Raw genomic sequence first — 121896 nt, forward strand, 5'->3', positions numbered from 1 at the left:
GTGTAAATAAGCTGCAATGCTGCTGAAGTTCACAGGAAAATTGTTGAAAACCTTCAGAAAAGCGTGAAGAATAACAAGCTAAACCACTTTAAAACATGAATGATGTCAATTATACCTTAGGAGTGGTTTGAAGCTTTTCTGTATGTTTGTCTTCTTTGCTTAACAAATTCTGGTTTTAAATTATAAATGTAAATAAAACCACAAAATGGATTTCACATTTTAAAAGTCTTGGTTTTTAATTCTAGCCAGCCTTCATGCAAAGCTGAAAACATTTTTGCTGTTATGAACGTGCTATCTTGAGGAAGTGCAGCAGTTTGTAATCAGCTTCCTGGGGTCTGTGCAGCGGGACAGCAAACAAAGGCCGCTCAAAGATTGGAAGTGAGTGACCCCAACTTGGTGGGTTGATGTTTACTTTTTACTGGGACCAACGTCGGCATACAGGACTGCACCGTGCAAACGTGACCGAAGTCAGAAACCCTTCATGCAACTGCATTACAGGGCAGAACAGCTGCTTATTATTGTAATTTACCATGAAATTTCATGAAATTGCTTAACAAATTATGGTTTTAAATTATAAATGTAAATAAAACCACAAAATGGATTTAAGGTTGGCTTCCTGAGCTGAAAAAGTTGCCTCATGTGAACCGTATTTTCTGGCCAAAAGAAGAGTAAAATAAAAACAATCTGAAATGTTTTCAACACTATCCAGGTTATAAAAAAAAGTCATAAAGGCAAAAAAAAGTCATAAAGGCAAAAAAAGCTGGTTGGCCAACCAGCTTTCTAAAACTTTAGGACTAATTTTAAATAAATCTGTACTTTTTAACACTGTTTTCTGTCATGTGTATTAAATTCGTCTGAATAAACACACAATTGTGTTTTTCCGACATTATTATACTTAGACATATTTTTAAAACAAAAACAGAAACCTAAGATTCTGTTAAGAAAAATAAAAGTGAAATAAAATAGGTGAAACATTTTATTCAACACATTCATACTCGCTCCATAAAGTACATAAAACTCACACAGACCTTTTAATCAACCGATGTTATTGACAAGATGTTTTTGTTCACTTCTGTCAGCCATTTTTGATTGATAAAGTTGATGTTGCTCCATCATTATCGCTCGGCTGAATGAGCGGTGAAACTGAAGGAGGTTGTCGAGTGTTTATATTTCATAATACAAGCGCAAAAAGAAAAAAAAATTTTCACCCTATAACGGCGTTAGGAATCCAAACGTAACAATAACGGACCGTTTCTGTTTCCACCGTTGGAATCCCTCCGCCATCTTTGATTCTAACGGCTCCGTTCAAGCAGCGCCCTCTGCTGGATGGTGGAACTGTTGGAGCTATTTATCCTTTATTTTTGTTACTTTCAAATTTATTCAAATGTATTCTTAGTTTACTTTATTTATTTATTTATTTTTTGGTTGTTTAAACATTTATTTGTATGCTAATAATGGTTAATTTATGTATTTTTGTTTTTTTTATTTTCTTTTCTTAGTTAGACAGGAAGGTCAGTGGGTCAGTTTTCTAAAGGGACTGGTTTAGGACCAGCAGGCACAGGGATGAGCCTGTGGGTTATTTGCTTGTTAAACTGGAAAAATAAACCGTCAAAAGCAACTTTTACGGTTTTTGGACATTGAACTTCTTTTGTCTGCATATGAAGCATCATCACAGTGCAGCAGTAGCTTGTTGATTGAACTTTTAATTGGACGTTTTTTTTGATAAACAATCACCATTAGAAAAATATGAATGTATTAAGCCATCAATCAACAATTAATTGCTCGTTTCCGTACTATTATCCATCTGCAGTTCAACAAGGCTCTCAGTGTGGGTGCTATAGTTAATCAGATTTATGTCCAGTTTGAAGCAAAAAGATGCCAGCAGCCATTGTGGAAGCTTCAGAAATAACATCCACCCTTCAGAGATCTGGAAGAATCAAAACCACAGCAGCAGGAACACCCATGCTGTTCCTCCCTCTTTGTTTACTGTATTTTAATCCTTCGTGATGTTGAAACCATTCAAACAGTGCTGCACTTGTCATCTACTGGATCTGCTGTGGTTTACAGTGGAGCAAAAACAAAACAGACCTCTGGATGTGAGAAGGGTTCCTCCGCTGATTTGCTCGGCCTACTGCTCTTGATCGGTACAGATGTGACTCTTGGTGACAGCAGACGTCACTGTTCGGCCACAGCGCCTTGCTTCAGCCACTCTGACTCACACGTTCAACACTGTTGCCAGGGCTACCATTCATTAACCCCGACCCTCAACTTTGAGTCTCGTGTTCAGGCTGCGGCGCGGTCTGACGCCTGACACCGGCAACGAATCGCTCTGACACAAATCCTGAGCAGAGAAGATGAGTCTGAGTCTGACTGATGGAGACTGTGACTGGGGCAACAATGATGGAGCAAGATTTCTGAAGAACAGGATGTTCACTGGGCCTGTACATTAGACACTTCTGCCCCCTGGTGGACAGGTCCCTTCTCAACCACAAACTGTGCTGAAGAATCATTGAGCGTTTAGTTAGAATATGTTTTTGTCTTTCATTGAAGAGGAAGATTTTTTCTTTGGTTTTGGTTTATTTTACTGTTTTACATGTCTTTTATAGGTGACCTATATGCTTTCTCACATTTTTCACATTAAATTTTTTGCACTAAATCATTCTTAAATAATGAGATTTTAATCTACTCAGTTCATAATGAGATGTTTTCAGGGCATCCTGTCACTTTAAATCCTGAAAAGTTGCTGCTGGCCACGCCCCCAACTCAACGTTTACGCTCGCTCATGAAAATGGCTGCAAACAGATGTACAACCCGAACCGAACAGGATACCTTTGAACAGCAAAAGTGGAGCCTCCTGCACAATCAACAAGAATACAGCAAGTGGTTTCTGTAGAAACATTCAACAAGCTCTCTGATAGACTCCGACCGAAAAAAAGAACCACGTTCAAAATCAAAAGGTGCTTCTATAAAGTGTCCTTTAAATAAATGCGCAGTTATAAATGTTTTAGATTATTATTAACATTATATTGTTTAGCAATATTATATTATATATATTATGTTTGTGTTTAGTTTAAATGAACAAAGTGAATCAACTATTGCATTTGCAGTCTTCATGATATAATTTTAAAAAAAAAATTTAACAGTGGTGTTTACACTTTTGGATCCTCTTTAAGTCATTAAAGTATTCATTATTTCTTTGTGTTCTTTTTCCTTTTTGTAAGTTGCTGTTTTGCTCAAATGACAGAGTGAATTTCTGTAGAAACATTTCCCACTTAAACTGTGGTAGTTGCTTCAGGAAGTGCAGTAACCTTTTGATAATTCTTTTACTGTGGAGAAAACAAATAAATAAAGAACTTGCGGTGCGCTTTCGCCCTCTAGTGGCCATTTAGGTTTACTGCCAACTTATGTGGTAAATATAATAGCATAAAAATAAGTTTTCTTTTATTTCCATGCATCACCTTAACTATAAGCATCTTCGTCGATTGTTTGGTCATATTTTCTGTAGTTTTGATATTTAATCGTAAGTAATGTTGAGTTGTTTAATAAACATATTTATTCCCTTTTTGCTAAACTAAATTAACTTTTTCATTCATTTCTGGTTTTTCACCTTCAAGGCAAATAGGATATAAAAACTTTTATTCCTCAGAAAAGGCCTTTATTGCTGTTTCATGTATTCATGTAGTTAATTCAAACCAACAAAATAACATCTAGTATTAATTTGGACAATCGTCTCTGTTTTTACTCAGATAATACATTCAGCAGGAAACATACTGACTGCTTTTTACTGTCAGTAATTTGCATCGCAAGTTCTGCACGGAAATAACAAATAATATCAGCAACACGCAGAAGAGACGCGAGTTATTTCAGTAAGTATGTTTAAGGAAGCGAGAAAAGCTGCTATTAGAGACAGAAGTTTAAATGTTGGTTATAATTAACCTGCATAAACTATGAAAATCTATAACTATAATTAATGTAAGCAAAAGATCTATATTAATTTATTAAAATATTAAGAGTAAAAAAGGTAATGTTTTAGTTTCTGTGTTGAACAAGCAGCTCATGTTTTCTGTCAGAGCTAATAAATATTAAACAAATTTGTCATTCATTTAATATTAGATATTCTCAATCAAAGCTATTAATTTATCTTGTTCTGCCAACAAACAAGTCATGATGTTGACTTTTTCTTTGTTTTTTTCCATTCTACTAATATTACAATCATACACATTTTTAGTCCTTGAGATTCAAAAGTGGTTTTTATACCTTTTCATATATTTAAATTGTTAAATACATTTTGTTCCCACAGTTCTGACAACTTTGTGAAATGCTTTCCTTTCCTTTCAGCTAAAATCTCCATACACATTTCAAACAGGCCAAAATACATGATTAGACTACTTCTAAATGACTCAATTTTACTATTTTTATTTTAGTGGTTTCTTTCATCAATGTTTAAGTTTAAAAACTTTTTGCTCAAATGCAGCTTCTTCCCTCAGCCAAAGCTAATGTCACAGCTACAGTTCATTGTTGCTACAAGTTTTTAAGTTAACTCTGCCATCACTCTTTCACAAAGAAAAACAAACATACATTTATTCATCAAAATGTAGAGAAATCTTAGTTTTTGTCATGTTCCAACAGTTACAGATCGTAAAATCCAAATCATGATATTACTATAGAAAATACATTGAGATGCAGTTTCTTACAGTTCTGAGCTGTTGAAGTGATGACTGCCAAAACATAAAAAATATATTAATATGGAAAACATTTTACACTATGTCCATTTTTAGTAAAACTCTGGTAACCACAGTTGCAGAGTATTTGAACAAAAATTACACAATGTATTAACTTTTTGAGTTGATCTTTTTTACAGTGTAGCTCTCTCCTGCAGCACAAACACATAAAACCAAAGAGTTTGTGCCAATAATAAAGACGTATCGGCTGCTTTTCTCATAAAAAGCAATAAAAATTAAAGGGAAAGTTGATTTTTACTCTGATTTTACCAAGCTGTCTTTGGTCAAATCAGATTTTCTGAATGGAGGATCTAATAGACTAAATCACAGTAAATGCCAACTTATCGCGAGTTTATAACAATAGCAACAAACTTTTGCAGTAATCCTCTCTACTCAACTAAAACGTTCTTCATATCTAAACCTGTAAAGCAAAAGCTGAGTTGTGTTAAACTTTATTATTTTCAAAAATGCACAGCTTTGTATCATTGTTGAGTTTTATCAAACATCATGAACAATCGAATCGCCACGATCAGAGACTTTAAACTTTGTGTTTAGATTATGTAATCTCTTTTACTGCTTCTCGTTGTCTTCCATATTCTCGTGTTATCAGTGAATTGTGTAACTTTATTGGCTCATATGGAGTTTTCATTGTACAGGGACAGATTTGGACAAATATTAACAGGTGCATTTCTTCTTGCCGTGGTTCAAAGTCTGAGTTTTTCTGATGCTTATAAAAAAAAAGACGATGCAGCAGAGAAAGACACAGAGAAACGTTTGTCTATCAGCTCAAAGCGATCATCTCCAATCCCTGTTAACGCCAGATGTCCACTAAAACAAAAACACACCAGGTTTCTATTATTGTTGTGATTACAGTGTTATGTTTTTTACATTTTGGAAATGATTATTCTTGAAAATAAAATCTTACCAAGGATTTCTTTGGTCTAGTTTCTGGAATAAATATCTTAAAACACTTGAAATAAGACAAAATTAACTTAATTGACTTCTCAGCAGGAAACATGAGCTGCTTTTTATTAGTTATTATCCTTTATTATAACTTATAATATGAGAAAACTGAATGAATTTGAAAAGTGAGACTTAAGGTCTCATTGGTTGAAAAAGATTTACCTCCAATTGTTCATAAATATTCAATATTTTGGTACTAAGTGAGTTTATTTACCATCCTCATTTTGTTTGTTAAATTTGTATTTATTTACATTTGTCTTGTAATAACTCCCCCATCACATTTAGTTCTGGCTTTCCTGTTCCTAATCTGTGTTTCACCTCAGTTATTTAATCAATTAAAATTCTCCAGCTGCTTTTATTTTCAGTGTTTTCACTGAAGTTGAAGAGGATTTTTCATGGGTTTTCCGGCTCCTGAAGGTCTTCCTGCAGCAGGAAGTGCCTGTGAGGTGCAGTTCACCGCTGCATTGATGATGAATGTCTGCAACACAGCGACTCATACTAAGAGGCTGTTTGAAAGGATTATTTACAGTACTGCAGCCGGGCAGCGCTACAAGCAGAATACAGATCATTTCACTGTGAATTATCAAGACTGCTTCTTAACATTTGTCACCATCTCTAATATTTGCATATTTTTAACAATTTTCTGCTCTATTTTTGCAGAAAACAACCCCAGTAAAAATATTCAGTGCCTTAAAAAGTATTTATTCTCCTCCCTTTTGTTTTTGTAGCATTTTGTCTTGTTATATCTATAAATTTATATTTTATTGCAGCATATATTTAAAGTATTGAGTTAACGTCAAAGTGACATCAAACCTGAAAGAATCCTCTATAAACGATAATAATGGATGTTTTCGGTTTAAAAATGTGCAGGATGTGGAAATGCATCTGGTTAATTTCTCCTCCAGCAAGAGGAGAAAAAAGAAAAGCAGAAAAGAGAAAGAAAGCAAGTGAAAAAAAACAGAAAAAGAAACAAAGGAAGGAAGAGAGAAAGAAACAGAGTAAAGGCAGAAATAAAGAGTAAAAGAAAGATTGAAAAAGCAAAAGGACTGAAAGAGCAAAAAGGAGAAAACAATCTTGTTTTTGGGAAGAGTCTGATTTTCCCCCTCTGTGTTTTTTGTTTTGTTTTTTTTGTTTGTTTGTGGATTTTCCAGCCTGCAGGTACTGCAGGTACTGCAGGTTCTGCCTGGATGTGGAGGAGGAAAAGTTTCTGGGTCAGGTTGGTATCAGGTGAACTCAACCAATCCTCCTCCAAATTCTCTGATTACCAAACCATGCAGATGTTTTCATTTTATTTTTAAAGTAATTAACTCAAATAAAATTCAATAAACTTTCTGCAAATGAATCATCTGAAAAAAGTCTAAACTTGTTTTTGCTTCTGGACGAAGGATAACAATCTTCAGCTCAGACTCCAGTTTGTTTTTGAGTCCCTCACTGAGCAGCGATTTGATTTGGACTTTATCATCCCGCCTGGTTCGGTCCAGACTTGCAGACATGTCTACGCCAGCAGTTATTCTCATTAATCTTCTCCGTTTTGACCAAATACGGTGGATAAAATGACAGATTCTTATGATGAAAAGCATTGTTTTTGTCTTAATAATTTAAGTAAATTCTTTCTTTGTATTTTGTGTTTTTGTTTTGTTGATTTGTTTGATATAAAGAAAGAATTTTTAAAAATCTCCATTTCACTTAAATGTATTTCTGTGTTGTGGAGCCAGTTTACTGTTGGTTTTGCTATTTACAGCATTTCCCTGTTTTGCTCCTTTTTCCTGTCATTGCAGCATTTTAATTATGACTGTAGCACTTTTTGTGATTGAAGGGTTTTAAATGTGCCTCCAGCATTTCTATGGTGATTGTAGCTTTTTTTTTTTGTAATTGCAGGATTTATTTGTTTGATTTTGTTTTGTTTGCAGGGTTGTTTTGTGTTTTTCTGTTGCACACTTGGCCTCGCCCCTCTGTGTCTCCTCCCACTTTCCCAGTTTCTTTTCTTTGAATTTGCCAGTGGCGTATTTATGCTTTCATATGTGGGCTAGTTACACTGTACACACAAACAACCTAAAACAACAGAGTGGATGCACAGCAAGGTCACATTTTGCTGGAGCTAAAAGCTGACTTTGATGACATTAATGGACCGCCGTCGCTCCTTTTTAAAGGTTCTGCCTGAAACCTTTGGGCCCGACTCCATCTGGTCTCTCACTCCACTTGGCCTTTTATTCTCTTAATGCTCTGACTCTCGTTCCTCTGGGGGTTTAAAACAGATCCAAACTGAGCTGCATCTGATTAGATGAAGCCTTATAAACGTAGAGTTGTGTGGCATGCGTGATGATTATAATCAGATGTTTTGGTCTCTTTCCACATAATAAGATGTCTAACTTTAGTGTCTGGGTCTCATGACGTCTAAAAATAGCTCTGTGAGAAGAAACAAGTCAAACCTGGAGGTTTTTCAAATTTTTTAAATTAGATTTTCTCATTTCTAACAGAGAAAACAGTCAGGAAGACAACAGCTTGCTGGTCTATAGCTCTGCCAGGTTTTGAAGAAATCTTCAAAGCTGGTGAGTCTCAGAGCAACACAGAGTTGCCACCTCATAAAAAACAACATCGGGTCGATTCAGTCACATGTGGGACAGTAGGAGCGTAAATCTGGAGCTCCACATTAATAAACCAGGAGCAGCAGCCTGCAGGTGAAGCTCTGCAGCTACTTGGATCTCTGATTTTATTTGCTCTATGTAACTTTTGTCAAGAAGAATTAACATTTACAGCATCAGTCAACAAAATGCATCATGAAGAGAAAAAAAAGTATGAAAACCATAAAAAAGGACAACTTATAGTCCAGAAAATATGGTAAATCAAATGTAAAGCTATTACAACTGCACTGTTGATTTATCATATTTTACTTGTTTTTCCCAGATTGTTTGAAGGCAGAGTAAATTTATGTAAACTTCTTAATTTCAAGAAATTAAATGAAATCTATCTCTTATTATTCAGACAATTAGCCAAAAATATGTCATTTGAAATATGTAATTTACTTTAGTAACGTTTTGGAAAAAGTTAATCATTTTTACTACACTGTAGTTTAAAATCTCTGTGTGCATTTTTACTGAATGAAGAACAAACTTTATGTTCAACAAGGCCAATAAAGTCAAACTTGTTTTAAACAAAAATTCTTAAACAGAAACAGTTATTTTTTAAAACAGCATTTTAATTTATGAAAATACACAATAAATGTACCAAAACTTCTTCTTCTGAAGAAATTTTAAAATTCTCTCTCTTGTTATTTAGACAATATAAAAAATATAATTCTGGTTCTCTGACCAAAAAGAAAACCTTGTGTATTTTCATGCATGTAAGTTTCTAATTTTAAGTGTCAATAAATAATGTTTGACTAGGGAAACTGGATGACTGGTCACAGTGACACAGAGTTATTCTTAAAATCCGCTCTCTGCTCATGAGTCCTGCAAGACGGGCCACAGGGAGAGCAGATATTGAGTGGCAGTGAGGAAGAGGAGGAGCAGGAGGAGGGAGAGAGAGGGCGGCTCTCCACACACACACACACACACAGTTACTCACAACATCGCCGGCGCTCCTCATCACATAACCTGCATGCTCATCAGGTCGGCCGGCAGTCTGAGAGCCGTGTGCAGCTGAAGATGCCCTCCTCTGCGTGGCTGTGGGCGGCTTCTGTGGTCGCACTGACCGGTAAAGAGTTTGTCTTCTTTTCTGCTGCTGCTGCTGCTGTAACGTTCGAGCTAACAAAACAGGTTTACAGTTTTAGAAAAATGCTGAGCTGTCTTGTAGAATTGCAGTTTGATTTCCCTTGATTCTGACTGATTGATGAGAAACGTTTCAAAGAAATATGTTAGAAAATTTTTACTCCGTCTTCATGTTCCTGCAGTTTGTCATTTCTGCATATGAACAAATAGATAACAGAAAACCTTTGAGTTGTCTTCCAGAATTGGACTCTTATGAGCACAAAAAGTCAGATAAAGAGAAATCAATCTTGCACAGATGCAAACCTCTATGCACCATAAGTCTGAAACAAACTTCCAGAAAACTGCAAAACAGCTGAAACACAGACTTCCTTTAAATCAATGCTGAAAACCTATTTGTTTAGAGTTGCTTTATAGCCATAATCATGGAACATTTACAGATATTTTTTATGTGTTTTGATGATTTTGATTATGAAATTCGACAAAACGTACTGTTTATTACTGGTTTCTCAATTGGTAACTTTTTATTTTGTGTATTTATGATGTAAAGAGCTCATTGTTTCTGAAATCTGCTTGACTGATGGAGATGTTTAAAAAACACAATTCAGCAGAGTAAGCTACAACATTTGTAACTTTTCCTGTCTTTTTTCTCCGTCTTCATAATCTTGCAGTTTGTCTTTCAGAGCCGCTACATTTGAACAAATAGATAAGAGAAAACTTGTTTGTTGTTGCAGAACTGTGCTCTGATTTCCATTTATTCTGACTTTTTGTGCTCATAAATCTTCAGCTTTGACTCGTTACCTGCACAGACACAAACCTCTGCACCAGAAATCTGGAACAAACTTCCAGAAAACTGTCAAACAGCTGAAACACTGAGAACCTTTCGGTCAATGCTGATCTAATTGTTTAGAGCTGCTTTTGAGTCAGGATCTGTAATCTTCTTTTTGCTCTGTTTTCATATGTTTTCAGGTTTCTGCGCTGCTGCATATGAACGAACCGAGAGGAACTGCTCTCTGACTCCACCGGTGAGACTCAGCAGTAAACAACAAACTACAGTTTTCCATAAAACAGTTACAACTTTGCCCTCAGTGGATTCACCCAGCGTTAATGATTACAGAAGATGATAGAGAAGGAGATAATTCAGCAGCTTGCTGGGTTTAATGAAATGTGAAGATTTTCTTTTGCTTTGTGAGCACCTCATCGTTCTTCCTGTCTGTTTGTTGCAGTATCTCCCCAGCACAGCAGTAAATACTTCTATCCAGCTGCAGGAGCTGCGAGCCCAAATGCTGCCCCTGAACGTCTCTGCCTACATCATTCCTGGCACTGATGCTCACCTGGTACATCTGCCGCCTGTCATAATTAATCCACATGGGTTTAAAGTCCTTGTTTGCTTTTGTGTGGTTTTAATTTGCAGCTTGTTTTTTGGTTCATTCTGTCAGAGTGAATACATCGCCCCACGTGACGCCAGGATGGCCTTTATGACTGGTTTTACAGGCTCTGCAGGTACAATCTTCCTCCTCCTCGTCCTCTTCATCCTCCTCCTCATCCGAGCTCCTCTGCTTTCATCCCACATCCTCACCAACTCGTCGTTCATTTTGTTTTCAGCGCTTTCACCCGCTGTTTAATTGCATCCTCTCATTCATGGTGACTGTCCTCGCAGAGTAACCTGCCTGCTGATGTATCAGGCTGGTCACAGAAAAGGCTTTTACTAATTGGATTTATATGGAAATCCAATTAGTAAAAGTAACAATTATAGCAGTAATCAATCAATCGATTATTTTCACAATTAATTGATTAGTCAAATGAAAAAATTATTTGCATGCGTATATTTTTCATACACATGTAAATAAATAACTCACCTGATTACATTTTTAAATAAGTAAATAAACATTTTAAAATACAATAACAGCTTTTCTTTAGTGAATGCTTATCATTTGTAGCAAAGGATGCATCAACAGCTTTCTGCTTCACATCAACACAGTGAAGGGCTGATGTGGTGATTATTGTTCAGATTAATTGATTAATAATTAGATATGCTTTTTAAGATTTTTTAACCAGGTGAAGCTAAACCTGCCACTTCAGGTCTTCTGGGTTGAGGACATTTACAGAGAGAGATATTATTTTTTAACCTAAATGTAAAATGGTGATATTTTTGTACAGTTTTGGCTTAATTACTTCTCTGAATATATGTTGTTCACTCAGTAAGTGGCCTTTTTGATTTGAGTTAACCATTAATTACTAAATCAGTTGACAATTATTTAAATAATCAATAAATTTTAATTAATTCAATTAATCGTTTCAGTCCAAGCGTAAATTTGAGGTTTTATACCTGAACACGCTGCTGCAAAGCTGCACAAAATGTGTGGAAAATGAATCTATTTCAGTGGTTTACTCAGCTGTTGGTACCACATTAAATATGATCTCACCATTTTATTTAGTACATCTGTTCTGTTGCTTTTTATCACAAATTGCAGCCTGGTTGTTGTTGCCAGATGGGCTTGGTTGAGTATGTCACAATCTGCTGATGTAATAGCAGGGTAATTTAAAGCACAACCATCCCTCAGATGTACAGAAAAATATCTGAACCAGAGAAAATATCTGGTGAGAGGTGGGTATTTGGACAAAAAATGCCTTGTTGACATTAAATGTCAAAGGAGAATGAGCTCAAAGTTAGTTAGAAAGGAAACTTGAGGCCAGTTGAAACTGTAGTTTGTAAAAACGTTGCCTGTTTTATTGAGCTTTGGTTTTTGTTGCAGCTGTCAGATGGCAGAGTCAAAATTTGGCATAAACAACAAGCATGTTTTTATTTCTCTGTGTGTCAGGGTTTTTGTAATGTTCTGGGGCTTAGAGTTCAATTTGGATCAAAAATACAACATGTGTCACAGTTTTTGCTGGTGTTGTTTGCAGAGTTGGGTAGTAACTAGTTACATTTCATCCATTTTCTGAGCACCCTTCACCCTAACGGGGTCGGGAGGTGCTGTGCCTCTCCAGCTGCGTTCCGGGCGAGAGGCGGGGTCACCCTGGACAGGTCGCCAGTCTGTCGCATAACTAGTTACATTTAATCAATCAAATTTACTTCTAGGAGTATTTTTACTGCCCTGTGCTTTTTACTTTGACTTAAGGAATTTTATTATAAAGTATTGCTACTTTTACCTGAGTAAAATTTCTGGAATCTCCACTGAAAGAAAAACAAACATGTTTCAACCAAAAATTCACCACACACCTACAGTTTTTTATTGAAAGAAACTGGAATAAAAAAATCTCTTGCCTGATTTTTTTTTTTTTACTCATTTGAGTTATGTTTGTTTTGGTTCCTAAAATATTTTAAATTTCCACATAATTTTAAATGGTTGGTGTTTTGATCAAAGACTTTTTTAGTCTCACTTAAGTAATTTCTTGGACAGTAACTTTTCACCTTTACTTGAGTAAATTAATGTGTAAGTAGTGCTACTCTTACTTGAGTACAATTTTTGGGTCCTCTACCCACCTCTGCGCTGTCAAACAAATTAAACCCTTGGAAAAACCTGTTCCCCTCCTCACCTGAGGTGGCGCTGCACCAAGAACGACTAAAGAAACAACACAAACCCTCACAAGAAGGCACTCAGTGCAACTTCCTTCTTCATAAAATGTGAACAAAAAGTAGCGTCAGGATTGATCAGTTGTAGGATTTCTATTTTGACCAGAAGCTAGTTCTTCTTCTAGCTCATTTGTTTTGGTTGTATTTACCCAGAATGCCCTGCGCTGTAGTCCACTTCCTGCTTCTGAGCGCTTGGCGTTTCACCACAAGTTCAGAGTTCAACCTGTGGTGAAACAGGGGGTTTGAGTTGTGGATTTACGATAATCAATCCTGCAACAACTTTATGAAGCTGTCATGTAAACTCGGATAAATGTTTCCAACATTTTCTAAAATATTTAATGCAAACTGTGGATCCAACCTGGTATTAGTAAGATCTACTTTACAAAGTTGGAGAATAAATGCCACACTTCCTTTCTGTTTTTCAGGGCACATATTTAAAAAGTTATATTTTCTTTAGAGTTTTTCTATGAGCTCTGACTCTTTTTTTCCACTTATGTTTTCTGACCATTTCCAATTAGTTTCTTTCCTGAGCCATGTAACATCCATCAATACGGCATGAAAAAGTAATTGAACCACTGTCATCTCTGCACATCAATTTAGACTTGCAGCCTGTTACAAGAACAGTTTTCCCATTACTTTCGCTAATCCCTTGCAAAATCCCAAAGATTTAAAGGAAACCTATTATGTAAAGTTCATATTTTGCATGTTTTTGTTCTGCTACTTCTAAAAACAGCTCAAGGACTTAAAAACACCACCCAGCTGTTTTATTGTATCTAGAAAACAAGCTGTTCAAAAGCCTCCCCATTGTTGAGTCATAATCAGTGGGCACTGCGTTGTTACCTAGCAACACAAGCTGAATTCTAACACATTTGGTCAGCTGGTTTAACCGCTGTATGTGCTGCACAATGGCTGCAGAAAAAAACAAGAGTTTTGTTATTGACTTACCATTCAGAAACCACTTGCTGCATTCTTGCTTCTTATGCAGGAGGCTTTACTGATGCTTTTCAAAGATATATGGTTTTATAATTGCGCATCTGTTTTCAGCCATATTCACATGCGAGTGTAAATGTTGAAGGAGGGGCATGGCCAGCCAAAATGTGATGAACATGTGTTGTGATGCCCAAAGGCTTCATCTGTCACCTCTAAAGACCAGAAAACTGCAGGCAGAACAGTTCAAGTACCTTGATGTCGTGTTTGACACAAAAGTGAACTGTCTTGAACAATTTTGGATGAAAGGAAGGATAATTAATGCCACTTCAAGAACATCTGGGACCTTGCAACTTGCATTTAAAGAGCTCAAGGATGGTTTTTCACATACAGTATGAAGTTTGATATTTATAGTTTTAGGTAATCAAACACCGACCACCTCATAGTGCAGCTGTTGTCCCACATTTTTCCAGGCACTGCTGTTGTCACTCAGACCAAGGCGGCTCTGTGGACAGACAGCCGCTACTGGGTCCAAGCTGAGAGACAGATGGACTGCAACTGGGAGCTGCAGAAAGATGGTACGGGTGACTGCACCGCCCTGATGGCAGGGCTGCACACATGCATTCGTTTTAAATTGTTGTGGTGTGTTTTAATTTATCTTTTCAAAAATAGTCTTTCAAGGATTCAACATGTCATTATGAGGGTTTTATAATGAAAACGCTCCCATTAACAAAGCTTGTTTTCTCATGCAACATTGCTTTTTCCACATTTTACCCAAGAGCAAATATTTCATCGTTTCATAGTTTTTCTAGAGGATAAGGCTCATGAATTTCACAGGTTTACATATATATATATATCTGTTTTTGTCCATATTTTGTGATGTCAGTGATAAACGTTTGCTTTGTTGTTTCAGTTTCCATCATCAGTGTGGCGGAGTGGCTCATCTCAGAGGTACCAGCAGGAGGCAACATCGGTTTTGATCCCTTCCTCTTCTCCCTCAGTGAGTTTTCACCCTACTTACCTCACCTGTTAGTCCATTTTAACATCAATAAAGCACCAAGTTGATAGAACATATTGAAAGGGACCCCAGACCCGACGCCATTCGGACTGTTTACTTGAGATTGATTGTGTTTAATGGCCGTATTTTCCTGCAATTTGCTCCATTAGAGACTCAAGAGAACTACGCCATGAGTCTGGAGTCCAGCAATCGAATCCTAAAGTCCATTCCTGTCAACCTGGTTGACCAGGTGTGGAAAGACAGACCTCAAATCCCAGCAGAGAGTCTCACCCGTCTGCCTGATAGGGTCATACGTAAGTCCTCAAACAACCATAAAGACTGTGTTTGTGTATTCTACGGTTGGCTGGCAGATCGAATACTAACTCAGAAGGACTAGAGAAGCCAGGAAGTTGTCTCAGTGTTGGTCTTATTAGACTTTATGGCTGCGGATTAGAAAAATGGACCAAATGGAGGGCACCATAAACCTAATGGTCTGTACATTTAACTGGAAAAATCATTCTGTGCATGGCTTTAAGAGCATGCACATAATGATGCATGCTCTTTCTTATCCTGACAGACAGGATAAGAAAGCTGGCTCTTATATTCTTGGCAGACTGGATGGAGCCCATTAACTAATGAAGAACAAGAAGATGACTTGAATGTCAAACAAGCAGGAAGGAACAAAAACACACAAATGTGTTTTTATTCTCAGAAGATAAACTACATTTACAGGAAAATGTATTTAGATTGATTCAACTAAAAAAGTTGACCCAACTGAACCAGTTTTCTTCATCTTTAGCAGTGGCTTCTTTTCTCCCAAAACTTTATTTATTTTTTAACTAATGATAAAATAAAACACCACTTTTTCAAATAAAATTATATATACATCTTATGTTGGATTTCTCCACCAGCTGCAGAATTTCACTTTGGATAACTCAATAAAACTTTTTTTGTATCCATTAATTTGAAATATTACCAAAGATTCTTGGTTTGATTTAGGTTTAGACTTTGACTGGTCCAATTTCAAGGCGCTAAGCAACAAATTCTAATTTCTTCTAAGTGACATAACAACTGAAGATAACAGTAACTTGATTGTGGTATAAAATGGCTGAAAAACACAGTACTGCTCCTTTAAAGTGAAATGTTTGACCTCTCAGAAAGGACGTGGCAGGATAAGGTGGAGCAGATACGGAGTCTGATGACGACAAATCCATACCAACCCACAGCTCTTCTGCTCTCAGCTCTGGATGAAACAGCATGTGAGGAAAATCTGGTGCTTTGTCAAACTAATAAATCATAGAAACAGTTTGGAAAGAAATTAAAGTCAATGATGATGTTTGTTTTTATTTTTCAGGGCTCTTTAATTTACGTGGAAACGACATTCCCTACAATCCTTTCTTCTACTCCTACACACTTCTAACTTTAGATGAGATCTGGTCAGTCATTCACTGTTTATGTCTATTTATTGATCAACTAATTATTTATTGACACATTGCAGCATTATGTCACGAGATCCCAGCCCCAGCTTCCTGCTATAGGCCATGACTAGCATTGGTTTGAACCGTGGAGTTATCAACTTAACACGCTAAATCTAAAATATACGCCTGATATGTAAAAGTAAAAGAGACACACTGCTTTACTACTAGTGCTCAACACTCCCACAGAGAAATAAAATTTTAATTAAAAATAGCAGCTATGCTACTTCAGTTATGCTAGCTTGACTTTGACAACATTAACATGTAGATGTGCAGCGGGATTGAGTGTTTTGGTTAAAAAAGGCGACCGACTCGGACAGCTCATCATTAGATTGAGTTTAAATTAGCCAATCAATCACAGCTGTGTTATATTAGCTATAGCTGCAGTAGCTAGTCTACTACAGTGATCACTTATGAAAAATCACAAAATAAACATCAAGACTAAAAACATAAAGCTGTTTTTGCCCTTCACCGTTGTCTGCATGCACGACATTTCCAATGACATGCATATTTTTCAAGTGTTCCACCAGAAACCCAACAAAACGCCCTGCTGTCCTGCATGTGAGCATGTTGCTGTTTGTCCTGCTGCAGGCTGTTCGTCCACACAAACAGAGTGACTGAGGAGCTGAAGGCCTATCTCAGTGCGTCCTGCACCGGTTCCCTCTGCGTGCAGCTGAAAAGTTACGACTCTGTTCGTGAAAATCTGATGACCTACGTCGCTCAGTCTGACGTTAAAGTGTGGATTGGTACAGAATACACAAACTATGCTCTTTATGAGCTCATAACACCTCAGGTATGCTGATCATTTCAAAAAGTGCAGCTCATTTGTAATAAATAATTTAAATTAATGACTGTTTGTTTGTCTAATATAGGACAAACTAATTACATCCTCCTATTCTCCTGTGCTGACAACTAAAGCTGTGAAAGACGAGACCGAGGAACGAATACTGAGGGAAGCTCATGTACGTCCCAATCACAGGCAGATTCAAATTTACCACCTAAAAAAAAAACAGACCCAAACTTTCACTTTGTTCAGGTGAGGGATGCGGTTGCAGTCATCCAGTTGCTGATGTGGCTGGAAAAGGTCGTCCCAGAAGGGAACGTGACGGAGCTGAGAGCTGCAGAATATGTAAATCACTGTCGCAGGTGAGTCAACAAACTGAGTTACAACCAGATGTTTGCAGAAGAAGACTGTTAGCCTAAACCAACATTAACTTTTCAATTCAGTCCAGGTTAAGTTTCGTTTATTTATGTAGCTCCAATCCACAGGAAATGTTTTTATTTCACTTTATGCAAAGATGTTTCACGTTAAAGAAAAACTATGATGGAAAATTTGCAATTAGCTCGATTTTTACTTCCATTTGAGTCTGAACTGCTTCTCAAAACAGCTCAACAGCTTAAAACCAGCCGATAGATCACCTTTTAATCACAGACATTTGTATTGATCCTACTTATCAATCATTAGTACTTTCTATCTTCACAAAACCACCACAGCCAAACTGAATGCCAGATTATATGTAGTTTATATGGAGATGAAAATAATAATTAGATGAAACATAAAGCCAAGAGCTGAAATAACAGCAAATAATACAAGTTGGAGAAGAAAGGAAGTGAGTAAAAGTGATCAATTTGTCCTTTAGCTCATAGAATGAGGAACCATGGAGGTTAGTCAGGGTGTCCATGATTATTTCCTTTTGCTCAATAACAAAGTATTGTATATGAAAAGCTTTCTCATTATTCTGTGATTTAACAAGCAGATATAAAATGTTTTTAACCAAAACAGAAAAGTTCAGTCTGATTTAATGGCAAAGAAGGTAGTATTCTTACATGTTTGTGCATAATTGCCTTGTAACAAGTGTGAATGCACAACTTTACTCTGTAGTATTAATAAAGTATTTATAAAAGTACTTTGGAGTCACAGCTAATATCAACGTTGCAGCAAACAGAAGGACAACAGAGGCCCGAGCTTTGAGACGATCTCTGCAAGCGGCCCAAACGCTGCTCTTGCCCACTACAGGTGAGACGCCGTCTTCTTTCTGATGTTTTCATTTTTAATGAGGCCTTTCTTCTTAAAATGCTCAAAGTTTTTATGAGGCTTTATGTTGTTTGAGCAACTTCACCATATGCAGCTTGTCACAGGTATAAAGTCAAACATTCGTCTCGCAGCTAAATTTACCTTTTTTATTAAACCACCTGAAAGTGTAACGGACAAACAACCACCAACTGCTCTGATGTCTAAAACCAATTAAAAAGAAAATTTCTTAGTTTAAACTTTCAGAACTGATTTCTAGAGAAATCAGCAACGCCTGATGTATTTTCCTTTCTTATTAAAAACAGCTTTAAAAACATTTCTGTTGTATTTTAACAGTAAACACTATTTCACCAGTATCACTTCCTGTATTTGTTTTTTTTCAGTCCGTCAGAAGAAACCAGCAGAAGGCTGACGGTTGATGAGATGTTCTTGGTTGACTCCGGCGGTCAGTATCTGTGAGTAAATCCGTTCTCCTCCAGTTTCACTTCACGTCTCGTGAGCAAAAATGAGTCACGGCGTTTCTCACTACTCTCAGAGACGGGACCACTGACATCACCCGCACGGTTCACTGGGGGACGCCCACAGATATGCAGAAGGTGACATTTACATTAAACAGCCTCTTATTGCACTCAAAAAATGAATCACTGACTCGACATATTCTTTCAATGAGTTCCATGTTACTCTACAAAATTAAGAAGATTAGATACTCATTTCATTTGCATAACTGACTTAATGTAATTATTATTTTCAGTAAGTAAATATTTAATATTGATGAAAAAGGATTAGATCCACTGGCAGATTATTTCACTTATAACAAGACATTTTGTCCCTTGTTATAAGTGAAATAATCTGACAGTGGAACTAGTACTTATAAACCAATATTGAAGAGTTATTGACTTAAAATATGCTCCTATATCTTACTAAAGAGTTACTTATAAGTTATATTTGTCTTCATCTTCACTGAGCTCTTTGCATTAGAAACCAGACAAAAATTACTTTGTAAGATTTTGTGCTTTTGCAGTGCACATAATTGTACTTTATTAGTTGAAAGCAAAAATGGTAATAATGTGAGTTTATGACCTTATGACGTTATGTTTAACTAAAATGAAATTAATGATTCACCTCAGATTGACAGCTAAAAGAGAAGCTAAATGAACTAGCGATACTTTTGTCAGCTTGTCTAATGCGTACATTCAGTGAACTTATTTAGCATTATTTTCACTCATAATGTACGAATTATCTCACTCTGAACACTAACATTTTTAATTCAACTAATGTTACTCTAGTTAAGTTAACTAAGTTCAAATTTGTCAACAGTTTCCACACAAATGAATAAAGTAGGTCCAGTGTAATTTTTTGTCTTTGTGTTTGAAAACTGTTTTTCCTCTGCAGGAGGCGTTCACTCGAGTTCTCATGGGAAACATTGAAATATCTCAAACTGTTTTTCCATCAGGGACAAGCGGTGAGTGGGAAACTCTGGAGCACATTTTGAGTTGGATTTACTCTTCCCGGTCCCTGAAATGTGTTCTTATGTCACCACTAGAGGGCTCTCTTCCTCATGTCCTGTTGAGAAGATTGCACTCCTGTTTCTGATCAGTCAAAGGCCTTCTGTGTCTCCACAGGGGTGCGCATAGAGATGCTGGGCCGCCGGGCTCTGTGGGAGGTGGGCCTGAACTACGGCCACGGCACCGGTCACGGAGTGGGGAACTACTTTGGAGTTCATGAGTGTAAGGTTTTCTAAAGGCAATACAAGCACTGTTATGACATTTTTTGCAGAAAATCATTCTGATAATGAGGTCTTAGTTTTCTCTTAGTTTGCTTGTAGTGGTCTGTAATACAGACCGCTTGTAATACAGAGCGGTCTGTATTGTGGTCTGTATTACAGACCACTACAAGAGATCTTTCCTGCCAACAGCCATCACTACGTACGCTGACTCTTTGAAGAGTTTGAGTTAATGAGTTACAACATCATTTATTTTCCCTGTGGGAGCAATAAAATATTTCTGAATTTTATTTGAATTGAACAAGAATTCAGAAAGTGGTTTCTGGATGGGAAGTCAACAAGAAAACTCTTCACATACGAAGCGCATAGGGCATACTTATTGCCCTAAAAAGGCAATAAGTTAATAAGTTTTCTTTTTTTTATCCCTTGGCCTGTTCTTCGAAGCAGTAGAAACCCAAATGGAAGCACAAAAACATCTGAATAGGTTCCCTTTAAATACTTGCTGCCACAGAAACACTAATATATATTTAAATGTATCTAATTTGATTACCAAATCTAGGAGAGTTTTCAATAAGTTGAATAACTGGGGCATTACAAAACCTGGCAAACATCGGACGCGTGTGAACAAACATTTCATTTTGCAATTCAACCACTTGTGATGTGGTTTATGTCACTCGATGCCCACATCAGCTGAAGTAAATAAGCCACAGTGTGTCGGCAACAAAGGAGAATATTAAAGCGCTGTGACAAAGTATTTACCACCCCAGTCCCAGAGATTTCCTCTGCTTTTGCTTCATTTGTTCCTGGTAAATATAATAAATAAATGATTCTGTAATACAAAGATAACCAGAGTAAATAAAAATGTAGCGATTAGGTGGAAAAAACATGTAGAGGTGGAGAAAAACTAAGCAGCAAAGAAACCCTAAAACTCCTCCAAGTAGAGTCTTTGCAGAAGGAGTGTTTTTTTTTTCTGTCCTATTTCAGTCACTCCTTTGAGAAACAATTTATTCAGACTGCAGAAAAATATATGTTCAAAAAATCATATTCAGGTTCTGGTTAATCATAAGGAAACAGAATTAAAGTGTTTGTAGATATGTTTGTAGGTTTGCTTCCACTGTTTTTCCTGCTTTGTGTAATATTTTCTGTTTTATTCTGACGTGTTTTCAGGGCCGGTTGGATTTCAGAGCAACAACATTCCCTTTAAAGCTGGCATGTTCACATCTATCGGTGAGCTCTTTGTGAATTCATCAACCTCTCAGGATTACGCAGAATCAGTTTGTGGACTCCAATAAACTTAATTAAAATCATTTAATGAACTATAAACATGTCTGAAATGAGGGAGGCTTAAGTAACATTTTATTGCCAAAGATAATCTGATTATGTACAAAACTCGATGGCTGATGAATAAACAAATTTGCACATACACTGAAAAAACACAAAATCTAACCAAGTATTTTTGTCTGGTTTTTAGTGCAAATATCTTAGTTCACTTGAAATAAGACAAAACTAACCTAAAAGTGACTTTTCAGCAAGATATTGGAGCTTCTTTAAAGTCAATAATTCCTTAATATTAATTTAAAAAGTACTAGTTCCACCAGAAGATCAATATACTTAGAAACAAGATATTTTTGAAGTTGCAAGTTAAAATAATCTGCCAGTGGAACTCTTACTTTTTCATACATTTAAGGAATTAATGACATAAAATAATCTTGTGTTTCTTGTTGAAAAGTTATTTGGACTTATTTCAAGTGTTGTAAGATATTTGGACAAGAAACTAAACAAAAATTAGTTGGTAAAATTTTGTGCTTTTGCAGAATCACTGAAATGCAAAGCCAGAAAATGGCTCTAGGTGATTAAACGCTTTTTTAAATATGTATATATTTCTATTTCTGTTTCCTTTTGGTTGCAGAACCTGGATATTACAAAGAGAATGACTTTGGCATTCGGATTGAAGACATCGCTGTGACCGTTCCGGTTCCTACGAAGGTAGAGACCAAACAGAAAGCTGTAGCCTATCAGTGGTAAAATGTTTCTCATAGTTACTTTACCACTAACAGACCTTTCTGTCTCTCAGTTTGGCCATAACTTCCTGACATTTGACACTGTCTCTCTGGTGCCATATGACAGAAAACTCATCGACACTTCGCTCCTCAGTGCAAAGCAGGTGAGGAATCTTTTGCAGAAGCGATCTCTGAATTACAAAACACTAGGCAGATGCAGATTCATGAACTATAACGATCTTCCATCAGTTTCCTGTTTTAAGTTGTAAATACCTCTGGGACGTTCGATAGTGTGACACAGACCCTGTCTTTCCCCTTCCTGCAGCATTGGTTCTAGCTTCCTCTTAAAATCCCCTCTCACTCTTGTGGTTGAAGCGTCTCTGCAGCTCTGAGATCAAAACAACACAAAAGAAAACAAAACCACGTGTGAAGCAAACTTCTATGTTTTTGTTTCTTTTCTTTCAAAGATATTTCAATGTATTGTTTTAATTGATTTATGTTTTTACAGATATATAAGGTATCTTAAATCCCATCTTTTAGTTTTTTTAAATATATTTTTAACCCTCTCCAGGCAGGTGTTGCAGCAGGGCATTCTGGGTTAATACAACCAAAACAAACTCAAGAGTCCAGCATTAGCAGGAAAAATGTCTCTTGGTCTTTTACCAAAGATAGGAGAAACCTTACAACCAGTAAAATCTGACGCCGCTTCACTTTTGTTTACATTTTGTGAAGAAGGAAGTTTCGCTCAGTGTCATGTTGTTTCATTCAGTAGTTTTTGGTGCAGCACCATCACAGGTGAGGAGGGGAACAGGTTTTTCAAAAGATTTGATGCAGTGCAGTGCGAAAGCAAACTGCATCAGCTGAAAATGTGGCAAATGTTGCAGTTTTGGTTCCAATTAAACCGAGTCCATCAGACTATCGGTGAAAACACCTTTAATAATCTATGTGTGTATTTCCATCTCCAGCTGCTGTGGCTGAATAATTACTATGAGATGATTCGTCTGCTGGTGGGCTCTGAGCTGGACGAGCAGGGGCTGCAGGAGGAGAAGGACTGGATGCTGAGACACCCAGCCTTTCACCGAGGCTGGATCCTCCGCCTCCATCTGTTCCTCCTCCCTGACTCTCATCGCTCTGGTTTTTGCTCTGCACAACATCATCTGAGCGTCTCCTCCCGCCGCACTCCTCAGCAGACTTGCACTCAAAAGTTACCCCTATGCAGTCTCTACCGAGCAGCTACACCAGGTTGACAGATGCACAAAAAATTATAATTTTTTAATTTAAAATTGTAAGATATATTTAATAATTTAAAATACGTGAGCAAATATAGGATTTTTTGTGTGTGTTTTTTAATACTTAAATGATATTTTGTGATTTTCTTTTTTGATGTTATAGTTTGAGGTTTTGAACTGGGCATTTGTATGACCAACTAATATCATGTATATTGTAATAAAGTGTCACACTTTGAAACAATGACGACTGATGAAGTTGTTGCTGATTGTTGCTGATTGTTCTCATGTGACGTTGCACTTCCCATTGCAATGGAGTTGCTATTGCAACAACAAACAAGCCAAGCTGAGAACTAGCTTTAGCTTAGTTTCTGTCGAACTTATAAATAATATAAATATAATAAGTGCATCACAACTATTAATCGATTACAATTTTTGAGTACTCTACCCACCTACTAAGATAAATATCAGTGATATTTACAGTAGTACTTACTGCCAATCTAGCAGAATTAGCAAAGCTAATGTAGCTTTTTTCTGCTAGCTAAGACGGGCAGTTAGCCTACGTGTTTGTTGACATGAGGAGTTTATACATCATTTAAACATCATTTAAATCCCTTTAAACATTGACTTTATTGATGGCCGAATCTCGTGGAACAAAAGTAGCTCAGCTGCTGTTTTGTTGGTAAAAACGGGGTGCATCAAACGTTAATGGTACCAGTACATTTTGGATGATTCGACTGGTATCTTGACATTCAATCTTTGGATATCAGCTCCATTTCTTTCAGGTGAGAAGCCCTCTGTGCCGTTAATCTTTAACTTCATCCACCATTTTGTTTTTTGCTGCTGTTTTGTGTCAGTAATACTTGCTGCTAAAATCAAGAATCAACAACAATTTATGTCTGGAAAGTTAACAACTTGATTTTTGCTAAATGTTCAGTATGAGATTTCCTGGTCATAATTAAATTGCCTTCAAAAAAATATTGTAATGTCTAATCTCTGATTTAAATGTAGCCTAATCATAAGTATTAGGGTTTATCAGAATGTGCTTGATAAGTCACCCCTGACTATTTATAAGAAAAGGAAATAAGTTCCTTTCCCCAAGCTTTTTCATTTCCTTTAAATGCCACAAAATCCTCTTTTTCAGCTGACCACATTGTACACAGCTTTTGTTTCAATATGTTTCAGCCTACAGAAATTACATTTTGCTTTCAGATTTTTTATTTCTGGCATCAATGAGTTGATTTTTGGTTCACGGTATGTGTCTTCAAATTTAATTGTTATGCCTTTAGCTTGCAAAGCTCTATTCGTCTCATTTCCTGGAACTTGTCATGCAACACCTTCCACCCTGCCTTAACACACTGTGTGACTAAAAACCTTTGAAACTGCTGTGGATGGCTCTTAAAAGAGGTTGCTTATGCATTTTCTATTTTTTCCAATATTTGCAAAGGAGGAAAAAAGGAACTACTAGCATGAGATGATTCTTTTCTATAAATAAAAGATTCTTCTGATCATGCATTTGTCTTGTGTCCATTTACCATAGGTCCTCTGTAAAAGTTGAAATAACATTTGTAACTGGTCTTCGTGGAGGCATACCAAACTCACACTTATTGTTAAAATCCAAATACACATTTATGCTCTAGGAAAAATGATAGAAGGAGATTAAAACCTGTCGAGGTTGAATTTCTAAATGAACCAAACAGTGCTTTATATTTGGTGCCACAGTCGAAAATTAACAGCAATAATTTAGGATAATTAGCCTCTCGTAAGACAAAAAACATTAAAAATAGAAGTTAATTTTTCTAAGTCACATTTTCACCATGATACTCATTTATTTCTAAATGTCACAGTTTCGGTTTGGAGGCCTTGGTCCTCGACGCGGACGTCGAGGGTTCGACTCCCGGTCCCGGCGACCTTTGCCCCCTCTCCTCGCCCTCTTTCCTGTCTGCCTACTGTCAGAAATACGAGCCACTATCTTGAAAATAATAACAGCTTGTTTTATGTCAAAAATTCCTTGATATTGATGAAAAACTATTAGTTCCACCAGCAGATTGTTTCACCTGTAACTTGGAAAAGTGTCTTTTTATAAATGCAAAAATTTGCTGGTGGAACTAGCAGATTTCACAGATCAATATTAAGGAATAATTTACTTAAAACATGTCTTACAGGTAACATACCTGTAAGCTAGTTTTGTCTTATTTTAAGTGTACTAAGATATTTGTGCTAGAAATTACACTACAACACTTGGGAGGAGTTTGTTTTTTTGCAGTGCACTCAGGTGTAACAAGTTGACTTGTAGCTGCATCATTGTTTACATCTGGATTATAAACAAAATGAGGTCACAGCGTTTGAGGAAATATTGTTCCACAGCACAACCAGTGGACAAACATTTACTGCATTTATTAATAATTTATGTTTAAATACTTTTACATCTTATATATTGAGTAATTTTTCATAACAAGACATTTTTGTCTGCATTACATTTAATCTGTCATTGCTTTGAGGTTGCACATTGTGAATTTATCACTGTACCGCTGCTCAGCTGCTGGTTGTTGTTTTCATACTTTTGTGATCATAAAGACAGATGAGTTTGGCTGCCAACCTGCAGTCAAATGACAGGAAACTCAAACAGGGCATCTTCGTCTCATGTGGTTTTCACACCACTGAAATAACAAGCTGAAGTTGCCTGAACTTCCTTCTCTGCACTCACTGCCAGATCGTGCTTTTGCCTCCCTGTCCTGCAGCCTGACTATGTTTTTAAAAAAATGCAGACATTTTTCTGAGTCACTCCTGTATTTTTGTCCAACGGCCGTCTCTTCTGGAACTTGTGACTAACGTTGCATCAAATTTATCTCATGAGTTATTAGCTGCATGAACATTTGCTGCAGCGATTGTCCTGGTGTTTGGCAGCTGCAGAGTCGTTGCAATATCCAAATATGTCATCCTTGATCATCTTTCACTTCCACACTATGAATACATTTTGAAATGTTGACCGTAAAGCTGTAAAACTGTTGTTGTGGTCTGAATAGTATAAATAAACAAGAGGGACTTTTTTTTACTTATACATGACCTCAAGAACAAAGTTATTAGATTTTGAGCAACTTGCATTTGGAAAAAATTCTTTAAATCTTTTCACATTTCAAAACACTTTGCTGTACTTTCTAATGCAAATATCTCAGCACACTTGAAATAAGACAACTTACAAGTATTTTGGTAACAAGACATAAGAGCTTCTTTTAAATCAACAATTCCTTGATATTGATGAAAAAGTGCTAGTTCAATTGGCAGATTATTTAACTAGTGAAACTACAACTTTTTCATCAATATTAAGTAATTACTTACTTTAAACAAGCTCGTATAACTTGCTAAAAAGTTACTTGTGTGTTAGTTTTTTCTTATTTCAAGTGTGATAAATATTTGGACTAGACCAAAAATACTTGATAAGATTTTATGCTTTTGCAGTGCAGAAGTTGTCATCACTGTAAAAACACAAAATCCAACCAAGTAATTTTTTGTAGCTTCTAATGCAAATATCTCAGTGTGCTTGAAATAAGACAAAAATAACTTACAAGTAACTTTTCATCAAGTTATTGGAGCTTGTTCTTTGTAAATAATTCTTTCATATTGATGAAAAAGTTCTAGTTCTTTGATACATTATTTCACTGAAAACATGAGAAAATTTTTTTGTTTATGGTTAGGAGCTATAAAGTCCTAGCTCCTAGCCAGTGGAGCTGGGACTTTTTCAGGAATTATTGTCTTAAAACAAGCTTTATCTTGCTAAAAAGTTACTTCTAAGGTAGTTTTCTCTTATTTCAAGTGTATATTTGCATTAGAAGCTAGACAAAGACTCTTGGTAGGATTTTGTGTTTTTGCAGTGTAGAACTTGCCATAATGGAGCCTGAGAACTGTTGAGCGAATAACTTCGCTTTTTTCACGGAAGCTAATGGCATGCAATCATGAGTAATGCGTGTAACCAACCCAGTAGCCCTGTTGAGCTTCTGAGCAGCAGAAACAGGGTTTGCCTTTTTGGTTTCATTGCACCCATGTGACTTCCTGACTTGTTCACTTCACTCTTCTGCAACAGAGTGCACCTCAGCCCTCTTCCTTTTCTCCTCACCTCTCTCCGGATCGTGGCAGCGCGGTGACAGACGTCGTTAGGTGATTAAACTCTGCAGCCTTCCCACAGCTTTTCTTGTCCGGAGAGAAAAGTGTAAGAAGATGCTGAGGCGAAGGCCATCGAACGCCTCAGAGAAGGAGCAGACGCAGAAGAAGAAGGTGAGTTTCTTCTTCTGGCTTTGTTTTGGGAAACTAACAATAAAGCCTGATTGGTGTGTATAAAACTGAGCTTCATGTTTTTACCGTTTTGTAGTGAAACTCCAGTGAACTCCATCACACTCTGCTGGCTTTGTCTGAGTCTTTTAAACACAGGATGTCAGTTCAACTTAGTGCAGAGCTCTGCGGTCAACCTGAAAGCCCCACAAACGCAGAACTTTAGAAACCTCTCGTATGTTTAACTAGTTTAGGTCCTTTTGTGTATTTCCTAACTATGTGCTGCAGCTTATGCTTTGTGAGTTCCTCTGTTCTGGCCTGGTGATTCATTGCAGATGCAGATTGAGTCAGAAAAGACTCGGTGGCTTCAGCCGGCTTCATCTCCAGCTGTCACCAAATCAGCACGCCTCCCACACTCGACACCAGTGCCCTTATTTTCCATCCTCAGCTCTGCTCCTGCGGTCTGATTGACATCTTGTCATTACACATCTCGCTTTTGTTCTCAGAAAACATTTGTATTTGCTCAGGGAGATAGAGACCGGAGCACCTCCTCGTTGTGGCTATTCAGTTTATTCGATCATGTTGCAGCAAAACTTTGAGATGTTAAAGGTCAGCGAGTTTGTCTGACTTCACCTGTGGTTTTAATTCTTCAGGTTTTTGACTTTGCTAAAACGCCTGCAATGATTGGCTGGCAGCAGTTGCTCAAGCTTTGCCCATTTCCTGTGGTTTCAGCACGCAGAGAAAAAAGGATAAGCTGCGATAAGATTTTTGCGCTGCGCCACAGTTCGACGGAAAATGAGACAAAGAGTTTCCGCCACAGATAGAGGGAAAACTCTGCTTGTTATGCAAAGGAGTTAAAATCGCAACCGATTTGGTTAACAGAAGTTTCTAATTTCAGAACGTGTGTAAGAAAACTGTAATTTGTACAGCAAAGAAATAATTTTTCAGGACTTGGACATACACTAAATGTCAAACATCGATGATGAGGAAGTATGAAAACTGGTATTTCCTATTTTCTGACATCCTAATTACCATATTTTAAAGATTCAGTCTGAAAGTCTGATGTTGTCTTGCTACTTTCATCACTTATAGATCTTTGCAAAAGTTCTCTTTAACCTTTCTCTCACAATACAACCACAGACTTCTATCAAATCTACTGAGATTTGTGCAAAAATACAACACAAAGTAGAGCACAGGTGGGAAAACAGATTCCTGTCTTATCACATTTTTACAAGTAAAATTATATAATTTATAAGGCCGCGTTACTCTGATTAGTTCCAGGCGACATGCAGTTACAGTTTTACTGCAATATTTTGTGGAAATGATAAAGATTGTGATTCTTTAGGTAACTGTGTGATTGTCACCTCATGGCCCAGCATTCATACCATCATAAACGCAATATTGATTTAAAACAGGCTTCTTCAGGATCAATTTAAAAAGTTAGATTTAAATCACTAAACTACACAGTTACTGTAATCATATTTTCAAATTTAATGACATTTATTTAAGCTCTAGTGCAACAAACAGTAAAGAAAAATAACATTTCTGATCATATTGTCAGTTTTGTTTTTATTTACTATCAATAACTGAAGTTAAATCAATATTCTTATGATGAGAACTCTGATGCACCTAAAAAAAAGTTCACCACGACGTTAAACTGTCTGGGTTACAAGCAGAATGCTGTGCAAGGTGGAATGCTATAAATACACCATCTCCACCATTAGGCACGGTGTTAGCAGCATCATGCTGTGGGGTTTGTTTTGGTCAAAATATTTTTATTTAGCTTGGACTTGTGTAAAATGAATACTCATCATTTTAATAGCTTGAAAACAAAAAACTTGCTTTAAGAAATCAACTAATTGATAAACAGAGTCAGCTTGTTTTTACTGTAATCATAAATGTTCATATTTGAAAACTTTAGAGAAAATGGACATTAGCAAGCAGCCAAGAAGACTTTAACTCTTCGTCTTTCACTCCAGAAGTCGCGTATAAATGGACGAGTGACAAGAGACGAAGTCAAAACCGACAGAAATCCTTTAAAAGTTCTGTTGCAATTTTCCATCAGACATGTAGGGGGCGCTACAAACAAGTAACTAACAAGTAACGGTAAATAGATTCTCTGGTCAGATAAGAAACTTTTTGGGGTTCATGTACAAAACCAACCAATTGCTGATTTAACCTGTGTTGGGTATAAACAAATAACTACCAGGGTTTCTAATATTAATACCAGCTGCATGTTTACCAGCCGCAGACTGGAAATATATTTTACTGGTATTCACAAAGTCAGAACTGCATTTAACCGAGAGGAGTAGTAACTAGTTACATCTAATCAATTACATTTACTTCAGTAACTTTTTGGGGAAAGGAAATACTTTTAAGAGTATTTTACTACACTGTACTTCTCATTTTTACTTGAGTAATTTTATTATGAATTATTTCTGCTCTTACTTGAATAAAATTTCTGTTTTCTCTACATACTGAATGAAAAAAACATGTTTAAACCAAATATTCACCAGATGCACACCTGCAGTTGTGTTAAAGTTTTATATGTTTTTTTATTGGAAAACATTTAATTTTCCTGATTTTATTTTTTATTTGTATGATTTATTGTCATTTTGGTTCTCAAAATAAGAAGTCCTTCTGAAGATGTAATTTTAAAACATTAAATGATTGATCATTTGTTCAATCAGTACTTGAGTAGACTTCTTTCCAAATACTTTTTTTACTCTTACTTGAGTGATTGAAGTAACTGTTATCTTATTTGATAACAGTTTTTGAGTACTTTGCCCTCCTCTAAATGTAGGATAATCCTGAAAGAAAAATTACAAAATACTTGAAATTGGGTACAAGGTTCACCTTCCAGCACAACCTGAAAGTTAAAATGTCCCAGTCTAAGTCCAAACTTAAATCTAATTAAGAATCTGTAGGAAGACTTGGAAAAAAATTACCAAAAATAATTTTCAAAGAGCTTGAGAAAAACATTTCAACACTAAATGATCAAAATGTGATTTAGAAAGTTGGCAAATTGACTCAGGTAGAAAAGCTTAAACAGGTTCTGAGTAGTTAAATAAAACTAATATCCCCAAATTAGATGAGTTGTGTTAACATTTTGGAAGTTTTATAAAAATAAACAATATTTAAATGTTGGTAAATTATGAACTCACAGCCAGTTTCTTTGGGAACATCATGGATTTATCGGTATAATGCTTATTATATTTTTATTACATTATTAATGTACAGTGACTGTTAAAGTATTTTTTTCTTGTGGAGACATTTTCGGGCACCAAAACTGGCTCCAGCCCAGGGGCCCACATCCTTGTAAATCCGGCCCTGCTGGTGGTTGAAATACCTACAACTTTCTGTCAGTCCATCAGAAAAAATCCAGATAAAGTTCAGTTTCTCCTTTTAACAGAATGTGAAGAAGGTCCAAAGATATTAATACTTCAGCTGAGCGCTCTATATTAGTGGCGCGGTTTATTTCAGAGACAGCTGTTTAGCAGCTGCCCTCATTTCCTTTCTGCTCTATATTTACACAAACGCAAGTCACAGGTAGAGCTGCAACCTGCAGAAAGCTGTGGACACAGAAATCTGGCTGCACTGCAAAAACAACAAGTGTTTGGTGCAGTTTCTAGTGCAAACATCAAATAAGACAAAACTAATTTACAAGTAACTTTTCTGCAAGATATAGAAGCTTGTTTTCAGTAAAATAATCCCTTACTATTGATTAAAAAGTACTAGGGGAAAATGTTTCTTTATAAGTGAAATAATCTGCAGTGGAATTACAACTTTTTAATCAATATTAAAGTTTTATTTACTTAAAACAAGCTCCCACATCTTTCTGAAAAGTTACTTATAAGTTAGTTTTGTCTCATTTCAAGTGCACTGAGATATGTGTGACACTTGGTTGGATTTAGTGTTTTTGCAGTGTTTGTGTAAAAATACTAAAATAATTTGGTAACACTTGATTTGAAGGGCAGTGATATAAATGTCAGAAACATGAAGGAGTCTTTGTGAATGTTAGGAAGTTTTATTTAGTAAATAATGACACTTTTAATGCAATGTTTACACTTGTAATGGACATTCAAAAGTGTCATTATTCACTATGTAATACAAATTTATCACTTTTAATAGAGTTTTTAATTATTTAAAGCACTCTTAGACATTCATATTTAAATGTTTTATACATTTTATCATTCATTGTTATATTTGTATTCTCAAATAACTAATAAGCAATTCCCTTGCGGGTCAATCAAGTATTTTCTACTCTGATGACATTGAAAATGTTACAAAGTGACACTTAATGACAAGAATCAGAAACATTTATTAAGACTCTGTTGTGTTCATAGCAGTTGTGGTTTCTGTGAGTTTTATGCACGTCCCTTCAAATAAAGCGTTTTCATAATCAGAAATCCAGCTGCACTTTCACTGTTTAACCTGTACAAGATAAGAGCAGAAGCCTTATCAGCGCTGCAGCACTGAATCACCGAGCAGCAGCCATTGTGCACCAACAGTCGCTTATCTGGTGCTTCTTTGTGTGTTTGCGCCTCTGCAGTTTGTGCTTCTTCTTCATAGCCTTTTTGTGTTTTGCAGCTCACCTTGCAGAGGTCCAGCAGCTTCAAGGATTTCATGAAGCACAAGCCCACCTCCCCCTGCACGCCAGACAAGGAGTTCACCTTAGATGAGCATGTGAGTCTCCCACCCAAAACCAGTTTGAAACAAAAGGCTGGAAAAGTGGAAGTAGGCGCCTCAATGTTTGTCATTTTAAGTTCCTGAATGGTTCTTCCTACAGGTAGTGTTTTCACAGTGTTCCTCATTTTTCTTCAGTCCCAGAGAGAAACCCCACTACTGTCAGTTGTGACTGAAAAAAGATACATTTCAGCTTCCCCTTTTTTTTTTCTTTTTTTTAAATCAGCCGCTTTACATTTTCTGTGAATCTCCCAGCAGAAAGGGTTTGTCACTTCTCGGCAGTGATGAGCGAGTTAGAGGACGAAAGAGTGCAGAAGTACAGAAGCGGAGAGGAAGTAAGAAGGAGAAGCAGTGCGGTGCAGATGACAGCACCGAGCAGACAGGATGTCCTCTGGTGACAGCTAGTCAAGCAGAGAGCCTCTGCGTCAGACAGGCTGAGCAGAAGCAGAAAGCATTAACCTGGCATCTGACGGGCCTTTCCCTGGAGATTATAACACGTTGAATTCTCGCCGTTATCAGGTTTTAATCCGACAAATTAACTCAGCCATGAAATCTGAGGGAGAATTAAATACTTCAGCAAAGAAACACTTTATTTGTGTCCTGATTGGACAGCTTATAGGTAAACACTGCTGTGGGTTTGGTTGCATTAAAGTGTCAGATTAGATTCTTCTCCATTTGCATAACTGACTAGACTGAATTGATGCAAAAACATAAAATCTTACCAAGTTTTCTTGTCTAGTTTCTAGTGCAAATATCTTAATACACTTGAAATAAGACAAAACAAACTTACAAGTAACTTTTCAACAAGATGTAGAAGCTTATTTTAAATAAATAATTTCTTAATGTGAATAAAAAAATGCTACTAACTCTGGCAAATTATTTCACTCATAACATGAAAAATGTCTTAAGTGAAATAATCTGCCAATGGAAATAGTTATTTTTCATAAATATTAAGGAATTAAAACAAACTACTACTTCTTTCTGAAAAGTTACTTGCTACTTTTCTCTCAATTCAAGTGTACTAAGATATTTGCATTAAAGACTAGTGAGATTTTGCGTTTTTTGCAGTGTGTGGCTGTACATGCTGTTACTCCCTGATGATGTAATTTTGTGTTTAATAAAAACCTCAAGGCTTTTGCTGCATGATTTTCTCTCCTGGCCTCTCTGCTCATTTCCTGTCTGAAACATGAGTTAGTAAAGGCCGTGATGCTAACAAGATGCTAACAGAAATAATAATGGTAAAAATGCAGACATGAAGAATCACCCATAGCCAAACCAATGCCAAACAATAGACATGTTTTCATTGCTAATGTGTCGATTTTTGATAAAGTTCTGGTTCCAGTGTCAGTGGAGCTAGTACTTTTAAAATAATTATTAACTTAAAACAAGTTGTAAAGTTACTTATAATAAACTTAACTTTGGGAATTAAACTGATGGGCAACAGTTTGGTCATGTGAAAGTGAAATGGTTTGTTTCCAGGTACACAATGAATTTAGGAAGGGTTGAAATGGCTAAAGATGGCGACTTTAGTTGGTCAGAAAAACAAATTGACCAAGAGACGTCATGTTGCTTGTTGCAATGTATTCATGTTGTATGTAATCCAAACTATTGAGTAACAAAAACAGTGAGAACCTCAGTTTCCTTGAATCACCAGGAAGCAGGTGTGTGTGTGTGTGTGTGTGTGCGTGTGCGTGTGTGTGTGTGGGGGTGTGTGTGGGTTCTCAAACACCAAGACCACAAACCTGCACGGTTTCTAGTTCATGAGAATTCAACCATTTTTTGCCTGTGCGATCACGATAAACCGGCTTCGCCTTTGTGACATTAAAGGAACAGGTCGCTGTGTTAGACTTTCTGTGATCTCTTGTAACCTGACAGGCGTTGATAGACATCTGGTGTTTTTTTTTATTTTTTTTGTATTGTGTTAGGTGGGAGACAATGTGACAGAAGAAGAAGTAGTGAAAAGTGGCAGCAAACTTGGGAAAAAGTGGCGCAACGTGATCTCCCGTACGATGACCCGGAAAACATCCAAGATGGTGCAGAAGGCCTTGGCTGAGGAGGGGGTGAGAAAAACCTGACAAATTAAATTCTTACAAAATGTAATAGAAAAATGTCTGCAGCCCTAAAAAAGAGCCCAGTCCGGGTTTCAGATCAACCTTATTTAAAAAGACTTCAAGCTTGTTTTTCTGAGCTATTTGCCTCCCTCTTGTGGTCAGAAAATGAGCTGCATCTATTTCAATAAAATACAGAAATAGTTAACAGATTAACTTGATCAATTTTTTTAAAAATGTTTGATTAAGTTAAATTTTGAGAATACAATTCTCTGCTAGGTTATGTTTTTTAATTAATAATTTTTAATAAATATTTATTTTTTATTTATTTAGTAAAATAAATAAATACGTTTCTCTGTTTATTTAGATAAATGCATATTTATTTATTTATTATTCACTTAAATATTCATTTCAATATTTATTGATTTAGACATGTAAATGAATATACTTTCTTCAATATGCAAAATGAAGTGAATTTATTTATTGATCAATTTGATCAACATTTCAAATAATTTTTGATAACACAAATAATATTTAGCAGAAATAATTTAAATTGAATGAATGTTTTTCTAATTCTTTTCATTATTGGCTGCTATTCAAGCAAGAAAAACAGGACTACCATCAGTTCAATATATTTCATTGATATTTAGTGTTTTGTGATTTGGTTTAATTAAAAATAAACTTGTTTATTTAAATGTTGTTTTTCTCCAGGCGGAGAGCGGCGAGGAGCTGTCCCCCGTCTCCTCTGACTTTCTTCCAGACATGAGTGTGGGACAGAGGACGTCTGTCTGCTCCACGGGGTCAGAGGACACGACCCCCAGCCCAGTGAGCCGCCAGCTCTCTGCCAGTAAGCCTGCAAGAACCACCACAGAAAACCCACAGGCAAACAAACATGCTGCCCTTTTACGGTCAAATTTAATAGCTCAGAGAAAACATTGAATTCACTGTGACTGAGTCACAGTTTTTATGTTTGGACAAGTTTTCACCACTCAGAAATAATTGGGACTACCATTATTATTTCTTCCTAAAAGGAAAAATTTAACCTCATAAATATTTGACATCTGCTGACAGATGCTTAAAAAATAGATTTTAATAATTTTGCAAAGAATGAAAGAAGAAGGGATGAGCAAAATCTCCCCCATTGCAAAAACTAAAAGCCTTACCAAATATTTTTATCTGGTTTATATTGAAAATATCTTGAAATAAGACAAAACTAAATTAATGTTAATATAGGAGCTTGATTAAAGTCAATAATTCCTTAATACTGATGAAAAAGTACTTATTCTGTTTGCAGATTATTTACTTACAACATTATTATTATTATCTGTCTATAGTGATACATATTGTTACTGATTTATTGTCCAGCCCTAATCGTCTGTTGTCTTCAGGCAGCGACAGGCAGAGCCTGGACAGCGGGTACTGCCAGCGGGACAGCATGAGGCTGGAGGACAGCGCCTACAACGGGCCTTTCTGCGGCCGCGCCGTGGTCCACACCGACTTCACTCCCAGCCCCTACGATGTGGAGTCGCTGAAACTCCAAGTGAGTCTGTCTGTGATCTGGCCTTTAGCTGAGTCTGCTGTCTGGTTGTTGTTGTCCTCCTGGGAGCTTGTTAGCTCCATGAAATATTATGATTATTATTCTGCACAGGAAGAATAATCTGCAGGGCCCGACTCTTTCTGAATGTCTAAACACATTGACTCAATCTAAGAAAAACATTAAAAAAAAGAGTAAATAAAAAAAGATACTTCTATAGGTGATACAAAATATGTCCATTACATTTTTTTGCACAAAATCATAATATTTTAGTTTGCCCAGTTCTGCTGTTTTGAGCTCTTTTCAGAAAGAGTTGTTTTAGTAGATCCACGTATCAGATAGAAAACAGGGGTTGTACATTTCCACCAAAAATAGTAAAAAAAAAAACAAGAACATTTCTGAGTTTGAAAATTCAACATTTTCAAATTCAGCCCACAACTCTGGTAAAATTTAAGCATCAGTCTTGCCACACTGACACTGATATTGATACTAATATTTATATTGGTTATTTTGACTTGAGCCACCCACCTCTATTTATACTCATTAAAAATGGCTGAAAAAAAGATGTCAGTGAAATTACCTCAAATCTTTGATAAGCAGAAGTAGAGCATCCGGCACAACCAACTGGTATCTGGACTGTAGGTCAACATCAAAACAATTATGTTTTCCAGCAGCCATTGTACAGAGCATGCAATAGTAAAACCTACTGACCAAATGTGCTGGAGATCTGCTTGGGTTGCTAGGTGACAGGTGGAACTCTGCTGGGGTTGCTAGGTAACGGCGAAATGCCATCAAATGTGATTTGTTTTTGAAATGGCTCATTTTCCATACACCAAAAAACATTCATTTATAGCCACAAAATGACAGGGTGTTTTTTTAAGCATTTGAACTGTGTTTAGATGCAGTTGAGACCCAAATTGAGGTACAAAATAGGCCCCTTTAATGAGGGTTTCCGAGGTTTTACTAGAACAAACCCTCATCTCGATGCTTTGCGTCTTATTTCACAGAAAGGTGACATTATCCACATCATTGACAAGCCCCCCGTGGGAACCTGGACAGGAAAGCTCAACAACAAAGTGGGATCCTTCAAGTTCATCTATGTCAACCTTCTGCCCGATGAGACGCCTCCAACCAGGAGGAAACGCTGCCACAGCAAAGGCAGCCGGTCCAAATCCAAGCCCAAAACCTTGGAGGAAGTTCTGGACCGCATTGGCCTGACGGTACGTGGGCCGAGCTGTTGCCTCTCTGGTTCCTGTCCACACATTAATCCCAGTCTGATGAGAGTTTTACACTGTTTACATTTCAGGAGCTGAGCTCCTTGCTGTCCATGCACGGCTTCCAGAGCCTGGAGGACTTCACCGGGCTGAAGGAGTCTCACCTGAATGATCTGAACATCACAAACCCAGATCACCGCTCCAAGATCCTGAACGCAGCTGACCTGCTCAGAGATTGTATGTCCAAACACGGCACAATCCCGTCATATTTCAGATTAATGCTGCTCGACGGCTGCTGCTCAGACCAGGAACTGGAAATAAAGTTTTGAACAATGTTTTTATTTAGGAGGAAAACTAAGACAACTGGCTTTTTCTGTCAGATTTAATTCCTTTTAACGCATATTCAGTGACATTTTACCAAAAAAAAAAAAAACTGAGAAACTGGTTAGGTTTACTTTTGCTGAATTATAATTTAACCAGCATGTCAAGTGGCAAATTTAAGTATAGCTCTTCATTATTTAGTCATTTATTGTAATTCTGGTTTAAATTTAGACTAAGTCAGCCAAATACCATTTAATTTTAAAGTTAAATAATGGAATTCATTATTTAGTTTTCTCTTTCCAGGATATAAAATGAGGAGATCATGAAAGGACAAAATAAACGTTGAGTAAAAATGTTCATAATTCATTGAGTTCTTATTTGTTACAAAAGAGAAGTTTACAAGCAAAAAATAATTAATTTATGACCTTAAAAGTTAGCAAAACTAGATAAGTGAACAATACAAACAGAAAAGACATTTGGGAATTAGAAATAAAAAGCAAAATATCATCAGCATAAAGGGAAACCTGGTTCAGTTTGACCTGTTTGAATGTCTTAAAAAGTCATTAATTACACAAACTGACATGCAAATCTTACATTATTAGTTATAAGTGACATGTATGCCAGTGGAACAAGACATTTTACTCATATATTATAAAAATATTTTTATTTGTTCCACTGAGACTATAGCTACAATTGAAAAAATCTGCCAATGAAACTATAATTCTTCAGGCAATATTAAGGAATTATTGACTGAAAAGTTGAAGTTAATTTTGTCATATTTCAATTGCAGTAAGATATTTACACTAGAAACTAGGTAAAATACTTTGAAGGCTTTTGTGTTTAACCCTGATTTATTTTCCATCTTTCAGCTGAAGACGAGTCTGAACCAGAGGGCGATGAAGAGGAGGAGGAGGAGAGACCAGCTGAACACTTGAAGGAGCCGCGGGACTCGGGTTGCTTTGAGAGCTCAGAGAACCTGGAGAACGGCCGCGAGGAGCCGAAGACGGAGGAGGAAGAGTCAAACCGGCAAACAGAGAAAGAAGAAGGAGAAGAAGAAGAAGAAAAAGAAGAAGAAGAAGAGAAGTCAGAGGAGACGCAGGAGGCCGAGAACCTGGAGGCTGTCCAGGAACAGCTGCAGGAGCTGACGGTGGACGAAGGACAGTGACAGGTGATGGAAAACTCTCTCAAACATTCCCGTCTCATTTCTGAAGCTGTGATCAGCGTTTAAAGCCTCTCTTCATCAAAAGAGAGCAGATAGCGCCACTTCTCTGCTAGGACCCTGAACGAGCACGCTGTCCGTTACTGAAGGATGATTTTCCCACGATACCAATCATTTCACAGCTCGCTTACAAGCTGCACAAACTATTACCAGCTGCACAGATGGCGGATTTTTTAACCAACTTGTAAAATATGATGGTGTAATTTTACTTGAGGCATATTTTGTTGTATAATGTTTCAGCTAAAACATTCAAGGATTTCACTCTGTCCTTTATGTTTTCGGTTTTTTCCTTCATGAATGTAAACTATCTTCACATTTTTCATGTATCTAAACTGATATGTTTTTTGTGACTGTAAATAAATTAAATAAACTTTAATCAGTGGAGTGTAAATTACCTTGGTTAATCCCTGATTAAATTGGTTCTTAGTTCTGCGTTAATTCACAAGTATTTGGTTATTTTTTTTGTTTTCCACTAGTTTCTATGGAGACAGTAGCTGATAAATTATGACATCAGTTTCCTTTCCTGAAGCTCCTCCCCTTCCTAATGCAGTGCATTCTGGGAGTAATATTTACAATAGTACCATCTTCAGCAACATTTTGATGAGCCAACTAACAGCAGAGTAAAGTTGGTGTCAAACAGATTTCATTTTAAAGATATTAATCAATGTTTCTAGAGGTCAAAGGTCCACTATCCAGTCCATATTCACAAAATTAAAAGAAATATTATGTTTGTGCTGTTTTGTGCTGCTAAAACTGTAGAAGCAGTCGACTGACACCAACTTGTTAATCTTTGATGACCTCTGGAAACATTTATAAATATCTTTAAAATTATAGCGGCACAAAATTTGTTGCTGCTCAAACGTAACTTAAACATCAATTTTGTTTAATTCTGAGGCCACTTCAACAGCAGGCCACTAACGTCTGCATACAAAACAATATTCAAATTGTGAAAAAAAGTATTTAAAATAGTCAGTTTTTAGTAAGACAACATTGTTTATTTAATGGACACACAGATCAAGTAAAAAGAAGTGAAGCAATTTGAATGAAATACAGAGAATCACAGTGTTGATAACTAAGAAAACATAAATAATGATTCCTTCAAAGTATCTGTGTATATAATGTGGTGTAACTGACTGATCAGAGCATTCAGATCTGATCTTCATTTCAACACAGGATTTATAAATACAAGAGCTAAAACTGGTCTTCAAAACTAAAAAACATAAAAATCCATCTGTCCCTTTAAGATGTGCTTCAAACATCCCTTCTCCCAAATGTCCACTAACTACATTCCTGCTTCTCAATAATAACACCAAGCCATCTTAAAATACCTTCACAGTAAAGGAGTTCAGCTTTAGGTTTAGCACTTTTTTACTGGCGATTGAACATTTAAAATACAGCTGTATCATGGCAACATTTACACAAGCTGCTTTGGAAATGTAAACTTCTGCAAACTTTCATAGGTTATCATGATATTATGGATATGCTTGATTTCAAAGACTTTCAGCTTACGCTTCAGTCTGAACCTTTATTAACAAGTGCCTTATTTAAGATTTACCAAAATCCCTCTCAACTCTTAAATAAATCTTGTTGGGCAGAAATGTCTGATATAAAACTTGAAGTCTACACAAGAAAGATTCACAAACACAAACTCTTGTCTTGCATACAACACAGTCACTACTACAGACTTGCTATCAGCTAACACCTTCTAAATACTAACGTGAAAAGATCTTCCCGCTCTTTTCTCTGCGATTACATCCCGTCAAAACTGTCTGATGTGTCAGGTGCTTCTTCTGCAGGAGCAAATATCAAGAGACAGAGTTTAATGTAGAGGCAGGGAAGAAGAAGAGGAAGAAGAGAGAAAATGCAAAGGAAGGAAGATCCACCTCCGCCATAATTCACAGAAGTTGCTGCACAATAAACCCTAGCCACACTTCGTTATCCATTACTTTAATGTGTTTCATCGCAGCTCTACCTAACAATATACAATACATAACGGTTTTATTTTTCATTTTGCATCACAAACTCCAGTTTCTTATCTTATCAGATGTTTTTGTGGCCAAGTCAAAGGTAGAATACTGTATCTCTAAAAGGAGTTGTCAGTTAACATATATTAAGATATATTGTTGCAGTTTCCCATTTATAAAAGAAGAAAATTTTGATATTTTATTTTGGCTGTAAAATTAATCATCAAATCGGATTTTAGCATCTGGTTAGCTTAGCTTAGCTGAAAATGTGATTTGTTATTATTATTAAAGGCTAAAAATACAAATTTACGTACAAGCCAAATGTTAAGAATTTTTTTGATTTAGAGAAACAAAATATATATTTCTGTGGGATTACAAACCGTTTGTCTAAGCTGGGGCTTGTTTTTATGCTAAATTTAGTTAATCTAAAGTTAAATTAGTCAGTCCCAGTAAATTTTAATCATACATAATTGGATTTAATCCGCTGAAAAACTTGCAGCCGTATAGTTGTCTTTTATTCCCCAAAAATACCAATTATTTTTTAATTATCTAAACCATTAGATTGAGCTAATTTAAAATAGTCACAAATTAATCTCCAGTTTACATCTTGAAAAATTTTAGTTTTCTTTCATTATTGTTACTTTTTTTTTACCAGTTTTGTTAAGACGGAATTAATTATAGGATGTAATTGAATTTTAATTTATTGTTGCTCTGAATGTTGAATTCAGGAATTAGTCCTGCTAGACTGAACAAATTCAAATGCAGCAGCTAGTTAGCATAAATTTAACTTAGCAGAAAAGCTTGATTTATTTTGAGAAGCAAAAAGGAAAAGACATTTTCCTTTTACTAAGCAGGCACATTTAATATTGGCTTATATTCACAAAAAATAAAGCTAAACTAAGCTATGCTAAGCTAAGCTATGCTAAGCTGCACCAAGTTTCTTAGTTGCTTCCATCAACTAAAAAATTCAATTTAAATTGAGATAATTGTTTTTTTTCATGATCAATTTCATTTTATGAAATTGTAATTTCTCAGTTGAAACAGACAAAATCAGTTCTTATGGATTAAAAAAAAATCTTTTTAAAAACTTTATGGGTCAAATTGTGTTTTTTCAGTTTGCTTTTCAAAACAAATTAAAGTTTTAATTGTACCTTTTCTATTTTGTTCCAAGTTAAATGAAGAAATCAATTTAGATCAATTCAGCATTCACAGCTAGTTAGCTTAGCTTAAACAGAAGAAGCTTAGCTTCTTCTGTTTAAAATAAGTAGAAATCATAAAATACTTGAAGATTTCCAGAAATACAAATTACACTCTTTGTCTTGTAGCAGTTTTACTAAGCAATTTGTCACACAAATGTAAACTGAGCTAGGCTAAGATAAGCTACGCTAACAAACTAGCAAGTCCCACCATGATTTCTTCAGTGGCTGCAGCAAGATGTTTTCTTCTATAAGTCAGATTCCCGTTTGTAGCTGATTTTTGATTCAACACTGTTAGAGGATCGTCCCTGTTGCTCGAGTTGCAGCTGCAGTGATAAGGCACTGTTAATGCAAGTGTCGACACTCATTAGGCCTTTTCTTTCCTCAGACTCAGGAATCTCACTGTAATCTCACAAGCCTCAACATCACACTACATCTTTAGTTATAAAAAAAAAAAACACACAAAAAAAAAACACACAAAAAGAAACCACAGCAGTTGAGATTGATTTAAAAAAAAGATGCACACACGCGTGAACAGCACTGAATGCAGCAGGATCAGAATACAAGGTCACCTGGAGGGAGTCTGACCTGCGAACGATTCCTCCTGCCTGGGCATCACATGTTAAACCCAACGCTTATACCCATGTTCTCACAAAGCTGCTTTTCCAGCCTCACAATGGTTTGCATAGGGTATGTAATTTATGTACAGCATAGATGACGCACTGCAAAAACAATACATTTTACCACTTACTTATGGTCTAGGTTTTAGTGCAAATATTTTACTTCACTTCAAATAAGACAAAACTAACATACAGGCAGAGCTGGGTAGTAACTACTTTTACTCAAATGTACTTTTAGGAGTATTTTTACTAACGTTCACTTTTTCCTTTTACTTGAGTGATTTTGTTATGAAGTATTTCTACTCTTACTTGAGTGAAATTTCAGTTTTCTCTGCCCACTGAATGAAAAATGAACATGTTTTAACCAAACGTTCACTAGACAGAGACACACACCTGCAGTTTTTGTTAAAATTTCAGAAGTTTTTTATTGAAAGAGACCAATTTTGGAAAAAAAATAATTAGCCTAATTTTAGTATTTTTTTTTTTGTTATTAATATGAATTATTGTTATGTTTGTCCTTAAAATACCAAAATGTTCACTTAACTTTATATTCTGGTCCATCTGATGAAGTAATTTTAAATATTAAATGATTGATAATTGGATTATTAGGTAAAAATAAGTATTTTTTGAGAATCATATTTGAGTATGATTCTTGTGTCCTCTGCCCACTTCTGATTACAAGTAACTTTTCATCAACAGTCAATCATCTCTTAATATGAATCAAAACGTCACAGTTTCTCTGGCAGATTATTGCACTTACAACAAGACATTTTCCCTTGTTATAAGTGAAATAATCTGGACTTTTTCCAGCAATATTCAGGATTTACTCAAAACAAGCTCTTATAACTTGCTGAAAATATTCCTGTAAGTTAGTTTAGTTTTATTCCTGTGGCTCAAAATATCTGCTCTAGAAAATGTTAAATACTTGGTAGGATTGAGAGTTTCTGCAGTGTTTTTGATTCGACCGATGTGCAGGAACCAGACTCTTCGTCTCTGATGCTTGCTATAACTGAACTGGCCTCTGGAGATAAATGTTTACAGTTTCAAATGAAGAACAAGTAGACTGACAATCAGCGTTGGATCTCTGAGCAGCGTCTCTCCTGAGAGTCTTTTCCATGCAGGGATCAGGAGATGGGAAGCTGCTGATTTTCCTTCTCTTCTGGTCGTCAAACGTCTCTGCAGGAAAAGCGCAGGCGCTCCAATCCGTTAAAGGTCAAAGGTTAACTGAATCCCCCTCACATGATCAGGTGTCGATTATTATTGTTCTTCAGTTCACAGATTGCTGGTCCGTCCAGCTACTGGTTCTTGGCGATGGACGTCTCTGCGTCGGTCTCTGGAGAAGCCAGCGGCGGCAGCTTTGCGGCTGGCGGCGGGTCGTCTTCAGGGGCGGAGCTTTGCTCTGCTGTGATGCTCGGCTTGACATCGTCAGGCGTGTGCTCGTTGGGGATGAGAGGAGCTGTGGTTTTCTGTGAAAAAGATGCAGAGAGAGAGGTTAAAAAGAGAGAAAACAGAAAACAAGCAGGTCCTGTCATGGTAACACATCTTACTGGGTGATAAATCGTTCCGGAATTTATTGCGATAAACGATAACATTATTGTTTCTTTTCAACTAAGCAAGATCATACTCCTAAAGATCAATAAACTTTAAGTTCTGATGAACATTTAACACTGGAAGACATTTTAAATCTCCAAAATAAAGAAAACAATAGAAATAACAAATAAAATGAATTATTAAATCTCTGTAAACAAAACTGTCCTTCAAAATAAAGGTGTAGTTGAGACCAAAGCTCCAGATTAAAAACTATTATCATCTAGTTTTGAAGGGGAAAAAAAGACAAAAACAATAAATAATGCAAACGGAAATTATTGATTTTGCTTCACGTTCTCATGTGATTAATTGATTTATTGGTTACTGTGACGTGTTAGCCACACTTTTCAGATTTTAATCAGTCAAAAATCTTTCTCTTACAAAAAAATCATAATAAAGTTTATAGTTTACACATGAAAAAATGGCAAAACATACAAGGAGTATGGGAACATTTCAGAGCACATAAAATCAAAACCACACAGTAAAAAGAGCAAAAATTTTAAATAATTCTTTTTAATTTAGATAAAAAAATTTTAATCAAAATAATAACAAATCAAACATCTGAATGTTATACAAAAAATACTGGATGAATCAGGTTTGTTACTTAGTTGTTACCAATGTTATCTCCATGTATTTAATAAATCTTTAAAAAATATATGAATCTTAAGATTTCGCATCCTAAAAATAAGCAAAAAGCAGACAAATATCCTGAAATGATAAATTCTCTTTTTACATATCTTGCTTGATTTGTTTGTTGATTTTTATTTCTTTACAAAATTTGAATCAGGAGAAACTAAAACTGCAACTTGAAGATTTTTTTTTAAATTTCATTTGAATGCAAAATGTTGATGTTCTTGTGCAGTTTTGGTTCAATTCCTGCTCTGAGTGTATTGTTCTTTTAGGAATTGTTTTTTGAGTCAGTTTACTCCATTCATCAATGACTAAATCAGCTGACGATCGTTTCAATAATTGATTAATCTGATTAACTGCTTGCTGTTTCGTTGCACCTTGCAGCAGAGGACTGGCTGTGTGTGGATTAATGCGCTCACCGTTGTTTGTGCCACTGGGTTGTCGAAGGAACAGGGACCTTCACTGTTTGCAGCAGCGGGCGAATCCTCCTGCATCAGCCCTCGTCTGTCCAAGACGCTGGAGGGCAGAAAACGGGTCAGAAACTGAGTGCGGCTCATTACTGATCCGAACAGGGAATGCATGGAGCGACCAGACCAGAAAATGCTTTACATGTAGAGAAGAAATGAGGGAAATTGAGGAAAGCAGAGGTATTTACCTGGGGTAGGTCGGTCCACACAGAACCTCGCAGCAGTTTTTGATGATGTTCTTGTGGCTGTAAGGATTCTGGCCTCTGTTCTTCCCAGACCAGGAGCCTTTAATCTAAAACAAATAAAATGCACAGCAACACCAATCAGAGCAGCAGCAAACACCAAAACACGCCCTGCAAAGTCAACCAGTTCACTCCCACAGTCCCTCCTTTAGCTTATACCTTATTCAAAAGCATGCTTCCGTTTTTAGACGATATTCCCACCGGCTTTGGTTTGACCTACTAAAATTCATCCTGCTGGATTAAACTATTCCTGCTTTAACAGTGACTCTGTCACAAGGAGAGCGTCAAAAGATTAAAAACTCTTCGTTAATTCATGAACGAGCTTCATGAGTCGGATTAATGACAGAAATACCTCCAAATTGTCACGGCTGGATCATGCAGATAATTGGTTGAAACATGTTCATTCTTCATTCAGTCATTAGAAAATCCAGAATTTTTACGCAAGTAAGAGCAGAAATACTTCATAATAAATTATTCAAGTAAAAGTAGAGATTACAGCGTAATAAAAGAATTAGTTACTACTAACTCTGTGCACTCAGTGATAAAAAGATGTAGATAAACCAGATTAAAATTCAGATAAGTGCATCTGTAACATGACTCCTACAGCTCAGCATGAACTAAACGACCAGCCTGCAGGGCAGAGAAGACAGAAAAATGCTTCTGGTGGTAAACATGTAGGTCAGCAGGCACCGTGTGTGTGTGTGTATGTGTGTGAGATCTATGGGAAACCAGAGCGGCTGCACCACTCAAGGTGCCGCCATCACGCCGCTGTACTTCTGGCTGCTCTCCCAGACCCTGCAGGTATCGATGCATCTATTATTAGGCTGATCACAAACGCTGAAGCGACCGGGCTGACAGCCATCGCTTCATCTCCCGCAGCGGGGAAAAAATAAATAAATAAATTTTAAAAAAATCACAGGTTGCAATGCTTCATTACTGATGAAATGAATGGAAAAAATGAGGCCAGTCATCCCACTGGAAAGGAGCAAGGAGACGATAAATTAATCATTATAACAAAGTAGAAGAGCTCAAACCACTAACATCATCGTTCCTGCTTCGTTTTTGAAGTTCTGCAGGAAAACACAGAATATCTGATCCACATGCATCACCTCTGACTCTGTAATTAATGACCAAACACAATAAAAACGATCAGTTGTTCTATTCTTATCTGGTTTGGGCCTCAGAAGCTTTTCTAAAAGTAGCCCAGAGGTTCAGTCTGTTTTGCCCTCAGATGAGACAACGGTTTCAAGAATAGAAGACATTTATATGTATTTTTAGATGATTAGATAACATCGACACAAACAGCCGTTTCAGGTTCCAGCTCACATAAACACGTGAAAACGCTCAGAAGCTGAAACAAAATCCAGAAACAAAATCCAGAAACAACCATTGAAATAATGCAGACAATGTAGGTGTTTTTACTTTAAACGAGACACTTTACCTACATATTCACACATTTTTAAACTTCTGTTTGTGTCTCTGCTGCTTCTAAAAACAGCCTAAGAGATGAAAAAAGCCATTTCTTGGCAATAAACTGGTATTTTTTAGTGTTTGGAAATGAGCCGTTTTTAAAACCTCGAACTTTCAGTCACAGGCGCTGCACCGTTACCTAGCAACCACAGTCAGTCCAGTGCAGTTACCTAGCAACGAAAGCAGAGGTCCAACACTTTTGGTTAGCTGGTCAACAGCCTTCTTCTGAATGTGTTGGGTTGGAATAAAGCAGCTTTTGGGCAGGTTGTTAAAATTTGAGCTGCTTTTCACAACATTTTTAGAAAGTTTTCTGAGGAAAATTCTCATTAGTTGCTGTCGCTGTGCGGCAGAAAAGCACAAAACGTTTACTAAACTGCTTATCTTAATAGCTCATTTATTTTGAAATGTCTAGACTCTGTTGAATTCGATCATCAGTGAGTAGCCGTTGGTTAATCAAGTGTTACTGTTGTAAAACAGAACTTCATGTGTGATATTATTTAAAGGCATAGTGTATCATAAAAAGCACATGTCTCACTGTGTTCAAAGAGTCCCAACTGGACCTGGTGCTGGTCAGAATATAGTAAGGGACAACCAAAAACATTGCCTATGCAGCGGCGTATATGATCATTAACAGATATATGTGACTATATCTGGCTTTTTAACATGAGTTTCATTATAGGCTGAGATTTGAGCTGATTTTATTTTTATGTTTTGGGTTTTATGTTGTGTTTGGGCTGGAAACCTTTAGTCAGGTCTGACAACCATGCAGCTGTATGCGCTGTACAATGGCTGCTGGAAAAGACAAGAGCTTTGTTGTTGACTTACTATTCAAATACCACTTGCTGCGTTGTTGCTGTTTGTACAGGAGGCTCTGCTGATGCTTTTCAAAGAAGTACGGTTGTATAATTGTGCATCTGTTCGTAGCCATTTTGGCGCAAGAATGATTTTGTGCAAAAAATGTAATGAGCATGTTTAGCATATCCCATAGATCCATCCTAACATGTTCAAGGAAGCATCATATGTCACCTTTAAATTATTATTTTATCTGGAGCTCCTTCTATCACAAGGGAAAAATCGTATTTTTTTTTACAACAGAATCGACTTTAGTTTACAACACAAAGGTCTTGTTAAACAAGCTACAGTTTACGAGGGGTGAACGAGGTGCTGCAGTTGTCACCGCAACGGTATCAGCTCTTCAGTGGTGCAGAGTTCACACCTCAACAATGCCGCTAGGATTTCTCATCACTGTCATCACAGATAATCATCTACACTGTCTGAGAGATTTCAGAATGACCAAATGTTAAACATGTTTTAACGTTGAATTATTGTTTCACATGTGAATTAAACATTTAAAAGTGCAGTTTGAGAAGAAATAAGACAGAAAGAAGCATGAGAAAAACAAAAGAAACAGAAAAAAAGAAGGAGAAAGACAGAGAAAGAAAAAAAGAAAGAGAAAAGAAAGGAACAGAAAAAAGAAAAAGAAAACTGTGAAAAAGTGTGAAAAAGGAAAGAGAGAAAAAAGACAAAAAGGGAAAAGAAGGAAAGAAAACAAGAAAGAAGGTAACAAAAGAAAGAAAGAACAAAGAAAAAGATCATAAAAGAAAAATTGGAATAAACAAAGAAAGAAAAATCAAAAATAATGAGGAAGGAACAGAAAAAAATAAGGAATAATAAAGAATGAGAAGAAGAGAGAAAAAGATAAAAAGAGAAAAGAGACAGAAAAAAGGAAGCAAGGCAGTGAAAGACAAGGATCCTAAACCACTTACGTCCTCGTTGGTGGTCTGGTTCAGAGAGATGAGGTACGTGTGGAAACCAGTCAGTCCCACCATCGACCACAGGGTGAAGAAGCACACCAGCACTTCCAGTACAGTGAGTTCCAGTTAAGAAAACCACAGCAGGTCTGAGTCATGGCCGCTGGTTAAACGGCGAACAGACGGCAATGTTGAAACAGCTGGAAGTTATATAAGGTGATTAAAGACGCTCGACGGAAAAACATGGAGCCTACAGAGAGATTTATGTTTAATCACAGGTTACACATACGCTTTATTTTCTTTATCCTTTAATTTTATTTTGCTGTGACTTTTGCTTGTCCAATTCAGTTGTTTATAATTAGTTTTTAGAGTGAGTTTGCTAGTTTTCATTAGCTAAATATCGTTTAGTTTTTAGTTGTTATAATAGTAGTTTTAGTTTTTTTCATATAGGTTCATTTTTAGGTGCACAATTCAAAACTATTTGATTGTGATTATGTTTACACTGATTGGATAATGAGAACTGAAAGAAGTCATATTTTCAAAAACTATATTTACCAACTGGTGTTTTGGTAAATACACCAGTTGCAAAGGTTTTATACAAACCTTTGCTGTCAGGAGGATTATGGCGTACCATAATTTACCGACAGCTGGCGTTGTATGGTGAAAAGAACAAAAAAACATAAATTTCACATCAGTTTGAAAGGCTAATAAATAGATATTAAGAACAAAAACAAAGGTTATTATATTTAGAATTTCAACATGTTTCAGTTACTTTTTATAAATTAACAGTATTGTTCCAGTTAGTTGTAGTTTTTCCTCCATTGCTTACTGTTTTTGTTTATTTCAGTTAATGAAAATGTTTTCTCAGTTTCAGATTTTGTTATTTTGTTGGTTTTAGTTAACCAGTAACATTTGGTCAAATCTTTTTTCCATCTTGGAGTAGAGAGGATATTCTCTCTTGTCAGGAACCAAATGGGACCAAACATTTATTCACTCCTCGCTCTTCATTTACAAGCCAAAAAAAGAAACTGTTTGGGACAGATTCCTGAAAAGAGGAAGCTGCTACTTTGAGAACAGGACAAAGAGACCCTAAAATAAGCAGGATGTATAAATAAAATTTATACATCCTCTGATGTATAAATAAAATTTATACATCCTCTGATGTATAAATAAAATTTATACATCCTCTGATGTATAAATAACATCTTAACTCCGTTATTAATATCAAGCCCTAAACTGGAGTCAAAGGTCAAACTGTCCGTAATGATGTCACTGAGCTATCCTGTTGGTGCTTCATAAAATTATGTATCCCAGTAATTTTTCTACCAAAACTGAACAACAGAGGTTTATAATATTTAGTAACTTCTTCATCAACTTCACTGAAATTCAGTGTTTTGTTTAAAATAATCATATATAGAGATGCACCGGTTGGGTTTTAATTTATTTTAGAGCTTTTTAATTGCAGCTCTAGCATCACTGAAACAAAAAAAAAAACAATAAATCAATCCCACAATAAACCTTTAGTTAACAATATAACTTGTTACTGATAAAGTAACTAACGGCAGCTTCATTTCCAATAAAAATTTGCGTAACATGAGAATATTTTGCTAATGTCAAAGAAACAGAATTGCACAATTTCTAATAAGTAAGAAATGTAATTAAAATGACAAGTGAACAAGTTTGTTTATCCAATATATGAGTAAAAAACAAGGAGCGGCATCATCCTCCTGCCATTTCCTGTGGTAATTTATTGTGGTTTTTGCCAGTAGTATTTGTTGTTAACATAAATTGTGTGAAGTGAAGAAAGTGTTTCAGTTGCAGTTTAGCAAAACATACTAATTTTGATAAAACCAAAACCAAATCATCCTAGCGCAAAAACCTTGCATTGAAAAAATGTATTTCTAAATTAGCGTGTGAAGGAAACAAAGGACGGACAAACAGAGGAACAAACGAAGGAAAACAGTTATTGATTTCCTTAAAACAAGGCGCGCACACACAAACACACAAAATGTATTCATATTTAAAAGGATATGTTCCAGGTGTTTCCTTCAAGGTGCTCAGAAAGCCTTGATCCACAGAGCCTGAGCACAAAGACAGACAGACAGACAGGTGAGACAGGGAGGTAAATGTGCTGAAAAGTACAACTCATACATACAGGATGGTTTTACCAGGGACTTATTAAACAAAATCCAGATCTTTAACATTTTACTATATCAATTTGGATTTCTACTGCTTCTAAAAATACTCAAAGCACTTAAAAAAACTACCATTTGGGCGTCTGGAAGATGAGTCATTTCAAAAACCTCCAGGTTATTAAGTCACAATCAACAGTTACTTAGCAACCAGCAGAGCTCCAGCACATTTGGTCAGCTGGTTGTACCGCTGTATGTGATGTACAATGCTGCTGGAATAGACAAAACAACTTACCATCCAGAAACCACTTTCTGCATTCTTGTTGGTTGTGCAGGAGGCCCTACTTCTGCTTTTCAAACATGTACATGTGTATTTTTATGATGTAAATAAGTTTGGACTGCCTTGTTGTTGAAATGTGCTGAATGAATACACTTGACTAACTGATGTGTTTGCAGCCATTTTCATGGGTGAGTCTACCATTAAGTTTGGGGGCGTGGCCAGTAAAAGCTTATTTGGATTTAAAGTGACAGGACGGCCTAAAAAAGCTCTTTCTGAACAGACTGGAAATCTCATTTTCTAAGAATGATTTTGTGTAAAACATTTACTAAAAAATGTTTGTATTGCCACGTTTTCCTTTAAAATAAGAAGGTCAACAGTTCAACAAAAGCAGCACAATCACATCAGGTTGCTTCTCATGCAACATGAACTATCAGCTGCTGTTAAGCTCCTGTTGCATCACGTCCTTCCAGATCCGTCACATTCCTGCCACCATACTCACGCATGACGACGTGGACGATGTTGAAGGCAAAGATGTAGATGGTGAGCAGGGACAGCGTCAGGGTGAACAGGTAGAAGTACCTGTAGTTCCTCTTGCCCACGCAGTTGCCCACCCACGGACAGTGGTGATCAAAACGGTCTGAAAAACAACAACATTCTCTGTTAATATGTGAAAACACCAAACTGAGGTGTTGTTATAAAAAATGAACGTGTGAAAAATGACACCAGGTTTCAGTGAATATGGAGTCTAAAAATAGTTTTCTTCCTCCTCCATGTTTGGAGCAAAGCCAGAAGAAAGCAGGGCAGGTCGAAATGAACAACAGGGAAAAAATGTTGTCAGTAGAAAGGAGGACAAAGATCAAAGGAAGGTGTTAAAAAGGTAGAAAGGGGACAAAATAGGAGGCAAAAAAATGAAACAAGGAGTTAGAAAATAAGGACACAAGGCAAGAATGAGACAATGAAGGAATAAAGGGAAGTTTTTTTATTTTATTTAATCAGATTTCTATTGATAACGTCTGACTGTTGCTGAGCCTCGACGGCTAACGATGGTAAAAATAAACCTGGATCTCATCCTTCCTTCAGCATGCTGAAGGAAGCAGCAGCATCTCAGGAACGTTTTACGTTTTTAATATCACTTTAACATCGATCTACTCAAAGCCCCGTCCACCTTGAAAAGAAAAACCATCTTCCAGTTCACCTAGCAACAGCAGCCACTTACAGAGCAGCTAACAGGGTTTCTGATTGATGCAGCGTCTATCTGAGGTACACAGAGCAGCAGGACAGTAATCGTTCACACTTCAGGAAAGTTCATTTTAAAGAAAGCTGCACACGCCGCATTTCCTTTACAATCAAACCGAGCTGTGAAAATTTAACTGCAAGATTTATGCGGTTTCAAACTCTCAGTGGTGGATCACAAAAACAGGATTTGCTCCTTTTTGGTTTGGTCAAACAATAAAGGTGACCTTGAACAAGTTTGGCTGAACAGGTTATGAGAAATCTATGGGCTAAACAAAACATGTTCATTCATTTTCTTTTTGCATAAACTTATTTTTCGATAATGAGATTTTAATCTGGTCAGATTGTGGTCAGTTCTGCCTATTTGAGCTGTTTAATGGCCTCTGTCACTTTATAACCAGTTAAGATAATGCTGGCCCCGCCCCCATCTCTACGTTTCCATTCGTTGGTGAAAATGTATAAGAGCCTCCTGCACGACCAACAAGAATGCATTAAGTTGTTTCTGAATGGTAATCCAACAATGAAATACTTATCTTTTCCAGCAGCCATTGTACAGCACATACAACTGTAAAACCAGCTGACCAGACGTGTTGATGCTCAGTTTAGGTAACAGAGCTGGGCTTTATTAATGGCATTCATTAAAGGTTTGGTGTTTTTCTGACAACTATTGTGAAAGAATTTTCCTCTGAATATTTTCTAAGAATTCGCCAAATGTTGTAAAATGCAACCCAAATTTTAAAAACCAGCCCAAAGCTTTTTTATTTTCAGATTGCAAAAAACTTGATTATTTGACCACAACCAGACTTGTATTTTTTGTGGCAATATGTGCTTTTGAATAACAATGTTGCTCAGGACATCTGTTTCACAACACTATTACATAGTGACACTTGATTAACCAACGATTGTTAATCATTGATGATGTTACCTTCAACCAATTATACGCATTTTCATATAATAAGAACCGATAAGATGAGCTTTTATGCCACACAAAGACAACAATTGCAAAAAAAATTTCCTCTGAATACTTTCTAAGAATTTGACAAATATAAAAAGCAGACCAAAATTTAGCAACTTTGCTCAAAGCTGTTGTTTCCAGTCCAACAGACCAAACCAGCTGACCAAATGTGCTAGAGTTGGCTTGGCTTGGGTGGGATTGCTATGTAACGGCACACTGAATGTGATTTATCTGAAGGTTTTTAAACAGCTCATTTACCACACACTAAAACACATTAAAGTTATTGCCACAATAAGCCTGGGTGTTTTCTTTTAATCACTTGAGTTGCTTTTTGGAAGCAAAAAAATATGCAAAATATGAATTTTGCATAAAAAGTTCCCTTTAAGCTAGCATGAAGATGATTCCTTCAGTAACAGCGGCTGAGGCGCGTCGCGGGCTCTCCACAGCAGGTGCAAACAGACGAACTAGTGTTCACAGTGACTCAGCGTTTATTCCCTCACTGAGGCGCCACTGTCTCCTCTCATATCGCCCAGGACTCCAAGGCTTCCATCAAACACAGCCCTCAATCATCAGCAGCCAAATCACTTTTACTTTTGCGAGGGCGGGAGGTCACACGCTCCGACAACTCCAAACCGAACACGGGCCGTGTCACAATTCAAACCGCCTTCATCGTTCAAAGCACAGACTCCAACTCTTAGGACTTCCACCCCGTCTGCTGAGTTCAGCGTTTATTTTTAAAGTTTTTGGAATTATTTTATGAATGCTGATATGTCTGCAGGCAATTTTCCTCCCAAATCTCTTTTCCTTTAACTATTTCTAACTGAAATAACCCATTTCACCTGGCTTTCTTAAAACTACACTACAGCTGCTGCTTGAATCAGCTTTCAAAGTTTTACTTTTTGAACTTCTTGCAAAGTATTTTTGTTTAGTTTCTAGTGCAAATATCTGTGAAATGCTCTGTTGATATAGCACTTTAGCATTAGCTCCAAAGAAATACTCTGCTGGTGTAGCGCTTTATTGTTAGCTCCTAAGAAATACATTGTTTGTGCAGCTGTTTAGCATTAGTTTCTGCAAAAAATTCTGTTGGTGTAGCGCTTTAGCTTTAGCTTCTGCTAAATATCCTGTTGGTGTAGTGCTGTAGAATTGGCTTTTGCAAAATACCTTGTTGATGTAGCAATTCAGCATTAGCTTCTGAGTTATACCCTGTTAGTGTAGCACTTTAGCATTAGTTTTCGCTAAATATCTTGCTGGTGTAGCACCTTAGCTTTAGCAGATCTAATGTTTATGATTAGTGCTTTAAGGTTATCGCAACTATCTTTTAAGTTACCAGTGTCCACCATTTGATCTTCTAAATTAACATTGATTAGGCATTAATTACATCATAAACATAATTTACCTTTTTTTGCTGCGTAATGGAAATGTGTGATTGATGCTTAATTGGATGAAATGGTGTAGACATATTTTGAGACTGGTTTGATGTTTGCCAGCCAGTGGTACTGGTTGGTTTTGAAAGATAAAGTGATTTAAAGCAGCTAATTTCTGCAGCACAGCTGAGATGACGTACCAACACAGTTGTCACAGATGCTGCAGTGAGATGCTCGCGGAGGCCGGAAGATCTTGCAGGTGTAGCAATACTTGAGCTTGACGATCTGGTTGTTGATCTGAACGTTTCGGATCCGAGGCGGAGGTCGCTGCCCCGACGGGACGTTCCCATTCGCTGCCTCTGTGAATTAAAACAAAAACAAGATGTCAACACACTGACAGATTATAGTGACTTTGTTTTTTGTCGGTTCTGGAGTTGTTGCTCAAGGTCCAATGTGTTGCTTTGGAAATTTTTAAGGATACTTCATGTTGCCAGACTGGCTCTATTTAAGCAATTTATGTTTTCAACAACCTGGCAATTATCAAGCTTTGGTGAAATTGAACTTCAAAACAGTAACCAATAGCAATTATTTCAGGATTTGCCAAAGGAGGAAGAGATATTTTCACAGTGGAGTTTCTGTGATAATAAAGTAAATTGTTACTTGAAAACTGCATTAACTGTTTACTTTAACATGTCTGATATTGAAGTTTACTTGATGTGAAACATTCAAGTTTGACCAAAAAGCAAAACCAGAAAAAAACTAACCAAACAAATCTACTGAGGAGGATTAGGACCACTAAAAAATAAAACAAAAAAAACTTCTGAATTCTGAAATTTTTTCTCAAAATTCTGATATTTTTTTCTCAAAATTGTGACTCTTTTGTAAAATTATGATATGGTTTATTGAAATTCTAATCAATTTTAGAATTGTAACTTTGTTTTCAAGATTGTGAAATTTTTTCTTAGAATTGTGACAATTTCTCAAAATTTTTCCTTTTTTTCCTCAGAACTGACATTTCTTGGGATTTCGACATTTTGCTGGAAATTAGAAAAAATTGGGACATAGTTTCTCAAAATACTGACTTTAATTTTAAAATTACTACTTCTTTTTTCAGAATTCAAACTTTTTTCTCAAAATTTAGAATTTTTTTCTCAGATTTGTGACAATTCTTAGAATTCTGACTTTTTTTCTCGAAGTCAGGATATTTTCTTCTCAGAATTGACATTTCTTCTTAGATTTATGTCTGCAGTTTTAGAACTCAGACATTTCTTCTGCGAATTATGGCTCCTTGTGAGATCAAAAGTCAGAATCCTAAAGAATGAAACACAATTCTGAGAAAAAACATCAGAATTTTAAAATTAGAGTCAAAGTTATGAGAAAAGATGTACTTTTTTTTCAGTTGCCCCAATTCTCTTCCATAGAAATTTTATGTTTGATTGACAGTTTATTATCTCTGATTATGCTTCGCTGCAGACTAATGATCACAAAGCTGCAAACTCAGATTCCTCAAGAGAGAAACCGCTGTGGAGAATCGACCATTAAGTTGCTGCAATGACCAGACAGGAATTGACTCTTAATGGGAAAGAGCAAGCATGCCCACATTAATTTCTGGAGATGCATTAAGATAAAAGAATAAAAGTGACTATAATTTAAACTAATAGTGTATTACTATTTGTTTACAGCCTTCAGTGGAGGATATCTGCCATGAAAAGTGGCTTTTGCACAAATAAGTCAGACTCATTATGAGGCATTAACATGGTGAACAGATTTTTTCTGACAGTAAGCGATAACCGATATTAATCATCCAAATAAAGCTGGAGAAGGGCCTTCGAGAGAAACTGGGAATAAATTTGAGAGAGGGATATATGCCACTCCCAATGGAGGCCTGGCTCAATCTGCTGGAGGCGTCACAGAGCCGAAACAGTTTCCTAGAATTAGAGACCCTCCTCAGGAGCGCCACCAACAGGATGAGGACAGAAACATCCTGACTGCAGCAGCAACATCAAAATTTCTGCCTGGTTATGAAAATGGCTTTTTAAATCAAAATCAAAATACAAATAGCTAAATTAAGATAAGCTAAGATAGGATGCACTAGAAAATAGACATTGCAAAAACGTCAAATCTTATTTTTGGACTAGTTTCTAGTACAAATATGTTAGGATAAAAACTAACTTATAAGTAACTTCTCAGTAAGATACAGGACCTCATTTTAAGTAAATAATTCCTCAATATTGACAAAACCTACTAGTTCCTTAGGCAAATTATCTCACTTATACATGAGAAAAATGTTTTATTATAAGAGAAGTAATCTGCCAGAGGAACTCGACCTTTTTCATTAATAATAAGGATTATTGACTCAAACCAAGATCCTAAATCTTGCTGAAAAACTACTATTAAGTTAGTTTTGTCTGAGTTCATCTGTAGTAAGATATTTAAAGCAGAAACTAGAGCAAAATTACTTGGTAAGATTTTTTTTGCAGAGTAACAAATAGATGGTAAGTCAGGCTTTTAAAGATTTGTAATCGGCCAGAGAACTGCAATCGATGCACTCCCAATTATTATTTAGGTGTGATCAATATCCATTAGAAGATTACATACTACGTTAGTGTTAACATGGAAGCCAAATAATACTTTGGAGAGTTAAATGTGTAATTTTGCTGCAGATGACATAGAAACTGAATTCTAGTAATCAGCAAAAAATATGTAAATCTATATGTTTGAATAAAATACAATCATATCACAAGAATTGTGAAATATCCTTTCAATAATAGATTAAAAAATGTGTCAGTTTTTGGAGAAAGTGCAAAAACATTTTTTATTTTTTCACGTTGACCTGCAACACAAGAGGAAAAAGATTTGTAGTTTTCTATTTAATAAAACGTAATGAAATTAAACCAATACAGTGGTGTAATAATAACCAAATGTCTGCCATCTCTCTTGGTTTAAAACAAATAAAGAGCCAAGATTCACAGCAGAAAAAAGAAAGTTATTAAAAAAGCCCCGAAATCCAGAATTAATAATTTAGTGAGCAACTGCTCCAGGTGTAGCTTGAACTGGGATTTCAGGTCAGTGTGAGGATTCCTGTAAAATCCTTCATGTAACAAACTGCAGCTGGTCCATTAGGGTCATCAGGGCCGCAGCAGAACTGTCATCCTACATGCAGAGTGAGTCACGGTCATAATGAGATCTTCAGAGGGCCGCGTGCCTCCGCTCGCTCTTTACACCGAGTCCCTCAACTCCACCGCTTCAGCGTCCAGAGTTTCCCCATTTCAATTAGGGCTGGACAATAACAGATGCATTCTGGGAGATGTAGGCAACATTTCATTTCCCTGTGGAAGCAATAAAGTTGAATTTGAATGTGAGTCAACTCACTCACTCCTCGGTTACCTAGCAACTCACTCGCTCACTCTTTGGTTACCTAGCAACTCACTCGCTCACTCTTTGGTTACCTAGCAACGACCTGTTACTGACGCAGCAGCAGTTTAAAGTTTCAGCGCTGTGCCTCATAACTGTTTAAAAATTAAAAACTGGAAGGCTTACACCACCAGTTCAGCTGTATTTCAGATGTTTAACCAAAAAACAAATCAACTTTGGAACTGAGCTCAAAGCTTTTTTCTGATTAAAAAGGTTTTTTTTGTTGACTTTGATGTTGTAATTAGACAGAAATTCTCGTAACCTGGATCTAATATAACTCGCATGAGGGACGGTTGAAGTAAAAGTCACTTTTAAAAAAAATAAAAAGTATGTTAAAAAGAAAACAAGCCAAAAAAAAAACTTAAATTTGATCAGAGAAAAAAAGGGATTTTATTTTTAAAACATATTGTAGTAATTAACATAAGAAGTATGAATAAACAAAAAGACGCGGTTCTCCCTGTTTGATGCCAAATAAACCAACCTGAAACATTTATTCCTCATAAATACTTCTAGCCTGAACCACTACAGTTTTTCCCACATCTCTGCTTGTTATTTTTGTCCAGAAAGCTCCCAGGTAAAGATGAGCAAAAACATGCTGATGTCACTTCTGTAGCTGCCCTTAAATGCCTGATCATAAAGGTTTGGCACCATGAGGACAGGCTGAGAGCAAACTCCAGGGATTTTCAAGACACAAGTTATGTAAAATTGCTTTCATGAAGACGTTATAATTTGCAAATTAACACTGTGAGTCTATGTTAAAGTGTTTGAGTCAGAAATCACAGAGAAAGTTTCTTTGTTTACACATTTTTACTGAAAATTTGTAGCTTTTTTCTTACATTTTAACAAGTTTCTGCACACTTGTCCTTTTAAAGTTAATAATTAGCAGACTTGTATCTCTGGTCACACATGCAGCTGTAACATTACTAATCAGCTGGTCGTGTTTGTTTTGACATTCTTTCTTCTTATCTTGTGGCAAACTGGAACCACAGATCATGAGCAAATATATAAACATATATATAAACATTACCAACCTGCGAAAAGGTTGGACACCTTCTCACTAATTCAGTAGGAAGTGTTGTCCAAAAGTTTGACTGGTAGTGTTTACATACATATAAAACTCTGGAAAATAGCAAGAGACTATTTAAAATGATTTGATTTTACACTGTATAAGTTTAAGAAAAATGAATATTGTTCTTTTATTCAATTAACTACTGACAGCATGTTACTCTTGCTGGCAAACCTTCTGAGTTTTTTTGGTTGAAGTGAATGACTTGTTTTTTTCTACAATGGCCCTGATACACCCCATTAGATTTTGCATGTTTGAAAGAAAGGTTTCCAGTCAATTGAATACATTTATTTTCAGGAATAAGAACTGGATTTGGGTCACTTTGTTTCAAAACGCTTGCTATATGTAGCGGAGTTTAGCAAGGTTGGCTTCTCAATATAAAGTACTTTTGTATTTGTTGGTTCTTGGAAAATAGCGTACGATGTTTCCAACTCTCCACATTTTTGTTTTTTAAGTAATTAAAACTTTTCTGAATTTGAAATTTCACCAGCTAAGAGATGGAAACAGATCTGGTTGCTTATTAGGCAACTAGTGGAGATTATTCACATTTGTTTATGAGGAAACACAAGTTGACCAACACTTAAACAGTTTAGGATATTTCTATGGGCCATTCAAAACATGTTCATCCATTTTTTAAAGAAAATCATTCTTAGATAATGACATTTTGACTATTTTGAGTTGTTTTAGGTCCTCTTGTGACTTTAAATCCAAATAAGCTGCTGCTGGCCACACCCAACGTCCCACCGCTGAGTCATCGTTTACACTCACACGTGAAAATGGCTTCAAACAATTTTACAACTGCATATCTATGAAAAGCAGAAGTGGAACTTCCTACACAACCAACAAGAAAGCAGCAAGTGGTTTCTGGATTGTAAGTCAACAACAAAACACTTTTCTTTTCTAGCAGCCATTGTACAGCCCAATGACGAAATGTGATGGAGCTCAGCTGGAGTAGCAAGGTGATGGAGTTGGGGTTGTTGATTTTGACTTAATAATAATGAGGTTTTTTTTAAACTGGCCAAAAACAGCTGGGTATTTTTTAAAGCGCCTGGGTTCCTTTTAGAAGCAGTAAAGACACAAATGGAAATATATAAACCTGCAAACTGTAAAATTTGCATAATAGATCCTCCTACACAGTTAGAAAATGCATTGGTTCAGATGACTATTTTTTACATTGTGTCTCTCTGAGAATGAAGACGAATGCATCTACTGACCGATTTCCAGTTCTATGAAGTTGGCCTCCTCTGGAAGGGCCCGCGGCAGGACCCCGGGGTCGCTGAAGCTCGTCCTCAGCAGCATGGCCATGACGAACAGGAAGAGCAGCACGGCAAAAACCGGGATGGCAGGAGACAGGTGGACGGCCAGGTACGGACACCTGCACAGAAAAGGAGCAAGACAAAAAGTCTGGTTAGAAGTAATACAATATGTGCATTTATCAACTCTGAGTTTGAGGATTTTAAACTTTTACCTGGTAAATCAACATCTAGGAAACACAAGATTATGTAGTATAAAAATTGGAAAGATTCACTTTTAATAAAAATAAAATCACAGTAAATAATCATGACTTAACTTGTCCACAATTATATGAGCCCCTTGAATAATTGGAGGGTTTTTCAAATGACTCATTTAATAGACACCAAATAATAAACAGTCAGGTTTTTTTTAAAGTGCTGGGCTGTTTTTAGAAGCAGATTATTTCTAAATATTCTGAATCCATACATCATTTCCCATTTTACTACAAAAACAAGGCGTTACTTTGTGTTGGTCTAAAGTAAAGAAACCCAAAAAAGATCTTGAATTTCCTTTTGTAACAATAATAGTTTTCCTTTACAGCTTAGTTTCATTCCTTTTGACTCTTTGTTTGTGTGATTCAGTTTGTTTTTAAAGTGTTTGCTAGTTGTTATTAGTTAAATATTGTTTAGTTTTAGTTTAGTTTCTATTATAGTCGTCGTTTTAGTTTGTTCTTACTTTGGTTAATTTTTAGAAGCAGAATTAAATAAAGCATTTTATTGTGGTTTTCGATTGGGTCACGAATATTTAACTGAGAGCTAAACTTTGATGATTTCTCCAACTTTTGCTGCCAACATTTTAAGGACTATTGTTCAGTGTCATCAAGGAGAGAGTGGTGCCATAAACTGTCAATAACTGATGCAAACTGCATGTGTGGAAAAAAATTTAGCAATTTAAACACGAAAACAAGCGATAATATATCCATAATTTCAGTAGGTTTCAGTTTTCTAAATAAGTTATAGTTTTTCTCCATTAATAAATATTATCCCAGTTTTATTTAACTATAAAACTGTGGTTGTAATTAGAGATGCACTGATCTGATGTTAATATCTTTATTGGCCTGAATATTGAAAAAAATTCTATATCGAGTATTGATAACAATGTGCCTGATTCAAGAAGGCAGAACTATTCAATCCAATTTTATACTCATGGTTTATTGATTTTACATTACATTTACATTTCTAATTGCACTTTCTGAACCATTTGATTTGTAGCAGTTTATTTTTTATATTTTTGACAGAGGCATTCAACCTATTGTTTATCTCAGCTCCTTTATTGTTATTTATTTCTCATTGGCTCTTATGCTCCTAACTGCACTGATTGAACAAATTAAAGCTGTTTTGCTGCTGAAGCTATTGATGTATTTAAGTGTGCTGTACTGGTGCAGAGTTAAGAAAATAAGTTTGTAATTCAGTAAATTTGTCTTTGTGCTTTAAAAACCACAAAGTCCCCAGTTGCAACGTGACTAAATGTGAAAACGTTTAGGTACAAACACAGCGAACACTATCCTCTCAGCGAGGTCGCACCAGAACAGAAACACTCTGATCTGCTGCGTTAAGCATGAGGTCATGACCTTTTAACCGGACCTCACAGCTGTGTATGAACAGGCCGCAGCCCTCTTCCCTGCCGGAGAACATGGTTGGTATCAGCATAGCTCTGGTAGTCCAGCTCCAGAGCCGAGAGAGCCGGCAGAGCATCTGAACCCGCTGCTGCTGGTGACAGATGGCAGCTGCAGCAAAAGAGAGAGCAGAGCAGCAGCATCTACAAAGCTCCTGAATGCTGATATCAATACGTTAACTGCTCCATCTCTGTATATTCATAATGCAAAGCTAATGATGCTCCACAGAACGGAGACGCTTCAAGAAAAATGTTTTTACAGCATCTCACGTATCTGCCTGCACGCAGAATCATCATTAATAAATTTACATATTCATTGTTAAGGTCAGAGAAATTAAGTTATGTTGGGTTGCATCTTTTCTGACTTTCCAATTCAACAATTGTACCACTAATCAGCTCATTGAGTACATTCAGGACTGTCGTAACAAATAACAGGTATGAGCAGCAGAATACACAAACGAAAAAAACGTAAATCTGTAATTTCAGGCGACAATAATAATAATAATAATAATAAATATTTATTATTATTATTATAAATCCTGGAGGGACCGTCTGTCTCCATTTCCACAACAAACTTAGCTAACAGGAAACAGCTTAGTCAGCAAAACACCACAAAACACCACAAAGACCAGAGTCCATGTGATTAGCTGCAACCGCAGAGACGTCAGCATACTGGAGACACGGCCAGCTCCCAGCTCCACCAGTCTGAGCCTCTGCAGCATTTCCCCACCACTAATGGGAAGCAGCAGCAGATTCGGATCGATGGAAACTTCCACTGTGTGAGCAGGACGACCAAGCGGGTGATTCCTGTAATAATGACCGTCACGCTCCATCATCACTTCCCATCAGCCCCTCCTCCGCTGAGCGCGGCCGCCGCCTTCAGCTGCTGAGGAGCCGGAGCGTTAATCAGCAGAGATCCAGAAATACTGGATTTAGATTCCCACAAGATGAAAGGTTTCCTCATTAACATTAACTAGCTTAAAACTTGAAATGTATTTTTTTTATGCTTTACGTTTCAGTTTTTCTTGAGTCATTTTGTAATGAAGTATCTCTACTCTTAGGTGAATAAAACTGATGGATTTATTACCCACTGGAAGAAAAACAAACATGTTTCATTGATAAATTTTCTTATTTTTTGTTACTAATATGAATTATTGTAATTTTGTCCTGAAGAAAAACAACATTTCCATTTAACTTTATATTTCGGTCCATCTGATTATGTAATTTTTAAAGATTAAATGATTGATAATATGATCAGTTTCTCAGCACTTGAATTTTTACCAGATACTTTTTACTTTCACTTGAGCAAAAATATGCTGAAGTATATTTTTGGGAAGCTCTATCGTTCTATCTCAAACCAACTAACATGTAAAATTGTCTCATTTTACTCGCCTTAACTGTTTAAAACGTGTTGGACTTTTGTTGGCAGGCTTTGAATGAGCTGTTGGAAGAATTTCATAATCTGCATCAGAACCAGGTGAGCTGGTTCTTCCCGTTTCCACTCATTGTGCCAAATACAACAAACCTGCTGCGTGAAGCTCCAACACAAAACATATTGCATCACAGGTTTTATTTATGCAGAGAGTGGGACGTTTAGCAAATAGTAAACACAAACAGTTAGTTTTTATTTGCACATACATATTTCTACCTTTTGCACAAAGACCTTCGCAAACCGTCCTCGCCTCCTGGAAGCTGAACAAACACTTTCTTATAGCTGTTATTTTTAAACCTTGTCAGGCGTTTTCAGAGCGATATGAAGATTTATTTTTAAACAGTCACCATAAAACACTCAGGAAATGTGGCAAAGAGTTACAGAGAGTATCTTTGGTCTGGATTAATCTGACGCCGCTTTTCTTTTCTTTTTCTTTCACCTGTCGGACTTTTGAACCATGAAAATATAATAAATAGGAAAAAACAGGTTTTCATGGCTCAGCCTTTGCAGCCAAAAAACTTGATCAGTGATTTTACTGCAGGTTTAAAACATGAAATATCTGTGAAACACTTGGACTCAAAACGTTCATTAGCTGCACAGATGTGTGTCCGATAGCATTAGCAGACCTGCAGACATGATCCAGTTCGTCTGCAAAAATCCATCCATCCATTAAAATATTTACAAATAAAATATGAGTCTAAACAAAAACAAGTCAGCAGTCTCTGAAATTATTTGACTCAAGTTAACCAGCATTTCAACACAAATATTGACACATTTTGACTCAAACTGTTTAATAATCTTTCGGTTTTCATTTGCAGTCAACAAATTACACTGAATTTTTTTGTTGGTTTAGATGAGAGCTGCTATATTAGTAATCGACTATATTAGTAATCGATTGATAATTAATTGCCACATTCTGCAGATTTTTTATTTATACACCTAAATTTATTTTATACAATATTACAAATACATTAAATTACTAATAAATAATTAAATTTCTTCCAAAAATGAGAAAATAAGAATTGTATTTGGTTAAAATGAACGCTTGATCATTTGTAACAAAGGATGAATCTGCAGCTAAAGAATAAATTGTTTGTTTTTTTTATTAATCGAATAATAATCAGATAATCATTCAATTAAAAGAAAATAGGATTTTTTGTTTTTGTTTTTACAGAAGTTTAAACGGGTAAAGCTAAAAATGCAACATGAGGAGTTCTGGGTAAAACATATTTACAGACAAAGAAAATTATTTTCATCTTAATGCAAAATGTATTTGTATTTCTGTACAGTTATGGCTTAATTACTAATAATGTTCTTTAGAAGCACGATATAAATGTTTTTCAAGATGATTATTTGTGTTTGTAGGGTTGTAACTGCTGTGACACAATTACCTAAAAAACATTTAAGAAATATTGTAACTTTTATCATCATGACAAAAGTACAGTCAGAAATCGTTATAAAACTTTAAATTAATATCTCCCACCTTTAATCTGTATGTCATTTATTGAAAGTTGTTAATTTTCTAACCAGCAAACACATTTGTTTGTTTTTTAATAAGGAATATATTACAACTTAAAAGCATTATTTTGGAGAAAGGTTTAATAAAATTGTTTTACTCTATTATAAGCTTAATTTCCTCAGAATCAGTGCAGAAATATTGAAGACCTGACATTAGGCTTGTGGTTGTCTAACAATGGAGAACCTTCAGGTTTTAAAAGCAGCACATAAAATAATTACGCCCCATTATAAACCCGATCCAGATAAGCTACTTTGATATGCGAGTGTGCATAAGGTGTGGATGTGTTTCTAGGCGTGTCTGCTGCAGACCTTCATCATGACGCTTCAGCTGTTAAATTCAGGCTGACATGAACCTCCAGATGAAAAACTGGATTAAAATCCCTTCAAACGTCTCAGGAAGAACATTGCTGCAGTCAAAACCATGTCACTCTTAACATTTTCTTATTAATACTTAACAACTGTGAGCTGTTGTAAATTAATCCACAACTAAGTTTCTGGGACGCTGCAAGGTAAAATATAATCTCGCAGACTGAGCTGGCCGCTCGTCTCTTACGGTATAGAAAGGAAAATCAATATGTGAAGAGCTTTGATACGTCCCTCTGCAGCAGCGGCTCAAAAGCAACTGATACGCTTTTCCACAAAGCGACTCCTCCAATCGGAGTGCTAATGTGGGGTTTTTATGTTCCAGATATAAATTATTCCAGAAGGTCTGATCAATTGAGGCTCCTGCTCAGGAGCTGCAGGCCTTACTGGATCTGTATGAGTTGGAGGCTTTCAATAAAGGAGATCAATTAGTATGGCAGATTGCTTTTAGAAAGAGGAAGTGAACTGAGGGTGAATGCACAGCATTCCCGTTTAGACCGATTTAACTGAACATAGTTTGTTTAGAAAGTTTAGTTTGTTTGGGTCGGTGTGAATGCACAATCAAACTCTGATGTGGGCCAAAAAAAGTTTCATCAGGTCGGTCTAAAAACCTCGGTCTCAGTTGAGTAAAGTGAATTTGAATGCATATAGAACCACAAGCTGACAGGAGACGGCTCCAAAAGCAGGATGTAGACCAAACTGCAGGGAATTCTGGGTAAATACAACCAAAACAGACGTGAGTCGAGTATCAGAGGGAGAAATGGCTTCTAGCCTTTTACCAGAGACAGAAGAGAAATAATACAACCACTGAAATCAGACGCAGCTACATTTTTGCTTACATTTTTGAATTCATGTCGTCATTTTTATGAGTCTATGAGTTGGTTTGATTCGGGACCAAAGTTGCAACATTCGTTGCATTGTCAGCTGCTGCGGTTCACTTTCACACCGCACTGAGTGGAACATCTTTCAAACTAACTGTGAAATCAGTTCACCTCCTCGCCTGTGGTGGCACTGTTCCAACAACAGCTGAAGGAATGACATGAAAACCTCTGAAGAAGACACGATCATCACGCTTGTTTATACTTCCTATTTATATTCATTTTACTCAAGCAACAGGAGAAATACTTCATAATGAAATTACTCTAGTGAAAGTAAAGAATATTAAAAATACTCAGAAAAGTAATTTTCTGAGTATTTTTACGTTTGCTTGAGCAAGTTACTCAAGCAAACGTAACTTGTTACTACATAACTGCTCCCTTGTTATGTAACATTTTAATATGACTTTGACAGAAACATCAGAGGCGGGGTTGTTGACTTTTACTGGGATTAAAGCAATAATCCCAGTATGTACTACGCTGTTATTCAGTCAGATGAGAAAATCTGACAGTGGGGGAAATAAAAACGATAAAACAGCTATCAATTATTTACATATTTCTGTTAGAGGAGGATTTATTCAAATGCTAAACTCCCAGTATGAGAATAGAAAGCATCTCTCTCCTCCTGAGACAGAAGCTTCCAGAGAACAAAGCCTGCGACTTTAACTGGAGCATGTTCTCTGAACATAAATCATGTTACTGCTCGTTTAGCCTCAGCTGGATGCTGACTGGCTGGCAGGGAGACAGGGTGGGGTCGGATGCTAGCGGGTCGGATACCAGATCTGACGCTTTGCTCTGCAGGGTCGGCCCACAGAGGAAAACTCTGACTGCCTGCACATAATGCAGCTTGCTGTCCTGCGGTGGACTAAGCGATGACTCACTGTCCTTGTGGTCCAGTTTCATCCCAGTTCTGCAGGGAACTGTGTGCATGCACACTCATGTATCACACAAATATTTATCACAAATCAAACTCAAAAAAGCCTCTATACACACCTGGAAACTACATAAGGTGTGTTTTACAGCATGTTCAAGGATAAAAGCTGCAAAATGAGCAGGACACCATCTACTGACTAATTTGTTTATTAGAGATGAAACGAATAATCTGATTAATTGTGATGAATCGACTATTCAAATAATCATCAACTAGGCCTTCCACAATAATTAATAAATCAATTAATCACATAATAAATTAAAACCAGGTCAATAATTTCCATTTGCATAATTTATTGTTTTTTCTCTTTCTACTAAAATCGGATGATTTGGTTCGGTTTGGTGCTTTGGTCTCAAATAACTCCTTTTGTTGAAGTGAATTTGCCATTTTAAGGACAAAAATAGTTATTATTTTCTTCAAATAATGTTAAATCTAATCTTCCTTCAAAATTATTTAAAGAATAATTTTGTTAATAGACTTCATAATTTATTTTTATTGTCTGTGTCTGTGTTGTTTTGTTTATTTATTTCGGATATTTAAAATGTCTTTCAGGTGTAGATGCTCATTAGAATTTAAAGTTTATTCATCTATAAGAATGTGTTACATTATTATGCCAATCCCATTATATTACTGGGAAATTGTCTCAAAACAATAATATTATTGTTTATGGCAATAACTTCCGGGGAAATTTGTCATCAACTAATTTAGTAATCGATTAATCATTAACTGAACTAAAAAAAAAAAAATCATTGAAAAAGTTACAGATTTGGAACAGTAATTAAGTCAAAACTATAAAATTCATATAAATTTTGAATTCAAGATAAAAATATTTTTCTGTAAATACGTTTTATCCGACATTCCTAAAGTGATTTAGTTTTAGATTCATCTGGTGCAATAGAATGATACGTTATATAAAATAATAATGTATAAAATAAAATCTTTATTTTTCCTTTTTAGAGAAGAAATTCTTTATTAATTTGCATCTTTTATTGTATTTCTAACATTGTATAAAAAAAGGGGGCTAAATTAAAAAAAAATCTGTGGAATGTGGAAATATTTTTGATCCGATTAATCGATTAATCATAAGAATAATTGGTTACTAAAATAAGAGTAAGTTGCAGCGCTGCTGTTTACATGCTTAATGTTTCCCTTTCTGTTTGTGTATTCTGCTTTAATTTAAAGCGAGTTTTCCCTGCGTGAACTGCCAACGCTTGCAGCTCAACCTCAAGCTTAGAACGAATAAACTTCTGTATTTATTCACAGCATGAATATGAATTAGAATCAAGACTAACGGAATAATCTCACAAAAAAAATGCAGTTTAGTGTTTAGGAGGAGATTTTGTTTAGTCATTATTAAGCAAATAGCTGCTGTATTAGATTATTGTGCCGTTCTACAAAGTGCTGCAGACACGCTAATCACTTTTGTGCCCAATAATCCAGAATAATTTAGGATAAATTAGGTTAAAGGTTGCCCTCTTCTTCTTGGATGGCATGATTATTGCACACAGTAATAGTGTTTTGATGGTGCAAACTGTCACTTTCTGTACTTCGTGATGAAGGTTTCAAGTTTCTTTTCTCTTATATTGCATTCCCACATCAACATTTTTTCCCTGGATCTCAAATTTCAGGGGGAAAATACAGAACCTTGTTTTATTTTTAAAAAGTTTTTGGATTGAAAAGCTTTGCTGTAATTACAAACTGAAATCTATGAAAATGGTGGAAATGTTCTACTTTCCCTTAAAACCCATTAAGGTTCGTGTTAACTGATTTGACTGAATGGACTTACTAAGTATTTTCAGACTCTAAAAATGTCAATAAATAACCAAAAATATCCTGATGGATCATTCTTTGACCAAACATAAATCAGTGCTGTTACTTAAAAACAACATAAAACATATTAAGTCAAGTAAAAGTAGCACACACTACTTCAACATATTTCTACTAAAGTAAAGAAATTAGAAACAAGAGTAAAATCATTTGGTAAAACATCTACTAAAAGTACTGAGTAACTAATAGTATTATCAGTCATTTACTATTTAAACATGACATCATCAGATGGACCAGCATATGGAGTTAAGTGGAGATTTTGGTATTTTAAGAACGAAAATTGCAATAATTCATACAAGCAGCAAAAAATAGCTTATAGGCAAAAGAAAATGTTTCCAAATCAGTTTCTCAAAAAAACAAAAAAAAAAAATAAAAATACTTATGAAACTTTAACAAGAACTGCAGGTGTGTCTGTATCTGGTGAATTTTTGGTTGAAACATGTTTGTTTTTCATCCAGTGGGTGGAAAATCCAGAAATTTTACTCAAGTAAGAGTAGAAATACTTTATAATCAAATTACTCAAGTAAATGTATTTGAGTAAATATAACCAAACTTTGAATCTTTGGTTCTAGAAACTTCAATTAAAGAAACTAAAAAATAAAACAAAATGGGACATTAAAGGTTTCCTTGAATAATAATAAAACACAATAATGAAATACAATATTTTTGTCATCTTATTTACAACCATGAACACTTTAAGCCTGCTGGAGTTTCATAGAAACATCTGAGGTTTCTACTTGCAGAGTGACGTCAAGCTAAACCCACCAGCATGTTGTTTAAGCCTCATCTCATTTTCAATATCGGCCCCCACCTACTCCAGATAATTATGTTCCTCTGTAATATGAACATCCTGAGCTAACGACCCTCGGAGCGCTCGGCGTATCAGCTTTTTCCGCTCTGTGCTCCCGGCCGGACAAAAACTCCTTCTGTGCAGACTCAGAGGAGAGCAGGAGGCCATTAAACGATCGGGCATGAAGATAGGAGGAGAGCCGCTGCCTCTGCTGCACACAGCAAACGGATTCGACCCGACAGCTGCACACACCCAGTCAGTCAAGTACAGGCTGAGTTAACACTGCAGTACTTTGTGCCAAGTCATCAATCTGGAAGTGTTGGCAAAAAAACTCAGGAAAAATGAGGAATAATTAAGAAACAGGTGAAAATGAGTGTAAGCGCTGATTTAAATGCTATAAACATAAAAAGCAGAAGTGCTGAGACATGGAAGCTGAAGAGGTTTATCTACAGCGAGGTAAAGGTGGGCCACTCAACACATTAAATATTAATCAGCTGTGAACCTTGAGTCAGATAGGGACATGAAAACATGCACTTACTGGTAAAAAAAAAAACAAAAAAAAAATCCACTGCTTTTTACCGAGTGCACTGTTAAAACAAACTGTTAGAATTAACCAGTTAAAATGCTGTTAAACTTACAAACATCTTAGTTTGTTAGATCTAAATTTACATTCCTGAGTATAAATTATGTAAATTTAACAGCTAAAATACGTTCAAATAAACTTGCTACCTTCTGTCTAACAAAGGAAACAAAAACATCTAAATTAGATTGTGGCTAAGACACCAACAGGTGTCCGCATATCAACAAATCTGAATATGTGTTTATATGGAAAAATCTACTTGTTTGCAAGCAAACAAAGGGCTAGGGTTAGTTTGTTTTTAGTTTGTAATTAAATGTTTACAGCTCTTCTTTGTGTTTGATCTTATTTTGTTTAAAAATATGTTTCAGCAGCAAATAATAACCAATGAAATATTTCCAGATTTGATCAAAAATCTGTGTTGAATCCCACATCAAATTATGCTTAAGGCCCCAAAAAACCTTGGACTGGCCCTGATGACACATGTAAACACATTGAATTATTATTTTTGCTACTTTTGTAAAGATATTTTTTCAAGATTTTAGTTTGGGCTTTTTTTGTTGAGAAAAAATATATCAAATATAAGCTACTAAGCCAAATATTTACTCAACAAAGTAGGTTTTTGTGAAAAATGCAAACAATTTAAAGAGAAATCTGAAATGTCATATTAAAGTTAATATATTTTACACTAAAGGAAGTAAAAAAATAAAATAAAGGAATTTCAAGCAAGTTTTGTTGACTCGGTTCGACTTGGGTCTTTAAAATGTAAATTCAAATTTATGGGTTCATATAAATAATTCATAACCAATGAAATCAAAAATTTCTACATCAGATAATCGATTGATAATTGTTGGTAACAGCGAGAAATGTTAAAACCCTGAACATAAGTTTAGATAAATCCAGATTTATGACTTCGAATGGGCCCTGAACAATCCATAATCAAAGGTATCTAACATTTCAATCAACTAATTGATTGGTAAGAAATTACATTGGTTGCAAAGTATTGGTATTGATTGGTAAGTAATGTTAACGATTGGAAATGGTACAACACAGAGCAAATGCTGTAAGAAGAATGTGCTCTCAAACCCAGATTTACTGCTAACATTTTAATCGATTAATCAATTAGTCTACAATATCAGTTGGAAAAGTGAAACTCTGAAAGAAAAGTGCTTGTTCTTTGGTTCTTAAGCTGTCAAATGTTTGCAGATAAATCCAGATTTACGCCTTGAAATGGGTCCCGTTTAACCCATAATCAAAAGGAATGTGAAAAAGTAAATGACCAATCGATTAGTCAGTAAGGACAACCATTGGAAGCGGAGTGTTGACTCCGTGACCTCTGAGGTGAACTGCTGTGACTTACTCGAACGCGAAGAAGAGGGAGCAGGTTCCGACGATGAGGAACAGGGTCAGGTAGAAGATCCCCTTCTGCCGGGCCATCATCACCCTCCCGTCGCAGCAGAAGGTGTTCTTCCCGGGGAGCTTCTCCCATTTCCGCACCTTTCGCGTTATCATAACCGCCGACATGCTGGCTGCTTTCTCCTAAATCTTCACTTCTTCAAACTGGGACAAACAGAATCGGGTCAGTGGTGGAGAGGTTCGGTCAAAACAGGCGGGTTGCTCGGATGTTAAAGACTTCCGCTGCATTTTGTGTTTGTTTTATTTTTTCCTTTTTGGATTGTGGCTGTCACATCGTTGCTGCTTCCCACTCCATCTGACTGCAGAGTGTTTTTATTCCCTTTCTCCTCAGGCAGGTCTTTAATCCCTCCGGTCCAGATGATTAGAAATCCATCCGAAACCACTGCGACAGATGTTTCCCACTAGAAAGAGAGGAAATCCAGCCGTGGTTGTTGCAGAGCGGACCTTGACCGCTTGACTTTCACATCATCTCGATAAAAATAATAATAATGATGATAATAAATGGAGCTGCAGCAGAAACAGCCCCGCTGCAGACACAGAACCCCGGGCTGAGAATAGGATGCAGTCAGATCAACCGGATCATCGTAAAAAACTGGAATAATCTGATTTTTTGAGCAGAAATGCGCTGCGCTGTGAACAGCTCCGGTTTTTTTCCTGCAGGATGAGCTCTTGGTTTTAGTCAATGGCAGCAGGAAACACGCCTAGATTGAAATGTCTTGTCTTAAAGGGCCAGCACAGGTGAAACAGAGGAACAAAGGAACAGATTCAGCTCCTTTCACAAAAGATTGAGAACTGTTTTACCATCATTCTGTGGAAAATCAACAACTAACTTTAACTCTAATACTGTTTTATTCATGTTAATTACTTAAATTAAGTAGTTTGCTTGTTTTATTATTGTTGTTTTTTTGACCAATGCTCAAAGCAAAGAGTCGTTTTTAACCGCATTATTAACAAATTAATTTCTTTAAAGCCATTAAAATCCTTTGTAAAAAGGCCCAGCTTAATAAAACATACTATATAAAATATATGTAGTTAAAGAGAAACAGTTATATTTCTATTGTAGGATGATAAATTCATCTTGATATATCTTCTTATAAAGATCTTTTTACATAAAACATTTTATTTATCTGTAATGTGTCTGTGTTTGCTTAAATCCAAGAACCAAGTGAAAGAATGTTTTTAATTTAGCATCAAAATCAACGGATTCAGTAAATTCAAACTTTCATGTCTTTTTCTATTTGTTTCATTTTAATGTGATATGATGCAGATATTGAACCAAACCACATAAAATCTGCTTTTGTTAAAGTTAAAAAATCCTGGCCAATTTCTACAATCTTTGATCAAAACTAGTAGGAGTCGCTGTGGAGGGTCCAAAGAGCATCATGCAGCTCAAAGTCGCAGGTAGTTGACCTATGACCTTTACACTGAGTGGCCACGTTTTCAAAATGCAAACTCTGTACAGTCAACAGTTCACATACAACATAGACATAGATTTATTCCATCCTATTATAAAGATACCAAGTAGTATCTGAGAAGTAAAACATCTGTATCCTGTTTCCTGTTTTGGTTCTTTATGTTTTTGACATCAACCTGCCAATAGGATCAAAATTAGCCACTTGGTTATAATCTTATGTGAATATGCTAATGTTCTTTCATGTGTATCCCTCCATTTTTTTAAATAAGCTGAACTGAATAAGCAGACAATGTCTTTAATAATTTAATTGTTGCTTATTGGGGGTAAAGAGACAATAAATATCAACAGATGGGTTTCAAAAAACAAAAAAGACAAACAACTCGTATTAACTGTGTATTCAAATCAACAAATCTGAATATGTGTTCGTATCGGTGCTGAGAAAGTCTACTAGCTCTGTGTAGAGAAGTTTGACCTCATTAGCACAGCAATCAAACTGGAATTCAGAAAAAAATTACATTTTCGCTACAATATACAGACTTTCTCAACCTCAAATCTCATTGCAGTTCTCATTGTCTTCCTCCCTCTTGGCAGCTATCTTATCTGTGTGTTTTCCAAACATTCATAGAACGATCTTTTTGTTACAGCAACAAACTTTATGTCTTTTATTGTGGTTGATGTAAAAAAAAACTTTATATGGCCTTGAGTTTGAGGAAGCTCATAACTGTGCTGTCAAAGGCAAATCATCCACAATCTTTAAAAATGTTTATGAAATAATAATATAACCTTTACCTGGATACAAAGCCTAAAGATACAATAGAGCTATAATGGAATGGTTTTGCTCAAAAGACACTAATTAGTTGAAATGGTCAAGTAAAGTCCATACTTAACATTCAAGCTAGGCCCCGTGTTAACAGTGTGGGTGTTAGCATCCAGCAATTGAAAATGTATGTGTTTGCACACATTGCAGATATATTTAAATAATCTCAGAACCTGGTAAAGATTACATATTTTTGGCCGGTGACACAACAACTATGTTCAAGTGAGACTTCCTCTTTGTACACAAGCTTCATTGTTTTAATTATATTCTCTACCTGCTAAACCTTTTTAAGATCTAGAAGATACGTCAAGCTCTATATTATTCCTGCAAGTATTTAAGTCTGTGTGTAACACTTATATATAACCGATTGTGAATATCATAAGTTTTATATACAAAACAAGAAATAATTTGAAAAAGTCTCTTATGTCTGATATTGTTCCTTTTTAATTATTTATTTGTGTTATTTTTTTATTATTATTATTTTAGTCTTGAGAAGACCAAATGTTACTTTATTCATTTTACTTTCACTTCAGTGAATTAAAGTAGTACTCCTCTTACTTGTGTACATTTTTCCGTATTCTACCCACCTCTGTTACCACTTACTTGAGAAAAACTTTCTCTTAAGTAAAATGTCTGGATAGTTTTAAGTAGGTTTTATATAATAAAGCAGATAATGTGACACTTTGGATTTAAGACAATACTTAGTCGCCATCTACCGACATTAGCGAGAAATTGTCTAGTTGGTAATTACTTCTTGCTGTTTCAAGTTCTTCGTGTAATTTATTCTCAGTTTTGTTCTCCGTCCCAAAAGTAGATAAATAAAGCTTCAACTTATAAAATATAACATTCGCAAAGCAGCTAAACATGGGGCCAGCTAATAGCTAAACAGTTTGTCCGTCCTTCACAACAGTCCGACTGGAAACAAAAGCTTGATCAATGGCAGGTACTCCGTTGGCTGCATGTAGCGTTTTACTAAATAATAAAACACTTAAAGTAAATCCAAAGCGTGGATTTAGTTGCTCATGAATGGACGGTGTACCTTGTCTTCGTGTGTGTTGTTGTCAGGCACAGCAGTTCAGGTGAGTGTCTGTTTACGTCGAAAGCTGATAGCTTAGTAAGCTAACAGGTACCAGGAAGGAACTGGTAGAGCGTCAGAAGATTATTGTGTTTTTAAATAACGTTTTATTATTATTTATGACTTAGTATGATTTCTTTTATTGTACAGGGTGTATCTCCAGGCCAGGGGGATGTTCGACCAGAGTTTTAGCTTGGTTAAACAGCCAGACGGGACAGTCCTCCTTCCTATGTCACCATCCTGCCTCTCACAGCTGGATCTGCAGTCTGTCAGAAACTCTTTGTCTCCAATTGTTTGTGATCTCACCTGGAGTAAGGTAGCTACCGCCACTTCAATACCTCATTTAGGATTTCTGTTGTATTTACGGCGATCAGATGGACTGAGGTCCCCTGAAAAGTTTAAAAAACGTATAACTAATATTTGCACACCTGCTACATTGTTTCATTTCCCATATTCTGATATTTGAAAGGTATGGGTGTATCTGAAGACATCTATGTTGGGAAATAATATTGACAATAAATAGATTGTTTATTGCAGTCAGTGTACTAAGTCTACTGCTTTTTCAGTAATAACTCTTCAAATGGTGGCATGATGGTCTTTGCACAGAACCCATTTCCAACTGGTATAATTTCCAAGTGGCATAATTTTTGCTAGAAAACAAATCAAAATCCAGTAATTTGGTATTCTCCAGAAATTGCTGTGAAAGTAAAAAAAATTGTTCATTTGTAAGGATCCTGAACTTAACGCTGTGGAGTGGTTCTGATTGTTTCTGGATGATAATGCCGCACATTATTTTGCTTAGTGATTCTGGCAAGCTTGATTCACGTAACATGTTTTTATCAATACTGAGATGTGAAATTGGCTGTAGTGACGAGCAGCGCCACATAGAGCATGATTGACAGCACTAAGCCCTGCCTACTGACTGACTGGTTGTTTCTAGTTAGCACTAGGAACACTGGGAGAAGGCAGAGGAGCTCAACTTTTTCACAGACTGTGTCTCATAAAACTGTCATGACATGGTGACAGTTTCAACAAAAATATAAAATCATTTTTTTGTTTCATAAAAGTTACATATTGAAGCTTTAAGGTGTTTAAAATCTCTCCTTTTCTCTCTTTAGTCTCCTCAGTCAAAAAAGGAGAAGGGGAGAAAAACTGTAAATAAACTGGAGAGAGCCATCCAGGAGTTGGTGGAGTTTCGGGGTGACACATGGACGGAGGAGATGAGGAGCGATCTTCCTCTGAGCTTCCAGAGGCATGGAGACCTCGTCCTGCTGGGTGACAGCTGCTTTACTCTGCCGATGTGGGATAAAATAGGTACCGCCTCATTCACTTTAGTACAAATTGCAGAAAATGTGTTCATTTCGAATGTTCATCACTGGGTCACGCTGAACAGATGCCCAGAGCAGATAAATGTGTGTTTGTGCCATAACTTTCTCCAACTTAACAGAAACAAAACTGAAGTGATGATCTTTCTAGAATCAACACACAGCTTCAGTTATTATAACTAAGAACTACTAATAAGGCCTGAAACCTGGGAGTAGTGATGGACTCTGACCTGAATCTTCAGAGCCACAAAAAGATAGTTACAAAGTCGGCCTTCCAGGAATGATAATGCAGAAGAACATGTCCAGGATCAGAGGACTAATGTCTCAATAAGATCTAGAGAAACTCATCCATGCGTGTATCTTTAGTCTCTTTGATTACTGAAGTCCTCACATCTATCCTCCAGCTACAGCTGATCCAGAACGCTGCTGCTCATATGCTGACTAAAGCCAGGAAGATGGAGCACATCAGCCCAGTTTTAAAGTCTCAACACTGACGCTCTGCAGCTCAGAGAACAGACCTTAAAATACTCCTCCTCATTTATAAATCACTGAACAGCTTAGCAGCACAATACATTAAAGATCTGCTGTTTTCATGGCAACCTTCCAGGTCTTCCGGTTCCTTTCAGGAACTTAGAACTAGAACCAAACATGGAGAAGCTTCAAATCTGGAACAAACTACCAGAAAACTGCAAAACATCTGAAACACAGAGTTCCTTTAAATCCAGACTAAAGACCCAGCTGCTTAGAGTTGCTTTTAATTAATAACTGAAACATTAATCACCATTTTGATGTGTAACGATGACAAAATATAATGTTTTTTGTCACCAATTCTTTTCTGCTATTCTTTATTATAGCTTTGTCATTTCATGTTTTTTATGATGCAAAGCACTTTGAATTGCCTTGCTGCTGAAATGTGTTGCACAAATAAACTTTATTGATTGATCAGTTTCTCTGATGTAGGCGATCAGTTATGGAGTGCAGTGACCAAAGAGCTGAGGGCGAAGCGGCTTGCAAAGATGAGTCGAATATCCAGGGATGGATTCAGGTCTCCTGTGGTAACGATGCTGCTGGGCGACAACAGCTGGGTCAAGCATGTGGACAATGGCATCAGGTGCATATATATATATTTTCTAAATATTTTATAGACATGCTCTTAATGAATAATCTGTTTTTGTTTCAGTTATGAGTTTGATGTTACCAGGTGCATGTTCTCAGCCGGGAACATCACAGAGAAGCTCCGTGTGGCCGGATTTGACTGCAGAGGAGAGACTGTGGTCGACCTATATGCAGGTAATAAAAGCTCAATGTGTTAGTCAGGGCTGGGAGATTAATCGATTTTAAGCCTGTTGGAATAAACAATAAATCAATTAATCGCATAAATTAAAACAAGTTCAATAATTTCCATTTGGATCATTTATTATTGTTCTCTTTTCTGTCTTTCTACCAAAAGGTGGATGATAAAAGTCTTCAACTCGTGCTTTATTGAAGGACAATGTAGTTTACAAAAACTTCATAATTCATTTTATTTGTTTTGTTGCAGTTCCAGTGATAAATGTTCATTAAAATATAAACTTTATTACTTGAAAATGGTCTCAAAACAACAATATTTTTATTTAGTAACTTCTGGGACATTTTATCGTCCAGCAAAATGTGACATGAGTATTGATGATTTAAGTTTTGGAAATAAGTATTTTTCTTCACCAATCTTCTTCTTCAGTCTCCATAGTTCAGTGACGTCAACATTGAAAATACATTTAATTATTCTGGCATTTTGCTGTGTAATCGTCCCATTTTTACCTCCTGTCAGGTATTGGATACTTCACTCTGCCATATTTGGTTCATGCGAAGGCCCGCCATGTTCACGCCTGTGAGTGGAACCCTGACGCCGTTGCTGCTTTACAGAAAAACCTGGAAGTAAACGGGGTGTCAGAGCGTTGCACCATCCATCAAGGAGACAACCGTCAAGTAAAGAGTCTTTGTTTGGCTAGTTTTGTTTTGCTGTTTGTATATTTTTTTTATTAATGTGTCCAATATAGCTGAATCAAATGACTGAATTTCCTCATCAGCCATTCATTTGATTCAGCTGCATTGGAGAAGAAAAACATCTAAAATAAGGAGGGGCTCAACTCAGTACCACCCCCTAGTGGTAATATTGGAAAACTAACAACGTGACTGAGTTGGAACAATTAACTTTTTTTGCCATCGAAATATAATATAATTCATTTATTTACTTAGTAGGATTTTTAAAATAATTTTTTATCTGTAGAATAAGTTGTTTGGCATCCCGCGTAAAGAGTATCAGCGGGCGTTTATTGCACCGTATATCATTTGTAATGAAAAATATATGTTTATGTTTTTGCCTGTGTTTTCTTTTCTTCCCAGGTTCAGCTGTGTAATATCGCCGACCGGGTGAACCTGGGTCTCATCCCGAGCTCTGAGGAGGGCTGGCCCGTTGCGTGTCGGCTGCTGAAGAAGACGACTGGCGGCATTTTGCACATTCATCAGAACGTCACCTCTCCTTTACCGAACGCTGCTGCTGCCGACGCTGCTCCTCAAAATGTTTCTGTAAAGAACGCTGACAGAGAGGCGTGGCGGGCCTGGGCCGGTGATACCGCAAAACGAATAACTTCTCTGTTCAAGGACCTCACTGGTGCATCATGGGAAATAAATATCCAGCACATAGAGCATGTGAAGTCTTATGCGCCTCATGTACACCATGTTGTGCTGGACTTGGACTGCAGACCGCCCTGAATTAACACCAAAACACAGAGAAGCAGTATTCCTACTGCATTTATTCCCAGGAGTAAATAAAATAAGGGTGCAGGGTCGGGAACGCTTTCATTTAACCCCATCAGGCCCGGTTTATTTTTTCAACAAGATACAGTAGCTTGTCTTAGGTCAATAATTCACCAATATTGATGGAAAAACTATGAGTTTCATTGGCAGATTATGTCACTTTTCCTCAGTTATAAGTGAAATAGTAGAACTAGAACTTTTTCATCAATTGTAAGGAATTATTTACTTGAAAAAAGCTACTATATATGTTGCTTAAAAGTTACTTGTAAATTAGTTTGTCTTATTTCAAGTGTACTAAGATATTTGGAGTAGAAATTAGACTAAAAATACTTGGTAAGATTTGTTTTGTTGAACGATAAATTGTCCCAGAAGTTATTGCAATAAACAATAATATTGTTGTTTTGAGACCATTCTCAGTTAAAAATGCAGTAACATTCTCAAAGATCAATAAACACTGGAACTGGAAGACATTTAAAATATCCAAAATAAACAACAAAAACAACAAATTAAACTAATTACTTAGTTTCTGTAAACAAAAGTGAAGCCAGTTGAGGCCAAAACACAAGACTGGAGATTTTAACATCCAGTTTTTGGTATAAGGAGAGAAAGAGAAGAGAAAAACAATAAATTGTGAAAATGTACATGATTGATGTTACTTTAATTTATCATGTCATTAATTGATTTATTGCTCATTGCAATAGGGGAGGTGTTTTTGAACCGTAAGCTCAGAAACAAAAGGAACAAAACACAAAATCCAAACAGCTAAGACCAGATGTCTCTACATTTTATAGCAATTAAAGCAACTATGAGAGTTTAAGAAAAAAAATATAAAACAATTTTGAAATCACAAATTAACCTTGAAATACTTACTTTTTTCTCTGCAGGGTTATGCTAAATAAGCGTTTGAACATATAGTCGAACTCTTGACTTCTTCTCAAAATAACTTCAAATCCTATCACTTGAAATAGTTTCCTAGCCTACCATGAACAAAAATGTATATATTTGATGTAAAGCAGACACTTTTTTCCTTCTGTGTTTTCTTAAACTAACCAGTAATAGACATCATGCAAATGATAAATTCAGTGAGTTTTTTATTGGTTTAAACCCTGAAAACTTTCATAGAGTACATGCATTTAGCACAATCTGCATCAGATTTGCTAAAAAGAGTTCTTCTCAAAAAACTGCAGACTTAAATCAGAACCAGAAGCGACTATCTCCTAAAATGTCAACTGAATTACACAAATTTCTCGTTCATGAATATTTAAATTCATTTAAGGTATCACTGTTTGAACTATAACAATTCAAAGAAAGGAAGTGAAAGGAGAATCTGTCCTCCATTATAGACGATTCTCTGCATGCTTTTATTAGCATGGATATAATGTGAATCACATGCTGAGACCCTCACTATAATCCTATCTGAGCTTGGTTGAGTAGATGAGGGAAGATTTGCTCTCAAAAAAGGGATTTTTTCTTCTCAACGATCTGCTAAAGCAAAAAGTTAAAGTTGTTTTAAAGAAAAAAAGAAGATTTGTTGGTAGCAACATTCTCAACATTAATTATTTCTGGTTACAAATTAGTTTATACTGATTAATATTACTGCTAAACTGTGGCCCCTTTCCTCTCTTTACTTCAAATTGAAGCTGACTTTCCTGGAATGCTTTTGTTTTTAACATTTTTATTTTAAATGTTTGTTTAAATTTTTAATACGTGCATTAGATTTAACTCTGGTTAGATTTGAAAATATGATAGATTTCTTGAAATTGAGCTTTTAGCATGTCTTACAGAAACAGTCTTTAGTCAGAGGTCTCTTCAGATCACTGTAAGACTGACTGCTACTGGAGACTGGATACAAATTTTGGGGAAATAAAGTACCTTTATGATTTATTGAAAATTATTTTGATTACATAAAACTTTAACAAAAAGATAAAAATCTAAAGAAAAGGAGAAAAAAATGTTAACATTAAATTATTTCCATTATTTCTGGAGCTGTAAATGAAGCTCTTCCCGGTCCAACTTTCTGGCCAAAACGAAGAAAAACAGCTGGGATATGAGGAAAAACCGATTATTGGGCCGATTTTCCACATTCAGCGTTTCACTCTGTGGTAAACGGAGCAAAAGAAAAGCACCTGTCATGGAAAATGTGGAAAGGCGAGTGCAGCAAACTTTCCTTCATCTTCCGGGCAGTGGTTCGGATCCCGCAGGGCAGGAAGAAAGAGAAAACAACACCAGGCACTGGAGCAGGGAGGAATACTAATCAGCGTGGAGGTGCGGTTTGGACCGTGGCGGTGAGTGAAGTTACTTCTACCGGATCGTTTCTGTTTTTTTTAAAGCTCTTAATCGTTGTTTTTTTTTTTTTTTTTCCTGTTTCCTGTCGTTGTTTCTCACAGTAACCCGAGTCAACGCCGACAGCGCACTGGTATCGACTTTTACCAACAGGTGTGTGCAGTTCTCACTAATTAGCTAGATCATTTTAGACACTTTTACGTAACTGTACCGACTTACAATTTTTACCCGTTTCTATGCAACCCAAAACAGTCAGTACTCGTTAATGTGGATAGTTAGGGAAACTGCGCGTGCAGTTTGAGGCTCTTGACGTAACGTACGTCAACGTTCGACCGTTGGTGCGGTGATTAACGGCTAATGGTGGGCTTCATTAAACGGGGTTTAATCGCCAGATTTCACAAATCTAAACCGTTTAGTTTTAAATGCCATACGAGCGTTGTAGTCACTTGTGAGTTTGAATCTGTTCTTATTTGCATTATCCACTTGCCAATAGATTTATTAGGGTTGTATATACATTGTGGCAAACGTTGATAAACTGTATTAGCAGCAGTTCTCCTTGTCTTTTGTTAAAATCAGCTGTTACTGGTAGGTGTTTTATCACCCACAAGTTGCCCAACAGGTCCTGATTAACTGTTGGCATTCAAACTATGAGGAAACGGTTTCATAGATTATTCCTGTAAGGTTTCCTTCTAATGAAGCTTTTATGTGAGGTAGGAATATGGCTTACTATAAAACTGATGTTGAGTTTAAGCAAATGATTATGGTGTTGAACTCCACCCTGCTCTGTATCTTTACAGGGTGGGAACCCTCCATGATGGCCAAGTTCATGTTGTTTCAGCCTTCATTAATCAAAACATTTAACCCCAGCGGAGGATGTCTCTGGGATATTTAAATCCTCCTGCTTCTTTTTATGCATTTGTTTTGTTTGTTTTAGGTGGGGAGCTGCATGTCGCGATCCTTTTTCAGAATTTCTGACTAAAATGCTGTGGGAAAATATTTTTTGATCATTTGAAATGTGGTTTAATCGTCATGGCATGAAGCATTCGGTCCTTTTAGTTTTTCTGGCTCTTATAAATGAACCACATTCTGCTGAGTGGAGCTACAAGTTCTGTCAAGCTCTGCAGAAACTTTCTATTGGTATCTTCTTTGCAGGCTCTTGGAGTCTATGTTCCATCCATCAAGTCGTCCCAGTTCTCCTGAGTTGACTGTTCTTAGTTAAAGACACAATGCCGGAGGCTCCTGATTTGATCAACCTGGGCTTCCTGTCTGATTCGGAACGGGAGCTTATCCTGGAAGTGCTACGACGGGATGAGGAGCTGAGGATGGTGGAAGACAAACGAGTACGGTGAGAAGAGACCAGAGAGTACCAAAATATGTTATGTTTTCACAGACAGCACATTTAAACATTGGGGTTCCCTTAATTTCATGTTCCTCTTGTGACACAGTAAGTTATATTTCAAAGATTGCCATAAAAATATTTTTACATCAATGCATTTGCAAGTACTATGATTAATTTCTGTCTTTAGTTGGCTTAACTTACCATTTTCAAATCCATAAATAGTAGTTTTACATTTTAAAAGTCTGGACAAACATGGAAATGCTTTTCTTTTTCCATCCCATCTATGCAAAGCAGGTTGTTTTGCAGTGTGTATGCAAATTGGTAGGATTACAAAAGTACTTTCATTTAGGGAGAAACAATAACATTAAATTCTGACAGGATTTTAACACCAGAAAGTTGAAACATTTTAAAAAACTAAATTAATTGCAATGGTATTATTTTACACATTTTGTTAAAGGAAACATGTTCCTTCCCTTCAACTCTTATGTTTTCATCCATTTAGCAATCATGTCCTTTCATTTCTTCATTCAATTTTCTAACCATCCATCTATTAGTTCACCAATTTTGATAACTTAATGGCTACATTTTAGTTGTCTTTATTCAACAATAACATTCACACTGAAGAGTGCTGGCTTCAGACTAGTAGCATTTAGGATGGTGCTAAATGCTACGTGAGCTTTTAGGTAGCCAAAGAAGATCCATCAAATTTGTTTTCTTTGCTGGTGCAAATTTTCCTTCCACTCAACTTTCTTTCAATATTCCTGGATACAAAACTCTTTGAGAAACAAGCAGTGACTGTTTATGGCTTACTGTTTTCTGGAGCATTAATGATGCAATGTCTGGTCTGTAATTTTTACCTGTGAAGACGGTGTATAAGCTTTGCAGGTGTTTTTATTTACTGTATTTCATTGTTCATGTCCGCTGGTATGAATTAACATTTAACACATCATTAAAAAAACATGAGTCACAAAAAGGAAAAAACATGGACTATAAGTTGCAGACCCAGAACTAGTTTGGCTGGTTCTGGTTCTGCAAAAAGGTACTACTTATATTCTGAAAAATGTGGAAATTATTGGTGTGAATTCTCTATTTAAGTTGGACTTTCATTATTTGCAAACCACAATGATCATATTAAAAAAGGCATGGATTGTTTTAGTCTATAATGAGTTTTACTTTCTGAAGTTGATTCAAAATGTTGAACTTTTCATGTACAACATTCAAATTTTTTCAGATGTATTTTTTGTATAGTTTCTATTTTATTTTTTTTTTATTCTTAACTTTTTCATTTACATTTTCTTTATTGAAAGCACATATACAACACTCCTGAGCTCCCTGTCTGCATAAATGCTTAGTTGAAGTGGTGGTTGTTGGTTATTTATCTCAGGAAGCTGAAGTCAGAGTTGCTGGAGGTCAAACGGAAAGGGGCCAAACGTGGCGGTGAAAGTTACAGCGAGCGGAGCTGTGGCCGATGCCAGGAGCCTCTTCGTCGTCTGTCGGTTTTCTCCAACCAGTGTAAAATATGCAATCACTACGTGTGCCGAAACTGCCAAGCAGTCTTGCCCAATGGATCCTGGCTGTGCAACGTTTGTATCAAAGAAACGTAAGAACTGTTTTGTTCTGTTTCCCTCATTCTTGCATATCTGCTGTCATTGCTATTACTGCATTTCTTTAAAACCACTCCAAAATTTTTTGAATTGCTGTCAGGGGCCACGTAATATTAATCAAAGGGCCACAAACCAACTTCTAGCAGCAGAACTTTGGAACGGGGCTGAGTTTCTATTGCTACAGAAGAAATCAACTATTTTGACAAATGTAAATTTATCAGTTTGTACCTATTGATGCAAATAAGTATCTTTAAGTAATTGATTTTGCAGGATATATTACATTTAGATATTGATGATTTTGACAACCCTAACAGTTGCACCAAATCAATGACTATGATTATGTGGTGACAGAAATACAAAGTTGTCATCAGCATACATAAATACAGTACCTACAGTACCTTTCAATAGGCAAAATGTCAGATTACACAATTCAATAAAAATGCAGGTTATGATGAGATGTTGTACTACTGCACACTCTGATCTGAGAAGAGCAGATAGAAATTGCCTAAAAGTGACCCAAGAATAGAGCCTTGAGGACTTTAAGATAATTCAAAGTGTTCTACACAAAATCAAGACGTTAAACTGAAAACACTTTAATCTACTGCAAAAATTCAACCTTGTTTTGCTACAACTAGCATCAATACCACAGACTTTTATTCAGAAGTTGCATCACCAGCCCCTGCTGCCATGTATCCAACTAGATGTTTATGCCTAGTGAATATAAATTCTTGTTTCCACACTTCTCTGAATGTGTTTGTAATACATTTCAGGGACGTAAAGAAGAGGACGGGCGATTGGTTCTACGATCAAAGAGTTAATCGTTTCTCTATGAATCCTGGGCATGACCTTGTGAGGGTCTCCCTGAAAAAGAGACCAGCAGGTTAGTTAAGAACGAGAACCAGACGTGAGCTTCAGTGGTTCTGTTTCTGGTTCTAACAACTTATTTTATTCATATAGCGAGAAAACGTGAAACGACAGGAGAAAAACTCTTGAGAACTACAGTTCTTCCCCAGCCAGTGCCTCTGCCCAGACAGAAAAATCCACCCGTTAACACAGAGTGAGTCATCATTCTTGTTTTCTGAAGGATTAGTGCAAGGTTTATCACAATGCACAGAAAGGAATATTTCACAACTATTTGTTAAATTTTTATTGGCAGTCAGTCAAGTGAGAATTCAGGATCTATTGCTTCAATGGAATCTCTTGAACCAAAGGATAATGTTTCTGCAAAACCTCTACGCAGTGACACAGAGTCTGCAGAAAACATCAGTATCTTTAGCGCTAAAACTGAGACTGAATCCGGTCGGGCAACTCCTGAGCAACTGAGGTAAATTCACATTTAACGCCGTTTAGACAAGCCTTAAAATAAAAAGTGAAGTGGAAACTGAAACCGTAACTCGTATTATTTACATGTACTTTATACTACTTACCTTAAATTATCTTTATTTGACATCATTTTAAGATCTAACAATCAATTCAAGCATATATGAGCTTTTTACCAATGATGTATAGAAATAGAGACAAATAACTAGAGGTACAGCGGTTTATCAGGCAGCCGATTTCCTTAATTTTGGGAGATGAGAGATCGGCCGATACTTACATGTGTAGGTGATCTCATCTGCCTCTGCAACAGTTTAAAAATTAACCACTGCCTCTTCTGCTCTCCCATGAGAGAGGTTCGACTGGCCCGTCATGTCTGTCCATTCACAGTAAACAATAGTCACCTCACGGTTGCCATCGCAGCAACTTTCTGGTTTAACAAAATTTCAGACAAAAAAATCAGGTTAGTCTTTTTCAAGATCGATTGGCCAGTCATTGACTGATTGCAGTCAGTGCATCCCTAAAAATAACCACCGTTTTTTTCAGTGAATAAATGGGAGCTAAATTATAAAAACAACTCCAAGTTGAATTACAGAATATTTCTAAATATTCACCTGAAATAAGGCTTTAATTTCTGGAATGTCTTAGTAACTTAATAAATCATAGGAATGTTATTTATTTTTTTTTTTTAACTGGTCCTGGTATTTATTTTTCTTGTTTTGTGTTCTTGAGTAGCAGAATAAAGCTGCACATTTCCAAAGCGTTTCTTCCAGTAGATGTGTATTTTCCTGCAGAGCTCACAGCTCCGTTCCCCCCAGCCCGGCAGCCTCCAGTCCAACAGCGCCAGGCAAAACAGATGTTGTCAGAACTGGAAGCGGCAGCTCAAACACCAGCTCTGTAAGGACAGTTACTTCAATCTTAAATGATTGTAATTTTTGTTTTTATATGTGTGTCTATATTTTGCCCATAATACTTTTTTGTCCTGGAGGCTCTGGATGTGAAACCCCTCAACGCGAGCTTTGACCTGGAAGTTGAACGACTCTTCAAGAAAAGCGTGAAAATAGAGCCAAAACCCAAAGGTTAATAATCCCACTTAGAAAAACTGTTAATTACTTTATTATACCCAACTAGCTTCTGTTTATGTCCCATTAGAGTGTTCATCAACACTTGAATTGCGTGAGGAACCAGAGACTTCAATGGGCAAGCGAAGCCGCTCAGTTCCAGGCTTAGACATACAGGTAAGTTGTGAATATAATCCTATATTTATAGAATCTTTATTGTATCGTTTCTTTTTGGTTCTGATCAGGAATTGCTGTCTGTGATGCAATCATTAAAAATGCCTTGATTGGGGCAGTTGAGTACTTGATTGGGTTTGGATGTTTCCACTTTTTGCTTATGCTTGATTATTGCATGTACTCAATAGGCCCATCATAACAACAAATTCTGATATACCTCTGATCTGAGGGGAGCAGATAGAAATAGCAAAAAAGTGACCCAAGAATAGAGCCTTGAGGACTCTCAAGGACTCTTAATATCGCAATACTGTGATGATATTGGTTATCGCAATATTATCGTCATTGTGATAAATGATAATATTGTAATTTTGAGACCATTTGCAAGTAATGTAATAATAATAACAATGGAAGAACACATTTTCTCAAAGATAAATAAACTCAAAATTCTAATCAACATTTCCCGTTCAACAAACTGGAAGACATTTCAAATATCCAAACTAAATAAACTAAACAACAGAAACGACAAATAAATTCAATTATGATGCCTCTGTAAACAAAAATGTCCTTTTAAAAATTAGCATGTTGAGACCAAATCACCAGACTGAAGACTTTTGTTATCCAGTTTTTGGTAGAAAAAAAAGGATAAATAATACAAATGGAAATAGTTTGTTTTAAGTGATTTATTGTGACGGGCATAGTACTTAATATTTATACTTATCTAAGACTGAGTTTTCATAAGTGATAGAACAAACATACATGACCAGAAAGTCAAAGTTTACCCAATTGAACCTGGATCACTCAAGCTGCTGATATTGTAATGAACTTGGCTGTGTAGTGTGACTGTTGTGTTTATTTTTAATTTTTTTATGACCACACAGGAGGATGAGGAGGAGGAAGATATCGATCGCTTGGTTAACTTTCATAAAATGTCGATGGCCAGAAGTACCTCCAGTCTGCAGAGCTCAAAGGTGTTAATGCTCTGACATTTCTTACAGCATGCACAGCTGATATCAGCTGATCTAAATGAGTCTCTTTAACCTCAGAATTTCCTGCCTCAAGTTCGGAAATCCTGAGCTCATCTAGAACGCCTGTTCACTCAGTTTTGATACAAATTATCTTAAAGAAAATGGCAAATTCTTGCATGTTTATACAGGATTTGGATATCAAAAAAACGCAGTTGGTCCTTTAGGAAATGTCCGAGCAGCAGTTATCTAAAAATTAATGTTTGCTTTAAAATGCAGACTTTATTACTGACTCCTCACGTCTGTTTGTGCAGAGCATGATGAGTATTTACAGTGAATCCGGAGACTTCGACAGCGTGGAGGTGAGCGGCGACGTGGTCTTCTCTCTGAAGTACGATGAACACACACAGAGCCTCCACGTGTTCATCAAGCAGTGCAACAGTCTGGCCTACGCCGACGCATCACGGCTCGTTTCCAACCCGTGAGTTTTCAACTTCCAACTGTACGACACAAAAACTAGCGAATAAAATCCTGAACTTGTTGAGCAGCAGTACTGATGGTCTCTGTGCGTTTTTGAAGTGCAAACACGCCTCAGCGATGTTTCCTCAGCTTTGATCAGTTTAGATAAGAGGCTGTTCTGTTTACACAGGGTCGATTCTTGCATCCTTTTGGTGATTAGCTGAACTTCACAGGAAATTGTATGTCAACATTCACCTCAGGAAATGCTGCAGAAGACCAGCAGTTCCTTGGAAAAACCTAAACTTCTTTCATCCTTATTTTTTCTCTTTGTTTTGTGCTTCAGTTATGTGAAATGTTACCTCCTCCCAGACAAATCACGTCAAAGCAAGAGAAAAACCAGCATCAAGAAAAACACCATCAACCCCGTCTACAATGAAACTATGAAGGTGAACTTTGCATTTTAGCTTAAAGAAAATTTCACTTGTTTTTTTTGCACTGCTTGCTCCGACTAATGACCACACCCACTCTGACCTTAGGATCTGTATTTACTTTGCAGATAAGTACAGCTATTGTCAAATATTGATTTTTGGTCCCGCTTTCAGTGGAGGCAGCTGAAACACAAACAGAGCAGCTTACAGGGAAATTAGATGAATTTATATATATATATATATATATATATATATATATATATATATATATATATATATATATATATATATATATATATATATATATTTATTATATATAATTTATATATATATTTTATATATATTTATATATATATATATTTATATATATATATATATATATATATATATATATATATAAATTTGTGTATATTTATATATATATATATATATATATATATATATATATATATATATACACTGTATGTATGTGTGTGTAGTTGTCGAATTTGGCAATCATTAGGTACAAGTTGAGAAAATTTAAATGTTTTGTTTTTCGTCCATGGTCTTTATCGTTACCTCTCCACCAGACAAGCCTTTACAGCACAAACTCAAGGCTCGAGGGCCACATCTGGCCCACCGTAGGTTTCTATGTGGCCCTCTAGACTCCAAATTACTGAATGAATCCTTCCAGTTTTTCACAAATCTGCAAAATTCACACAAAATAAATGCATTTCCATAATTGTTTATATTTTACTGCGTAATTTCTTTAAATTGGTTTAAGTGAGTTTAAGTGACTGCTGCCTCAGCCTTACTTGATGTCAAGTTACAGTCCATAATAGTAATAAAGTCACATTTTATATCATACATCAGCGCAAATATTGAAAAATTAATTACAAAAATTTCTTAATGGACACCACAAAATCTCCCATTTTGATTGCCAAAAAACAAACAAAAAGAAAGCTCTAAAACAGTCACAAAATTCCAGAAGAACAGCTATTTATTAATATTCTAACAGTTTAATTGGTTTTATCAATACATTCTGGCACAACCGGCCCTTTAAGAGCATTTGGATTTTTGATATGGCCCAAGATGAAAATGAGTTTGACACCCGGCTTTACAGGATGTCCACTCTGCCTTAAAAAGTCTTAAATTTGTGTATAAAAAATTAAGACCTTAAATTTATTTTTAAAAATGTAAGTTGGCCTTATTTACGTCATGTTATTTTTTTCTTCCTTTTCTGTCAGTGAAATGTTTGAGTCACCCACTGGTTTTAACTAAATTATTTCAAAAGGTTGGGGCACCTCTAGTTAAATTTATCGGCTATTGGCTGTACGATGTTCATGTTTGCCATTTGCTCTTGCTAATTGGTACATTGCTGCATTCATTCTGTGCTTGAAAAAGTAGGGCACCGTTCCACTTTAATCTGCTTATTTTTATATTTGTTATACATCTGTCAAGTTTCCTGTTTGGCAAGACAGGTGGCTTACCTCACTGAAACCAAATCTACCTAATGGTATAAAGTTGATTTCAAATATGATTTTCTGTTTTTTGTACATTTCTGCCTTGCTACATGCATTAAATTTTACTTTAACTTCTGAAACCTTGAGAAACCCTTCTTTATCTGTTTTTTGGCGTCCAGTACTCCATCGTCCGTTCTCAGCTGGTCAACCGCAGCCTGCTGATGTCGGTGTGGCATAGCGGTCGCCTCAGCCGTAACGCCTTCCTGGGAGAGGTGCAGGTCCCTCTGGACTGCAAAGACCTCGAGTCAGGATGTGAGGAACAAATGGCTCTCATGGGAAAGGTAGATTATAAAGACGATTCTGTCCTGAAACAAGGTTTTCTGGTGGATGATGGGTATTTTCTATCTAGTTTATAGCCTTCCTGTACAAAAACATCTGAAGGGAAAACAAAACTTACAGAAAATGTGTATATAGGTGTTAATATCTCACAGAAATTGAAGTTTGGAAACCAGATTCTTGGTCTAAAGCCTGCTGCTGACCACAGGCCTTTATTTTCACAGTCTGGAAAATTACAGAATTTGATTAAAACAATTTTATTGTCGAGATAGAACATCAATTAAGAAAAAAGAGTTGTAGTTTTCCTGATTGCTATCTTAGCTACACTTAGTTCAAGTGTAGTTCCTTACAAGTAACTTTTCAGCAAGATACCGGATTAATTATTAATTTCTTACTTTTGAGAAATGAGAGAGTACTACTGGCAAATTATAATCTAGTACTTTTTAAGAAATTATTGACTTAAAACAAGCTGTTATTTAGCTAAGAGTTGTTTGTAAGTTAGTTTTATCTTATTGCAAATGTACTAAGACATTTGCATTAGAAATTAGACAAAAATGGTTAGTAAGATTTTCTATTTTTGCAGTGTATCTCAACTAAATGTTGTATCCCTCCACCAGCCTTTTTTTGATCCGTTTATTCACTAACCCATTAGTCCTATCGCTCATTTTATTTATATGTTTACATATATAGAAATATTTGCCTAAAACTTTTTGTCAAGGTTCTTATTCAAGCAACGGGAAATAACTCTAGAACTCAGAGTTTAGAAAAGTCTTTAAAAAATGTGTAAAAACCTGGTATAGTTATTAATCTGTTAAATATCACTGTAAGTCGTTTCCCTTTTTGCCTTAGGTAATAAGTACAGTATTATTGTTTATGCAGGCATCAACTTTTTTTATTAAGAGGCATCGTCAGAAGAGATTTCATATCACTTCAAAATTACTGTCAATTTAGCAACCAGGTCATAGTAGTTCTTTTTTTTTTTTTTTTTTTTTTAAATGCCTCTGAAATAAGATTTTTCTGCCATTAGTCCAAAACTCCCTGCAGTCATAATCTGTCTTCAAAAACCTTTAAAATTACAGGCCACCTTTAAAGATATTTATACTTTCTATTACCTCAGATATTTATGAGTGTCTAAAAGATTGAGGTTTAAACTTAATTTTTCTGTAAATGCAGCTCCTTCAGTCTGTTTCTGTGCCGCTCTTACGTCACTGATGTGGCAGAAACATTGATCAGCAGCAGCAGCTGAATAATGGAGCCAGTAGAGAAATTTGATGTTTTTAAAACAGGAGACAGTCCAGTTGCTCTTCCTCACAACAATACTTGTTTTTTGCTTATATTCATGTTTTGATTCCTAAATGTTTGACTTTTAACAGGTGGGATCGGTTGTGCCAGCTTCACCGTTTGCTCAGTACAAAGGAGAGCTGGTGATCTCACTGAAATATGTCACGCCCAAAAAGACGACCGCAGAGAAAGTCAAAGGTAACGTCTCAGAAACCGGCTTGTTTCCATGCACTTTAAAACCCTTTCTGTCAGTTTTTGTTTCTTATTTTCAGGTAAAAAAGCGCCGCCTGTGGAGAGTGGAGAGCTGCATGTCTTGATTAAAGAAGCGAAGAACCTGATGGCAATGAAACCCGGGGGAACGTCTGACAGCTTTGTGAAAGGGTGCGTTACACGCCTGGGGATGGGAACTGATATCAATTCATTATTGATCCCACTTATCGATTCTTATTGAGTTGCCAAATAAACTCCTTAATTCAAAATATGCACCATGACGTATTTGACTGAAACAAAATTAAAACTTGCTTTAACAATAAGAATCTGTGTGTCAAACATTTTAACATGACTTGCAACTTTCTGCACGCCAACAGTTTTTGTGTTTTTAATATAATAAACAAACCTCGTCTGAAAATATACTAACTGAATGTTGGGGATTATTCATTCAGTGTGGCACGAACATTAACACAATAATGTGGAGGAGTTTATTGTTACCTGGGACTTTTAAGCAGAAGACGCTGTGATCAGAGTCACTAATGTTGCTGTGAACTGTTTGAGGATGACGGAGGTATTTGCTCCTTTCATTGTGATTAGAGTTATGACCATGTTCCAGTCGATCATAGTTTTGTCTTTTCTTGAGAAATCTAAAGATATTTTGGAACGTTTCCGCCATGATGTCATCTCGGATATTTTCTCATTTAAAATACGGAGCATGTACGACACGTCATCACGCAAATGCATTACAGGAACCGATCAGTGGATAAATTGAACTACTGTGAACCGATTCTTGATTTCCATCCTTTATAGTTGAATTGATGACAATTATGAAAACATTTCTTAATTAACTGGGTTTGTATTTGTGGCTCTGCAGGTACTTGTTCCCGTCTAAGACGAAGAGCGCAAAGAAGAAGACCGACATCGTGAAGAAGAACCTGAACCCCCAGTATAACAGCACGTTTGTGTACAAAGAGCTGAGTCTGGAGCAGCTGAGAGAGATGTGCCTGGAGCTGACGGTGTGGGACAGAGAGGCCATGCTGAGCAACGAGTTCCTGGGAGGAGTCCGCCTCAGCTCAGGAAAAGGTAAAAAACTAATGTTTCTGTTTTCAGCTTCAGAAGAAAATCTTAAAATAAACAACAGAACTTCATCAAGTTAATCATATTAAGCGTTGTCAGGAAATGCTAGCAAATCCTGATTCATACTAAGAGACGAACAGCATTTTAAAGAGGTGGTATTATGTAATATTTACTTTGTTTTAGCTTTGAATTATGTTATTTCCTCATCTAAAACACACCTGAAGTGTTTCCTTGATTCTCTAATGCTTGAGCATCCTTTAATGTCCATGGCAACCATTCAGCTGTGTAAAACACCTTGATGGACTTGAATCAGCCTTCAAGGTGCAGCTCCACATCTGAGCCGCAGTTTTCAATCTTCTGAGCGTTCCCCAAATCAGCTCCTTCAGACTAGCCAGCAGCTTTTGGCAAACACCTGGTCGAACTTCTTTTATAATGAGCTCATTATATGAACTACATCTTAGTTCAACACTGGTAGAAACGTAATGGAGGAGCAATGTCGTGAAGAATGTTAAATTACAAAGTAAAATTTATAAAAATGCTGTATACCAAATTACTTAAAATTACAACTGTAGGTCGCGTAGTTAAAACAGATAAAAAATGTCATTTTAATCATTTTAATATTTAAAGATGAGCTCTTTATTTGTGGATAATGGAAAGAACATTGTATATATTGTATCTCTTAATTTTCCAGTTAGGTTTCCTGTAAGATCATCACTACTTCACTTTTTTCCCTTGTGTGAATATAATATGAGTTGAAGGAATTTTCCATCTTGGATCATAACGGATGCCGTGTAATCTTCACACTGCAGGCGCTGTGAAAATAGGAAAACAGGAAGTGGAGCTGGAGTCTGTGGGAGAGGAGATCAGCCTGTGGCAGAAGATGATGCAGTACCCCGACTCGTGGGCAGAGGGCACTCTTCCACTGCGTTCCTCAATGGGAAAGACGAAGGGTAAATGAGGACAGAGCTGAAAATGATCTGATGTGATAAGCCCTGGCCTCTGAGACAAACTGGAGTCTGGATTCATTGGAGAAACCAAACTCATCTGACCAGAAGCTCAGCTGCTGCAGTTTCAGTGCCTGCTCACTCCTCTCTCTCTGTCCTGGACTCGGCTTAATTCACCAACTCCTGATTGGTGTTACTATTGAAAATGTACCAAACCTTCACACTTAGGCACTTTTTTTCAAACTCTGACTGCATGTATTACTATTTAAAATAATGTAGGACACAGAAGTTTTTTAATTTTTCACCATTATCTTTAGAATTTCTTACAGAAGAACACTATGAAGGAAAACAATTATAAACCGGTATTATGGAGAATTTCTGGGTTTGGATGAAAACCACCGCTATGCTTTATTCTTATTACTTTTATATTTATAGAACTTCAATTAAACCCCTTATTTGAATAAATTAAATGACTAAGTTTATTAAGATTTTGTGTGGAGTTATCAGTCACATCTGTTGAACCAATAAAAGTTAAACCCATCGTGTTCTTGTCTGCACTCCTTTCTATTTGCGTCCAACTTGGGATGGAAACATTTAAATGACTTAGTTACTTGTTGATTTGATTATTAAATTAAATTTAGCTCAAACTGATTAATAACATCCGTTTTAGACATTGTGGTAGTTTCCGTATGAACGTCTCTGTTCATGAGCAACTTAGTGCTTCACATATTTTATTGTCATCAACCCAAGAAGTTTTTTTGTTTTTTAAAAAATATGTCTAACTTTAATAATGTGAGAAAAACATTTTCTGGTTTTTTTCTGTCAATATTTAATACATGTGATACAAAATAATTTTCTACAAAATTTTGCCATTTATGTTCTAGAAAGACAGTAGACATCTTGATAGAAAACTAAGATGGCCGTTCCTTTAAAAATGTGAAAAGAGAAGGAATTAAATGAAGAGATAAGCAGGAAAAAGTAAGGTAATTAAGTAAGATATCAAGTAATCATTAGTCAATTGATAAGATTAGTCAACTTTAAATTCATTAATCAACAACTTGCATCCCTATGTCCACCTGGTCATTTCCCCTCTTCTAAAGCATCATTTACTGGTAAACCAGATTTTTAAGTCTGGGATTTAATAGTTGGACATCAAAGCAGAATAGATTATTCTAGATTTCTTGCTATAAAAATGTATTTCATTATAAATTAGAACAGAATTGATGTAAAGATAAATTCCTGCCCAGATGTTGGTTTTATATTGAACAAACAGTGCCAGCACTTCAGTCTTGTGTAACGACCCCATTTAAACATGAGGAGCTGCTTTAATCCCCTGAACCTGGTTTCTGATTGGTTGTCCGTCTGCATCTCGTCTAATAAACATGTTGCCATGGCAGCCGGAGAGCCTCCATAAATTAGTCGCAGAAGTCTCTGTGCAGCTCCAGCCTCTCCCGTTCCTCCTCCTCCAGCAGGAAACTGTCTATGTAGGAGAACAGCTCCTCTGACGACACCGGGACGATGAAGCGCTCTCGGTCGATGCCCAGCTTGTCCAGCAGGACCATGCTGAAGTAGAATCGGGAGATTCTGAATGCTTGCCTGGAGACGGAAACAATACAAGCAATTAACAACAGCAACAGAGTTCAGTTTCCTTCTACCTCCTCACTATGCCACTATTGTTTAAACGCACTGTTCCTGATGAAATTCAAACAATCAGAGCCAGAAGGCGGGTCTTAGTGCTGTCAATCATCCTGGTGTACTCCCTGTTCAATGTGCTAATGGTGGAGAAGCACAAACACTGTTTATCTGCCATCATGGGTGGCTACACGAACTGGCCGAGCATTCATGGCAGGCTCTGCAGCAGCAGAAGGGGAGATGTAAGACTGGACAAGCAGGCGCACACGAGTGTGATTGACAGCACTACAACCTTCCTCCTAGCTTTAGTATTTTTTTATAGAAGTTACAAACTGCAGCTTTAAAGGGTACCAGTTATACAAAACATGTGCACAGTTTTGTACTTTTGTTTGGGTTTCTACTGCGTCCAAAAACAGGACAAGCGCTTAAAACAAATGAATGTTTTTTGGTGTCTGGAAAATGAGCTGTTTCAAAAGCCTGTTAAGAGACATTCAATGAGCACAGTACTGTCACCTAGCAACCCCAGCCCCGTTACCTAGCAACCCAAAACGTTTGGTTTTACCACTGTATGCACTGTACAATGGCTGCTGGAAACAACAAGTGTTTTGTTGTTGATTTAATGTCCAGAAACCACTTTGCTGCATTATTGTTGGTTGTGCAGTAAGCTCTACTTCTGCTTTTCAAAGCAGAAGTAGATGAATAATTGCATATCTGTTTGCAGCCATTTTCACATGTGAGAGTAAACTTTGAGTTAAGTGGGCGTGGCCAGCAGCAGCATATTTGGATTTAAAGTGACAAGATATCTTAAAATAGGTCATTATGAACTGATCAGACTAAAATCTCTATTTAAGAATTATTTTGCACAGAAAATGTAATGAAGATGTTTTGTTCAGGCCATCAACCAATATTAACCTATATGTTCCAGGAAGCATAATATATCACCTGTAGCACATCTACGTTTATGTTTTTGTTACTGCTGCTACTGCCAGACATGTTGGACAAAGTTTGGCTCTTTCTTTTTATTCCCTACCCTGCAGCATCTTGCCTTTAACTACCACTCTCTGTGTTCAGTCCTGTGAAGCTGTGGATTCATGAGTCAGGGAAAAGACTGGATGTTTGGAGATTTTCCAGGCTGGAAAGAATGAGAGGAGCTCCAATCTCAACTTACACAGATATTGGAAAGAAGTCTGAGCCTGGAGTTTTCCTAGTGGGTTTAGTGTTTCTGGTAAAAAGTTGAACCTTTTTTTTTTTTTTTTAACTCAGTGGGCCAAAGCTTGTTTAAATTAAGTTTCTTTGAAGATGTCTCAATATAAAATGAATAAGAGTAACAGAGTGTTTTCTTGACATTAAAGGAGTTTTCCTGACACATAGTGCCATTTTACAACATAATCAAGTAACTGTGTCACCTTCATGCTTCATATATATATATATATATCTAAACTAACTTGAAAAACAATGGATTATATAGAACAGGAAAAGATTTTGCTTCTGGTTGTTTTATTAAAGATGAATGTAGCTGTACTTATGAGTTACAGAAGACTGTAGATAGTAAGACTGCATAATAATAAATTAATTGTATAGATGTAATCTGGAAATAGTAGAAGTTGTGACATGAGGGAGGTTTAATAAACTTTGTCTTCTTCCTACTTTTTAATCTGGATATGAACAATTTTTATGTTTGATTATTATTGTTATACTTTTTTTCATTTCTTATTAATTATTTTAGTTGTTCTCTGACATTTACTTGTTTGAAATAATTTAACTTCTGATGCCTTAAATTTGGCCTTTGTCTCCTTAAGAACCTCTTACTTTTTCCGTTATTGATGAGGGAACGATAAGGTTTGGCATTTACTGTATCGTTTATTGTGACATATAAACGATAAACAATCGTTTATTTTTTTGCAATCAATGTGAAAAACATTGTCAAAATTTGATGATTTAGCGATTTTGATATCATCAAATCAAAATTCCTGTCTTGATTTAATAAATTTTAATTGATGTTAAAAATAGTTTTGAAAAGTATCGTAATTTTTATTATTATTGTCAAAGAATATTGTGAAAAAATTCTAAGAATATACATTATAACATGATATAAAAGGATCAAAATTGAAGAGTGAAGAGAAAATACTCCTTAGTTGTAATGATATATATTTTTTTCTTAATTAGTTTATTTTCTCTGAATGAACCATATATGGGTCTCACCTCAAACCCTCGATGACATTCGACTGCAGCAGATTTTCTTTGATGCGTCCCGTCTCACGCGGCGGGGAGCCCAGCAGCTCCACCACTGTGACGTGTCGAAGGTCCAACCCACAGTCAGATTTCTGGGGACAAGAAGAGCCTGTTCTTTTAAACACTGTACTCAAAAAACAGTGCGATGGTTCCTCACCTGGATCATGATGTTCTGCAGCTGGTAGTCAGTGTCGGATATGTTGGGCGCCGACACGATCAGCAGCCTCCTCTTTTCATAGAACTGGTCCAGGAGAGCGCCGACTGTCTGTACGCTGAACTTAAACTCCATTGCTGCAAAAGAAACAGTAATAAACAACCTGCAATACACAAATACTAAAATTTTTGCACAAATCTACCGAGGCTTTTAAAATGATTCATGATGTTTGAGCTTTTCCAAGGCACTGGGATACAGAGGCTGTTTAGGACCTCCACACCACCAGGGGTCCCTCAAGGGCAAAAAGCCAGTATAGCTATACAGCTATGAAAAAAAGAAGAGACAATATAAAAATGATCAGCTTCTCTTGTTTTAATTTTTATAGATATATAAGTTTGAGTAAAATTAAATTCCAAGCAAAAATTTAGTATTTATTTACAGAAAATGAGAAATGGTCAAAATAATGAAAAAGTTGCAGAGCTTTCAGATAATGCAAAGAAAACAAGTTCATATTCAGTTAGCAACAACAATACTAACGTTTTATCCCTGGAAGAATTCAGAAATCAATATTTGGTGGAACAACCAGAAGGTTTTCAATGGGGTTCAGTGCAGAGAGCTCTTGAAGTTTTCAGAGCTGTCTGTCTGTGAACTGTGGTGCACCTTTAATGCATATTGGAATGAAAGCAAACCAGAGAGCAACCCAAAAGCAGGAAGAGGACTACAGCGCAGGGAATTCTGGGAAAATACAACCAACGCAAATGCACAAATCTGGCATTAGCGGGAAAAATAGCTCACGTTCTTTTCTCAACGGCTTTCTACAACCACTGACATCTGATGCAACTTAACTTTTGTTTATATTTTCCAAAGAAAGAAGTCACGCCTAATATCTTCTTCTGTGGTTTTGTCATTTCCTTCAGTAGTTCTTGGTGCAGCGCCAAAGCAGGCGAGGAGGGGAACAGGTTTTCCAAAGGGTTTGGACCATTTGATACGGCAGCAGCTGAAAATGTAACAAATGCTGCAATTTTGGTCCCCCAATCTAACCGAGTCCACCGGACCATCAGCTGTGAAAACATCCTAAGTGTACAAGACTCAGAACACATCTTAAAACATGTATGATCTGATCCCAAATCAAAGTTCAAAGGTCTCTGGTATTAATTGAAAAAATGTAAAACTCGTCAGATAACCTTGTTCCATCATTTCTCAGAAAGTTACACATTATCCAGATTTTAAACAAAAATAGTCACATTTTCCAAAGATTCATGCTATAAAATTGATACACTTTTGAAACTGCAGCTGTGTGTTTTGTGTGACTCTACTCACGGACACACTCAGCCGGTCCTCCGCTCCAGCTGCGGTTGAACTGGCAGACTCGGCTAGACGCTCCCTTGCGCTCATATCCGCCGTCGCAGAGGTATTCACACTCTGCGCCATAGTTATTCCCGTCAGACGAGCAGATGAGGTAACCATGCAGCGGCGGCGGCAGCTCTGGACACCTTCTCACTGAGACCGAGTGGAAAAACGCCTGTCAGCTCCATGTGAAGCAGCCCGAATCACTTCATGAGAGAAAAAAAAAAACCCTTGGCCGCTTACCCTCAACACGTACAATAAACTTGCAGGCAGCTCTGTTCCTGGCCTGATCGTACACCTTGTATCTGATGACATGCAGTCCCTCTTTAAACTCGGAGCCGGGCTGCTGATCCACTAACACCACACTGCACAGCAGAGAGACAGGAGGCGGTCGAGTGTTTGTTTAAAAGTGAAGAAGAAGCAGGAAAGAGAAAATCACTTTACTTGAGGTATTTGTCTGCAGTGTCAGTGGCAGCTGGGGGGTCCCAGCTCACTCTGGCGGTGAGCTTTCCAGGTTCGGCCACTTTCAGCCTGGATGGTGGACACCTGATCTTCGGAGGGTCGGTATCTGAAGTGAAATATTGATTACCACAAAAAACAGATACAAGTTATGCCTTCTATTATTGCAAGATCTGCAGCTGTGCATTTTTATTCATCTTGAATAGTTCTTCCTGTTTGTCTCTCGTCATGTTACCATAGGTGACTTTTTATGCTTCCTTTAACAGGTTAGTATTTCTCTATGGGCTAAACAAAACATCTTGATTAGATTTTTTCCACAAAATCTTTCTTAGATGATGAGATTTTAATCTGGTCAGTTCTGCCTATTTCAGACTGAGCTGTTTTTGGGCCTCTTGTCACTTTAAATTTAAACAATCTGCTGTTGGCAACAACCTCCAATCCAATGTATACACCTGCATGTGAAAACGGCTGCAAATAGATGCACAATTATACAACCGTACATCTCTCAAAAGCAGAAGTGGAGCCTCCTGCACAACCAACAAGAACGCAGCAAGTGATTTCTGAATGATAACTCAACAATAACATACTTATCTTTTCCAGCAGTCATTGTACAGTGCATAGAGCGGTAAAACCTGCTGACCAAAAGTGTTGGAGCTCCTTTTGGGTTGCTAGGTAACAGAGTGGGCTAGCTGGGGGTCACTAGCTAATGGCGCAGTGTACGTCGAGTGTAGCTCAACAATCAGGGTTTTGAAACGGCTCAATTTCCAGACATTAAAAACCTAAACTTTTTGCCCAGAAAAGGTCTGGGTGTTTGTTCTTTAACTCGAATACCAAAAAAATTTTGATGTTTGCTTAATAGATCTTCTTTAAGAAAAACTGGCAAATATAATTTTAACAGCTATCCAGCAGTGGTCAGGCTTATAGCTAGGGACAGTAAATAGAAATACGCCATAAAGTCAGCAGAATGCAGCCTAAATTCAGTCCTGGATTTTTTTGTCCACCAAAGACAAAAAAGTAATGAAAAAGTGTGTGAATTGATAAAATTAGGCTTTATGGTGAAGACCTAGTAGACCAGCACTCATAGGACAGATTTAAGCTCTTTGTGTCAAAGTCAGAGAAAAAAGACAAAAACATTACAGTTCTGGCAGCATTGAGAGAGAAAAAATAATTTCTGCCAGCATTATTCCTCCTAAAAGTGTCATCAGAAAAGCCTTCTTTAGATTTATTAGCAGTGATTGTGTAAGTCGCATTGTTTTCCCCATAATCATTCTATGTTTTACTAATGTTTCTGTCAAAACAACAGTCCAGAAACAAGTTTGTCAAGCTGCTCAAACTCTATTTGCAGTTAGTTTCCCCAGGAAAATGTTATTTTGTCCTAAAAAGCCGTTTCATGCTAACTCTACACATGTTGGGAGATACAGCAGTTAAAGCAACGAGTTAAAGACTGTCTGTCATTTAGCTCAGACACAGAGAAAATAAATAATACAATCTGAAGTTAAACAGTTATCTCATAAGCTCTCCTGTTATAAAATTTGTATCAAAAGCTACAATTATTGAACATTTCTCATTAAATAATCATTTTAATTTATGTAAAGTTTTACGAAGCGTTTTGTGGAAAAGGCGACAGCTTTTATTTCAGGAGTAGAGCATGAAGAGTGACTGAGGGCTGCGGTTTGGATCCTCTCAGGAAATTAGTCAGTTTCTGTGAAGCCATGGGAGCAAACACATATGGAGCTTGTTTTGAGAAAGGAATCTCAGGAAGTTAAACAATAGCACAAATGGATCAGAGTTCAAGCCGCACTTCACAGAATTTCCTAAACGACTTTTAAAAGTTTGAACATCTTAAAGGAACCCAACCTGAACACTCCGGCTGCACGCCGCTCCACGAACCGCGGTGCAGGCAGGTACGCGAGTGTTCCCCCTCGATGCGATAGCCGGGTCGACAGGTAAACTCACACCTGGAGTCCACAAAGAAGCCCTGAGTGCAGGAGTATCTGCCCTGTGGGATGAGGGGCAGGACATGGCAACGAATCCCTGCAGAAACATCAAGACACATTCACTGCAGTCATATTTAGGCCCTTTTTACACTGCAAAAACACAAAATCTTACCAAGTATTTCTGGTTTATGTTCTAGTGCAAACATCTTGTACAATTGAAATAAAATACAATTTACTGACAAGTGACTTTTCAGCAAGATATGAGAACTTGTTTTGAGTCAAGAATCCTTAGGATTAATGAAAAAGTTGTAGTTCCACTGGCAGATTATTTTACTTAAACAAAAAAAAATTCTCAGGTTTTTAGTGAAATAATCTGCCAATATAAAAGCAAATTTTTGTCAGTATTAATAAATTATTGACTCAAAACAAGCTCTTATATCTTGCTGGATACTCCCTTTTGTTTTCCTTCAAGTATACTAAGATACTTGGACTAGAACCTAAACCAGGAATACTTGATAAGGTTTTGTGTTTTTGAAGTGTATGATTTACAGATCAAATTTCAACCAGAAAATATTATTAATACTATTTCTTCCTGCAGCAGCTCTAATCAGCTCTGAAATTATATTTTTGTCTTGTTTATTTATTCTAACAAACAATTATTTTAGTTATCAATTACTCTATCAATTATTCTGACGATTAATCGATTAATCAGACACAAATTTGGCACATTATACAAACTTTCATTTAACCTCTTAAGCTTTTTTCTACAAATACATTAAAAGATGGTGCGACAGACTGGCGACCCGCCCAGGGCGACCCGCCTCTCGCCCAAAACCTTCACTGGAGATCAGAACCAGCACCAAGGGTGTAAGAATATGAATGAATGGATGGACATTAAACAATGCAAATAAATAATTCAATTCCTTTTTTAAATGAGAAAATAATAATTTTATTTAATTGTTTTGATTTAATTACTGATCTAAATATGTTGTTTCTCAATCAAATGGCCTTCTTAGAGTCTGAATTCTCCAGTTAATGATTAATTAATTACTAACTTAGAAATATTTCAGTAATAGATTAATCACGATTAATCTGATTAATCGTTTTAGCCTTATTCTAATTTTATGATCATTTCAAGCAGTACATTGAGAAAACCTTCTGTTATTACATCTTGCTGGCTCTCATGTAACAATGTAAGGAAAAGCAACCCAACATAAAGTGTAATTACACACTGATGTCTGATGTAATAATGTTTTTGTTGGTCAAATCTCAGTTTGGCAGTTTGATAAGTTTCACTCTGTTACAATCTGAAGTGTAAATTCTTATTCATGCTCCTCTTATTTCTCCACATCTGGATGTCTGAAATTCATCCTTCACATGTCTAAACAAAGCCTCCTTGAAACCCCCGCAGGTTGTTCTGTCAGACTCATGACTAACTATTTGTAGGTCGCGCCGTTTCTGTTTCCCAGCTCTGGTTTCTCATTAACGTCTGCATCCATGTTAGGATCCAGAGTTAGACTTTTAAAGCATTCAATAGACGAGCTCTAGCATGCACCGGAAACAGCATGCAGAGCATTTCCAGTGGAGGGCTCTGAATTAAGTTAATTAAGTTCAAATAAAACATTATTCCTTTACTTTTTGCTTTATTGCTTTAAGATAGTGCCGAAACGATTAATCGTGATGAATAATCTTCAACTTATTTAGTAATCGATTAATTGTTAACAGACTTCTTTCTGAAAGATCATATTCAGAGCAGCAATTAACCAGGCCTCATTGCAGATAATTAAGAATGAAAGTGTCCACGTACTGCGGCAGTAAGCCGACCCGGACCAGAGGCGGTTGGCGAGGCACTGAATGGACCGTCTGCCCAGCAGCCGGTAGCCTCGGTCGCAGGTCATCTCACACCGGGTCCCCAGCAAACCCCTGTGGGCCCCGCCGCGAGGGGACCGGCACGACACCTCGCCATTCGGCAGATGTGGAGAGCGACACCAGTTTGGGTCTGTTTTCAAAGAAGAAGAAGTGAAAACATACAAAGAAAAGCAGAAATTGATTTCTTGTTATTATTTAGTCTTCTGTTTTCATTCTGTCACTCATGAAGGTTAGAAAATGTGCAAAATTATTCCTGTGCAACAAAACAGCATAAAACAATAACATTCATATTTCATGCCAATTTGTCTAATAAGTTCAACTCAATTTCTATATTTAAAAAAGTTTAAAAATGGTAAAAAATAAAACATTAATGCCACTTATACCTCTTCCAGATGTAATAGATGCAATTTTGAACAGCAGATGTAACAACCATTATAAACATCAAACTTTAATAATATTCAATATGTATATGTAAAGCATAGAGCGGTGTATTTTAATAAATAATATTTTAATAATGCTGTCTTAAATATGACTAGTCTTGAGCAGTGCGTTTTAAATGTTGATTATATATTTAATGTACTGGGCAATATGTGTGTCCTACCAATATATGCTCATTGTTATGTATCATTGTTGTTATTGAGTGCAACGCTGGGACAAACTAAATTCCACCCCTTTAGTGGATCGATAAAGTATCATTACTATTATTATTATTAATATCATACACGTGTTTCACATTTGCACCTTTGTAGTCCAGCTGAGGAGCGTAGTCTTCCTCTACGAAGTCACTGTAGCTGTCGTAGTCTGTTGTGGCTCCGGCTGAAATGTGGAGACATCAAACACATTTTCAAACATGTCTGAAATGATTCAGATGAATGTCGGTGAAACAGTTGTCACACAGATGAATATTACATGTGGAGAACAGAAAATGAGGGCATGTAAGCGCTTCCCTTCAAATTGACTCATTTCCTGTAACTTTAATGGAGGAAACTGTCTGGTTTTCAAATCAGGGAGGATGATGGAAAAACTGTGTGCAAAGCTCAGAGATCATTCTCACTGATGCAAATATAAATACTAAACAGAAATACTTCATTCAATGTGTAACAATTTCATTGCGTTTTGTTTTTATTGCATGGTGATTCTAAAAACCTTTAAAAGTTTCAATTTCACTACATTTTGTAGTGCATCAGTTATTTCAAATTATTTATCTAACTTGATTAAAAGTTTTTATTATCTCCCATTAATTTGATTATAGGATTGATTAAATTTAGGTTTGGAAGTTGTTTCACGAAAATCTTCATATTTACTTACTATGCATGCATTAAAAATCTTCAAAAAATACAGCCACAAATCAAACATTTATAGATTAGTATAAAATTTATCAAGAAATAACCTTTAATCCTGCATTAAATATACTTGGGTGGTTTTACACAGAGAATAACAGGGTGGATAAAAAATCTAAATCAATTTCTTATGATAATATGCACTGGCACAGAAACTGTAGCTAATTGGTTCCTCGGACCAATTTCATATTTTACCTTCACAGTTTTACTTCGATAATAATTATAAATTAAGGTGTTACTCTCTTAGCTGGAGCCATATTGAGACATGATCACAGTTTTTATCTGCTACTTCAGGGATCTGCAACCTCCTGTGTGTTATTTTATTTATTTCTTTTTAGTTTCAATAAAATATTGTCATGTTTTGTGTTTTTAATTACATTTTTTTTTGTTTCATTCTTACTTTTAGTTTTGAGAGTTTTGTGTTATTTATTTGTTTGTTTAATATTTTGTTCAATATTGTAGTTTTGTTTTTATTTATTTTTAAGTTTCATTCTTATTTGTAATTTTAATAAAACATTTTCCTGTTTAGTGTTTTTTTAGTTTTATGTTTTTGCTGTTCCTTCATGAAAAATCTCACTGATTCAAATTTATGTGTTAAAATGTTATTTATTTATATTTCCTTTACTTCTAGACCAAAAGTAGTCCACATCGTTTTAAAAATAAAAAACTAATTAATCACAAACCAATCATTTTAATCCAATATTTAAAAAGCTGGAGGTGCAGGTGACACATTCAAACACCACATAAGACTCAGAGCAAACATTTGACTTGCAGATGTTTGTACTCTGTTCTTGTGTCTTTTTTATTTTAGACATGTTTTATTCATTGTAGGCAGAAAATAATCTAATGCAGGCTTGAAAACATTAATTAATCAATGTAATGAGTTTTATTTGGTGAACTAATTGAATTGACTTTTTAACAATAAGACTTCTATGAATGAATAAAGGGAAGCATTTGGGATGTCTTCAGCCTAACGTTATAAAATACGTCATCTGATGACAAATGTGGAAACCCAGCACATTTTTAGTGTTCTGTTAAAGACTCATTGTGTATCTTATTGCACAACACCACATGTATTTCCCTCTGCAGCCATCCTAACGTCTCTGCAGCTGTTCCACGCTCATTATGCCCTTTGAAAGTCTGACTCCATGTTTGGAGCTGGATGCCAGAGTTTCCTCCCCCGTTTCAGGCCTCATTCCTGCTCCACTTCCTTTCTGCGAAGGTCGCTTCAACAGCATGTTTTCTTAAAAAGGATGCCTCAGATTGTTTCTAAAAGCAGAAGACTTTCAGATTAAAGCTGTCATCAGCATTTGTCCTCATAATGAGCTCTGTGTTCCTCTCTTTCCCCCCAGGCTAATGCAGCCCCCTCTTCCTCTCAGAGCATTAGTCACACAGGAAATAAACGCTCAGCTCATCTGATACTATGCAAGATTCAAGAAGCAGCAGACTTAAAGCGGCATGCGCCATGAGGGCATTCAAACGGCACATCCTTTAATTCACATTTTGTACTTCTTTTGGGTCTTAACTGCTTCTAGAAAGTGCCTAAAATACAGCCAGCCATTTGTAGCAATATATAAGTTAATTGTTTTAAGAATCTGGAAAACAATGACATTCAGGTCGGTTGAATGCCACCTGAGCATTACAGACACAGGTCGCATTTTAAAAACTCTGATTTATATTGGATTAGGAACACATATCCTAGTGGTGTAAACATCCAATCTGTGTTGTTCAGACTGTCATAATAACCTCAGATTCAAGTTGCATCAAAGAAAAAAGAATTAAAAATCAGATTTGGGTCACTTCAGGCCGCAGTGTGAATGTGAACTTTGTTAGTCTAAAAGCCTGTTAAGCTCTTCTCTCTGTCTAATGTTTGGTTTTTGACTTCTGTACCTTTTCATGACTTTCAGTGTTTTGTTTTTTTTTCCTTGTAGAGTGTGCTGTTGGAAACAAGCTAAATATATAAATCTCATGATTTTGATCTTACCATTCAGAAACCATTTTTTTGTCAGGTTCTGTGTTTTTCTGTGTTTAATTCTGAGTTTCTGTGTCCTGAGTTCTCCTCGTTGTCCTGTCTTCCCCTTGATTGTTCCCAGGTGTGTCTTGTTCTCCTGATTACCCTCAGTGTATTTAGTCCCTCCTGTGTCCTTTGTTCCTCGTCGGGTCCTTGTCGTTGTTTGTCAGATTGTCGTTGTTTTTTTGTGCCGCCCTTAAGACCAGTTGCTACCGGTGTGAGCCCTGGCTTCTGCTCAGCCGTGCTGCCTGGCCGCGGACTATTGTTTATTGACTCTGTGTTTTGTTGGACTTATTTTCATTAAATTACTCACCATACACCTACCTGGGTCTCCAGCGTGCTGCCTCACCACCGCAAACAACACCATTTCATGACAGAAGGACCCGACCAAGAATACGGTGAGGCTCGCTGAATTCAGCATGGACCCAGAGGGTTTAGAGGAGCTACTCCGTACTATCCAGGAGTATGAGGAGTCAAAGAGCACGTCCACGTTCGCCCTGAGACGGCTAGGGTTCGCCATACGCCTGGGCCTGCTGCTGGACTACTGGGTTCCACGTCTCCAGCACCCCGCGCTGGTGGAGCTGCAGCGGGAGGCAGAGGAGATACGCCAGACAGCCTTCGCGGCGTGGGATGCTAAACCTCTGCCTCCCAGGCCAGACATCCGCTCCGCCAGCCCAGCTCCAGCTCCAGCCTCTGCTCCTCGTCCTGCTCCGCCGGACCCCGCTCCGGCTGCCGTTCCTGCGCCGCCGGACCCCGCTCCGGCTGCCGTTCCTGCGCCGCCGGACCCCGCTCCGGCTGCCGTTCCTGCGCCGCCGGACCCCGCTCCGGCTGCCGTTCCTGCGCCGCCGGACCCCGCTCCGGCTGCCGTTCCTGCGCCGCCGGACCCCGCTCCGGCTGCCGTTCCTGCGCCGCCGACCCCGCTCCGGCTGCCGTTCCTGCCCCGCCGGGCTCCTGCTCCTGCCCCGCCGGATTCCCGCTCCTGCCCCGCCGGATTCCGCTCCGGCCTCCGTGGACTCTGCTCCGCCGGATTCCGCTCCGGCCTCCGTGGACTCTGCTCCTTCCGAGATCCCTAGTGTTCCTCCCGAGATCCCTAGTGTTCCTCCCGAGATCCCTAGTGCTCCTCCCGAGATCCCTAGTGCTCCTCCCGAGATCCTAGTGCCTCCCGAGATCCCTAGTGCTCCTCCCGAGTCCCTAGTGCTCCTCCCGAGTCCCTAGTGCTCCTCCCCGAGTCCCTAGTGCTCCTCCCGAGTCCCCTAGTGCTCCTCCCGAGTCCCCTAGTGCTCCTCCCGAGTCCCCTAGTGCTCCTCCCGAGTCCCCTAGTGCTCCTCCCGAGTCCCCTAGTGCTCCTCCCGAGTCCCCTAGTGCTCCTCCCGAGTCCCCTAGTGCTCCTCCTGTGCCCCCTAGTGCTCCTTGGCGCCGAGGACGCCCTCCGAACCTCACCTGTGGGGTCTGCCGCGGGCGCCGAGGACGCCCTCCGGACCTCCCCTGTGGGTTCTGCCGAGGACGCCCACCGGACCCCCCTCGACGCCTCTGCCCTCTTTCTGTTTAGTTTGGACTCTTGGCCCCTCCTTGTGTTTCCGCCCACCTTTTGTGGGTAGTTTTTTGTTTTCTGGACTCTGGCCCTCCTTCCGTCGCCCCTCCGCCCACCCTGGTTTTTGGGTTTCGGATTTTGTTTTTGGGCGTCTGGTAGCCGCCCTTTAAGGGGGGGTACTGTCAGGTTCTGTGTTTTTCTGTGTTTAATTCTGAGTTTCTGTGTCCTGAGTTCTCCTCGTTGTCCTGTCTTCCCCTTGATTGTTCCCAGGTGTGTCTTGTTCTCCTGATTACCCTCAGTGTATTTAGTCCCTCCTGTGTCCTTTGTTCCTCGTCGGGTCCTTGTCGTTGTTTGTCAGATTGTCGTTTTTTTGTGCCGCCCTTAAGACCAGTTGCTACCGGTGTGAGCCCTGGCTTCTGCTCAGCCGTGCTGCCTGGCCGCGGACTATTGTTTATTGACTCTGTTTTGTTGGACTTATTTTCATTAAATTACTCACCATACACCTACCTGGGTCTCCAGCGTCTGCCTCACCACCATCTCCACTTCACCACTTCATGACATTTTTGTGTTCTTGTGGTTGTGCAGGAGGCTCTACTAATGCTTTTCACAGACATGATACATGATAGGATAATAGTTCATCACGTGTGAGTGTAAAAGTTGAGTTTGGGAGCGAGGCCAGTTTAATTGGATTTAAAGTGACAGAGGCCCTAAGACAAAGGAACTCTAAATGAACAGAACTAAAATTTCTTAATCTAACGATTCTGTGCATAAAATGCTCATAAACCTGTCCTAACCTGTTCGAGGAAGCTTTACCTTTATTACTGGCCTGAGTCTGGCTCTGGGGCCTCATGGATCAAATGGTGCCGAACACCCTAACAGTGGCACTGTGAATCCACTTCCTCTCTAATGACAAAGAGAAACGACCAGCGTCCTTTCAATCGTCTGAGTCCCTGTGCGCTCCTGGGCAGTTTTTAGGTGTGGCTGTCATCTTGCAGGATTAAATGAAGCCCCACTGAGGGAGAAGGAAGGGGAAGCTCCTCAGTAATTAACTGGTAGTGATTGGAGTAGAGCTGTAATTAAACCACCTGTCCAGTGAGCACAGAGGAGCACCTGAGGATGAGAGAGGGAAGTTTAACTACAGCGCAACCCGATAAAACAAGAAACAATTGGCAGGAAATTTCTGATTTTTAAAAGTGACCAATTATGCTTCCCTGAACAAGTTAGGGTAGATCTACAACACATGTTCATTACATTTCTATCCCCAGAAAATAATCTGTAGTTAAAAGATTTTGTTCTGGTTAGTTCCGTTTATTTTGATCTCCTCTCATAAGGAGCTGATTTGGGACGTCTTGCTGGCCACGCCTCCCAACTCAACGTTTACACTCTCCCATGAAAATGGCTGCAAACAGGTGCACAATTATACCGCCATACATCTTTGAAAAGCAGAAGTAGAAACACTTGTCTTGTCCAGCAACCATTGTAAAACCAGCTGACCAAAGGTGCTGGAGCACCATGGGTGGCTAGGTATTGGGCTGGGCTTTGTTGCTAGCTAACTGGGCAGTGCCTGCTGATTTGTGACGTTACATCAAAAAGGTTTTTGAAACAACTCATTTTACAGACACCAAAAAACATTAAAGAATTGCCTAAAAACATCTTAGTGTTTTAAGGCCTTGGTTTTAGAAGCAGTACAAACCCAGATGGAAGTACAAAATCATGCAAAATGTGCAGAAGTTCTTTTCTTCCTAACTTTTGGAAACATTAAAAATATTGTCTTGTAGTTTCAAGACGTTTTCCTGGAAAATGTATGTGTTTATTCTGCTAATATATTCTCGTAACCTAAAACATACATGGATTCAACTCCCAGAACAAATTATAGAAATAAAAACAACTTCTGAAACTATACTCTATTTAAAATTAAAAAAAATAAAAATAAAAAATCAAATCTGGCATCAAAAAAATTTAAGATTTTATTTTGAAACCCTGGCAGTAACCCTCCTTGAATCTGGTGAACAATCTGTGGATTAGGGTGATGGTGAGGAGGCCTTCCAACCCCAAAGACAAATCAACATGTCAATGGAAACAAAATATGTGCTGCAAAGCCAGTAAGGCTTGAGTCTAGGATTGAGACGCTTGAGTCTAAAAGTGTGTGCGATGCGTTAATGTTTAATTCATCCTGACTGGAGCCTGGCCAGCTGCATGCTGGGGGACGCTGAGGAGCAGCTCCTCATTCCTGCCAGGAAGATGGGCTCACTGTACAGTCAGCACATCTGCGTCTAATACAAATGTTGTTTCTGCTGAGATGGAGGCGTTTTCCTGCTCCACTAGCAAGAGGAGAAAGATGAGCTCCAGAAATCCTACATACAGCATTAAACCGTATATTAAACACACTGGAAGACATGTTTTAAAGTCTCTTACAAACTAAATGTTAATGCACCAAATTTTATTACAAGGTAAATGAGAGGCATATAATGTTATGCATTGCTGTCAGTTTAAGTACTTTAAATTTTTGCACGTAATACGAACTGTTCTTGGGTTCTTGTAGTGAAATCGGGCAGTAGGGTAATAATTTGAGGTTCAACTCTCTAATCTTCAGCCTGAAGCAGCATTTATGTCATTTAAAAATCACTTAAGCAATAAACTAGATTGTTATACAATTAATGATTTTTTTGTCACTAAATGTCCTGAAAATGTTCTTGCATTAATTTTACTTAATGATATAAAAGTTATAGATCTGCTCTGAGATGTTTTGTAGTTTCTGGACTCACCTGAGAAGAAGAATAAGATGAACGCAGCAGCAGCACATCGGCTGGTTGGCATGGCAGTAACAACGATTCCTGTGCAGGCGGAGAATAAAAGCGATTCTCTTGTTTTGTCCTGGGAGATTTGAGAAGAATTACTAAAGTCAAATCTGGGAAAGTGTCCAAAGGTGTTTGGTAAAGATAATTTAAAAATCTTGAGTTCGCCAGAACCCCGATGAGGACAGAAGGAGGCTCCTGAAGAGGAAAAGTTTCTCAGTGAGTAAAGTGATATGGTAAAACCAGTAGGTGGCGCCCTCCGGCTTCAATGCACGCACGTTTCCTCCCCTCTGCTGCATTAAACATGATGAATCGAGCAATTAACCCCACAAACTGCATAGAGAGGATTAAAATACGCCAACACGTTAACCCACTAGTTCCCAAAGTGTGGGGCGCGCCCCCTACAGGGGGTGGAGTGCCATTGCAGGGGGGCGCAGGGAGCGGTGTGGATGAATGGAAAATAAAAAATATAAAAAACACAAAGTGCTTCACTATTTGTAGTTGGTTTTGTTGCAACCTGAAGTGTGAAACTCAGGGGAGTTTGAAAACAAAATATGTGTCTAGATTTATGTCTGGCTGAACGATGGATATCCAGTAGATTTATGTTTCTTTTTTGATGGGATTTTATTGTAATCCATAGGGGGGCCAAGAAAATCTTTAGGAACCGCTGCATTAACCCGTGAGCTTCAATTGTGACTTATTTTTTATTTATTTAACATTTACATTAATATGACTTGTACACTTTGCTGGAGTCAAATTTTTATGCAATTTTTTTTATTAATTAGGTCACAACTTCTTTCTGCATTAAATCCGAACATAGTAGACACTGATTAATTAATCAGCTTCTCCTGAAACATATTGTTGTGGTTTTAGATATTGATCAATTAGTAAACATCCTGTTAGATGACACTGTTAATTAGTTCAGCAGCTGTGAAACTGGTCTAAATAAAAATGTGTAGAAAGTCAAACCGCTCATTTTAAAGGCCGTGTTTCACTGAGTGCCACGTTGTAATAATTTTATTTACGTGGGTCACTTCACCGCAGCGCAGACGTCAAGGTGAGCCTCGTCAGACAGGAAACGGTGCCGCTGCTGTCAAAATAAAAGCCCTCCGCTAAAAAAAGAAGAATTTTTTTTTATTTTTAGCTCCATAATTTTATACATATTTGACAAAATAAAAACTGAAAAAAGTATAAAATCATTGACAAAATATAGGAGAAAAATTAAAAAGTCTAATAAACCGTGGAACCATGTCTTGGACAACTGAGATTAAATATTTTATCCTTTTAAAATAATTTTATAGATCTATTGTTATTTTTCTGGAGTTAATTGGATGATGCTGATTATGGGATTTGCCTTAAATCCTTTAAAAGACTAATGCTTTTGTACAAATTTTCTATCATACTTTTTCTTCCCTCTAAACTTTGAAATAATACGCTTGAATACAGAGGTCTACACGCACTGTCAGCTTCTTCACCTTTCCAGCGAACATATTCTGTAACATTTCTAGTCCTTCTTAATAATAAATAAACACAACATAATGCTTGAAATTTTGAATAAAAGAATGGAGTAGTTACAGGCTTTCTTGTTTTAACATGGAAATTCTAGTGTAACAACAGAACTAGATATAAAAAAAGTTCCTAAACAGTTTAAAAATTACATATTAACATTAATAACAAATAAGTTATAATAATCTTGTTAAACTAACAATCCAAGGAATGTGCAAGAAATATTGTGCGTAATAAACATTTTTATAAAAATAATATGTTTACTTTAAAAACCCGAACGATGCTTTAATTTTTTATAAGGATCAATAGGATTTTCACTAACAAGCTTTCCTTAAACTCCTCCTCTGTTCAGTGCTTTTATTTTGTTAATTACTTCCTGTTTGAGGCGTTTAAAGGGTTGCTACTGCTAGCTTGACACAGAATAAACTCCTTGTCCTTTCAGGAAAGTGGTTCTGGGGTTAGTGACGACACTTCCCCCCTCTCGCTGAATCTTTAAAGTTTTCCCCACAATCTCGGCGTCGGGAAGCAGAAAGGGAAACTTTTGTTTTATCTCTTATTTTCCGGCTGCGAACCTAAACTCCAGCATGTCGCCTCCGTCTCGGCGGCTTCAGACGAAGCCAGTGATTACCTGCCTGAAGACTTTCCTCATTTCTTACAGCCTCATTTTCTGGGTGAGTGGCTGGATGGAGGAGCAACAATGGGGCTCTCAGCGGCTACCCAGGCTAGTAACAGAAAGTTGGAGGGGTTACAAAAACAAAACAAAAAAATCACTGCATGAGCCAAACATGTTGAATGGAAACAGAGGAGACGTTTTAGCCGGTTTTGTTCAGCCACTTGTTGGGAACTCTTCGGCCGTTGGGGAGACGCCGCCGGAGCGACCGTTAGCTTCTGCGTTCCCAACCGTTGGGAGGAAAACTGCGATTAGCCTTCAGCAGCCGAAATGGACGAGCCGTGGACATGCTGATGTGATTTATAAAACCTTACGATCTCCGTGTTCTTCGGCTGAATCGCACACAGCGCGAAGCAGCGACACCAAACTCGAATAATCGATCGACTAAAGACTCGGACTTAGCTTCGTGTCGGAAACAACTAAACGCCATTTATTTTTACTGAACTCCAAAATACAAGACGGAAAGCTCTCAAATGTTCTCAATATTTGAACAAAATATAATTGTGAACGGTTGGCAAAATATTTAAAATGTTGGCCAACTATAATTAGCTCACAGTTTTATGGTGTGTAGTCGTGTTGGAATAAAACGTTTAAGTTGAAGAAGAAGTTAAGATTATGCCTTTGTAATGCTCTACAAAATGTTTCTGCAGAGGTTTTTCCTTCTTTGTGTTTCTAAGGAAGTATTGAAAGTATGTCTTAAATTTGTGCTGAATTTGCTGTTTCCATCCATTATCATCTTCTTAATCTGAGGTGATAGGATCGCAGAGGTCTCTCCTAGAAACCTAACTTTTAAATATTCTTAAATTTTGATAAACGAATGTATGAGTCTAGTCGAGTCTTGAAGGGTTTGCAGTTTTTACATGCAATTGTTTGGGAACCACATCATCTTCATCTTTTCTTAAAGTTTACATCAATTTAGATGGTGAAAATATTAAATAGAAAAAAATTCTCATCATATCTGGCATGGTGCATTTGAAGGTAAAATCTTCAAATGATGCTGAGACGATAGATTTAGGGTAAAAGTTACAGAATTCAAAAATGATGGATGCTAACGTTTCCATGTGGATAAAAAAAACGGCATGTATTAAATTATCTCATTAGGTGTTTTTATTTTTGGTTTTGTTTTAGTAAACAATGGTAGCTGAACACATCAACTAATAAGGGCCTGAAATCGACTGCGGGATTCAGGGTTTCCTACATTGTATAATCGATTCCTGCAAATGTATGTTTTATATTGTGGGAAATTCCCATTGCAAGTTAAAACCGTATCACACCTGCATTCAATCTCTGAGTAATTCCCCCCTTTTTAAAAGGTGAATTTCAGACTCTGATACATGGATTTATTTTTTAAAAAATAAGTAAATAAAAATAATATTTTTTTATTGAATAAACTTCTTTGTTTACATGTATGGTAAACAAAGAAGTTTACCGTACATGTAAAATCATAAATCAAACTTTCATTGACGTATAATAAAATAAATGTTCATTTTAAAGCTTGCTCACATTAATGGTTGGCGCTGCTCATTATTGATGAAACTGATAATTATTTATTTTTAACTAATTAAAAAATAATATTGAGAAACAAGCATAACTTTTTTAGACAAGGAATTAAGTGTAAAAAGTGAGAAATTTTGTGTTGGAAATTGAAATTAAAACAGGTAAAATAACATAGTTTGACAATAACAAAGCTAAAGAGTTTTCAGACTTTTGACTGAAGTTATGATGTGCTTTACATGTTTAGTAAGGTAGATGATTAATTGGTTCATTAATTGGTTGGCTGCAAAATATCAAAATGTTTTTTATTTTGTTTTCTATAGCCTCATAGAAACAGGAGAGAGGATAACACTGAGCATCAAGATGCAAGAATAGGAGCTTATTTTCAGAATATTTCTTCTCTAGAAACATCTTAAAACATTTTAAGACGTTTCAAAAGGAACTTGATTTACAAAAGTCTTATAGGTTGAATACCACTTACTATATTCACTGGTTTTGTCACAAAGCTTTAAGATCAAAATTTATTCTGAAAATTTGCAATCAAAACCATGAAGATCAGGTGTGTGTGCATCATTTTTTATTTAAGATGACTCGAGTCTTAAGATTCAGTACAAACATCTGTCCAAGACTTTGTATTCTCATCCAAAGTCATGCTGTGTACAAATAGAAGAAAGTCAGATTGTTCTAAAACTTAAACCTATAAAGGTCACAGGTTTTACCACCAAGAAAATATGAAAAATAAAGGAATTCTAAAAAGATAAGGATGACCTCTATTCCTTTTATTAAGGGTTATAACAGAAGACAAGTTTTGTTTTTATGGTGGGCTCTAAAGTCTTTTCAGGTGGGAAAAAGTCAGAATCGTAAATTAGGGAAAAAGGATGCTGGATTTCAGTACAAGAAGCTTGACCCATTTTCAAATCTCGAGGACGGGCTTATCAATGTTCCTGCTCTTTTTTTTTCTTATCTTTTTTTCCCGTCAGGCCAGAACAGTTTAGTTGGCAACATTAACCTTGCAACCTTTGGGGTAATAATTGGAAGTGAGTGAAAAAGTGAAATGACTCCCTGGAAGATTACATTTTTCCTCTGTCAATAATGATGCAGCTAACTATGGAAGTTTGCATGTTTTAATAAAAAAAAAAAGACAAATTCTGGTTGTGTTTGCTTGTGGAAGCTGAATTAAGGTATAAACATGAATACTTTCCCATCGTCACAGTCGGCTGGTTTGAAAACATTATGGCCAAACATAACTAACAAAGGCTAAAAGCCTAGGAAAATCAGAACCTGTTTTTGCTCTCAGTGTTAATCTTTGTGCAGATCAAACAAGCAGCTGCTGCTGGCTGAGTTCAGGGCTTTTATCTGGCCATTTATTGCTGTTGGCTGTTTTCAGCCACTCACACTAACGACTCTGCACTTTAAAGAATTTAGCTGACTGAACCCCAGGCGGAGGTCAGCGCCGGTCCCAGCTGTGTGTGTCTATTTCTGACCTGCAGCGCTCTAATCAGACACCTTGAAGTTCAGGTGACCTTATCCTTTTTCCTTCTGCTCTGAGAAATACAATCTTGCTCCTGTTTGTGTACTGCGTTTGTTCCCGTGGGAACGGTGTTGATTTGGTAGAAGAAATCGATGTTGGAAATTGTTTTTGTTTCTTCCAGCCTGGACTCTGCTCTCTGCGGTTAATAAAAGGACCCAACGTGTTCCTGTCAGCTTAGATACGCATCTCGGTCGACATAAATGAATCAAGTTGTGCTTGTGGCTCAGAAAAAAAAACAATTTCTGGAGCAAAGACAGAACGCAGCTCGTCTGGCCATCCGTGTTAATCAAACAGCTGCTCCAACCTGGCTCAATATTCTGTCAGATATCTGAAATCCATAAAAATCTACCCTTATAATGGTTCAAATTTGAGACCCCGTCACCTGAAAATAATTATTATTCTGTTTAATAAGGATGAGAAGGGTTTCCTTGATTGCCTTGATTGTAATGAAATTTTTTTTTTTTTAAACTAGTAATTTTAAAACAAATTATGATATATTACAACCTCAAAGAACTACAAAATTGATTATTGAATTAATCAGCTAATTTAGTAATTGAGTAACCATTAACCTGCGTGTACAGACTCAAAAAAGGCTAATTACTGAAAGCTCAACACACTAGCAGCAGTATTTCAGTGAGAAATGTCCACAAATATAAGCATTTTTGTCTGTATGTCCTATTCAGATTTACTCCTTTACATTTTTAGCTTCACTTGGTTCAAATTCTGAAAAACAGTCAACTTTACTGTCTAATAACTGGTCAATCCAAAATACAATGAACAGATCAGCCATATAGTGCATTGATAAGTTGATCAGAAAGAACTGAGCTTTTCACTGGTTCATGTTAGAAATATCGTTGGATCCAGAATCTTCCTTTGCCACACATGATCAAACTTAATAACTCTAACTGAATGCTATGTTGTTGCATTTTAGGCAATAAATGTTTACTTGGATAGTTCTAATTTTGCATAAAAAAAACCTCTTCAGTGGTTAAATAAATCTGCAGAATGGAACTTTTTTTTTTTTCCAATTAATTAATTGCAGCCCTAAGTCACTGCATCTCACCATCATGTCATTATTTATTTACTTTCCTCTGACTGTTAATAATTCCAAAGTTTCAAAATATTTGATAAAAACAGAACAAGATGCCAAACATGGCTGGATTTTTGCAGGTAAAATCGTTGGTGTTTTTGTTTTCACCGTGTTAAAATGGCGTCGCCGTCTCGCTCAGTTCACAGGTGTGATCCTGCTGGCTGTCGGGGTTTGGGGGAAGGTCAGCCTGGAGGCCTACTTCTCCCTCGTCTCTGAGGACAGCACCAACGCGCCGTACGTCCTGATCGGAACCGGAGCCATCATTGTTGTTTTCGGGCTGTTTGGCTGCTTCGCCACATGCCGAGGAAGCCCATGGATGCTCAAACTGGTGAGTGAGGAAGTGGAAGGAAAACATTCCCTTTGCAGATCTCTGCGCTCAGGTTACCCACGTTCCCCTCTGCTTTTCAGTACGCCATGTTTCTGACTCTGGTCTTCCTGGCCGAGCTGATAGCAGGAGTTTCAGGGTTCATCTTCCGGCACGAGGTAAATCCCTGAAACTGTGGAGTCGTTCATGTTCGGCTGTGAAACTGCTCAACGTGTTTTGAATCCATCAGATCAAGGATAAAATCGGCAAGGCTTACGAGAGCGCAGTGCACGACTACAACGGCACAGACAGCAAGAGCAAAGCAGTCGACACCCTCCAGGAAAAGGTTGGTGCTACGCCTCAAACATTGAATTTTAATTCATTTCCTGAAGGAGACAATGCAGATCAACGAACACTAGAATATCATGTATGTATGCTGGATTTAGCCAAAGAGGCCAATTGTCATCTGTGAACCATTAACAGATTGATGGAAGAGATTAAAAGATTACAACATGGATAAGATCCATGAATCAGTCAAGTTCAACATATTTCAGAAACAAGCTTTTCAATATCAGACACAAAGTCAGCAACTGAAACATTACAGTTGTTGCACATCAAGATGTTGGTTAGTGTTTCATTATGAAATGTTTCATTTATCATAAAGCAGCTCTGAATGGCTGGGTCAGTAATCTCGAATTAAAGGAACTCAGTGTTTCTGCTGTTCAGTTTTCTGGAAGTTTGTTCCAGATTTGTGGTGGATAGAAGCTGCATGCTGCTTCTGCATGTTTGGTTCTGGGGATGCAGAACCAGAACCAGGAGATGACCCATTATTTATGACAGATATCAGTGTATAGCCAAAGGCAGAGTGAATTACAGTAAACGCTTAACACAAAAACAAGTGACATCCGATAAACAAAACAAATATTAATTTAAAAACGCTGTATAATTTTGATTACCCAGTAACCGCTGCAGAAGGGATTTTCTTTAGGATCAGATTCTGTTGCATGATGATTTTTTTGTCTTTTTTTCTCTTTCCAGCTGCATTGCTGCGGCATGAAAAATTTCTCTGACTGGGGAAAAACGAAATACTTCAAAACTCACGGGATTCCCACCAGCTGCTGCAAAAGCACCATCAACTGCACTGAAGAGAACCTGACAAACCTGGGAAATGCTACCACAGTCGTGTTCCCTCAGGTGAGACACAACCAGCTGCAGACACGATGTTTACTGGAAGCTTCAAATTCATTCTGTCCGGTTTTCTTTTTGTCAGGGCTGCTTTTCACTGGTGACCAGCGTGTTGGAATCCAACATGGGAGTTATTGCCGGCGTCTCCTTTGGGATCGCTTTCTTCCAGGTTTGTTGTTTTTTAAACAGTGTCAAGCTGTTTGTTTCCCCAAATGTGAGATCAAAGCCGTATGTCGCAGTAATGATCAACTTCCTTCCACTGTCATTCTTGGGTGACATTAGTAATGGGTTTTAATTATAGATATTTTCATTAGTGGCCACAAAACCTGAATATCCAGACCTTACAAACAGAAAAACTCCTGAAACTGAAATGTTTCTTACAATTAGCCTCTGGGGTGAAAGCTTCCTGATTTCCTTTATAGGCAGTATTTGAGGGAACAACTGTTACATAATCAAGTTGAACTTGTTTTGAGTGCAACATGTTCAGATTGTTTGGCTCTGCAGGCTGCTGATCAGTGAACGTTCAAAGTTTATTTCTATTGAATGAGGCGACTAAAAGATTGTACTTGTCTTTTATTGAACAACACATGGAGCATGTTTTCCTAAAAATTGATATTTATATTGTATTTTTTCCTTCAAAAAATTCTCTGACTCAGCAGTATGTGAGAACCACAAAGTTGGATCATTTTTACAACTTTTCCTTTTCAGCTTCAACCAAAAGACGCCAAAAAGTCTTTGACAGCTTTAACAGTAGAACCCAAACAGAGGCAGAACAGGAGAAATGTTGTCTAAATGAAGCAGTTTGGGCACCAAACTCCACGCCAGGGAGGATTAAAAACACTGTAAAACGCTGGCAGTTTTCAGATTCCTGCTGCAGCTTTCTCAGCATTGTTCCAGAACGATTTCATCCAGCTCAGCCATTTCTTGTGCGCATTTCCTCATCAGGGTTCCTTAATGGAGATCACATCCTCAGATGTTAATCAGCTCTTTGATCAGCCATTTTAAACAGTGAAATCAGATCAAAACGGCATTAATCTCAGATTGTTTCATGGCTAAAAACACAAACTGGGAGGAAGTTTAAGGTAAAATGAGTTTTAAATGAGCTGTGTTGATCTGACTTGCAGCAGCCGGAAACAAGGAGAATCTGAGCTTTGAGATTACAGTCACATTTTAAAGATATAATTTGATTATTTTGTAGCTATTAATACTGCAACATCTCAAAACCTTTCACTGGATGAGGACAAGCGACTGTCGCCTCATCGAACCAATTAGGAAATGAATGGAGAGGAACATCTCTAACATTTAAAACAAAATGGCTGCCTTGAAGCCTTCTTCAGATCTGTTTGGATTGAGACAGTTAAACATTTCCAGGCATAGTCATAAATCTGATTAAATTGTTTAATCGATTGATGGTTCTGGTTTGAACTGAAACTAATTAAAATAATTAAAGCTTACTTGCTCCGTCCCAGTTAATAATTAGGCCGGTAACGCCAGCAGTGTTATCTCATCTGGCTGTAAATTAACACCAGGGTCAAAGTTGAACGTTGTTCCAAGAACACAGGAGGTCATAGTATTAACTTGTGTCTCTGTGAAAGTTCTGAATCTGAAGCATTCAGGTTGATATGAGTCGCAGGAACCAGATAACTATTTTGTCTGATTTTTTTATTTATTTATTTATTTTTCCTCTCAGGTCATTGGGATTTTCCTGGCCTGCTGCTTGTCTCGCTACATAACCAACAACCAGTATGAGATGGTCTAGCAATCACCTGTCACAGGTACGGCTTTATTGGCTTCACTTCCTCTTTCTCATGGCCACACTGGCCTCATTTATCTCTGTTTGTCGTCTCTGTTTGCAGGTGACGGCTGAGCAGCTGCAGGTGCCAACTGAGCTCAGATTTTAATGTTGTATGGTTTTATTTTTAGGGAGCAAAACTGACAGCTTCTGCTTTTACTGTCTCACCCAGCAGAGCGAACGCGTTACAGGGACGACACCTGACCAAAACAAAGGGACCTACATGTTTCTGTTACTCACTCCAGTTTAGCTGTCATTATGTAGTTAACTTAATATTTGTTTCCTGTCCTTCAACTGCCTTGTTTTTCACTAATAAGCTTGATATAGTGTATAGAAAATCTTCAACGCCACTTGTGTCTTTACGTGTGAAACTAATGGGAGACGGCGAGGTCGCTGCTCTGGATGAATTATGTGGAAGAAAAACGGTGCGTGGGCCAGTACTGATGAACGGCAGCCATTATGTGCCAATCCAGCCACTCCGATGACTCTGTGTTCAGTGTTGTTCTTTGGATGCATGTGAAAAAAATAAAGATGAAATCTGGTATCTTTGGCGGGCTGTGACTTGATTTGTTTCTTTCATTCATATTTTAAATGTCTATTAGAGGTAGGAGTGTTTTGTTAATTTTATTTTTTGAAAATTATTCATTATTGTCATCATAATGTTGACTAAATATGTTTTTCTCCCCTGATTTTTCCATAAGACCATCTAAAAATATAATTAAATGTGTCATTTAGATATAAATCCACTTCATTCTGTATTTGGAGTCCTAAAGATCCTAATTTCAAATAAGAATCTTATTCCATTTGTTTGTGACGATATGAATACTTGCCGTTAAACTACCTAAAAAATGTTTGTTTTTTTATCACTTTCATTGTAAATTACAATAGTACCTATTGTTATGTAATATAAGTACATATCACCCGCCCCTAGTCTTAATTGTGAGTGGAATTAAAATCTTAATTTTTTCTTTTTTTTTCACAAACTTGTGGAATTAAGCTGATTTTGGAGAACATTTAAGTTTGTACTTAACTG

The 121896-nt window shown here is 36.9% G+C and overlaps 7 protein-coding genes across 11 annotated transcripts; 5 read left to right on the forward strand and 2 right to left on the reverse strand.

Moving 5' to 3' along the window:
- Nucleotides 1–9257: 9257 nt before the first annotated feature.
- On the forward strand, nt 9258–23589 carry LOC129360299 (xaa-Pro aminopeptidase 2-like). The gene is given in 22 exon segments (XM_055030428.1): nt 9258–9377; nt 10358–10413; nt 10615–10725; nt 10828–10891; nt 14366–14470; nt 14806–14892; nt 15060–15203; nt 16047–16148; nt 16244–16325; nt 16956–17157; nt 17237–17326; nt 17401–17510; nt 18304–18381; nt 18780–18851; nt 18932–18992; nt 19789–19858; nt 20019–20123; nt 21287–21346; nt 22029–22105; nt 22194–22283; nt 23085–23182; nt 23184–23589. Coding segments are annotated over 22 exon segments (2010 nt in total). The 5' UTR covers nt 9258–9328; the 3' UTR covers nt 23281–23589.
- Nucleotides 23590–23980: 391 nt separating this feature from the next.
- Nucleotides 23981–38998, forward strand: LOC129360300 (SAM and SH3 domain-containing protein 3-like). The gene is made up of 9 exons (XM_055030429.1): nt 23981–24130; nt 27427–27617; nt 32202–32297; nt 34223–34357; nt 35057–35192; nt 35734–35885; nt 36887–37099; nt 37186–37330; nt 38284–38998. Exons 2-9 carry the CDS (start codon nt 27561–27563, stop codon nt 38577–38579), a joined length of 1230 nt encoding a protein of 409 aa, XP_054886404.1. The 5' UTR covers nt 23981–24130; nt 27427–27560; the 3' UTR covers nt 38580–38998.
- Nucleotides 38999–39602: 604 nt separating this feature from the next.
- LOC129360301 (palmitoyltransferase ZDHHC9-like) lies at nt 39603–72308 on the reverse strand. Its single transcript, XM_055030430.1, has 9 exons — nt 71585–72308; nt 60219–60379; nt 54725–54883; nt 51472–51609; nt 50593–50641; nt 48576–48678; nt 45286–45389; nt 45050–45146; nt 39603–43879 (listed from the first exon to the last, which is right to left on the reverse strand). Exons 1-9 carry the CDS (start codon nt 71746–71748, stop codon nt 43709–43711), a joined length of 1146 nt encoding a protein of 381 aa, XP_054886405.1. The 5' UTR covers nt 71749–72308; the 3' UTR covers nt 39603–43708.
- A 2463-nt stretch (nt 72309–74771) lies between these two features.
- Nucleotides 74772–79578, forward strand: LOC129360537 (tRNA wybutosine-synthesizing protein 2 homolog). Its single transcript, XM_055030842.1, has 7 exons — nt 74772–74950; nt 75097–75262; nt 76065–76260; nt 77232–77382; nt 77452–77561; nt 78079–78236; nt 78654–79578. Exons 1-7 carry the CDS (start codon nt 74898–74900, stop codon nt 79020–79022), a joined length of 1203 nt encoding a protein of 400 aa, XP_054886817.1. The 5' UTR covers nt 74772–74897; the 3' UTR covers nt 79023–79578.
- A 1535-nt stretch (nt 79579–81113) lies between these two features.
- LOC129360592 (synaptotagmin-like protein 4) lies at nt 81114–94525 on the forward strand. Of its 4 annotated transcripts, XM_055030917.1 has the most exons (18): nt 81114–81352; nt 81455–81503; nt 82503–82695; nt 84074–84289; nt 85064–85173; nt 85251–85350; nt 85450–85617; nt 86405–86507; nt 86599–86689; nt 86763–86848; nt 87724–87813; nt 88122–88288; nt 88610–88712; nt 90316–90477; nt 91846–91951; nt 92026–92134; nt 92838–93046; nt 93850–94525. In XM_055030917.1, the coding sequence occupies exons 3-18, from the start codon at nt 82577–82579 to the stop codon at nt 93996–93998; spliced, it is 2088 nt and encodes a 695-aa protein (XP_054886892.1). In that variant the 5' UTR covers nt 81114–81352; nt 81455–81503; nt 82503–82576; the 3' UTR covers nt 93999–94525. The 4 variants fall into 4 exon arrangements, with proteins under 4 accessions (XP_054886892.1, XP_054886895.1, XP_054886893.1 ...); XM_055030920.1 differs by lacking the exon at nt 85450–85617 and having other exon boundaries at nt 81115–81352; XM_055030918.1 differs by lacking the exons at nt 81114–81352; nt 81455–81503 and adding an exon at nt 81680–81798.
- Nucleotides 94526–95227: 702 nt separating this feature from the next.
- LOC129360593 (sushi repeat-containing protein SRPX2-like) lies at nt 95228–111505 on the reverse strand. Its single transcript, XM_055030921.1, has 10 exons — nt 111262–111505; nt 104356–104430; nt 103553–103744; nt 101666–101842; nt 99794–99917; nt 99593–99714; nt 99323–99502; nt 98006–98139; nt 97819–97940; nt 95228–95580 (listed from the first exon to the last, which is right to left on the reverse strand). Exons 1-10 carry the CDS (start codon nt 111311–111313, stop codon nt 95400–95402), a joined length of 1359 nt encoding a protein of 452 aa, XP_054886896.1. The 5' UTR covers nt 111314–111505; the 3' UTR covers nt 95228–95399.
- Nucleotides 111506–113229: 1724 nt separating this feature from the next.
- Nucleotides 113230–121413, forward strand: LOC129360762 (tetraspanin-7-like). Of its 2 annotated transcripts, XM_055031160.1 has the most exons (9): nt 113230–113468; nt 117722–117910; nt 117991–118065; nt 118137–118232; nt 118925–119080; nt 119157–119240; nt 120762–120846; nt 120928–120948; nt 121039–121413. In XM_055031160.1, the coding sequence occupies exons 1-7, from the start codon at nt 113382–113384 to the stop codon at nt 120828–120830; spliced, it is 756 nt and encodes a 251-aa protein (XP_054887135.1). In that variant the 5' UTR covers nt 113230–113381; the 3' UTR covers nt 120831–120846; nt 120928–120948; nt 121039–121413. The 2 variants fall into 2 exon arrangements, with proteins under 2 accessions (XP_054887135.1, XP_054887134.1); XM_055031159.1 differs by having other exon boundaries at nt 120928–121413.
- Nucleotides 121414–121896: the final 483 nt, after the last annotated feature.

The sequence above is a fragment of the Poeciliopsis prolifica genome, unplaced genomic scaffold (genome assembly GCF_027474105.1).
Source record: "Poeciliopsis prolifica strain line A6 unplaced genomic scaffold, Auburn_PproV2 SCAFFOLD006, whole genome shotgun sequence".
NCBI classification, from domain to species: Eukaryota; Metazoa; Chordata; class Actinopteri; order Cyprinodontiformes; family Poeciliidae; genus Poeciliopsis; species Poeciliopsis prolifica.

What these genes read in the sequence shown, in the direction of transcription:
- LOC129360762 (XM_055031159.1), top strand. Translation starts at nt 113,382, where the DNA reads ATGTCGCCTCCGTCTCGGCGGCTTCAGACGAAGCCAGTGATTACCTGC. An exon ending in CTTACAGCCTCATTTTCTGG is followed by an intron (nt 113,469 to 117,721) that starts GTGAGTGGCTGG and finishes CGTCTCGCTCAG; the next exon opens with TTCACAGGTGTGATCCTGCT. An exon ending in TTGGGATCGCTTTCTTCCAG is followed by an intron (nt 119,241 to 120,761) that starts GTTTGTTGTTTT and finishes TTTTCCTCTCAG; the next exon opens with GTCATTGGGATTTTCCTGGC.
- LOC129360593 (XM_055030921.1), bottom strand. Translation starts at nt 111,313, where the DNA reads ATGCCAACCAGCCGATGTGCTGCTGCTGCGTTCATCTTATTCTTCTTC. An exon ending in ACTGCAGACAAATACCTCAA is followed by an intron (nt 99,715 to 99,793) that starts GTAAAGTGATTT and finishes TCTGCTGTGCAG; the next exon opens with TGTGGTGTTAGTGGATCAGC. An exon ending in GTTTATTGTACGTGTTGAGG is followed by an intron (nt 99,503 to 99,592) that starts GTAAGCGGCCAA and finishes ACTCGGTCTCAG; the next exon opens with TGAGAAGGTGTCCAGAGCTG.
- LOC129360592 (XM_055030917.1), top strand. Translation starts at nt 82,577, where the DNA reads ATGCCGGAGGCTCCTGATTTGATCAACCTGGGCTTCCTGTCTGATTCG. An exon ending in AACGTTTGTATCAAAGAAAC is followed by an intron (nt 84,290 to 85,063) that starts GTAAGAACTGTT and finishes AATACATTTCAG; the next exon opens with GGACGTAAAGAAGAGGACGG. An exon ending in GCAACTCCTGAGCAACTGAG is followed by an intron (nt 85,618 to 86,404) that starts GTAAATTCACAT and finishes ATTTTCCTGCAG; the next exon opens with AGCTCACAGCTCCGTTCCCC.
- LOC129360301 (XM_055030430.1), bottom strand. Translation starts at nt 71,748, where the DNA reads ATGTCGGCGGTTATGATAACGCGAAAGGTGCGGAAATGGGAGAAGCTC. An exon ending in TCCCTCTTCTTCGCGTTCGA is followed by an intron (nt 60,380 to 71,584) that starts GTAAGTCACAGC and finishes TTTTCTGTGCAG; the next exon opens with GTGTCCGTACCTGGCCGTCC. An exon ending in TGTGGACCGACCTACCCCAG is followed by an intron (nt 45,147 to 45,285) that starts GTAAATACCTCT and finishes TCTGCCCTCCAG; the next exon opens with CGTCTTGGACAGACGAGGGC.
- LOC129360537 (XM_055030842.1), top strand. Translation starts at nt 74,898, where the DNA reads ATGGACGGTGTACCTTGTCTTCGTGTGTGTTGTTGTCAGGCACAGCAG. An exon ending in CATGTGGACAATGGCATCAG is followed by an intron (nt 77,383 to 77,451) that starts GTGCATATATAT and finishes TTTTTGTTTCAG; the next exon opens with TTATGAGTTTGATGTTACCA. An exon ending in TGTGGTCGACCTATATGCAG is followed by an intron (nt 77,562 to 78,078) that starts GTAATAAAAGCT and finishes ACCTCCTGTCAG; the next exon opens with GTATTGGATACTTCACTCTG.
- LOC129360300 (XM_055030429.1), top strand. Translation starts at nt 27,561, where the DNA reads ATGCTGAGGCGAAGGCCATCGAACGCCTCAGAGAAGGAGCAGACGCAG. An exon ending in TGGAGTCGCTGAAACTCCAA is followed by an intron (nt 35,886 to 36,886) that starts GTGAGTCTGTCT and finishes CTTATTTCACAG; the next exon opens with AAAGGTGACATTATCCACAT. An exon ending in AGCTGACCTGCTCAGAGATT is followed by an intron (nt 37,331 to 38,283) that starts GTATGTCCAAAC and finishes TCCATCTTTCAG; the next exon opens with CTGAAGACGAGTCTGAACCA.